Source organism: Halichoeres trimaculatus, unplaced genomic scaffold (assembly GCF_033239565.1).
Source record: "Halichoeres trimaculatus isolate MK-OKI-2021-1 unplaced genomic scaffold, fHalTri1.1 fHalTri1_scaffold_2, whole genome shotgun sequence".
Taxonomy (NCBI): Eukaryota; Metazoa; Chordata; class Actinopteri; order Labriformes; family Labridae; genus Halichoeres; species Halichoeres trimaculatus.
Genome location: NW_027437180.1, coordinates 20283032 through 20407500, shown reverse-complemented (window position 1 = coordinate 20407500; position 124469 = coordinate 20283032). Strand labels below are relative to the sequence as shown.

At 40.0% G+C, this 124469-nt stretch overlaps 5 protein-coding genes across 5 annotated transcripts; 4 read left to right on the top strand and 1 right to left on the bottom strand.

The window, feature by feature from the left end:
- The first annotated feature begins 3047 nt into the window (after positions 1-3047).
- Positions 3048-34690, top strand: fam20cl (family with sequence similarity 20 member C, like). The gene is made up of 11 exons (XM_074665453.1): positions 3048-3249; positions 3313-3526; positions 6122-6297; positions 8473-8551; positions 8865-8957; positions 9139-9254; positions 9440-9620; positions 10106-10215; positions 34032-34113; positions 34204-34263; positions 34416-34690. The coding sequence occupies exons 1-11, from the start codon at positions 3048-3050 to the stop codon at positions 34681-34683; spliced, it is 1581 nt and encodes a 526-aa protein (XP_074521554.1). The 3' UTR covers positions 34684-34690.
- On the top strand, positions 11461-33801 carry dnhd1 (dynein heavy chain domain 1). Its single transcript, XM_074690564.1, has 42 exons — positions 11461-11835; positions 12207-12404; positions 12515-12718; positions 12821-12931; positions 13108-13264; positions 13508-13759; positions 13948-14091; positions 14756-14896; positions 15011-15254; positions 15480-15637; positions 16882-17007; positions 17127-17403; positions 17510-17637; positions 18008-18206; positions 18282-18373; positions 18516-18744; positions 18908-19033; positions 19121-19218; positions 19313-22466; positions 22551-22671; positions 22819-22978; positions 23075-23357; positions 23454-24981; positions 25152-25257; positions 25412-25526; positions 25636-25816; positions 25903-26005; positions 26241-26348; positions 26594-26785; positions 26936-27346; positions 27460-27865; positions 28030-28128; positions 28245-28421; positions 28668-28846; positions 29048-30082; positions 30558-30732; positions 30828-30902; positions 31227-31452; positions 31641-31732; positions 31818-31964; positions 32212-32825; positions 32932-33801. The coding sequence occupies exons 1-42, from the start codon at positions 11507-11509 to the stop codon at positions 33328-33330; spliced, it is 13299 nt and encodes a 4432-aa protein (XP_074546665.1). The 5' UTR covers positions 11461-11506; the 3' UTR covers positions 33331-33801.
- A 2166-nt stretch (positions 34691-36856) lies between the features above and the next one.
- baiap2l2b (BAR/IMD domain containing adaptor protein 2 like 2b) lies at positions 36857-44891 on the top strand. The gene is made up of 14 exons (XM_074665454.1): positions 36857-37588; positions 37783-37858; positions 38486-38572; positions 39398-39459; positions 39773-39844; positions 40113-40202; positions 40402-40533; positions 41059-41157; positions 42042-42144; positions 42268-42475; positions 42836-42901; positions 43105-43432; positions 43601-43644; positions 44143-44891. The coding sequence occupies exons 1-14, from the start codon at positions 37535-37537 to the stop codon at positions 44216-44218; spliced, it is 1497 nt and encodes a 498-aa protein (XP_074521555.1). The 5' UTR covers positions 36857-37534; the 3' UTR covers positions 44219-44891.
- A 59-nt stretch (positions 44892-44950) lies between these two features.
- On the bottom strand, positions 44951-85901 carry pvalb7 (parvalbumin 7). Its single transcript, XM_074665456.1, has 5 exons — positions 85711-85901; positions 47111-47179; positions 46192-46321; positions 45948-46057; positions 44951-45583 (listed from the first exon to the last, which is right to left on the bottom strand). The coding sequence occupies exons 1-5, from the start codon at positions 85712-85714 to the stop codon at positions 45558-45560; spliced, it is 339 nt and encodes a 112-aa protein (XP_074521557.1). The 5' UTR covers positions 85715-85901; the 3' UTR covers positions 44951-45557.
- On the top strand, positions 56821-99725 carry ncf4 (neutrophil cytosolic factor 4). Its single transcript, XM_074665457.1, has 10 exons — positions 56821-57040; positions 57546-57630; positions 57733-57892; positions 67976-68046; positions 68782-68909; positions 71961-72009; positions 85889-85987; positions 92637-92788; positions 94945-95010; positions 98834-99725. Exons 1-10 carry the CDS (start codon positions 57009-57011, stop codon positions 99039-99041), a joined length of 1050 nt encoding a protein of 349 aa, XP_074521558.1. The 5' UTR covers positions 56821-57008; the 3' UTR covers positions 99042-99725.
- The last annotated feature ends 24744 nt before the right edge of the window (positions 99726-124469 follow it).

The following is a 124469-nucleotide window of genomic DNA, read 5'->3' as shown; positions in this document are numbered from 1 at the left end:
TCTCATAGCCTCTGGTTAAGAACGGTCTGATTTAGTGGGCGTGGCCTTCATATGTAAATTAGCCACAGCTGATACCGCCCTGCTATTCTGCATCACTGAGAGTGGCCTCACATGACCCGAATTCACAATGTTTTGAAAACAGCAAAGTTCATTTACCGAAACATTACAGGCTAAAACAACAGGCTAACTGCAGCTACAGTTAGCATCCTGAAGCTAACAGAGAGACAGGGGGGGACACTGAGGAAAAGCTCTTACATCTGCTCCACAGCACACAGCATTTAAAATACTCACATTTCCAGGGTCCGAAGTTTGTTGGTGGATGGTTGGTAATGCGCCTGGATTCAGGACCAGTCTATTCGCTAGCCCTCTGTTGTACTGTCCAAAGTTGGAAAAGCAGTCGGCCGTGAAGTGACTAGCACACACATGGCCAGTTTGACTGAGTGTAGCTGGCACATTTCCTTGACAAATGAACTCTAGCCACTTAGACTTGTCTTCTTCCGAGATGAGAAGCTTGCGCATAGAACTATGTGGCTGTTTACAGAAAAATCTTTCCAGCAGCGGGAAGAGGAGTGGGTGTGGAGGGGGTTCAGGGGTATCTGCTCCGGTGGACGAATCAGGTCAGACTTGCTCCTGATTGGTCAAAAAAGGGAATCGCTGACGTCAGTAAATCCCCCAGATCCAAACAGCTCATTTTAGGTTCATTTTAGAATTTTACATTCACAAGCACTGCTAAGTACAGGTTTTGTCATTAAATATCACACTTTGTGGGCTGAGAGGTAAGCCAAAGACCCACAAATGTCACTAAAAGACTCAATGGTATAATTGGTAGTTTGATTTGATACACTTTTTGTTATGCTGGTTAAAATGATCTATATGTACCGATGGCAAGAAATACATGATGTGTTCTTAAAGTAGAGCGGAAAGTATCCGCTTTCTACAGCGGGAGTAAAACAGGGAAGACACCAACCAATCGTCATCCAGGGACACCTTGTTTGTAAACCAATCAAATCCCGTTGCTGTTCTGCCCGCCTCCTGCGCGTACATTTCACTGGCGTGCGTATGATTCAGTGCGCGTGGCCGAGCTGAAAAGGACGGAGCAGCGCTGCTGAATGGCGGAGAAGCTACCTATACCTCAATTGCCCGTTGCCGCTCCTCCAGCTAAACAGAGCAAGAAAAGAAAGACGGAGGCTTTCTTTTCTTGCTCTGTTCCCCTGCCTCTAACTACTGCCCCTCTCGCTTGACCTTGGGCATGTCCCCTCTGACCTGATGGGGTACTTGGCTCTGGGCTGTAGTTTGGATCAGAGTCTAATAAACTCTCACCACAGGAGCTCTGACAAGCAAAAAAAAAACCAAAAACAAACAAACAAAAACTGTGATATTTGGTAAGTCCTAGAGAAAATGTACATGTACTGTTTGTATTATAGCTTTACTTCTGATATCATGTCACAGGTAAAAGTGGACAATTCTAACATGACAGTCGCGAGTACTGACAAAAGCCACGTTTGTTTATTGTTATTTTAGCTTTTCGATTTATCGTTTTGGTGTTTCCTTACCTCTAAATGAGACATGACTCGACGTAGTGCAAAACTTAAAATGATGTGCTGAGTCCGTCTTTCAGTCATTCACAATCATAGTTGCGAATTAGTGAATCACCTGTGCATGTGAGCGGGGGCGTTGCTTTGAAGGAGCTCCAAGGGGAGGGGAAGGAGGGGCTAGGAGGAGTCCTGACGAGATGCTACATTCAAATTCATGCTAGTTTTTCAGGACTGCCAACCCTGCCTTTAATAAAGTGATTTTTGCACAATATGGGACCATTAAAGAAAGATACAAGACTTGATTTCCCCCAGATTAGGAACAGGGGGTAGAATATATTTATCTGCAGTCTCCAAATTGTATACATCCAAGAGATATCACTGTGTTTTACATTTACTGTAAAAGTTATCCTTACAATCATATTCCAAATGCCAAATTCTCCACAGCTTTCCAACTTTAGCGTAAAGCTTGCAATCTGCATCATGTTTTCGTTACATGTAGATGTATTAAAGAGACTGTTTAATGAAAGGTTTTTATGGGAAAGTCAAAGGGGGCATGCATCACTACATATGATTTACCCTGGTAACTTCTGGTTGCTTTTGTTACAATCTTCTTTTATAGTCTATCAGCTTGTACTTTTGTAATGTCAGAACATCCTAACTTGAGTTCTGCACAAATCAAACATCTTCAAACGCTGCATTTACTTTATAGCTCAGACAGTTTTCTGGATCCCCAGAAAACTGTGCTATTAAGAGGATGAGAAAAATATATCTAGAAAAAAAGAAAGTGGTCCCTGGTTTTACTCCCAGCTTCAAACATTTGCTTTGTATCATCCAATTTCTCCATACACCCTACATTACCTGTATGTATTTCACTGTCTTATCCAATACAGTAAAACTGCTCAAAAATAACTAAAAAAAATACAATTAGTGCAAGCATTATCAATCTTTTTTTCTGTCTTTCACATACTTTGGAGGTTAAAGTTTAAGATGAAGACCTTGTTACAATAATTCTAGAGATCCAAATGTAGAATCCCCTCACAGGACAAATAAACAGGCTGCACAGAGTGGCTTTAGAAAGGAGAGTAAACACATTGATCTGTGTCCAGATCACTTTAACCTGGCAGCCCTCCTAACCTGGGCGTTCAGCAGAAGCAGTTAAGGTACGATCAACTGAATAACCCTTGATACTGGATACAGCCAATCCTTCTCTGGAAAGCAACACAAGCAGGGTGGTGGTTGTGTTTTCAAAGGGAGGCTGTGTGTGAGTCGCTTTTTGTTTCTCACTCTTTACATGGAAGCATCATTAGTTCAGCAACAGGAGTATAAGAGTGTAAGTAGATTGACATGAACTTTTTCTTTAAAGTGTAGAAAACTGCTGTCTCAAGGCTATGTTAGTCATTCTGGCATTTTCATAGACTCTCCCAATGTGGTTTTTAAAATCTTATACTCCCAATGTTTCTTTCCTCCATCTTTGTGCTCACTCCTGATCTGTGTTTCCCTCCTCTCAGCAGGATGAAGTGGCGTATATGCTACCGCTCCAGGACAATCTGTCTGCTTTTGGCTTTCCTCACGATTTTCCTCCACCTCCTCCTGGGGTTTGTCTCTCTTCACATGTACTACCAGCCCTGTGACCCCCCACTGCCTCCCAGGACACACATCTTGAGGGACTTGGCACACACCAAGCACACCTCTGCAGGTAGCAGAGATTCTTTCAGTAAAGATGCTACTGAAGATGCTAAAGGTCATAGGCCAACACTTTCCAGCAGAGGATTATCAGGGAAGGAGATAGGGGAGGATTCAAGGAACATGTCAGTCAGCGTGGGCCACCTTGGCGGTGCCAGGGAGGACCCTGAGGAACTTGATCTGTCAAAGCTGCAGGCGCTGTTTGACCATCCGCTTTACAACATGCCCAGCCCTCATATCCCTGAGGAGGACTGGCTGCTCAAAGTGAAGGCAAAGGTCAAGGCCAGTGAGAAGAGCTCCCTGATGTGGTCAGTATCTGACACCGTTCTGGAAATGATGTAAAAAAACATCCACCTTTTCTAGTATATCACAACGCACTGCAGGGGCCCTGACGCAGTTCTCACTTCACATGAAGTATGAAAAAAATTGGTATTAACTTCTTTTGAAATATTTTTCATTATACTGCTGCTGATTACCTTTCCTATCCCTGCAGCATGTGCAGTGTTTTTAATGCCCGCTAAAATGCATGCGAAGATTATTATTATTATTAAGTATGGATAAAATATGTGCAGCCTACCTTTTAAATATTCTCTTCTGTTAAATTTCCTTCTGTTTTATTTTCTTAAGTAACTACAAATTGTGCTAAATTACTTCTTAATTTTACTATGTATATTTACTATGCATACTATGTAGCTGTCTTTGGAGTGAAAACGTGTGAAGTATGCATAAAGTTGGGACACTACACTTGATCTTTTTATGTTACATTGAAAAAAAAAAAATCAAAATTCAAATTCAAGTTCAAATCTGTTATAAAAACTTTGCAGCTGAAGCAGAAGTCCTTGAAACTGCAGATTCCGCCTGAGTGAAGAAAACATTTAAAACTCTACGCATCAAACCAAAAAAGCCCAGTTTTATGATTTAAATACATGTTCTCACCCTGATATAAAAAGGTCTGCTCATTTCTCTATTAGCACACTTTTTTTAAAATATGACCTGTCATGAAAACTCATGAGTTTTGCCTATGTAAGGGCTTGGCTGACTTGACTGACAGGTGCCCATCCTGTAGTTGTCTACACAGAGGATAAAGATCCCCCTCTGTAAGCTCATTCAAACTCAGACAAAGCTAGGTTGAGTTCAGCATTTTCACTTTAGTGTCAGTCGGCGATAGGCCTCAGAGCTCTGAATCAGAAACATATGGATAGCGTCACAGAAGCAATATTCATATATTATACAGTCTAAGATTCCAACTTGATGTGCAACAGTTATCCTCACAAAATTCAAACTAGGTGTAGTGTGCACTATATTGGTTCATGCTGTCTTTTATGCAAATCCTAATATTCTGTCTCAAATTGAAGACTGTTAGTTTCCTCACGTGTTCGTTATTTTGTTATTGTGAAAACTTCAGCAATCCCCATTGTAAATACTCCCAGCATGACTCATGATTCCTTCACACATCCTTCACTAACATGTATCTATCATTGTGCAGGGTTAAGGGTAGGTTAGGGTTAGGGTTTTGGGTTGGGATTAGGTTAGGGTTAGGGTTACAGAAATAAAATTTTTGGAAGCTTAAACACTGCTCAAAGGTGACCAGATAGAGAGAGGCTTACTGCATCTTTTTTTGATATTATAAAAAAAGAGTGAGAGTGTAGGAGTCTGTGTGTAAGTGTTTTCCTTTGAGATCATAACTCATCCTTTTTGCACTTTAAAAAGAAACCTTTCCCTGAACAAACATGATTTTATACTACAGTATCTTTCACTTCCCAAAAACGAATGGACAGAACTTCATCCCCACAGCAGCTATAATACAACACGAAACCTCTTTCCCAAGGACAGTTTGGAAACAAACTTTTACACAGTATTCATCATTTAAAAAAAGGTTTAAGTTAAACACTATAGATGCTGTAAGTCATATTTAGGTAACATTAGACTTGGTTCATTTTTCATTTTCCTCTGAGAAAACGGCACAAGCAGAAAATGAAAGATGGGCAGCAGATGGTTCAGACTGCGGGGTCGTGATGTCCTGTTGTCGAATATAGTCCATCTGCTGTCACTCTGTTTCTGTTATGATGCTAAATGGTAAATGGACTTTACTTGTATAGTGCTATCCATTGTTCTCTTAGAACCAGAAACACTTTCACACTGCATGCCAAATCCACCTTTCCATGATACGTTGATTCACTTTTGGCAGAGGCCTTTTTGACTAGTTCAGGCCCTCAACACATCACATCGAGGAACAATTTAGGGTTCGGTGTCATGACACTTTGACACAAGGACCATGGGAGAATCAAGCTGCCAATCTTAAAACTGTGTCACTTAGCACAATTTCTGTAGTGTCTCTGTTTGCTGACGTGATAAATGGATGTCTGCAAGTGAGTTGATTTCTCCTTTGTGTCAGTAACATGATTAACAGTCTCAAAAACCATTCACAGTTTGTATTACAGATACAAACTTCTACTTTCAACATTTATAAATTTACCATTAACTTATTGTTTATCTTTAAATAAAAAAAAGTAATTGTACTAACAAAACTTTTAATATATAGCAGTAGAAAATACAAAGAGATTCTATACTTCACCAACAGCTGAATCCTAATGTTCAAATCTCTGAATGCCATCAGTAAGACATACTCAATCAAGTATTGGCAAATGTGTCACCTAACTCAGTTATGTGACACAAAACTGTTTTGTGAAACAGAAACTAATAGCTATGGAAAATTCAAGGTAAACATTTTCCCATTTTCTCTACAAGCCATCACATTGCCGTCGTATCCAGCTACTTTCTGTGGCAGTCTTTGTATTACTGATTGAATCTGACAGAATTATACTGTGTCTAAACACTCCAGCTTTTCTCTATTCCTCTTTTATCTCCTACTTCATCTCACTTTCACCTTCTCCCCCCTTCAGGATGAGTGCCAGTAAGGAAGCCTACGAGGACGTCCAGTGGGACAGCAACAGTGACAGCCATCCCCCCTGGCTGCGCTTTCACCTGAACATCACCCGATGGCAGCTGTACCCACATGGTGACCCCAACATGGAGCTGCTGACCCAACAGCTCAGCACGCATCGCATCGTCAGTGCAGGTGTGTCGCCAAACCTTTTAAAGCTGTCTTAGCCTTCTCAGCCTTGTTGTTTCTTAGTCTGTGTATTTTTGGAATGGTTTGGTGGTTGGAGTGTAGCACAGAGCCTGGTTCTGTTGCACCAAAGCAAGCTCATGAGACATGACAGAAGAGGTGTCAGACAAGCAAAGTGAGATGTTTTTCTAAGTAGAGGAGAGGAGGATCTGAGTCAGAGGTGACTCAGTCATTATTAGTAAGTGCTCTATGTGAAAGACAAGAAAAAGGAGTGTACCTTTCAAGAACAAAAGTGAGTTCTTTTTGCCCAGGGATGTGAACCTGTCATGGTCAAGGTGAGTGTGTTTTCATGGATGGAGAGGGCAGATGAAGGGGAGGAGTGACGTGATGGTGACAACTAAGGTTTAGAATTTTAAATGTCAACTCTTTCTGAAGTTCCCCTGAAATGAGAGGCTTTGAAGAGCCACGGAGACCCAGCAGAGGATGGGAGAGAATACATGAGCTGCTGAAGGGCTACAGGCTACTTTTCCAATGGGAGCACCAGTGCTTTTAACGCAGAGGAGGGAAAGATCAACTATTATTCATGCTTTCTGTCTCATGTTGTCTTTACAAAAGTTGGTTTCTGGTAAACAGATGAGATGTGACTCTTTTATTAAACTTTAATATATAGCACAACAGACTGAGAAAAATAAACCTTTTGGACAGCAATCTTTTGGGGCTCAAAAAGGAGAATTCTTCTTTCTTTCTTTCTTTCTTTCTTTCTTTCTTTCTTTCTTTCTTTCTTTCTTTCTTTCTTTCTTTCTTTCTTTCTGTGCAAAGTAAAAATCTCAAGTAAAAACACTTAAAGAAAGTGTGCTGCATGGATGCAAAATGCAAAGACAGCTACAGGCAGGGTGTTCCTTGCATAAGCACTGATGGTTACCACCTCTGGAAATGCAAATAACTAGTCATGATTTAAGATCCCTAACCTTGTTATTCCCTTGCATAAGCACATGAGTTTTTCCTGAGGACTTTATATTTTGGAGCACAGCATTGAAGTGTGAAATTCAAATACCTTAATCTGCAGTAAAACTTTTTTCCATAAGATTTTCACCATCACACCTAAGATCTGTATATTATATGATATACAATTTGTGAGAGGGCCTTTTTTTGCCGTAATATTAGCACTGTTTGACGTGATGACAATTCCCAGCTACTCTCAGCAACTACTAGTTCAAATCATGTCCATATGTTGCATTTGCTTGTATTCCATGCAGTCGCTTTTTGAAGGAGGAAGACCAACAGAACGTTTAACGCAATTGTATCTTTGTATAGTCCTACTGATTTATTTTCATCACTGAGATTTTTGTCCTTTAGCCTTATATGAAAATATAACAGCTACAATGACATGATTGATTCATCCACATCACTACTGTAGATTTTATTAATGGGAAAACAAATACAATGATGTTGACTACATTTGTTGATTAATATCACCACTCTGTTTTCATTACTGTTGTGTTCTTGGCAATATTGTGCTTATATTTGGCATTGAAACCATGCATCTTTATCAGCTGTTGTTGCTGCTGTTTGTTTTTCTCTTCCCATCTCGCTCTGTCCCTGTCCTGCTTTTCCAGCCCATTTAATCACAGCAGAAAGAAGTCTGTTTTTTTATTTTTATTTTTTTCAAGATAAGTTTTGGGGTCTTTTTGCCTTTATTTCAAAAGAGCAGTTAGAGGAAGACAGTATACTTTCTTAGTCTAACCCTTCACACCAGGTCTGGTTCACTTGAGGTTTTTGCCTGTTGAAGTCAGATAAAATATTGATGTCATGTATGCATGAATTTGAAGCCTGCTAATGATTGCAATAGAGATGAAAATCAAAAAGAAAGTTAATGATGGTATTCAGAAAGATAAAATACAAATAGTGTTAAACGTGCTCCAAATGAAACAACAGTTAGCAGGTAAATGAAGTGTATGATCCCTTATCCGTTCATACAAAAACCCATCATTTAAAGCAGGAACTGAGTGTGCAGCTGTCTGGATCTGTAAGTGATGAAGCACATACTTTTCTCACATTTTACTTTGTGTTAACATGTATGAGAGTTGCTGCCCCATTAATGGCCTGTGTTTTCTGCCACAGCACTGTGAGTGCTTGCACTTTGTGTGTTGTTGCCATGGAAACATTCTCAGTACTGTTTTTTAGTACAGAAGTCTGGAGGGACGCAACTGAAGCTGGTGATCTCATTTCCCAACTACGGACAAGCCATGTTCAAACCCATGAAGTGAGTCTGAGAGCTGTTATTTACTTGTCATTCTTATAACTCAAAGAATTAAAAAAAGGAAATTCAAAAGGAGTTTCAGTAAAACTTAAAAAAAAATGTAAATAAAATAAGTCATCAGGGAAAACAGTAGATGGGGAAACGAGAGGGGGTTTTAAGCATTCAGACAACCGGGAGATACTGTAAGAGTAAATATTAGCAGAGCTAATATTCCATAATCTCCAGTGTTTGTTAATGTAGAAGGAATTGTAAAAGAGGCTTTGCTTGATGTGAATTATAAATACCATGTCCTGTTTGACTTATCTCTAAATGGCAGGCAGGAAAGAGATGAAGAAACCAACTACAACCTGTATTATTTCTCTGACTTTGAGAGACACAATGCAGAAATTGCAGCTTTTCACCTGGACAGGTATCATTTTTAATTGGATTACTGCTTGAAATGTCAGCAGGCAATTATCTGAAATTAAATAAAATATCCTTTAAGTTTAGCTTAGTTTTAATGCCCCAACCCTTTCCTCTCATGTTCTCTCCCTTTCTTTCTCTGTCCCACCACTTGTCTTTGTCCTGTCATTGCTCTTCCTTCCCTGCAGGATTTTGGGTTACAGGAGAATCCCTCCAGTGGTAGGAAGGCTGGTTGATGTGGTCAAGGAAATCAAAGATGTCACCACTGACCGCAAGCTGGCCCGAACCTTCTTCAAATCCCCTGGTATCAGCTCACATAGTCCTCCATTATTTATCCACTCTGCTTAAAATGCTGAAAACTGATGATGGATCTCTTTGAATTTTGTTCCTTTTTTCTCATTCTCTTTGTTCACAAAAATTCAAACCTCTTTCATCCCAAGTGTTCCTATTCTTCTTCTCTCCTCTTTGTGCTCCTCTGGCTCCCCTTAGTGGGTAGTGTGTGTTTCTACGGTCAGTGCTCCTACTACTGTTCTACAGAGCATGCAGTGTGCGGACGCCCCCGAGACCTGGAGGCCTCGATGGCTGTTATGCTGCCAGATCTTTCCCTGGCGGCCCGCAGGACCTGGAGATCCCCCTGGAGGCGCTCATACAGTCGGAGCAAGCTGGCAAAGTTAGTGGGTATATGATTTTCAAGATGCAAAAGAACTCAAGAGCTAGGTGGTGCAAAGTGGTTATTGACATCACCCATCATGACCCTAAAGAAGTCCCCATCTTTTCCTCCTTTCTTCTTCTCCTTTCCTTTTTAAATCAGTGTACCCTATGCATGTTTTATTTTTAGTCAAAGCTGACAACCACATAGGCTACATTTCAATATATGCTGAGCAGAGTTGGTCAGTAATGACAAACAAAAACTGGAAAGAAAAAGAAATCAATATGTATTTGTAAATCATCTGAATGTGTTGTTGCACTTAACAAGAAGACAACCATTTTTTGTATTGAAAAACAAAGAGCTGCTTGTTAGAGTGAATGAAAATGCTGTCTATTTTCACATTAATGTGATGACAATCTTAGAAATGTTCTCATTATTAGGAGTTACATGTTCCAAATGTGTTTCCTTTTGACCATTAGGCCACTGAAATGCATTTGTCTTTTCAGATGGGAGACAGAAGCAGACTACTGTTCAACAGTCAAAAAGACTCCACCATATGATAAAGGAACAAGACTGGTGGACTTCATGGACATGGTCATACTGGACTTCCTGATGAGTAGGTTAAAGTGTTTGCTTTGTATTTTTGCATCAGGCGAAAGTCTCTTAATTCTGACATTAATATCAATCAACAATAAGAAACAATTACCAGTTTAACAACATCCCAGACATACACAGAATTCAGTTTTATAGCACAGTGGCATGGTACAGAGGTTGAACCATTTAAATGAATACTTCTCATTGGCTTTTCAACAATGTCATGCTCAAAACTATGTTTGAATATTTGAATTTTGCATATTACATTAGACACAAAAGTAGACTTGCTAAGTCCACTGCTGCTGAGACAATTTTTTATTTCTGGATCAGCCAACACAGGGAATATTTTGAGAAGTATCAGGATCTACTCTGATACGCTTATATTTCCTATTGCCGGGTGTATCCTATTGTCCACTGTGGCCGATTCCTTACAAGTTTTATCGGTAAAAGTGCGGGTTAAGAGATACAAACATTGTTTGACTATGTTGACCTTCACCAGCTCTATTAGCTCAACACATACCAAAGTTACTGTGCGTTACCGTGGCAACAAGCCGTCGCTGTGGTTGCACTGCTGACAACTTTTCTGCACAGCCAGGTAAGAAAGTCATACAGTTACTCTCTTTCATTAAGTATTGCTGGAAAGTTGATTTAAAGATTTTAATTACTCATTGTGCTTACATCTTTCATTTTTCTAAGGGTACTTTAACCGTGGCAGTTCAAACTGGCTCGCTAAGTCGTTGTAAACGAAATCAATGTATTAGACGTCAAAAACGTTAGCATAAATCACGCAGTGCTAGCAGACGTTAGCAAGCAGAGCCCACTGGCTAGGAAGAAAACTTTATGTGTATTTGTAATTTAGCACAATAAGTTATCTATCACAAAAAGTTATCAGGTTTAACATGAACATTAATGTGATGTAGCACTTTATTAACTCATAGAAATTGTCCCCTGGTCAAAACGCTAAAAAGATGTGTAGATATATATATTTTTATATTGCTTAGGTTTCATAACAGACTAAAAGAAAGGCATATGATGCTTCTTTGTTGTTGTGATACCACCTGAGCAAAAAGTGGCATTTGTCACTTCTGACAAACCCAATGTATGATACTGTTTGATGTTTAAAGTAAAGAAAATTATATAATATGTGACTTTGCTTTCCTTTAATTTACGTCTTGATCTCTATCTGAAAACTGAATCTGTGAACATATATGGTGTTCATTTATCTTTTCATTACTTGTCTTTTTTTGTCCTCAAGCCCCTGAGAACACCTGTCTCCTAAGCCTGCTAATGGTATTCAAGGACCTATCAGCAGCATGTCTGCTGAGGGGAATATATCCCATGACAGAGCTTCTCAGAGCTGTGGTAAAGATATCACAAGGCTTGGATCCAACATTACAAAAAAAGCACACTTACCACCTTTATCCCCCAAGAAACCTTTTGTCTCAGCAGCCTCTTCTGCCAGGCCTCTGTTCTTTCCCTCTCACAGATCTTTATCTGTGGTGAGGCTCCCTAGTCTTACAGCTAAAGAAGGATGTGGGAGAACTAAAGATGACACAAAATTGACAGAAGTGCCTCAACTATCAGCCGCAGCATTCGGGACCAACATTCCTGTCGGAGCTGCTCATGAGTCCACAGCACACAGGTATCAAGAATAACTGATGTGAATATCTGATTTCATTTTAAATACACACAAAGTGACCACATACACTCAGACCTTTTGGTACACCTAAAAGAAGTCTGATTGTCATTTGAAATTTTATCATGGGATTTTTTCTGCACACTGTGGTATGAGTAAAGTAGTGTTTTCAAACTTCAGGTAAAATCTGATGACACAAAGATGATGATGGCAGGTTATAGAACTAGCTATGACTTTGGTACAATAATGAATATTTTCAAATAGTAGTTTAGGAAGCTGCAAAAAGGTGACAAAATTAGCTGCCAGCATTGCCGCCTTAAGTGTTTGATACCTGATGTAATTGCTCCTTTGTTTACACTTGTTTTTTATTGTTGCAGTCTTACAGGAAAAGATGAATCCATAAAAGTCACAACCTCCAACAATAAAAAGATAAATACAATGAAAAATGAGGAAACAACTAAATGTAATAAAGTTCCTCTCACTGCCACAGAGGTACTTCGTATCCTTGCCAAGAAAAGAGACGTTGGAGAATTGGAGTTTTATTACCTGAAAGGAGTGGATGGGGGCTCTTACAGGTGCACTGAAACAAGGCAGTGTACCACATTTTAATTTTACACTTAGTAGATGTTTGCAAACTAAATGTGTCTTAATGCCCACAATTAAACTGACTCCCTCTTGTTTTTAGACCTTATGACCTACAAGTGGTTCATTCCAACGAGGCTGGCTCCAAGCACTATATCTTCTCCCCTGATTTAGTTCTGCATGTGACAGAAAGTGGTTGTGATGAGGCTGTCAGCCTGGCAGAGTGGCACAGAGAGTCAGTGCTGTGGAAAGCATTGAGAAAAATCCCATTTTTTAGGGACTTCAGACTGAAGAAAGCATTCACAAGGTTACTAAAAAAAACTGCACATTTTGTATCCTCATTTTTTTTTCATTTCTTTGGTATTTTTCAGTTTTCTTTCTTTGTTTTTTTTTTTTTTTCTTTTAACAGGTGGCATAGAAATGTGCGCAAGATAATTTTTCAGCGCAAGTGCAACAATCTGCTAGATAGGCTGGTTCTAGCTGTGCCTCCTTTTAGAAACGCTCTGCTTCTGTTCACCAGGTAAGTTATGCTGGCATCCCTGCTTCATAGTGTCAGTAAAAAAGTATATTATGTTAACATTCTTCATGGAAAGATTTGAAGGTTGAGGCCATTTCAGTATCTGACCATTAGCCTTTAAAAATGCTGGATGTAAAGTTTGGACAGTATCTGATGGGCAATGATACTGAATCTTTCAGAGTAATTGAAGAACTGAAGAAGACACATCTGCTTCCCCAGACGGAGTCTGAAACCTACACATTGCTGGAATTCAAATATGTGCTCAAAACCAAGAATCAAGAACGTTTGGAGTTATTGAAGAAGCTTTCACAGTATCGATCATTTATTCTAAATAAGGTATTCAGTTTTTATTTGGTTAAAAAGTCACAAGCTTAGACCTGTGCTACTTTTTGTTTAGAGGTAACATAATATAGACCAGGAAAGACGTTTTTACAGACTTGATACAATTTTGGTGCAGGGACAAGACTGACATTTCATTCAAGATTTGAAAAACATTCAAAGAAGCATTCATTTTTTGTGCATTTCATGTGACCAGGACCCTACTGTAGAGCTTTAAACCTGACGTTATTTTGTGCTCAGGTGAAGGAGGACTGCTACAAAGCTCACCAGGAGCTACAGCTGCACATGGAATATGCTAAAAAACCAAACAGATGCAGTGAACCCATCCACCTCCACCTGGCTCACCTGCAGGCTCTGAAGGAAGAGTTGGCCCGGTCAGAAAGTGTCTTGAAGAAATTAGGCAACTTCGCTGCTCTCGTCAATCACATGACTGTGCAGAGTCTTGTCACAGTGTACCAACAAGATTTGATTCCTTTCCTCGATCTTTTAAAGGTGACAAGAGAGCAATTGTGTTACAAAAACTGTTACAGCCGTGACATATCTCAAAGCACTGTTAAACCTTCTCTTGAGCTACTGAAAGAGGAAATGAGGATGACCTTAACAGAAAATAGAAAGAAACATTTCATGTAGCAAATTCACAAATAACGTCATACAATTTTAAGCTTTTTTTCTTTTTGTAGGGGCAGAAATCTGAGCAGGGCTGCCTCTTCAGCACTGAACTATGCTTCCATGCCAGCCGTCAGCTGACTGTTGACCCACCAATACATCTGTACCGAGAAGCAGTTAGTGAAGCTCTCCTGACCGCTGGAGAGTCTATAATTCAGGTAAAATGTACTCAGTTGTGAATACAGCTGTAGTTACACGGCACAATGTTAATTTATAGTAATTTGTGTTTGAAATAAATTTAAATATTGAATTTCATATTCTTAGTTAAAACCTTATCACCACATGAAAGGGTTTGCACTAGCAGGGGGACTGGATTACCAAAACACATCTGTCATCTAGACAAATATTTATGTAGGAACAATCTTTTATTTAAACGGAACATATTTTCTCATAAATCTTTATTCAAGCAGTTTTTATATCAATTTTTAATGACCCTTTAAATCTTGAATGATCAGTAGTTGTAATACATGTCTTCTGTGGCAGATGTGTGACACTTGTGGATTCTTCCTTGAGAGCAATAACAGTGTTACTGGCTGTAACTTTGCTCAGGATTTAACCTATGACAGCTGCTATGTTGAGTATGTTTCTGCTACAGGTATGGCCATCATTGTTGATGCTTTTGAGCTTCACACTTCACTGTTCAACTTGATCTGAGCTTCAGCAATTTTTCTAACATGCCTGAAGAGAACAGGCATATTCAGACTTCGTTGTTGGTGTCTGTTTGAATTCTTAGAGAGTAAGAAAAGTAGTGGAATGAGGAATCACAACAAGTTTTGCTGCCAGCAATATCTGCGTGATGTCTTACCTCGCTGGCTGGTGCAGCATAATGAGACCTCACCAGTGACAAAGGGCAGCAGGGTGCATGGTTGCTTCTATCCCCTCATCAGGGGGCAGCTCGAGTGGCAGATCAGAATCAGTGATGTGTCAAAACAAGCTGAGGAAGAGCAGGCAAAGCTCATGCAGGTATGGCTTCTGCCTTTATATCTAATGCAAGTAAATTATGTATAATCTGTGCCATTGTTGAAAAGCTGATATGTCTAATCATAAGTTCAAGTAATCCTCACTATGTCTGCACAGGAAGCCGAGTTAGAAATCCTTCAGCTGTGTGAGAGCTTCTCGTGGTTGCTGGACATCCATTTGTTCTCAGCTCAGTGGAGTCCAGCCTCTTTAGAATCCTTGAAGGGTCAGTCGTCTGTGCTTTATGAGGAGCTCATAAAGAGGCTACACTTCTGGGCAGAACAAATTTGCACATTTCCCTCTTCAGTCTCAACCACCAAGGACTTATTCATCATTAAGTGCACCAGCATAAAGGAAAACATTGGTCTGTCTGCCTCTTATTCAACTGATATTATCTCTTGAGTGTAGTTAAATTAATACTCCTGTCCTAGAACTTTTGAAAAGCAAGAATCCAGAAAATTTCAATTGAGCACTGTTCCTCACAGATGATATAAGTCCCTTTCTATGCACAGTATTGTTTAGTAAACTGAATGGCTGAGTGATCAAATTATGCTTTATGCTCTTATACCCATTGCCTTTGCTTTTGAAGGTCAGCAGCTGAGGTTGATTGAGGAGGAGGTGCTGAATCATCTGGTCGAACAGATAAATCTGCTCTCGAAGAGCCTCAGCTCTGACCTGAAGGAGGCTGTTGCCAAACTCAAGGCAGAACCCAGAGACATACATAACCTCTCAAACTATGCTCTTCAGGTAAACATGTATGAATAATAAAACAACAGCATATTGCTGTCTTAAATGGATAGTTGTTGAGTAAATGAAATATTTAAACTTTCTCAGACTTCTTTTTTGGATACACATTTACCTCAAGTTAAATATTTATCCCAAAACCTCTGTCTTGTCTGAGCAGTCAGGTTTCAGATTTAGATTGTGTTATAAAATAATAATTAGGTAATGCATTGTGCATTAAGGGCTTATTTACTGCTTTTTAAAAGGAGTACCAGTGGAAAAAAATGTTTTAAAGGTGTAATTTGCATCTGACTTTGGGGGAAATTTTCTAAGATAAGTAAAGAACACTTATCTTGGCATCTTGTGGTCTTCTAAGAATATCAAAATAGGACAAAGAAATGTCGTAGCGTGTTACATTTTTGCCCATACGATGATTTGTACGCATACTGTTTTGGATTCAAGAACCACAATGCCACTAGTGTCTAACAGACAAAATCCTTTCCAGAGGAAAGGAAAGCAAAATTGTTTACAATTATTAAAGTTCTGCATTAGCTGCACAACATTTTCACCTTCAATCCACGGTAAATAGTTTGATATCAAGTACAACTAGAAAAGCACTCAGACAGAGCAGACCTCCACCAAGCATATTGTGAATATGACGCAACACTTTAATGTTATACTCCCTTTCAGCAGACTTTCTTCTACAATTTGATGTTAGTTGCAGCTTTGTATGATAATTTGTTACCTGACAGTGTTGAAAACTATAATGACCCAGTACACATTTCATATCCCGGATCCTGGTATCCAGAATACTGCCAGGATCTGGATTGTACTTTTACATCTGTCTGAAATTATCGTGACCTTGTGTTGTATTGTTTTGCCAAGCAATCCAACCATTTATTGTGGAGTTATATGCACATATGGTGAAAACGGCCCTATCTCACAATGATAAAGAATCCTTAAAAAAGATCCTGTATCCAGGCGGTGATCCAGATCACCTCCAAAATGTAATCACTTCTTCCCTATCCCATTTTGAATATTTCCTGAAAATGTCATCAAGATCTGTTGGTTACTTTTTGAGTTATTTTGTTCATAGATAAACAGACAAACAAACTCTCCCAAAAACATAACCTCCTTGGCAGAGGTAATGACACATTTTCAGCTGTATTATAACCTCAGGGTCTAATACACTTGTTAGATAATTCGCCAAACAGAAATAGTTGGCCATACTTCATTCTTAAAATACCAAATCTGTGCTTTCCTTTCAGGTGAGGGAGTTTGTTAGAATGTTGCCAGACAGACAGAAATGTTTGGAGTCTATTCATTCTCTCCAGAATGTTGTCTGCATGAACTATAGGGAGCTGACTGAACAGGAGGTGGCTTTGGAGAAAAAGGTCTGCAAGCATGAAGTAAAAGTGGTGCCATTAATCCAAAATTGTTTGTGTCACATCACATCTTTTTGATCCCATCTCATCCGTGCTTTGAAACCATTTTGGTATTTTTTTCTAATCAGGTGCTGGCCATGTGGGATAACTTCCTCTCAGCCTTGAAGCAAGCACATAGCATTGTGTGCAGCCAGCATCCTTCAGCGTCCCATTCACCAGACATAACGTTTTCATTCTTGGTCTGTTATCTGAAAAACACTGTCTCCGAGGCTACATCAGGACCTTTCCTTGACCCAACCCAGGATGAAAAAGAGATTGTTCCCAAGCTTAACCACTTATGTTCACACGTGAACAATCTCAGTGCAAAGCTCGAAGAAATTGGTCAGACCAGTCAAGGCCTGCAAGGTAAGTTTGAACACTTATCGAATGCAAATGATTTCCAGTCTTATGTTTATATTTCCACTGAAACTATCACTTTTTCATACTCTTGCTTTTGCTGGCATTTCATCAGAACATCCAGTGGATATGACTGGTTTGACAGAGGAAATCGTGATGGTCAACGCCCGTAAAGACTTGTGGGAGCTAAAAGCTGTGTGCAAAACATGGCTAGAGGACTGGAAACGGATGCCTTTTAATGAGGTATGATTACAAATCAAGCTACTAAAGCTTTGCTCATTCACTAAGATGATGAAATATTAGCTTGGCTGTCCCTTTGCTGTAAATAATGTTGATATCAAATCATTTTGTTAAAGGTCATATGCTGCAATGATAGCCACATCATTTATTTTGATTAATTTTTTTGAATTGCTGCAGTATCTGTCTGCCTGTATGACCCCCCCAAACCCCCATCCCCATGACTTCTTATTTTTTGGAAGGAACATTTGTTTACCGTCTAGCTTCAGACTTAAGCTAACAATAAATAAAAGCATAGCTGCAGCACTTACAAACATTTCAGTGATGTAGAACAGTTTTTTATGACAAAAATAATTTTTGATATATTTTTCTGTAGGTTGTGGTGTCGCAAGCTCAGGAAAAGATTGCAAGGTGGAGGGAGCAGGCTCTGTCTCTTTCAGGTGTCATACCTACCCATGATGCTGTGCTTCAGGAGATAGTAGGACTCTTGGAAAGCCTTAGTCCTGCGCTTTCAGCCATGGCCCAGATGCAAAGCACCACGCTCACACAGAAACACTGGAAAGCCATCTTTGAAGGTCAGACTCTGTGTCCATATTGTAACACAGGCATAGTAGCATACTATGTTAATAAGAAGGATTTCCATCTGACAGGTATGGGCCTAATGTTTGACCCTGAGAGGAAGGTGATGGTCGCTGAACTGATGACTGAACATCATGAAGTTGACCAGAAATTAATAACCAAGGTAAGCTGGGGAGATGTTGCATTTGAGGAAGGCCTCAAAAATCAGATCATGACATGGTTGTCAAAAGGCTAAAAGAATGCAACCTAGGCTTTATAATTTTATAACATTTTTATGGTTCGTTTGGTACTTTTTGCTCTTTTAGATATGCAGGGCTGCACAAGCAGAGTCGAACCTGGAACAGACCTTCCTAAAACTTCAGCAGGGATGGGAAGAAAGGGTCTTCCAGCTTGATCAATTGAGACTTCCTGTTTGGCAGCAATGTGATCCACATAATGGATTGAAAGGAACAGAGCAGCCTAAAGAAGGCAAAAATGTGGATATTGAAAGTGCCGGTCAGCTCTCCTGTGATGATGCCAGAATTATCATTATGGGTGAGACTGAGTTACAGGAGAATATTACATATATATATATGTTTTTTGTAAATTGTTATTGGCACACTTTTGGGTTACTTAAGCTCGAAACAGAGGTAAAATATATGAAATCAATGTAGATGTAGTGCTTGCCGGTTTCAAGATTTTGTTTTTTCACGTCCAGGTCTAGAATTCCTTCCCCCTGAGGTAGACAATGATTTGATGACTTTGTCCACTATGTTAAAGTCCCCTTACGTTTTCAAGTTCAAGAGGCAGGTAGAAGAAATGATGCAATCACTTCAAGATCTTGGTGAGTTGGACATGTTTGAAAAAATGATCCTAAAGATGTACCATTAAGTAAAGAATATGCATAACACTGTGATGCCTTTTGTTTTAGGAAGGCTGCTTGATTTATTGAAAAGGTACCAGCAAATATGGACCTTCCTGACCAAGCTGTTCCATAACACATGTGTTTGTGTTCAAGGAGTTGATTTGGTAAGTGCCTATGTCACCACAGTCTAACATTTTGATGAATTGGAAAGTTTACAAATGTGGTAACCGTTAATTTTCTTTTCTTTTTTTCCTGTAGATAGAGCTATTTAGTCAAGTTGATGACACCTTTAAGGAAATAGTGCAGTCTTTATCAAGTGACCCACACATGCTAAACTTGGTTCATCCAAAAAAGGAAAATGACAGAATTCATGGTGATAGCTTTCAGCAGATTCTCATTGATGGTCTGTCGATTATGGGGGAAATCTCAAACAAGTTGACAGATCAACTGGACGCCCACCGTGACCGGTTTCCAAGACTGTGGTTCTTGAGTGACAGAGAAGTGATAGAACTACTTTCCATCCACCCAACACCTGTCACAATGCAATCCTGTGTGCGCAGATGCTTCAGGGGGGTGCATGAACTTGAAGTGGATTGTGATTCGCACTCTGACAATAAAGATGTGAAGAGCTGTGGGGCTTCATGTCATAGCCATGGACATGGGAAGGTTGTAGGTTTCTTTGGCAGCCTCCAGGAACATGTTACCTTTCTGTCTCCTTTGGAACCAGATCTCAATGCCACGTCTTGGCTGTGTGTCTTTGAGAACAAACTGAAGTTATGCATGAAACAGCTCATGAAACAATGCGCAGTTGCCCAAAATCAGCTCGAGCCATCCAGTCAAGATTTGGCATGTGATGAGAATGTTGGAAACACGCTGGCTCATTTTGCTGTGAGGAGCAAAATCAGGGTGTCTTTGGTGAAACTGCTGTCCGACTTTCCTCTTCAGTGTCTGCTGGTTGTCGAAGAGGCAGTTTGGCACAAAGCTGTTTCAGAACTTTCTCAAGAACTGTCCCCTGTAAAGTTAAGGAACATGAAGGCGAACAACTCTGCAAAAGTGGAAGCTCTTGGCAGTTTCATCAGGGATGGCATTACAGGGACTAAAAGTTTACATCTGACTTCCAGATATGTGATGATGTGCCTGCATGCAATGGTGCAACTTACAATGAAACATGCACAGCAGCTATCTAAACTGATGGAGGTACAACAGTTACCTTTGGAGTCATCTTTTGAGTGGCTGAGTTTGATGAAATATCAAATTATCACAGAAGACTTGAGTTTCAAAAGCAGTGAGGCTCCAACATGTTTCGTTGATGTTTTGGGCCATCGGCTCCAATATGATCATGAATATTTTGGTCCTGATGATTTGGAGATGGCGTATACTCCATCCACAGATCGGGCGATACTTGGGATTCTGCTTGCTCTAACAAGCTACAGATGTGGATTTGTGAGTGGACCTTGTATGTCTGGAAAGACAAAGACTGTGGTCCATTTAGGGAGAGCACTGGGGCGACAGGTTGTAAATGTTCGGTGTAGTCCCAACTTGATGGCTGATGTTGTTCAGCGGATGCTTTTGGGTGCCCTCCAGACTGGAGCATGGCTTCTGCTTGACTCTGTGGACTTACTTAAACAAGGGGTCCTGTCGTTGCTGGGACAGCATCTAGAAGACATTCACCAATACTTTTCAAAGTTAACTAGAAACAGGAATGGAAAAGTAAATGAGGAAACAAAGGAGAAGACTTCAGATTGCCAAAACTCATTTGATTCAGAATGCCGTATGGTCCTTGCTGGAAAAAACATTTCTGCCAGATTAAACTATGGATGTGTTTTCAACTCTTCAAAGAGGTATCAGTGCGAGGTTCCTGACAGTCTGCGATATGCAACCAGACCCATTGCATTAACCCCTCCAGATTACAGGATCTTTGCAGAAGTAATGCTGACTTCAATTGGCTTCTCAGAGGCTGTGTCTTTAAGTGGACATCTGGTGTCCCTCATCACCCTGGCTAAGGATTCTAATTGTCTGCCTGATTTCATCAGTAAAGACCAGAGCTGCTATCTTGTTATCTTGCAAAGGATCATCTCTGCATCTGAAATTCATTTACAACAAAGTGTAAGGCAACGTGAAATTTCAAATGAGGCCGAAGGATTGGCTACAGAAAAATCTGATCTAACATCATCAGCAAGTGGGATTGAAAATGATGTTGAGAAGAAAGAAAAGAAGAACAGAAAGAAAATGAAAAACCATGTGAGGTGGTACAACTCTCGTTTGTCAGTTGTACGGGGGTTGATGGAGGAAACAGCCATTGTCAAAGCAGTTCAGTCTGTCTTTTTACCCTTTTTCTACGAAGAGAAGAAAGCCTCACAGTTCTACATTATTTTCAAGGAAACATTCCCTATTCTCACCCAGCTCCCTTTTTTTCAACAACACATTGATGAAGAAGAAAAGGACCAGCTTGAAGAAGCAGTCATAGAGGAATTAGAAAGACTGGGGTTTCAATCTGACACTGAAATTCTGTCCAGTGCTCTCACACTCTACGGCACTATGAAACTTTCTAAGGCAATTGTGCTTGTAGGCCCACCAGGAAGTGGAAAAACATCATGTTGGCGTGCTTTGGCAGGAGCACTCAATAGTCTGGCTTCCAGTTCAAGGTTTCAAACTGACAGAAAAACTGCAGGAGATAAACCACAGGAGGAGCCAAAGAGCCATGCTGTTTCCTGGGACTCTGTTAAAACTGTGGTGTTGTTCCCTAATGCGATGTCTCATGAGGAGGTGTTTGGCTCTGTCTGCGAAAAAAGAGGGTGGCATGATGGAGCTGTTACACAGGTGCTCAGAGACCTGGGACAATGTGAACAGACATGCACAATCTGCAACGATAGAAAAACAGATCACAGACCAACAATGACATGGCTGGTTATGGATGGGGAACCTGTGGGACATCCTGGCTGGTTCGATAACCTAACCACACTTTGCAGTGTTGATGACTCTTCCCTGTTCCTACCTTCATGCGAAACACTGCGCTCCCAATCATCCCTGAAACTGTTTATGGAGACCACAGACCTCCATGATGCAAGTCCATCAGCAGTGACTCAATGTGCTCTGGTGTATTTCACAGGGTCTGATTTGTGGAAAGCTGTGCTTAAAAGAGAAATGGATGATCTCTCTCATGAAAACACATTTGATCAAGAAACTCTGAAAATGTGGAATCGTCTGGCTGAAGATTTGTTCCCCAGCACACTTGGATTCATCAGGGAAAATGCTTTAACCTCTGCAGTCCATAACAAAGAAGAATCTGTTAAAAGCCAAACATATGGATTGCAAGAAATCACTTCATTTCTCCGTATCCTACGTGCTCTCCTGCATCATTATGGAAATGAAGTGGGAAAAAATGAGGCAACACAACAAATAAACAAAGCAGGTATCATTATTTTAACCACTGCAGACATACAGGTATTTTAGACTGGAGATTTGTTGTTAATTTATATCCCTTCACTCCCACCAGATAAAGTGTTACACAGAAGCAGCATTGAAGGCAAAGTTTCTGACACAAAAAAATCCTTGCTTGGCAGAAATCTTTTCCTCTTAGCTTATATTTGGGGATTTGGTGGACATCTGCACTCTTGGTGAGTTTTGCCCCCATTCATTTGGAGAGAATAACCATATCTGCATGGTGTGTTTAGTGTAACCATTGTTTTTTTTTTTTGGCAAAAACACTCCTCATGTCATTTCGTACGTAATTCACCTTCTTGTTTTTTATACGTGTACTTCAGCAACTGGCCACAGTTTGACTCACTATCCCGTCAAGTGCTGTTTGCTAGTCGGTACAAAATTGTGATTCCTGAGGAAGAGAGTGTGTATGAACACTTCTTTGATACCAACAGCAGGATCGACCTCAGAAATACTCCACTGACTAATCCTATCACCCCAAAGGTTTGTCCTGATTAGCCTTTTTCATGGAGTAAATGTATGTAACCATAAAGATAAATGCTTTTAAATGTTTTAACTAACACACATTTATTTACACAGTATGGGAACTACGCATTCCTTCTGAACCTCATGTCGGAGGCAAAGCAACCAGTGTTGCTGGCAGGAGAGCCTGGCTCTGGAAAAACTACACTGTGTAAAAGATTATTGAGTTTTGACAAGCCACATGTTAGTTTTCCAAGCAGTCCTCTCTTGAGCTCCAGAGACCTTCGCACTGTATTAGAAAACCTCAGCTATCAGAAGGACTCTGAAGATCCCAATGGTTTGATGGGAAGACAGCACAGACTGCTCCTTTTTGTGGATGATTTACATGAAGCTCCTTGTGGTGAGAGCGGAAATATAACGTATGAGAAACAAATATAGACGTTTCATTTCATGAATGTTAACAGTTGGTTAAAGCTGCTGTTATTTTTGTTGATAGATGTCTTTGAGAAGACCTCAACAGCTCATGAGACTCTACGCCAGTGTATGTCAACTGGAGAGATTCTCCTTTATGATACCTACCAGTTCAAGACATTGAGTTCCAGATGCATGAGCTACATGGCTACCTGCCGTGTACTTGGGCCAGGCAGATACAACAGTCAAGCAATATCCTCCAGACTTTTACGCATGTTCTCTGTCTTTGTGCTGCCCAGCCTTTGTTTGGATACTATAGTCTCCCTCCATTCACCTCGGCTAAAGTTCTGGCTGAAAGGAGTCACACTGAACCAGAGTTGTGAAAATGTGGCCCACTGTCTCATCACTGCGACAAAAAATCTGTATGATGCTGTGTGTGACCAGTTGCAGCATACTGCGCACTGGCCCCGTTTCATATTTTCCCATCATGACCTGGAGAAAGTGTTCTTGGGAATGTGCTTGTGGCAGCCAAACACTCCAAACACAATGCAGCAAGAGGGGAACCCAGCATCAGGCTTTGCTCCCACCCTGCAAGGACCTGCAGTGTCCTTTCTTGACATAACGCATCTGTGGATGCATGAGTGCATGCGTACATTCGGTGACAGGTTGTGTTCTGAGAATGAGCGCAACACTCTTGTTTCACTCATATGTAAAACAGCAACGACACAGTATGGGACAAGTTTGACTGATATAGCCCAGAATGACGGTTTCAATAACACCACTACCAAAAGCCCTGATATTCACACTCTTTGTGCAGACACAACAGGCACATGTCAGCCACGGAGTCAGAGTCGAGATTCACTAATACTGCCCCAAGATCCAAAACCAGCTGGCCATTCAGACTTGGATAAATGCCTGACATTAACTGAGCCCTCTACTCTGTGTAAGGACGATCACTTTGAACTGCAGAGTCCTAAATCTACACCTCTGCAACCTCGGTTTACAAAGGACACAATCACCGAGGTTGTATATGGTCCTGAGCTCTCTGAGCCCCTAAATTCATTGAACCAGAACTACAGTTTCAGCTGTTTTTATGGGCACCAAAACCTTGACATGCTACAGCAGAAGCTGTGTGCTCTCATTGAAAGAAAAGAGGAAGAAAATGAGCAAAGAGATGTAAATGACACTACAACCAGATTTATTGTGCACAGACAGAGGGTGAATCAGCTTTTGCATATCCTCAGGGCTCTGCTCATACCTGGCGGTCATGGATTGCTGATTGGCTCTGAGAGAGGCACAGGCCGTAAAACCACTGTTCGCTTAGCTGCCTGTCTTATGGGCTACCAGTTGATGGAGGTGCATCCTGGTAATGAGGACAAGTTGCATGAAATCCTAAAAGAAGCTGGGAATCAGACTAGAGAAGAAGGAGTTAATGTCATCATTCTGGTGCATGAAGGAATTCAGCAGTCTATTAGAGACGAACTCCTGGTGGCGATGGCCAATAGAACATACCCAGGACTCTACACTGATGAGGAGCTGAGAAGGCTGGTCTCCAGAGTGACAATGACGAAGAACTCAAAGAGATATCTCATGGACAGTTGGACTTTTGAGAAGTAAGAGGAAAAAAATGAACTCATGCATCAATCCTCACTGTTTTATGACTCATTAGTTGAGTCAGACTCAAAGTGTAAAACTTAATGTAATATTAAATTACCCAAGTACATTTTTAAAAAGAGTGTGTGATTATGTATTAACTATAATGTGTGGTTTTTTTTTGACAAAGGTACTTGAGCCAAGTCCACAAAAATGTTCATGTGTTCCTGTTGCTCCCCAACATCACTCCAGACAGCAGTGAGACACCTGCAAACAAAGTAGCCCAGAGATGGGAGGTAACTGGGTCATTTTTTCTTCATATCAATTTTCAGTAACCTTCTTTGGAAATGATTAAATGCAGAAAAAGTGTGTTAAAGGCACCTTCTTTGTATGAAACCTGCTTGATAAGTGCACTGGTTTAATGGATGAATTTATTCCTCTGTGGTTTAGGCCCAACTGACGAAGGCCCTGAGTTACAGTTGTTGTGTGGAGGTGTACCAGCCTTGGTCCCATCAGTCTTTAGTGGAGGTTGCTGCTCAGAGCCTCAAAGCACATCTTCACCAAAGTGAGTAACACAACCAGAGTTAATTTTGCATACTGTAGTTTTTACCCTGATTCACTGACAGTGATATTCAAGACTCTGACTATACTTTTCTTTATTTTTTTTTATTAAGTGAATACAGAAGAGTCAGAGGTCAGCCTGTCAGTGGCTATGGCAGGTATCCACCAATCTGCGTGTCAGTATGCCTCTGTCCTTCTGGAAGCTCAGCCTTTCAGCCCTCAGACTTTTATGGAGTTTATCGCCCATTTTGTTCACCTCTCCGAACGCCTGCACAAACAGAGCCAAGCCAACAAGTATGCCATCATCTGGTAGTGGAGCAGTAGTTCTCAGATATACAAAATTACATGTCGATTTGTTAAAGTTCTTTCCTTTTTTATAGAGTAACCGCTGCTCTGTCTCATTTGGAAGTTATAAACAACACAGCTGTGAGGTGTAAACAGGAGTTAATGAGACTGCAAGAAAAGGTTGCTGAGACACAGCAGGTAATGTAGAGAAAATCAGCACACAGTTAAGTCTGATCAATACTTTGTAATACCTTGTTTTAGACAGCATCTGCTTTGGCTGCCATGATTGACATGCCACAAGATGTCATTTCTCAGCACAAATGAAAAATGATCTAATATGCCTCTCAACACATGAATCTGGTGCACTCCAGAAGCTCTGCCATGTATTCACAAATGACCTATTTAGTTATCCGCATAAATCTCTTCCCTGCAGCGTGAAAAAGATCTTCTCAGAGCTATGGATTACCAGATGAGTCGACTTGAAGAAGCAGAAAAGGCATGCGTTGGAGAGGGGGACAGGCTACAGCGTATAGAAGAGGAGGTAAATACTGCTTTAAAGCACTTAAGCAGTGTTTCTTTTTTTATTTAAGCCTGCATCAAGCTGTCTGGGCGAGACATTATCAGAAATTATACAAAGTCCCTCACCTCTCACTTATTTTACAACATACTGTAAAGTCTCAGTTGTTTAGATAATTTACACCCAGACCCCCCAAATCATTTATCATCACACATGTAACAGGAGGGTCACAGAAAATGAGCTTATCATTTTACACACTGTTGTCTCAGGTGATGCCTGTTTTCATGTCCGGCCTCAAAGTTCTGAATTTTCTGAACCCATCTGACCTGGAGGAGGTGCGCCACTACAGAGACCCACCTAATGGGGTTGTAGAAGTAATGGATGCCATTTGTTTGCTTTTTGATCGTCCACCAGGCTGGGAGACGGCTAAACAGCTAATTGGACAACCCAACTTTTTCCAGGTGTGTGGAGAAATATTTATATTTGGAATATATTACTTCATCAAGCTGTACCATGCCAAAAATGTTTAACCATCAGCAATGGTTTAGCTGTTCCTTAAACAGCAACATAGGAGACCATTATGTGACTGCTTTTCTGCTTGTATCTCCCAGGAATTAGAATTTTTTGACCGCAACAGTTTGACAAATGAGCAGCTGCTGCAGCTCGGCCACATTGTTCACAGTCCCCAGTTTGTGCCAGAGTCTGTAAGAGAGGTCAGCAAGGCCTGTGAGTCCTTGTGTCGATGGGTCCAGGCTGTGTATGAGTGCTGCTGTATGCAGCGGGGTCTGCTGGTCAAGGAACAAGCGGAAAGAGAGGCACGCCGACAGCTGTACCTGGCCATACAGCAAAAGGTAGATGCAGCTCAGTGTCTTGAGGATATCGAGCTTCAGCTGCCGCTGGTTCATAAAGAACTGGAGGAGCAAATGTCAGAGCTGCACACTGCTGAAAAATTAGAAAGAGAAGCCACCAAAGCAGCAGAGCTGTTGGACACACATGCAAAATACTGGAAGGCTGCTGCTCAGGTAACAGAAATGAATACTGTATATGTGACTTAGTTATTTTGCTTAAGTCATACAATTTGTATAGTTTTAAAATAATAATCTTATTGTGTGGCTTTCTCTTAATTTCCCTGCAGGAAGCACAGTTAAATAACCAAACGTTGCCTGGAGATGCCCTTACCTTGGCTGCAGTCATTTCTTATTTGGGCCCTTTTGCACCTGATACACGCAAAGAATTGCTGAGCAAGTGGAGGGAGCTTTGTCAGACTGGATGCATCAAAATGAATCCCAAGGATCCCAGAGCTTCTTTGTTTACATACCCTGACTCCGAACCTTTTCACTCCCCTCCTGGTTTCCACATCCCTTTGTCTCAGAGGCTGCCAGTAAGTCAGGCACTTGGGATCTGTCCGGATGTTCCCTCTGTCCGGATGATTGTGGAGCTACTGCTGTGGGGTTGCAGGAGGGCCTGGGTTCAGCGCTGGCCTTTACTGACAGACACCCAGCAACATGTAGACATAAGCTCTCGAAGATGGCTCAACTCAGGTAGGTCCCCAGTAAGCAGGTCCTATCAGACGTTCTGGAAAGCTTTTTTTTTTTTTTTAACAGATTTTGTACCCTTTGATTTGTATACGTGTATCGATAAAACGCCTATTTGTATCTCAACGAAAACCTTGGAACAAGTAAAATAAGTAGTTTCTGCTTTACAGGTGTCAACACCAAGCTCAGGAGGGAGACAGAGTGTGAGATGGTGGTTTGTGCTGATGATCCAGAGTTGCCTAACAAGCTCGACCAGGCTGCAATGAAAGGTAACTACAGCTATAACTTTGAGCCTTACATTAGAGCACAGTTGACTTGATATACAAATTTGTTCAAATTCTGGGTTATTTTTTGACCTTCCCCACTTTACCTTTTGTGTTTGCAGGTTTAAGAGTCATGATAACTGATGTAGAACGTGCTGTCCCCAGTCCATCATTTCTGGCCAGGTTGGCTCGTTCTGCTGTATGTGGCTCAACAGGGTTTAAAAAGAATATCCAACCAGCCCACCCTGAATTCAGCCTCCTCCTCAGCACAAATCTGCCCGCCAAAATGCTGAGTAATGGTAAGAAACATTGTACCTATCGAGAGTCGGACTTTCTGAAGTCTTGTTGGTTTGCAGAGGTTGCTACATACTAATAACTGTTAACAGATTGTATGACAGACTTTGAAGGCAAAATATTTATCTGTTACTCTGAGTGGTGTCTTTTGATTCTTTTATGGGGGCTATCAATAAAATAGAAAGTATTGAAATAAACTCTTCTGACTCAGTAAGCAGTGGCTTACTTTGTGTTCCTGCTTTTTCCTGCAGAGATTCATCTGTCCATCCTTGCTCAGGTAGGCGTGGTTGACCTCTCTCTAAGCTCAGAAGAGATCCAGGAGCTGATGCTGACACAGCTGCTGCACTCTGAATGTAAAGAGCTGCTGAGTCAGCACTTGCGGTTCCAGAATGACAAACAGTTGCTGCACGAGAAACTGGTGTCAGACGAGGTGACAAGATGTCTGTTTCTAATCATATAAAGCATACACTGTTGGGTTATGTGTTGTCATCTAACTGTGCACTTGTTAACCATGCACCAAAATCATTTATGGACTTAAAATATCTCACACACCCTGTTAAATGAAAAAAAAATACTAACTTGGCTGTTAGCTGCTGTAAATCTGTTGCTTACACTCCTTTTTTTTCCATAGGATTCTCTGTTAGACCACATCCTGCAGTTTAACACCCAGCTTCTGGAGGACTCAGATTCTCTGTCCCGTGTGGCTGCTTATCAAGAAGAGATGAAAAAAGTGCAGGCTGACATCCAGCAGCTGAGTGATGTGCTGGAGTACCATGAGTCTCTGCTGGCTGTGCCCCGACAGTTAATGAGGCTGGCTGCTGACCTCTATCAGGCTCTGCAGGGGGTGTCCCGTCTCTCGCCCACCTACCACTTTACCCTATATAACTTCTTCACAGTTATGCAAGAGGCCTTCATGGTAAAGGGCAGGCCACTAGTGCCATATAACATTGGGAAAGTGCCAAGGGAAGTAATAACAGAAGTCACAAACAGGATGGTAACCCAGCTGCTACTGCAATACCGGCCTCTAGTGTTTAAGAGTCATTTTGCTGTTTTGAAACTGCTGGTGTCTGTGACTCTGCTTCAGCACAACCATCTGTGCTCTGAGGCTGAGGGGGCGGCTTTCATAAGGGGCCTTGAGGATGTGGGACACACTTTAACAGATATAACAGCCTGTCTCTCTCCTCCTCCTGCATCACCATCCACTGGTGATCTGCCATCCTGGATTCCTCCTCGTACCTACCCAGAGCTCCTCTGCTTAGAAAAGATGCCAGGTTTTGGAGGGTTGGTTGCCTCACTTTCCAATTACCCCACACAATGGCAGGAGTACCTCCGTTTCCCATCTTCTACTGTAGCAGGACCTGTTCCATGTCGCTCTCACACCCATCTATCTGTGCTTCAGCGGGCTCTCCTGTGGAAGGCTATGGTCCCAGACAGTCTGGAGGGACTCTCTGAGGCCATGGCTGCCTACCATCTGTTCCTTCCTGGACAGAAACTAAGGACTGATGCCCCTCACACTGGGAATCTCAAAGCACTCCTACAGTTTCTTCTTAAACACAAGCGACCCATCATTCTGACATTACCCAGACAGAGTGGAGATGAGTGGACAAGCATTCAGCCTCTTGCTTTAATCAGCAAACTGGCTCGCTGTGCTGCGGGTACAAACGAGGTATCACATACTGTACATTTTTATTTCAGTGAAGGTCTTGAACTGATCAAAACTTGGTCAGATTTACACTTGAGCATATATTTTTAAAACGTTGCAGCAGGCAAAGGAGGAGTAGAATGGATTTATGTTTTTGGAAGAGACACATTTTTGTGGAAAAAATAATGAAAGACTGTATCTTCCATTTTACATAACCTTAAACAAAAGCAAGTATCTGATACCAACATAAGTTTTTAACCCTAGCCAATTGTATCCTCCAAAAACTCAAAACAGTCAACATTTTTACATTTTAAAAATAAGGCTAATTTCCCAGAGCTTGATGTATTCTTGTCTTATCAGCAGAAATCAAAAGAGAACAATATTAGTCAGTTGCCCTACATTTTAATGACATAACTTTTTGAAAATGTTTTCTTGGAATATGCGAAAGTTTTTTTTGTATTTTTCATGTATTAAGTCTTGTTTTTTTATATTGTTTCAGATTCAGCTCAAAATAATATCTCTTGGGGCTCTCTGCAACAAAGACATGATTCTTTCAATGCTGCAACAAGCTTTTGCTGAAGGCCACTGGTTGGTTTTTAATAACTGTCACCTGTCGGAACAATGGGATGAGGAAGTCGTGACCTGCCTCAGTCGGTTGGTCTCATCTGTAAGGAGTAGGTGGTCCATCAAGAATCCGTTTTTTGACGTTATTACTCAAGCTTCCACCAAGCCTCATATCTGTGTATCTTTCTGACATTTTGCTTTGCAGAGGAGCAAAGCCTGAGTCACCCGGACTTTCGTTTATGGTTTATAACTCAAGAATATGCATCACGCTCAATACCAAGTAGGTGTTTTTTATGGTAATGCTGTTACTTAAAGTTTCTTTTTCAGGTCAGTCACCACAGCTTCAGTCTGTGGGATGAACTAGTCTTTACCACCAACATCACCAAGTTTTTCCTTCCTCTCAGTGCAGGAGCTTATTAGTCTGATCATGACTTTTAAACATCTTATTCACTACTTATTTGCTCTTAACACTTGAGATACCACTTAACTTTGAAATGCATAACTTACCATTCTGTATCTATGAAAACTCTGCTTCCCCTTTGCATGATCAGGTTTTGATAATAAGTCTAGGTATAATATTTACCCTAATTTTTCTCTTAAACAGCTGCTGTGCGAATCTGCGCCTTGCCTCTGGTTTGTGACCCCCCCTGGGATCTGGAGGAGGAGCTGAGCTACTCATTTCATGAAGTGGCATCCATCATACAGAGTAAATTACTGTCTGGAGTCACGGCAGATGACAAGGAGTTGCTCCTCCGCTGTGCCATCTTCCACTCAGTATTACTGCAGAGACAGAGCTATAAATACTCAGGTCAAGGGAGAATCTACTGCTGGTGAGGCAATGGGACATCTTGCTGCATTTTGAGTTGATTTATGGTAGAGGCATCATCTCATCCTAAAATATTTCTATAGTTGGGTTTAAAACACAGGTTGAAACTATAAAGTAGGCCTGACCTAAATGATTGGGTTCATAATTTATATAATTTACAAAATAATGTTTTCTTTGTGTTTTTGTTTGAAGGAGTCAGAATGACTTACTAGCTTTGATGGATGCATACTTATGTATTTCCAGTCTCTGCCATAACAAGCCTCAAGCTTTGCTCTATATTGCAGGTGATGTAGCTCTAACATGCATTACTTTCACTCTACGTCATTTACTTCATCCTCTGACCTGCTTGTACTACCACTTTATTCACAGTCAGTCTTGTGCATGGGGGCCATGTACTGGACTCTGCAGATCTGAAGGTGCTGGAGAGCGTAGCAGAGATCTGCTTCATCAAAGATGCTTCACTCCAAGGCAGTGGGCCACACACCCTCTTTGATGTCCTTAACCCTGGAAACTTTGGTAACTCAAACAGACATAATACACACAAAATAGTCCAAAGGATTACACAGTGAAGTGGAGGAAAGTAACATTTTCCATCTTACATTTCAGAAATTTAGCTGAAGGTCCTTTTTAAACAGAGAGAGCATCAATATTGAAAGACTAAAACACAAATGCTCTCAAAAAGACTACAAAATTTTTTGATTCTGTTTGTTAATTGCTCTGTGTAAGTATAATTTACTGATGGTGACTATGTGGCTCTCCACAGATTTGTCTGTTTCACTGCAGATACTTGAGAAGAATTCAGCAAACATAAATGACCCCCTCATGCTCGGCTTCAGTGGGGAAGATGCAGCTGAGATAAAAAAGGTCAATAGCCATAGTTTGAATATTTTACTTCGAGGCTCCCAGAGTCCTGTGAGAACACTAAGCAGTTTGTGCCTCCAGCAAAAGTCTGCCTCACTGCCAAGCTACAGCCAGGCCAGAGACCACCTGCAAGCTCTGAAAAGTTATCTTGCTCTCAAGAACAGCCGCACAGATTCAAATTCAGAAGCTGTTTCTACCAGTCCCCTCCGTGACTTCCTCCAGGCTGAGTGGGATGAACTGATCGATCGAGTGTCCTTGCTCCTCTCACAGCTCCAACAGCCCGTTCAATACAGAACGCCAACCTTCGCTTTCCTTCTCGAGTTCACTGACTTGTCGCGCCTGGAGAGGAGGGCAGAGTTACTCAGCTCTTACCTCTTGCACCTCGACACTTCAGATCCTCCCCGTGCCTATCGGCTATCTGCTTTCAAAAATGCCAGAGGCTTCCTGGTGGCATTCACAAGAGAGGCTTCTCAAGTAAAACACAAAAATCTCAACGACATAGTCCTTCATTTTCAGGTAAAACATACAAATAAACTATAAAAATGACTTTTCAAGTTTGTAAACCAGATGAAAAAAATCTATTACTATTTTCACTTGCTGCAGATTTCTGTGTCTCCTCCAGGTTCTGAGTGACAGTGAGTACTCAGTCACAGTTCCCTCGGATATTGTGTACTTGTGTGGCCTCGAGCTAAGAGGTGCATTATGGGATGGAGCCATACAGGACAGAATCTCTACCCAGCCATGCCCGCTCCCTGTTGTTTGTGTAAAGGCTGAAGTCAGAAGCACAAATACCTTCTCTTGTCAAAGTTTGCCTGCAAGGGGTGCTCAGGTTCCCCAGACTCCTACATCAAATACCCCACAGCTACCTGTCTATCACTGCCCACTATATCTGGACAGAGACCTGGAGAATGGAAACCTGGGGCTTTCAGATGTAAACCTTATCACTACAGTTCCTCTTCATGTCAAGCTAAATCCAGCGTTGTGTAGTTTGAGGAGGGTGAGACTTGTGAGCATGCTCTGACTCTGAGTGGATTAAAGCTGCTCTGATGGAACAGGCTGAAACTTAAACTGGAGAAACAACTTTGAATTGATCAGAAATATTAAGAGTAATACCTAAAAAGATAGACTACATGCACCTTTCACAAAGAGCCCTGCCCACATGAGTTTGTGTACCCTTTTGTAATTGTTTCCTCATGGCTTTTTGTATTTCATATTTTGTAATGTTTCATTAAAATGTGCACAAACAGTCATAATGTACATTTGTAGTATTTTTCTTTCTGACTCATCTTATCCCCAAGGCATCAGCTGCAATGTGAGACCCTTCAGCTTGAGCTGTTTTAAAAAAAGTGGAATTATTATGCTGTGCCATTGTGCCATTTTGGTAGAAGGTATTGCCATTTAAAGAGCTTGTTCAAAAATCAGTTTGTCTGAATGTTAATGCAGTGACTGCCAACACATTTCTTTTTAAAGGAGATTCAACCATGGATTGACAATGAAAAATTTGTTCATTGGAGATTGTTTTATATTTCCTTTAAATTAATTTAAAAATTGCAGGTCTATACGGAAAACAAGAAACGTTATCTGATTCAATATGTTGAACAAAAAAATGTAACTGGAAGCATTCTACTTTAACACACGTTTCCAGCAGTTCTTCATTTTAAGAAGGTTTAAAATTTGATTTTGTTTTTGGTAAACCTGTTATTTGTTTTTCCATTCCTGAAGGTAACATGGACAGGCACCATTATGAAACGTTTGAGAAGTTTGGCAATGATACCTTTCTCATACACCTCGATAATGGTCGAGCGTGAGTATGTTTTGTATGGCCTGTTTGTGTTTCCATTGCTGATTCTCTGAGTTGTAGTTGTGATGTAACTTGTAACGGTTTTCATTGCAGATTTGGGCGTCACTCTAAAGATGAGCCATCTATCCTGACTCCCCTGGAACAGTGTTGCAGGTACATGCAGATTGATTGACTTGAAATACTCTGGGGTTTTCATCTTCTTGCTTTGTAATTCAGTTAAAGTTATCCAGTTCATTTAAAATCATATTCAGTTACTGCAGTAAAGAAAAGTCCCCATTCTTTCTTTACCATTGTTATTTCTCCAGAATCCGTCACTCTACCTGGCAACGCCTGCGTTTGTTGTCTCAACCACAGTATCGTCTCAGTGACGTCATGAGGGCCTCTCTGTCCCATGACCCCCTTCACAAAGTGGCTCCTCTGCTGTCAGAGCCCCACCTTGCTGCATTGGATCGACGTTTGAAAACTGTGTTGGAGACTGTAAATAAGTGCCTTAAAACAGCTGCTGAGGATGGTGGTGGTGATGATCAAGTTTTCTTTGAGGACTTGAAAGACACAGTCAAGCCTGCTGGGTAAGATAGACGGGACTTCTTTCATGTTTTATTTACAAATACAAGCACACGTCACATCTGGAAACCTAATCCCTTGTCAGCATTTTTGGCTACAGAAAACAAAACTTGTCTTTTGAAAAAAAAGAAAAGAAACAAGCATTATTTACAGCTCATTGATGTACAAGCCTAAAGCTAATTAAACTTCAATACAATGGGAAAATGTTTTTTATAAGGTGAGAATCCAAAAAGAACTTTTTACTCTATTAAGTGTTGTTATATGGCAGGTTTAAGGAGAAGGGACCACACCTTAGCTGCCCTTCTTCCTGCTATCTCATAATTTAATTGCCCCCTCTCCTCCCCTTTTGTTATCACTTTCTGCTCCCCTCCTTCCCTTTTTTCCTATATCTGTATTTCTTTTTTTCCCTTCTATAACGCCAGATCTCTGAAGCTTCCCTAAACCAGTAACATTGAGGAGTTCAAAATCATGCACAAAATCTTTTTTATTTTATTTTAAAGATGCTGTGAGGAGTTTCTAAGTGATCTTGCAAAAGTCTCTCTTCTAGTAACATGCCTGATCACAATCCACTCTTAGTGCTACTTCTTAACTTTCTGGATCAGGTCCAACAGGACTGGATTGATTTACAGTAAGTCTAAGTCTCTACAACACCACACTGGCTGACAAAGATTAGAAGTGAGAAGAGAGGTCTGTGTCAGACAGAAAAAGGACAGAAGAGCAGAAAAAAGCTGAACAGGAGAGTGATGGAGCACAGGTCGAAGGCTAGAAGGGCTAAACTGTTTGTGATAATGTCCATTCCGACCCACATGCGGCAATTGTTCTGAAGTAGTCTGTTCAAACTTGAGAGTCTATCAATAAAATGAGCTCTGCCTGGTAGATGACTGGCAGGACATAACCAGGGTTTATTAACATTGCACATTACTGACATGTCTTGAAGTATCGAGCTGCCAGCAGTGCTACATAAAGCCAGCTATTTAACTACAGTACAAACTTATATTGTTTGCTTGTTGTCAGTATTAAACTGTAGCGCTATATAACTATTGATAAGTACTTTACCTCAGTGCATCATAACCATAGACTGTATAAAGAGTGGACAGGGTGGCTCCGTCATTTACCAATGTATGGTTTTGAGGCCAAAATACCCCCGTCACAGACGCAGCCATTGTGGCAGTTGTGCAGCCAGAGTCTGCGCAGTAGAGACGATGAGGGATTTTGGGAGAATTTGAGTGGAGCTGGGTGACAAAAATAATATCTGTCAATTATCGAGAAACGTTAAGTAAAGCCTCGTTTTTAACTTCGTTTCACTAATGAAAACGAAACTTTTCAGAAAAAAGAGGACTTAAATACAAGACAGCCAAATGATATCTACAAATCACCACAACAATCAGACGTGAGAAACATTTCTACGAGGAGTATTAGTTTTTTTAAGTTTGACCACAGCCCGTCCGGAATGGCTGGAAAGCTGGATTTTTTAACCAATACTGCAGCCAGCCACCAGGGGGAGCAGTTTTTGTGGAGACCTTACTTTGAGCCATTTTTTTACAGTCTATGATTGTAACTGGTAAAAAGAACAAAGAAAATTAATTTCAATTCAATCTTCATTTGACTCCAAAACAAACACACGTTAAAAGTGACGTCTTCACAACAGTGTGTGTGAGACTGGGCCAGAAGGTAGCATGGCAGTCCAATTAAAACAGATCCTCCTCACAGCATCTTCAATCAATAAATCTACTGAATGATGGTTTGCAACAATAGAGGACACTGGAGGTTTCAAATTATAAGCAACATTTACATGGCACAGCAGAAAATTCTGAAATGCAGTAAAGAGTAATGATGTAAGATGGTCAGCTTTGATGTTAGTAATTTTTCTCAGATAAAAATAAAACTTTAATTTTCTTGCACACAGCTGATTTGTGACTAACATATCTCATCATTACCAAATGGACCTTTGAAACAAAGAGAAATATGAGGGAGACTTTTTTTCAGTTATACTCAATGAGTCAGAGTGGTTTTCCTGTTTAGTTTATGTCCCTGCATGTATCAAGAAGAATTTATAACGTGGTTGAATTACACTTTAGTTACTGCAGTGGAAATTTGAAAAAATCAGAAAAACACTCTAAATGTGAAATTGCGTCATTGTGCTAGCACCTGTTTTCTAAAGTCTTCACCTTCTCAGGACTGCAAGCTAGAATAATATAAAGCAGCTTTAAATCATCACTCTGGTAATACATGGAAGAGTTGTCTCATATATTTTTCATGTGCTCTGTATGTATACTGTATACTACAGCTCATACATATTTGATAAGAAAGCAAACCTGCATGTATGATGTCATCACAGCCCCAAAGAGTTAAAAACCAGGTATTTCCAATGGTGTGTGGGGATCGCTCTTTCACCACAGTGGAAGTACCTCAGGTGTGAGTCCACATCACAGCTAGTTGGGCAGCTGGCTGTTCCTCTTCTGCTTTCCTTTCAGGGCTCCAATCAATAATTCACCTGGCCTGGCTGTATCGATGGCACCTGCTCCCTTTTCCCTTCCCACTTGTTCTTTCCACAAAAACTCCTGATGACAAGTAGGGTAAAAGAGCTTGTTAACAAGTGACACAGGAAAAGAGTAGAGGGAAGAAAGCACCATCTTTCTATCAGACAGGTGTCACCAGTTTTGAACAACCACAGGGACGGAGGGACTACGGTGAAGGTGACTTTCCCTGCTTTAACACATCTTATAAAGAGGACAAGAAACGCCCAGGGAGCCTCTTCAGAAGTTTGAATGGGAATACAGAGTTCTCGCAGAAGTTCTCTCCATCTCTTTTGAGGCCTTTTTTTTGTTTGAAGTGAATATTATCTTATAAATTGGTTACCATGTCTGGAGCTACCAGTGACCAACTGCACAGGTCAACTTTAACAGTTTATGCGGTGAGTTTAAACCGTCTTTTTTCTTTCTGCTTTTGGTGTCGGTTCATGAAGTGTATACAATGTATGAAATGTAAGTATATGATAAAAAAAATACCTTTCAGAAGTCTACATGGACAGACGTGACTGGGTATCTATATTAGATTAGAAATTTCAGAGTGAGGTTTGTATTCATGGCTGTGTTTGTGTTACTGTAGAATCTAATGGAGCAATTCAATCCTGGCCTCCAGAAGCTCGTTGCTTTAGGAAACAGCTATGTCAAAGCTTTCCAAGGTCAGTGAATTTGAGAGGGAGGGTGTGGGTGTGTAGATACCAATATTTTCTTTTTTCATTTTCATATTTATTTACACTAGTAGATGTGATTTTTTTTGAAGAACATCAAATGCATAGAACATTTTAACAGTTTCACTTTGGCTTGCACTTTATAACTCTATAAATACTATTAATCTAATTAAAAAGGGGGACAAAGGGTCCTTTGTTCAGCAGGACTGGAACCTTTTTTGCAGCAGACAGAAGCCCAGAACCCTTTATCTCTTCTCAGTAATCCTTCCCGTCTACTTTCCTTCTGTCTTTGTTTTTTTTTTATACAGGTAATTGGCTGATTAGTTGTATCATTGCATCTGTCTGCCTAATAAAACAGGTAAAAGATACCAGTCACAGGCCATCAAGGTAGAACGGTAAAACTATACCTACTGGCATGGGGCTTTTCCTATAGCAAATAACATATCAAATGTCAGCTCTGAAAGCTGAGGTTAATGATGTCTAAATGCAGGATCGATTGACTTGATCAGGTGTTGATAACTGGCTGTGGTGTATTTTGAGCTTCATATCTTTTAACCTCAACCATTTGGAACAAAAGCTTTTAGTTTCTTTGCATTTTTGTGCTTGTGCCTGTTTTAGCCTTAGCTGTTTGCAGTGAGGCCTACTTCAGCGCAGTGGCTAAGATGGGTGACCAGGCCCTCCACACACTTTCATCTCGCTCTCTTGGTGAGTGTGTGTGCATGTGCATATGTAAGTGCGTGTTTTATGTGTGATTGATTATTCAGCCTCTCCATTACAGGCTTTGCCCTTAATTTGTGTTCACCCTGACACATAATGTCCTTTAGAGACAGCAAAGTGCTCTATTAAGTTAATGTCAAGCCTAACCATTGTAAAATACCAAACTCTCTCAACACTAAAATTACTTCCTGCACCAACACTCCATCGCTGCCCATTATGTGTGTGATTATGCCTCATTCTGAGAGCATGCATGAGCACAGTTTCCACTAGCTTCACTTTCACTCTAACACAGAGGATGTGTGATAGCATTGTTATGCTAGCACTTTCCCACTCAGAGTGTGTGGGCTCCTAACACCAGTGCTAGCCCATCGGCACACACGTGGATGGCTAACTGAGAAGGTCAGAGAGCCACAGCGTGACCAGGAGGCTGTATTAAATGACAGCTTTTGAATTATAAATGTGGACAGTCTTTCAGCTGCACTCAATTCATTAGCTCGACTGCAGTCCTAGGCCATACACAGGATCAGAGATACCAATTATGCCAAGAACCACCTAACTTTCCACTATCTTTATAGCTCAGCTGGTTTGATTAAGCTCTAGATGACTTGAGCAGTGTTGTATTAAATTAAAGTGATGCATCAAATTTTAAACGGTATTGGTTAGATATTTTGGATATTTTGTCAAAATCTGTGATATTATCATTGTGTTCTTGATGTTTGAAACCATGACAGCTGAGCTAGATTTTGCCATGTGTGAAGAAATAAAAAAATGAAATTCAGATCTGATTCACCCGGGACATTTTGTTTAAAACAGGGGATGTTCTGATCCAGATTTCAGAAACCCAGCGGAGACTCACTGCAGAAATGGAGGGAGTGGTCAGTACATGTTTATTCGATACACACTGTAGAACAGGCCGCAGCTCAGTCTTACACAAAGATTTTGGGACCCAAGTTCCTGTCATCACTTTTTTCAAAATTGATTTGTACTCATTGTGTTACTGGAGCCCTTTTCTGCAGTGATTTTAAATAATGTGAAAAAAAACTTTGGCTTCTGAATAAAACATTGGCCTGAGGTTAGAGTGCATTTACATCTGTATTTAGTAACACAGCACAATCTGATAAGGATAGAAACTGTTTCAACAATAAGACAATTTCAGTGATGTTCTTTTTGTTCTTCCTTCTGCTGCAGTTTCGATGGTTCCAGGTTGAAGTGTTACAGTCCATGGACAAAAATGTCAAGTTAGATGAGGAGTACATCGAGGTGAGTTAACAAGAGGGAGGGGGAGTAATGTATGTCTAAATAGCTATTCTTCTGGTCTGAGGTTAAAAGATATTTGAACAATATCAACATACTAAGCAGAACATATGAAATATTATATATTAATATTGAACCAAAAATGTCCATTCAATCTTGTTGGCCAATTCCTGACAATCTGTTATCTTTTGATATGGACAGGTTTACAGGAATGTCTCTATATATCAATGACAATAGGGTTTGTTGTAGATTAAACTTGCTTCCTGTGCTGCAGGGCAGCCGCAGAGTGTATGAGCTGGAGGTGAGGAACCAAGCAGAGAATCTGGAGAAACAGCTTAGACGAGGAGCTTACAGGGATTCTCTGGTAGTTATGTCAACATACACGCAAACAAAACCTCTGAGCACAGTCACACACTTACTAAGATATACTTAACTTTATCAAATGTTCTTGCAAACACACAGCCTCAGAGTATGTAGTCTCTAACGATGTGCTTTCTCTCTCCCTGTCTCTCTTTGTGCTTGTGTGTGTGTGTGTGTGTGTGTGTGTGTGTTTGTGTCTTTAGGAGAACAGTGACTACATGTTGTATCTGAGACAGAGCCAGCAGGAGATCCTAAAAGAAGAGGAAAGAAGGTATCGCTTCCTTGCAGAGAAACATTGTGGTCTTACTCAGTCACTACTCTTCCTTATAAACAAGGTACAGCACCACACACACACAAACAAACACACACACTCTCACACACACACACACACACACACACACACACACACACACACACACACACACACACACACACACACACACACACACACACACACACACACACATCATTATCATCATCATCATCATCATCAACATCATCATCATAATTATCAGTATTAACATCAATGATCATTTTGATTGCTGCTGTGACCCCTGAATTTCCCCTTGAAGATAAATATTGTATTTTCCATTCTATTCTATTCTATTCTATTCTATTCTATTCTATTCTATTCTATTCTATTCTATTCTATCGCCACACATCAAATGAGCAGGCCAGAACAGCCCTCTTTCTACCTAGTCAAGTCTTAACAGTAACACAGTCACGCCCTTTTAGTCCTCCCATGTTAACTGTTAGTGTATAAAATAAAATCTGCATCTCACTGTTTGAGGCTTCATGAACTACCAGTGTCCGTTCATCCTGTTGCTGCCGGATCAGTCTCACCTTTCGTTTGTTTTCAGACTGGTGCGTCTCTCCAGCAAAAGGCAGATGGATGGAAGGAAAAAGTGAACGATACCAAAGGGTCTAGCCCTCGAACTCCCACCCACTTGGACCAAGAGGTACATATTGGTTGTGATGTATTTGCACTTATTTTGATTAAGTGTTATTATTAGACCCTGACATTTCTTCCTAAATGCACCAGGAGGAAACTATATTGAACAAGGATTAAAATGCTGCACTAATTTTTTAGCTGCAGTGACATGATTTGTGAAAACTGTTCACTCTGTGCCGTGCTGATAATACCATAAACGGATATATAGTTTCCCTTTTTTATTTTCTAAAGGAAAAAGATTCTACCTTTGGACATGGATAGCAGAGACACGGTCCTTGATGCATAATTTTCTTGTTTTATAGCTACACCATCCTATTAAACATAAGAAAGAAGCACCCCCTGATTTTCCCTCTCTGCTCTGGATCTCAGGTCCAGGAACTCAATGCTCTTATCTTTTTCAGTACATTGTAAGGATTTTATTGTATACTCAGGGGCCACTTTACTGGACTGCATTAAAGTGAAAGATGCTTGTAATATCGTCTTCCCTTTGCATCTGCACACATTGGAAATATCTCTCAATATAAGACAGTCCAGAAACATAAAATAATCCTCTACCAGAGAGAGTACCTCCCTGACAGTCTGAAAACTAACAGTTTTATCTTTGTGAAAGTAAAAGTTTTGATCTAGTGGTTGTATAAGATTATGTTTGATTTTATTAGTCTGCACACTTTATCATTAACCTGAAACTTCTTTGACATAGTATTGATAGTTTTACTTATTGTCAGACAGTTGTTTTTGGTCAGTTGATGTCTGCAAACTAATGCAAACACAAACCCAACTCTTTTGTTTTCTGTCAGACAGTAAATAACTTCACATGGCTAGTTTCCTCACCAATTTTCAAATCCAGTTGGCACAGTAATTAATCTACCTGTGTCTGTGACCTCTCACCAGCTGCGTGGTTCAGTGAGCTCACTGCTACAAACAGTAGCCAGAGATGAAGATATGTCCTGGGCCAGGAGGGAACAGCAGGCGCTGGGCAGAGTGCCCTCTAGAGGTAATAACAATAAATACATTATTAAGAGAAACTGTGAGCAATTATTTGCATCTGCAGCTCTAGAATAAGTACCATTTTGGACATTAGAGATGATTTTCATTATCCCCCCCTCTCCTCCTTCAGCACCATCACCCATCCCAAGTCGCTCTCGCTCCAGCTCAGTTGGAGAATCTTTGGGTTTGGGCGGCGGGAGAGCTATGAGGGCCCTGGTGTCTCACCCCTCCTCATCCAACCCAAAGCTTCTACCCTTTAACAGAGGAGAGAACATCACTGTCCTGGTCCAGGAGCCACGAAATGGCTGGTTGTACGGACGCACAGATAGCAGCCTGCGGTGGGTGGCTGAAGTAGAACATTATGTGTTCGTAGACTCCGAAATTTTCTCTGTTTGTACCTGTCTGTACACCTTGTAAAGAGGAGCAATTGCTACTGTCTGCCCTTAATCCTTTCATGATAACAGGGACATTTTGTTATTGCAACACAAATGAGAAATCTATTCACTTGTCAGCAAGAGCACATTATTTTTTTAAAGTAACTCAAATTTTGATCATGTATACAAGTAGTCCAGGGATTTTCTTTGACACTGTGCACTTGCACTTAGTTTTAAGTATGGAACTGCTGGCTGTTGTGTCTGAATGAATGTCTGAGTTGTTTGTTTGATGTTTGCTCATCTTTATCTTTCTTGTCTTTTTAGCCAGGGCTGGTTCCCTGCTGCTTATGTGACCCCTATTGAGGACTTCTCTAGCAATTTATTGACTGGGTAAGAGTTTAGTGGCTTTGCTCTGCAGATATCATCAGAAAGCCACTGTTATGACAAAAAAAGATGAAATAGAAGATTAAAAAAAAATCAGCTCCAGAATGTTGGAGAAACTCCAGAAGTAGACTTTATATCTTCATTTTTTAAGACTACTGTCTTGTTTTCAGTCATTAAAAGACCATGTTTGCTCATTTATGACACCTCAGTGGCGGATCTGTAAGAAGCCACAGCATGAACAACCTTGTGGACCCCGACCAATCAGAGAGTAAGAGCTATGGAGATATTCCACCTCCAGCCACACCCAACCGCAGGGCCTCTGTAGACGTACGGTCGATCTCGCCTCTCCCTGAGAAGAAGCTGGAGCTCGCTGTGGAGGCAAAGCCAGGTCAGACAAAAACCTACAATGAGCACCCACATCCACCCCCTCCTCCACCGCCTCCTCCACCTCCAAGCCAGAGTACAAGAAGGAGCTCAGTGGATTTTCGACCAATTTCTCCCCTTCCTGAAAGGAAGGGTGAGTCATCTGATGTCCAGGTACTACAGGTGTTGTTATGACCAGAGCTAATCTCACAGGATGGTTCAAGGTTTTTCGCTTCTTTGATTAATTCATAGTAACCATACTGTGCAAAAACCATAACAACAACAACTACAACAAAGTCTTAACTTAAACTGATCCAACATTTGTTTCTTGTCTTTTCCAAGACTCTTTCACCGCGTGGGCAACCTGACAACCCGCTCTTTCCCAGGTAATCTCAAAGGTTTTAACTTTTCACATTCAAAGTATTCTTGAAATCTTTTCACTTTCTGATCACAAAATCTTATTTTGTCCAGTCATGAATGTACTGGATACATCAGCGGACTGAACCTGTCTTAATTTAAGTGGAGGGACTATTACAGATTCAAGTAATTGAGATGAAAAGTATGGTGGTAGATTTATTGAATTTTCTAGCCTGGTTAAAATAAAACATTTCTGTATAATGAAAAATTTCTTACTGACCAGCCTTACAGTATTTAACACTGCTACTTGATTTCATGTGAGCATATATGATCATGTTTTAGGACTATAAGCACGTTCATTTGAAAGGCACCTCTGGTTGGGTTAGGTGTTAGTTTTCCCTTCTACTGGCTGATATACGTGCGTGTGTGTGCGTGTGTGTGTGTGTGTGTGTGTGTATCTGTGTTGGCAAAAAGCAGTCAAGCTTGTGTGGTATTGTGTTTCATTTTCCATGCTGCTCCTGTTTCAGAGGCACAAACCCTTTTGCCACTGTCAAGCTGCGTCCCACGACGACCAATGACAGATCTGCCCCTCGGATCCTCTGATCCACCAACGCTTGTCCAGGCATGGTTACCGAGTGAGGCAGCCAGATCGGGGTGTGGAGTTTTCTTCTGAGTGTCAGAAGAAGACAATGACATCTTGAATGTGATGGCTTGTGTTGAGCCTGAGGGTTAGCTTAAATTTTGTACGGCTCTAGTTAAAATGTTATTTCTTTTACACAGAAGTGATACTGTAGTTCATTATTTAGTATCCACATCTTAAACTTGTAAAGCAGTCATTTAGTAGTCCTTTGTACAGTATTTCAGGTTTTATATGGATATTTCTATTAAAGGAAGTTTGGGATTTTGAAAATGGTCACCTATGTAGTACCTAAGATTCCAGGTATATGTCAACTACATAATATATTGTATTGATCGTGAAGTAAACTCAGCAAGAAAAACCGATTCCTTTAAGATATGACAGCCATCTTCTTCTGGAGTTGTCATGTGCCTTCCTCTCCACAATAATGTGTCATAACTCAACAACCGTTGTGAAAGTTATCTGATTTAAAACACAACAGAGGAAAACTTTAATTTACATGAAGGCCACTTTTATATTTGGCTGGGATTACAATGAAATGCTTTCTAAATCCGTCATATGACCCTAGATAGGACCTTACTTGTAACTGTAAATATTTACTTATCTTCATTGCCCAGTAAACAACACTTTTTGGGATGTTCAGATCTTGTACTGTATGTGAGTTTAGTTTTTGTGTTCACAAAAATTAAAGAGACAGATATTATTCAAGGTTTCTTTAATTATCATTTCTTACTCTCTTCACAGCTCTCTTTATATATATCTTTTTATTTACTCCGTCATCTGATCGGGGGCAGGGAATGAGGAGGAGGAGGAGAAGATAGAGGGAAGGAGAGGCGGTGAGGTGAGGAGAGGTGAGGAAAGGTGGATGAGGAAAGGGAGTGGGAGGAAAGTGCACTGATATGTGAACATCTAGAAGTAAAACCAATCAGACAAAATAGCACAACCTGAAATACACAGAGGAAGAAAATTAAGAATAAAGAAGTCTTTGTAACATCTACACCTACAGCACTAGCACCACCTGTTTTGAGACCACAGACTATCTTCATGAAATCATTCAAATGATTCTGAAACCCATACAGCATGTGTGATTAAATATATATAAAAAATGAAACTGGTGCCTGTTTACGCCTCCTCATGGAAACTCCCTGTTGCTCTGCTTCTGTAGTGTTTCGTAGAGAGCAGGCCTGGTCTGACTCCATGCTCAGGGTCCCGAGGAAGGTGAGAGGAGTTTGAAAGTGGCAGTTACAAAATATGAATGCAGGGACGAAGAGGAGGAGAAAGTAATATGGGGTGTCCATCCGTCCTCTACTCATGCACCAAAGTCTCAAACTCTGAAAAAGAAAAATGAAAACATTTGCAGTCGTAAGAAAATCTCTACCCTCATGCTGGGATGAACTTATAGTTTCCCTTTTCAACAAATCGTATGACGAACATCAATGACTGGATGCTTAGACATGACTGGCCTTATGTATCTCATGCCTCTGTCTGACAAACCCTCATTATTGCCCAAATATTACTTCACTTCATCCCCATGTGACATTCTTCTTGAGATGTAGGGATTTTGTGACACACTAGACACATCCTCATCTTTTGAAATCCAGGTTTTCAATCTGCGTCTCTACATTTTGCTCTCATTCAAAATAATGATAAAAAAGAATCACCGTACTTTGCATATTTCTGCTCTTGTTCTCTCACCATCAATGCCGATCTTGCCGTCTCCATCTTTGTCTGCAGCTATGAGGAATGCTTTTGTCTCGGCGTCAGTCAGTTCTCTGCCCTCCTTTGAAAAGCCCTGCAGTACATACCTGAGCAAAGTACATGAAATAGTCACTGAGGCACAATGATAACTGACACGGGCCTTGACAGTTCATGCTATGTACGGTATGTGTTGTATGAAGTATCCTCTTATTTATTTCCTTGTGTGTGTTTTTGTACTCACTTGAGCTCCTCCTCCTCTATGAAGCCGCTGCCATCCACATCCAGAACCATGAAGACCTGCTTGACGCTTTCAGCTGACATTGCCGTCATTCCCACCAGATCAAAAAACTTTTTAGGGTCAAATGTCTCTCCTACAAAATGTAAGACAGAAGGTACTTAGACATCAAACAGTCACATACATCCTTAAGTTAGCCTGTGTAAAATGTTATAGATAACAAATTAGAACAAAGACAGGGTGTTGAATTATATTGGACACAGTTTCCTAGATCTGTAAATTTCATACATAACTAGAAAAGCACTTAGAGAGTACAGACCTCTACCAAGCATATTGTGATTGTCATGCAACACTTTAGTCCTACTTTAATGTTATACTCCCTTTCAGCAGACTCTCTGCTACAATTTGGTGTTAGTTGCAGGTTTGTACAATAATTTGTTACCTGACAGTGATGAAAATTATGATGGCCCAGTACATATTTCATATTCCAGATCTTAGTGTCAAGAATATTGCCAGGATCTGGATCTGTACTTTTACATCTGTCAGAAATTATGGTGACCTTGTCTTGTATTGTTTTGCAAAGCAATCCGACCATTTATCATATAGGCATATACACATATGGCAAAAACGGCCCTATCTGATAAAGAATCCTTAAAAAAAAATCCAGGACATTTTGAACATTTTCTAAAAAATTTCATCAAGATCTGTTCGTTGCTTTTTGAGTTATGATGTTCACAGACAAACAAACAGACAAACTCTCCCAAAAACATAACCTCCTTGGCGAAGGTAATGATAGTTGATGTAGATAATGTGGACTATTTGACTGCTCATTGGTTTTACAGAGATAAGTAATGTTGGTGCAAATATTTTTTTACGGCTACCTCTTTCAATTTCTTGGCCTACTTCTGCTGTGAATAAAACAAACCTGCAAAGAATTCAAGAGACTTCTTGATGTCCTCTGGCTTCAACAGATCCGTCATCGTCAGTTTGCCAGCTGAAGAGAGAGGACACAAAGGGCACAAAGAGACAAGACGTGTGAGTGCAGACCAAGGCCAGGATGGGTGCGCAAGAATGATCAGTAATAAATAAAAGCTGAAAGCCAAGTTCAAACCCTAAACATTTGGCTCCTGAAACTGTTTTCAGTGTTAGAAAAGAAACAAAAGGTCTAACCTTGAGATACACAAAGACTGATATTGTAGCTCATAGGTTGGAGATGACACATTCATGCAGATACAAAGAAAGTTTTGACTCTGGTTGACCCGTTGGAATAACACTCAGTCATAGACAGGCTCCAAAGAGAGTCAGCACAACAGGAGAGACAATCCAAGGCTGTAGCTCAGAATTTTAATCACAGTAATGGTTAGAGTCTAGTATACACTGAGAGCACACATACACACACACATCAACTAAACATCCATTCACTTTCATGCAAACACAGTCTATGGACTAACATCCTTTTACAGGGACAAGGACGCATAACTTTCTCTTTCCTGTACTTAAAATTTTCATACTGTTGCTCTTTCTGTCTGGTTTCCACCATGGATGCTTATATTTTCCCACAAGTAATTTTTTGTTATAATTGGTTATTTCAAAATCATTAAGCTTAGGATATCTTAGTGTATTTCTGATTTGACTGACCTGCTGGTAACCTGCACCCTGTAGCTGTCTGCAGAGTCTATAGACCCTTCTCTGTGCCTCATCCAAACAAGCACAAAGCCAGGTTGAGTTCAGAAGTATACATCAGAAACAAGAGACGTCACAAAGTCTGTCAATCCATCACAGTCTATGGTTAGGTCATGTGGTGGATATGTGCCTCAGTTGTGCCAGATAAACACCAGTAGTTGTCACATCTGAGCCAATCTGACTCAGGATCCTTGTTGATGTATTTGCAGCACTATATATGAATGTCGAACTTGTGAAAATTATGTCGGATAAATTTTTCTTTTACCTTTTAAATAACCTGGCTCCATTGTTTCTTACACTGCACAGTCCCATCAGAGACAAAGGAAGCCCAAGAAGGTGGACTAAAAGCCAGAGTAAGAACACTTAACACAGAATCATCATCTACATTTTCATTACTTTTATTTTAATCTGGCATGTGTCTGTGCTAAGTTTGTAGGACTTAAATATGAAGCTTTGTTTGTGTAAGATTGTACAATTTGAGAGACAAATACCAGCAGCGAAGTTGCATTACAGAATACCTGCTTTCACAGGTAACCTTTGCTGTCATCACTTCTGTTTTCTGTTTACAACTGCTGAAAACTGAAAGCCCTGCCTTTTTATTATGTGATTCTCAAACCTCTGTTTTCTTCTCTTACATTAAACATTAATTTTCTGTCTGACTTGAATGATGGGTGGTTGAGTGCAGAGTGCAGGAGGAGAGAAGATGGAGAGAGAACAGAGTTTTAAAAAGAGAGGTTTGAAGATGAAGTTTGAGAGCACAGTAAGACTTTTATGGTGGACTCCTAACACATAAACACTTACCCCATTTATCCACACTGCCCCATCACATCCTCACCTTTCAGTATTTTCTTTGATTTGAGAAATGTAGGGAGATGTATGTTGTGATGCCAGATTGCATTTTGTACAGCACAAATGAATCACACACAAGCCTGTTAATGGTAACCCTTTGTCTGCTAAACTTTTATCTGTTTGCTTGTTCTCTTTTACTTATTTGAAATAAAAAAAAAATCAATCAGTAGATTAGTTGTTAATATTCACAAGACATTTACTGTTTATCCTCAATGAGAGACCAAAAAGCTCTTGGAATCTTTGTGCAATTCTGTCCCCATGTGGTCATACAAAGCATTACATCATGGAGTATCTTTTAAAAACCTAACAGCATTGTATTACCTGGGACTGTGCTTTCAGGACATGCTATTTGAGGTCATCTCCCAAACACCGTGCATGTCACTCCTTTGCTTTATTCACAGTAACTTTAGGGCAGTCATTTCTGTTTGAGCCCAATTGACTTAATCTAATCCACTGTTCACATCTCCTCCTCTGATTTCTCTTTATAGTATCAAAACACAGATGTGCCTCCCTTTCTCTGCATCCGTATCTCTGTACGCCTAGTCTTTTGTTCGCTCCTCAAACTCTATCCTGTCAGGACACTGACAGCTTGTGTAGCTCTCTCTTTTTTCTTTATTCATTCTTTTTACTCACTTAGACTATCTTTCCTTCAGCTCAAGCTGTTACTTCTGATTTTTAACACCTTATGAGGATTAATTTATGGTATCTACATGTATTAGAGTCAAAAGACAGTATGAGCAAGCAGAGCCTTGGTCTTGGGTTGCTCCATGTCCTGTACTGACCCTGTGCCTGGCAGTGTTCTGCCCTCAAACGGTCTCCTTTACTATTGAGTCACACCTCATCAGCAGTGTGCAGCTTTAAAGGACAAGTTAGGTTTGGGTGAGGGGAGAGAAGACATGATCAGGAGACAAGGACAGAGGTACAGATATACATATGGATGAGTTCATGTGAGTCAAATTATGCAAAGAAAAGAGGTCAAAGGGCATGACCAGAGACAGATGCATGATGGGTATGATAAAAGAGTAACCATGTCATCAATGTAAACACCGGAATCAGAAAGCGCTTTGTCGTGTGCTAATGGTTCAAGGTAGCCAAAATTCAACTGTGAAAAACAAACTCTTAAACAGGAGACAATGGAAATATGTAAATGTAATGTAAATAATAATGTAAATTTCCTGGTTTTGGTGTGACATCCAACTTACCAACCTCCTAATGTGGAATGGCAACCACAGAGTGGACAGCGTGGCTCAGCCTTTTACCATTGTATAGTTTTGAAGCCAAAACACTCAGTCTGAGGTGCCACCAGCTTACAGTAAGAGTCTGCGGGGGAGAGAATCTGAGCGGAGTCAGGTGACACCCTGTCTTTACTCTCCTTCCCAACTCATCTTACTTTTCCTGAAAGAACTATGCAAGAAATTTGTCTCTCAGTCATCGTGAAACGTGACATATAAGCAGAATCTAACGACTAATCAAAAATAAACTTTTCAGAAAAGAGATGACTTGAAATCAAAGCAGCCCAATAATAAATTCATATCACCACAGCATCTGTGTATGATATGTGTTAAACTAGATGTCAACATTTTCTTCTACATTCAGCAGAAACTTATTATATTGCCATTTTTGTTTAATTCATCTATTCAACACAACCTCTCCAGGTCAAGGACTGTTTCTCCCCTTTTGTAGGTTCTGAAGCCTCAATCATCAGAAACACTTATGATACCTCTTGTTCACACACAGTGATAGTTACACAAGTGTGTCTCTATGCATCACTAAAAGTTGTGTTGCATTTCTGTTTGAGTTACTCCATTGAGATTTTTATTAGTTTGATACAGAAACTATTAAAATCTTCTTTTTTTTAATGAGCAACTTGCTGTTGAACAGCAAAGACATGGCAGAGGTTGCGACCATCCACAGCTGTAAAAATGAATGTGTGCACTTATACATCACAGGTCTCCCATGGATGAGCAGATATTGACCCTAAAGATGTAAAAGAATTAACCCAGTGACCTTGTACTGATTGGAGATTCTGAGGGCTGATTGAATATGATCATGTTGATGAGCCAGAAAGACAACCGATATCCATGCAGAATAGCCCTTTATTTGTTCTGTACCATGACATATCTTATATTCTGCATTGACCACAAAAATCCTAAAACTAGATTGGTAAGGCATTATAACTACTCTTTTCACTGTGTATAAAAAAATAGCAATAAAAATGCTTCTGTAACACAGCAGAGTGAAGAAACAGTTTCAGATATGGACTTCATGAAGTTTCAGTTGAGTGCTGGTGACTTAAACACCCTGTGCAACCTTCTGAGCTCAGCCCATGCTAACATGTACAGCGGGGTGGGAGAAGGAAGCCCCGCTCTTTGCCAAATGTGCATGACTGCACTGCAGGCTCTGGTTATTGTGGTATATTTAGTGAGAGTGTTGCGGCTGGTGTGTGTGGGCGTGTGTGGGAGATGGTGAGTTTTAAAAGGAATGCACCAAGTTGCTGGCAGTTTGGCTTGTTACATAGTCAACCTGTTAAGTAATGAGGAAAATAACAATCCACATTTCCCTGGCAGGTTCCAGTTAGTCATCCTGATTGTTTAGTGCTTTCTTTTCAGTCAGTTAGACAACTAAAATGACTGTATCAGATTTAACCCTGATCCTTAGCTGTGACAGCTTAAGCTCATCTAGAGCTACATATTTATTCTACATTATCTATGCAATCATACGCATGGAACTTTTTTAAAGCACACACTGTTTAGTAGACAATAACCATTTGTCCGCTTTGCAAACCACAGACATTAGAGGCTCCACAAACCCCCCAAAAGTGCTTTGAGTTATTCTTAAAGAAGGACTTCAGCTCAGGTCAGCGTCGAGCAGAGCGATGCAGAGTGTTATGTAAGGTCAGCAGACTCACTGCAGATATTTCATAAGAAAAACAGAGATGCAGGTGCACATTGAGCATGTGGAGGCTGGTCATAAACACCTCCAACTGGGAGGAAAAAACACTTCTACTGTAGGTTATTATTTCTATTTTTCAGCACTTGGCCTTGTTCACTGTAGGTGATGTTTCTGCCCTGTAAATTTACCTATATCAGAATGAGAGATCAACAAGTCAGCATTGATATCTCATTTCCATGCTCCAGTTGTTGATGTGCAATCCAGGAGGTGATCAGTTATAAATATTGAAAGCAGGATTGATTTGTTGATGTTACAAACTCTGCGTCAACAGCAGAACAATTAATGCATTTCAGTTTGTTGTATAGGCCTGATTCACACTGGATCTCAGCCTTCATTTTATCTATGCAACAGTTGCACGTCTACCCTACCCTTTCAATTATAGATTGTATAATGTATGAACTAGCAGTGGATGTCAGAGACTTGAAGGCTGGCACTTTACTCATTCTCACTTCAACACTTTGTGTCAGTCTTTCTTCTTCTGTTGCTCTGTACATGCATACACAATATTTGTGTGCATGTTTTTGGTACGTATGATTAGAATCAATCATCAGGATTTTCATTTTGTACTTGTGTTTCAAAGTCATAGTCCAATGCAGGCATGCCATGAACCCTATACAAACAGTGTACCATCACACTCAATAACAGATGCATAAACTTTCCCTCAAGCTGTCACAGACAGGTGAACACTCAGACAGCTACCCTTGAAGACAACCGAACAAAGTTTCTGCAACTAAAGACAAGGGATGATCTGTGTGCATAGAAATAGATTTGGGGTCAGTATTCACCACACACACCGCTGCACACACATTCACACAGACTCCATGCAACACCACACCACACTCTGTTGCACTCTTTTCTTTTGTCTTTTTTGCACACAGAGAATCACTTACACTGTGTCTGACTTTGTGTTACAAACACATGCAAAGTTTCACACTGTTTTTTTTTTTAATCTCACACAGTAACACATTTAGTCCCTCCACGTTTCTTGTAGTCGACTTTGTTTTTATTGTTTCCCCCAAAATATGTTGAGCATACTCTAAATTTTTTGCACATTTTGTTTTCTTAATGCAAACAATAAGTAGAACAGGTAGGACCACTGTGAATATTTGTCAGGTTTAAACATGCCATGTCTGATTAACTGAAGCTTGCAGCTATTCCCTGCTTTCCTTTGATGTTTGTCAGTCTGTGTATGTAGTTACTGATGCAGTGATTTGGGTGGAGTGACATTGCAAGCTGCAGGCCATAGTGCTGCACAGAAGCTGAAAGCAGCTGTTGATTTTCTGCTACTGATTTTCTGCTACTGAAGGAAGGTGGATTGCTGAGTAGAGATGTGTGACAATTTGTCAAATTGGAGGACCATTCTATGTGAACCAATGTCCCCAGAAGTCATCAGATGGATTAGAACTAATTAGAACCACTTTCAATAACCCAGATGTTATCTGGAACACTTCAAACACCAGCACAGCAAAGACTTTGCTGACATCTAGTGTTTAATCCTTTAATCGCCTCTTGAACTTTTTCTTTCCAGGTATTTAGATTTCAACAATCAACAGCTCTTGTCTGCATTAACTCAAAACCTAAGAAGATGAGGTCAAAAGGTCCCTGTCCTGGCATATTTGTGCAAAGGGGTGCGTGTAACTTGAGGAATGTGTACTTACAGCTTCAGGTGAGATAAGAAATGAAAGAACAAAGAAAGAATGTCAGAGTATGCTCCAAGAGAGAAGAGTTCACGTTGACCTAACAGGTGGAGGAGACAGGTTATCTCCTGAACACAGCATCAAAGATTAAGCACACAAATGTTTGGATCTGACTGATATATTTCAAGTGTAACAACCAAGCCTGCAGTGTCAGCATAGTTCACAATACATCTTTGCCATATATAGCTTCTCTGAACAGTCAATGTGCTCCTGGTATAAACTTTCAGAACAGCTTTCCTCCCTAAAGCAGATCTGAGAAATGGTTCCAATATTTCTACAACTAGCTTGCATGATGCAGTCTGTTTTCAAAAGAGGTACATTATCCCCTTTACTTTAAGGGTATGTATGCACTAAACTCAAAGCTATGTTTGAACTCAAACACAACTAATGCAGCAGACTGCTGGTGAACATCATGAAATGTGGACAAACTTGTCTGTTGGAGCAGCAGGTACACTTTGAAAATGGGTCCAAGTGAGAGTAAATTCTCTCTGTTTAGATATCATAGTGTCCTTTGAAGTTTTTGGATAATTTCCTTTTGAATTATGGGGCATGTAACTGAAATTAAATGTATCTGTAATTCCCTTGAAAGTTATGGAGATGTATCGACATATGGTCAGCACATGTTGCTATTTAGCCATAAAGTTGGAACTCTGAGAGCGTTGGTGGTCACTGACTGTCATATGGTGAGAGAGATGTGCAGGTGATGTTAAACCTTGCTGTTTATAGCAATAACATCAAAGCGCTACTGCAAAATTTATCTTCTGCAGTTGATTACAGAGCATCAAGATTTTAGTATATATCTGTATTCACACCTTTATTCCTAAGTGTATGTTGTAAAAAAAAAAAAAAAAAAAAAAAGATTACCCTGATGGACTTTTCAATCTGCATTTTTTGTTTCAGCTTTTCACTCTTTACAGATCTGTTGTACAAAAAATATCCAAAAAAGAGAAAATGTATTATAAACCATCCAAATGTTGATTTGTTTGTTAGAATCACCTAAAAAACTTACTGTAATAATCGAGAAATATCACACTCATGGGGCAAAAACATTTGGGCCACAAGTCTGTGAATTTAACACAAGAATCCTCCCCAAAGGGTTAACAGACAAAAAAAAATGCCTCAGCTTTTAATAATCCTGATCACCAGAAAGTTAAAAGCTATTTCAATATTTAAAAAAGGCTTTTTAAAATAGAATTTTTACTCTAGAGTAGGACTGTGATTGTTAGTGTGACATAAATGAATCCTTCATTGTGTGAAGCTGTGTGGGAGTCTGGAAGGTGCTTACAATAGACAACAACCAACTTGCTTGTTTATAGTATTAAGCCGATCAGTCAAACTGGATGTGGGAGTGATTTGTAGATGATGGAGCTTCTGACATCGCTGGTGTGCACAGACTGCTTTACATGTGTGTCAGTTAAAGTGTGAACTTTTGAATGGAAGGAAAGACTTAAAAACACAACCACAAGCCACTTTCTGTGAACTGTTTTTGGAATATCATGACCAAATTTAACCCAGAAGGTTTCTATTTTTATACCTGACCTCAAAAGTCATTTACAGTTGATGCTCTTGGTACAATTAACCTCGGGCATTAAGTGGGCTCCTGCAAACAATGCGTGCACCAAACTTTTTAAGCTGGGTGCATGATCGTGGTGATGTAGGGGAGTGTGGGCTTTCTCTTCTTGATTGGTGACTGTGTACTCTATTTGGCAGACAACATTGCACATGTTTCCGCTGCCAAATCAAAGCCTATGTGAGGAGTAAACGCAAAGCCATCCAGAATGGACAAATAGAGACCTGTAAACACATCTCGAACAAGCTGTCCAAACATGATGCTGGCCTGAGTCATTGTTGATTATGTAGTTTGCTACAGTTGATTTTGATAATAATTGACATAAACTTGTTTAACTCCAAGCCCATAATTGTATGCTTTAAGTTCCAATAAAGATCTTTTAGCAGTTTGAAAAAAAAAATGATGTTAGAATTTAAACCTCTGTCTGGCCTTTAAAAGCAGACCTTGGCCCATATACACATCTGGTCACTAGCAAATTTAAAAAAACAAAACAAAACAAAAGAACATTACACTGTGTTCAATTGTGAAAAAAGAATTAGCGGCATTCACGAGCCAGGTTAATGCTCCAACAGAGTATTAGATTGAACTGAAGTGGACCCCACCATTACGGATACTAACAGCAGGATTACCGCACCTGTTAGACTGTTTTAAAGATGGCGGACATCCTGCTCATGCATTACTGTTGAAGACAAAATAAGCGAAGAAAACAAATTTTTAGAGATTGTATGAATCCTATGGAAAAGTATAACAATGGCATGATATACAGCAAAACTTGAATTTGTTGGATAGTGGTTTTACAAGAAGTTCCCCCGAACTTCCTGTAAACTTCCATGGTGCAATTAGTAAATTGGCCAGTTTTTCAAGAGCACCCATCTGCAGGGACTGAGCGTCGCCATATCGTCAACACATAGCGGAAAAGGCGCTTTACCCCTGGTTGTGTTTCTTAACCACTTTTTGTTGTATTTCTGGTTTAAATTTTTGTTTTCTGTTTTGTTTCTTACATGAATTACCGTTTCATTTGAAACGTGCATAATACATGTCAAAAAGCATAACATCTACAAAATCTGGTTACGTCGAAATTTAATTTGTGTTTCATTTAGATCTGGTATTATTGGCTCTAAGGGGCGCCCGAGTTCCTGCATGGTGTTGTACAGCTGAAAAAGTGAAAAAATAGACGAAGAAGACCAACTTCCGGTTTGCCTTTTCCGCTATGTGTTGACGATATGGCGACGCTCAGTCCCTACAGATGGGTGCCTCTCCAATTTTTGTAATTCAACCCAAACTCCCGCTTTAGGGTTAAGATTCTTCCACAAATATTTTCTTTTTTTTAAATTAAAAAAAATTCCCCCCTCCTTTTTGTTTAAAATCCCCCATGAGAAAAGTTTCATTTTTAATTTTGATTTGTAAAAGACAGCTGCTGTATTTCTACAATACGACCACAGGGGTTGTGGCTATTCACAGTTCACTAAGAATGACATTTCTGTTTCTATATGTTCAGTCCAATAAAAATGTGTGTACATTCAGTCTACACCCTTTGCGATCAAGAGGTTTACACTTGAATTAACCGTCCTTCCTTTTAACTTATACATACATAAATCAAAAATTAAATGAATAAAACTGGAATGTTGGTATAGGTTGGAATAAAATGTTTAAGAAATATAGTATAAAATCAAAGCCCATTAATGTGTTTCTGTAAAATGTTTAATAACTTGCATTAACTAACATTAGCGTGATAAATTAAAAGTGTATATTCCCCTAATTTGAGTTCATATTCTTCCAGGCTGAATGTTGAAGACATGTCACAGTTCCTGCTGTAGTTTCTGATCTTCCTGTGGTCTCGTGCCTCCAGCACCCCCTCTTTCCCCGCCCTTGTTGTAACTTCTCTGTTTCAGCCAAATGAAAGCACCATCCCTTGGACCTTTTTGGGGAACTCTGGCTTCCTGTTTCACGCATGAACTCAGTCGCAGACACAGCTGTCTGTGGTGTTAACGCGTGAGTGCAGCTTAAAAGTCCGCACCCCAGGTACTTTTTAAAGTTAGCCGTTGGTTTTCCATCCACCTGTAAACGTCATCATGTCGCTGCTGCAGCAGTTACGAGACGAGAGGTGAGTTTGTTTGATCAGTGCAGGGTCAATAACCACTGTCGGACTGATGACTTTTTCCTCGGTTGGCTTAATGGCGCCCATGACTGTCAACGCAGTGTAATTGTTAGCAGGCTCAACCTTATCAAGCTAAACTTTATCGTCAACTTCTTCTGTGATTCATGCTTCTACCATAAATGAAACTCATGCATTGTCCTGTACAATACAAAGAGAGCTGACTCCAAAAGGAGGTCAAAATTTGCATAAAAGCTCAGATGAACTGAGAGGTAGATCTACTCAGCTACTTTGCTTTACTTGCAATATATAAATGTTTAACTGGTTAATTTTTTTATTTGATATAGGCTGTGCTATGTAAAAGCTGATAAACTTGAAATTAATAAATAAGATATGATTTGTTGGCACCAGTAAAGCCTTTAAGAGATCAAAAGTCTTATCTCTAAAGTCAGGATTCAAATGAAGTTTAAGTTGCATTAATATTTTAACCAGATTCTTTCTTTCTCTTCTCAAGTGACTTTGATCAGCTGCCTCATAACATCCCTATCTCTGCCACCATCGCTGATATTGAAGAGAAGAAAGGCTTCATTGATTACTTTGTAAGTAAAAAACAAAAACAAAAAAAAACCATCCAAACTTTCAGTTGAGCCTAAATGTCAAACTTCTTTGTACGACTTCCCAGTTTTGTTTTTCTCTCCCAGAGGTTTGTGATTGAGGTCAAGACTAAAGGAGGGAGTAAATATCTCATCTACAGGAGGTACAGGGAGTTTTTCAACCTCCACCAGGTCCTTGAATCCAAATACTCGCCAGAAAACCCTGAAAAACCTGGTCCCAACACCTGTGTCCTGCCCTCTCTTCCAGGTGAGTTTTCAGCACACTGACACCTCATGTCAGCACATTCAGTGTCTGATTACACATAGTTCAAATGCGTGTCTGTTAGGGGCTTGTCGCTCAACAAAGTTAGCCCTGATTTTATGTCTAAGCTCTCTAAAGCATGTTGGAAAGTCCAGTCACAACAGTTTGAAAACTGCAGGTCGCCGATTTCCTTCTTTGTATAGCCTATGTTCCTCCTTGGGATTTTAATATTAGGCTTCAGACGGTGCTCTAAAAACTAGCTTTTACACATTTGAACAGTATTGTAAGAAAACTGGACAACGGGAGTAAGGATCCAAAATACATAAGCTGGCTAACTAGAACTTTAAAAAATGAGCTCTTATTCATTTCAAAGAAGCGGTTGGAGCCTCAGAGGAAAAAGTGCGGTGTCATCTGGAGTGAACCAAGCTAAAGTTGTGCTTCAACACAATGAAGTGTTACCCTAAGTCGTATTCTGCTGGCTAATCAATTACATGCAAGGGCACCTTAGTGCAGCATTACTTGGTGCTGTGCATCAAGTTAGTTCAAACCATTGTGCAGTGTTCTGGTGTTGAATGGGATGTTAACCTCTTAAATGTAGAATCCAACCTTCTTGTTCCTTTTTCCCCACCACATCCCTTAACAAATGTGTGCATGTTATTATAGTTTTGCTTTCTCCCTGAATTCCTGTAATTTAGAAGTTTATCTGTACAAAAAGTGATGTGGTTAGTTCATAATGTCGCAAGTTTGTGTTATTGCTCAAAGTTAGAGTCTGAAGGATTTAAAAAAATAGAATTTCAACTCTTACAGGAATAGTCCTGCTCAATCATCTCCTGTGGGCCTCTGTGCATGTGTCAGTGTCTGTGTCAGCCTTGACCCCCTCCTCTGCCTTTATGTAGATGTTTTGGTTGGGTTGGTACACTTCAAGGCAGAGAGTAGATTTGATTACAAAAGCCAATCACAGCACACCTAGTGCGCAAGTGACTTTGTGTGTTGATGATCAGAAATGCAGCAGCAAGAAGGAGACAGGAAAAGCTTGTCACGGGGCTTGACGTGTGAGGTCCTAAAAATAAAGTAGTGAAATATTTTACTGTAAGGGTTAAGTTATGCTGTTATGCTCTTAAACATCTACAAATCAGTCGTTAATCGTCTTCATTCTGTATGACAAAAACCCAACAGATACTTTTTTAGCTTTTGTAAGTCAAATGCTGATACTGTACATTACTGTATGTTATGTTGTATGTTGTAAATACATTAATGACATGCAGGGACATCAAGGGCTTGAGGCAGGGAGTCAGATTGAGGGAGAGACAGGAACAGACCAATAGGTGAGGAGGAGTAACTTATAACTGTAGATATTTTAGAGGAGTTAACAAAAAAGTGGAATTGCTTGTATGTATCATCTTGCATTACATTGCATTTTGTGAATGTTTTGCAGTGAAGTTAATTAATGACATATTTCTACTCAAACTATCTATGAATCTGTCAGGCTTTTAATATGTGTCCTCCCCAATGTACATTCCCAAGCCCTTGAAGAGGGCGTAGGATTGGGATAGGAATGCTTTCCCACATTAAAAAATATAAATATAAAACAACATTGTTAGATGTCCATTAGATGCGTGAAGAAAAATTGATACAGCAATATATCGCAATACTTTGACCTGTAATCAGATATTGATATTTCAACTCTTAATATTGATATTGTTGTTAAAATAACAATTCATATTTTAGGTGAGTTTGAAGTACAACAAGTCTGTAAACTAAACTTTATTTTACATTTAATCTCTAAGTACATTGAAAATATTATATTCTTAAACTTGGTGATGTGGGTTTTGATTACATGAAATATAAATGTTTTCTCTCTATTTTTGGGTCAATTAGCTTAAAATTGTTTTAAGTTTAATTTTTACAGTGTAGTTGACAAATAAAATAGTATATAATAAATCATTGAGACCCAAGTATAGTTATAGGTATCGTATCATGAGGTTCTTGCCAATAATCAACCCTTATGTCCATACTAAATGTGCAATTTATGTGTAATGTGCAAATTTGTCCAAACTGCTACATTTTAATATATTGTGGAAACCTCCATTTTAGTCTGTCTGTAAATGGCTCATAATGGTCTCATAATGGTCTGTTTTACAAATGACACGAAACTTGCTGAAATGAAGATGTCATATCATAAGAACATCCTAACTGCTTTTTTAAGCATTGGTAGGGCAGGCCTCGAACACTGAGGCTCTCCTTCTGACAGGCCTCCAGAAGTCTGGCCAATCAGATGGAAAAGGGTTTGTGAAGCGGTGAGCCCTAAAGAAACAGCTACTAAAATGAAGCATTTCAAACAGAGGCTGAAATCAAGATTTCCAAAACCCCAGTGTGAGAAAAACAGGAAATTGTTTGAGCTGTGTGTCACATGAAGCTATTACTAGGGTAGTAGAGAAAAAGAAAAGAGCTGGCAGAAAAGCACAGTAACCCCTCTTTAATGGTGATTTGAAGCTGAAAAAAACTCCAAAATGTACTGTTTTTATGACCATCAAGGTGAGGTATTTGCAAAAACTTTTTTTACGTGGCTGTAGACCTGTTGAATTATGCCGTATAATATATGGTCATTTTAAAATTAGCTCTTTTGATGCTTATGGAGCCAGACCTCGATTCAACACCTGAAGGAAACTGCTATTTTCTGTACTTCTGAACTGGCTTCTGTTTTCAATAATAGATTTTGCTGTTAGTTTGACACCAGAAACTGTCGAAAAACAAGTTCCAGTGTAGCCCCTGAGAGGGTCAAAAATCAAAGTAATGAGACACTGGAACAGCGCAGGGAATGCATCCTTCTATCCAGAATTAGCACAGAAATGAAAAACTGAATTGAAGTGAGATCAATTAAGTAACGTAACCATATATTATATCACTCCATAGTCATACATCATGGTCAGGCTGCTTATCTAAAGTGAAACTGTAGTTCTAAAAATAGGTGTTGTGTTACTCTCTCGTTGAGGGAGGATGGAGAGCAGTTGCCAGGGTTACTGTTGTTTCTACACTTACAATGATTTTGCTGTGTCAGGGCTTTGCTGCTGCTTGAATACACAGGAAACATGCTTCTGTACTGCACCATCTCTGCTGTCACTCTGAAACTGTCGCCCTAAAGGTTGCACTCTTATTTCACTCCTCTTCATGCTGATGGACAGAAACAAACTTAGATTGTGATGACAGCTATCTTTATTGTCTTGTGTCTGGAGGAACTTTAACCCAATTGGTGAGGTTTGGTTCTTTTTAAGAGACAGGATGTAAAATTGGGGATATTTTGTTAAAATTTGATTTTTAGTGGTTAGATTCTGGATTTAAATGCTTCCTTTTTTATCCTTCTAAATAATCAATAACATTTGTCAGTACAAATTCCTCTTAGGGTGACAATATCTCTTCTGTTCTGAATCTTCCAGTGCATTTCACATGGCCACTCACTAGATACATTTACATGCGTGTCTACACTGTGCCACAGCCAAAACATGTCGTTGCAAGATGGCAGCCTGCTACTATCAGGATGTAAATGGCTCATTTTAAGTAAATAAAGAGGAAAATTTATTATATCCTGGTGATTTAATGCTAATTTAAACATCCTTATACATATTGTATATAATTTCTACCTTGCCCTGCTGAATATCGCAATCTACTTTCTATTTTGTCTATTATGAGTGGATTTATGCAGGATTGATTTTGCAAGATGTATTTGAAAAACATATGAACAAAGACTAAGTACTGTTGTGGGTGGCACAGATTTGATTATTATTCAGCTACAGTTCCATACAAACTTATGTCTGGTACCACTGAAGCTGCAAGAGTATAAAAACAGCATATTTAGGAAACATGAACCTGTAAAATAATATGTGGTTGAGCACAGAAGAAACTACAGATCAAGCTTTTATTCTATAACACAACACATACTCTCCAAGTATTACTAAAGAGAGCTTGTGAAGAGTTCTTTGCAAAGTAAAATGGAGAATATTGTCAGGATAAGGCACTTGTGGTCAAAACTATGATGTATTGAAATTGCAGTTTCCACCAAATTTGTTCACTTTTCAGATTTTGTGGAACTTATGTATTAAAATTTAGTACAAAATAAGGACAGCTGAAATGATAGTCTTAAGTTACGCATAAGTCATTTGAATGATCAAAACTTAAAACCTGAACCATCCATCTAATCTTTAATGTAAAACTCTGCACATAGGATCCCTTTAAATATGACCTCATCAGCTCAAGACATCTCCCCTGTCATGAAACTGCTCCACTGAAGAAATGCCCTATCAAATTTATAAATTTTCTTCTATTGACTAAATGAAGCTGATGCAACTTCCTGAAAATACTTGGAATCATTGCAAAAAAGTCTAACTGTGTTGCTGCCAGTAGCTAAATGACATGTTGCTGCACTAAATGTCAAAATCTCTGTGTGCCATCAGTCTTATGTAACCAGTGAAAAGTATATCCAGTAAGGTCACCAGGGATCCTTCGCCCAGAGTAACTGTGAAGGTATTTAAAATCCAGTGAGACATTCAGAGTTGTCAAAAAAGAGCAGATAGAAGAACAGATGAGAAAATACAGAGACAGATGATAGGTTAATACATCTATCTTTTTAGCTAACAAGTGGCTTCTACCTGTGAGGTCTGTGTGGGTGCAAAACAAATAAGCAGAGTACCCAAACAACTTTTTCTGCTGGAACCATTGTGTCCTCTGCTTTTGCTAAATGTTATTTGCTGAAGAAAGAAGAGAAACTACTAAAACACAAGTCAGGGCATTGGATTTTCTCAGTTAATCTCTCTTTGCTTGCTCATAAGTCTATCTGTCTGGAACCATCAGTGTCTGTGTTGATTATCAGAGGCAGGAAACCAGCTTCTGCACTAATTTAAGCCTTAAATTGATGGCTGGAGGGTTTGACATTGAAAAGAAGTTGGGTGTTTTGGGTGTCATTGCTACCTGGGCTACACAGCTTTGACCGTAAACACACAGATATTGAATGCATTTTATTAAATCAAATTTCAAATCAAATTTCAAATCAAATTTGATTTCAGCTTTTGACTTTGGCCCTGAAAAAAGTACTTCTTTTACAAAATATTTTTCTTTAGGTCTGCCTTATTGAGCTATGATTGGCTCTTAAAACCAGGCTTTAAGATAGAAACATACCAAGGAAACTGCAGTTTGAGTCACATGTTAAGAGAAATGCCCACATTGATTTGATATATGAACAAGTTTGTGGTTGATTTGGTGCCAGCAGCACCAGTTGAGTAGGGTGAAGGCACCAAGACGACTTATTCCAAACAGTGTTATGATGCCCAATGATGAGAATTAGGACTTTATTAGTCTTGTTCACCAAACATGCTCACGCCCAACAAAAGTAATATCCCAATCTCAAGACAGTAAGACCGCAGAAGAGCTGGGAAGATCTCAATAAAAAATGACTGCAGTAGACCCAGTGAAGGTGCTGCAATTATGCTAGTGTCTCTGTCAGGCTTAGCTTATTGTATTCTTAGCTAAAAGCTTGTGCAGTCGGCTAACATATTTACGATGTTACATACATTTAAGCAATTAGCTAAAGAATCAAGCCAATATGGAAGTTCAATAAAAAAGCTGCAGTTCCTTGAGTGTCCACCAGAGACTGGCTACAACAGTTGAGGAATCCCTATTAAAACCAATATTAAAACAAGCATTTGTACAGCAGAATATCACGTTAACAGCCTGGAAAAAGTAATAGTTTTGATCTAAATAATGTTTTTATTGATACACACTGGAAAGGTTCAGGTAAGGTGGGTGGAGTATTAATAACCCATCCATGTTGATTAGGTAGATTATCGGCCGAGCCGATTATCGGGGCCGATATTTGGAATTTTAGGGCATATCGGCATCAGCCTTTTTTTTAATCTGACGGCCAATAAGAAACAAGCAGCCGCTCCGCTGACTGCAGCCACTTCTCAGTTCCCAACACTGTCCCATCCACAGTACCATCTGATTAGTTACAAGCAGAGCCACGGCTTGGGAAACAGCCATTCAGCAGTGCAGTTATTACAGTTATTGCAGTTACACAGAAATTTTGGAAAACTTTATTTACTGTAGAGAACTTTATTTTTTTATTTTATTTTTTTAAGTTTTCATTTAACTTTATAAAACATGCTGCTAAGCCTGCTAAGCGGTTTAATAAACATATGCTTAAAGGTATTTGAATGCAGTTAAGTGTGGAGTTTGTATTGTTCACAATTTTGACACCAATATTTGCACTTTGACTGCAAATTAATATCGGCTTCAAATATCGGTTCTCACCGCCTCCTTGATTACAAATAATTGGTATTGGCCTGGAAAAATCCATATTGGTCTTTCTCTGATGTTGATATTGTCAGGGCTCAGAATTTTGGACAAATTTGTTTTATCAGGGGTTCAGCCAAGTTGACAGATATGATGGTATAATGCAGTTGTTTGTCAGCTGTTTTAAGCCTTTCCTTCACTTCTTTGAGTGAGTCCAGGTCGACCAAATGTGAAGGTGAGTCAGAGATTTCAATTTTGCAAAAGCCATTATTTGGTATTGCTTCCAAACCCTTCCTCAGAAGCTAGTGAGCTGTGCTGTACTTTTTTATTCATGAAAATATATAACAACTTTTACTACGAGCCATCTAATGACAGTTTGAGTCATATAAGATGTCTATGTAAAAATCAATTTGTTCAAAAATGTTTGGTGATAAAGCATTTCCACAAAAAAAAGAATGCCAAAAGACACAAATCTAATCTTTATATGTATCAAACGGATACACTTGTGTAATTGAATCGTATTTTAAGCAGTTTTATTTCTCTCCTCTTCATAGTAAACCCTTGGTGCTGTTTTATGGTTGGACTCCTGCCAAACCAGATTGTTAAAACAGAGCTTCTGCTGTGCTCTGATTTCTTTACTGTTACCTCAGCTCTGCTCTTTTCTCCCCTCAGAGCCTCATCCATCCTTTGAGGTTTATTTGTATGTGTTGTGTGCCAAACGCAGGCTAAAGGTACACATGATTTCCATTCTCGGTATTTGTTACTTGGTGTAGCAGATGCATTTGAACATCGAAGTGAATGCCAGATAATTCAAGCTGCAGCAAAAAGGCATTCTGAAGTCTGGGTAAAATCATGGGGTATAATGAAGCTGTTTGCCCTACTCTTAATTCATTTCAAATGACTGACTGGGCTATCAAGAGTCTGTATTTTGAGTGGTTTAAAGTGATGTTCAAATTGGCTTTAATAATCAATGATAATCAATAACCTTTAATTTGGTGCTGCTTCAGTACTCTAAGGTGTTATTTCAGGCCGATATTTTTTTCCTTCACTGGTTTTATTTTTCAGGAAAAGTTTTGAACAGGTAAAAACAGCCACTTAGCATTTTCTGTGACAGCAAGGATAAGTTGGATGTAAAGAAACACACAAGAGACTTTATTTAGAAGTCTGTGACATTAACTCTTTGCAGACTTTTAAACTGTTTCCCTCATTGTCACTTTCGATTTAGGAAAAGTTCTTTTCCACAAACTGATTTAGCGTCTGCCACTGAGGAGTCTGCTGGATAATATTAGATTAGATGGGTTTAATTGCGATGCCAGATCTCATCAGAATTGGAAGGGAATAAGTAAGACAGGAGAGAGACAGAGGGCAGGATGTGTGATGGGTTAGATCGAAACATAGGACAAAGATCTGTTTGGTCAAATTGAAAAAGTTTTAGATAATGAAATTCATTGATTCAAAAATGTTTCCTACTTCTATCTTTCTCTTTTCCTTTCCATTTATATTTTCCATTTTATTTTGAGTTTAAATGTATGTATATACACTGTACACAGACTTTTCTGCAGTCAATTCAAGGTCAGAAGAGGTTTGTATTCAGTGAGGTCCCAGATGATGGCTGAAGGTGAGCTAGTGAGTGAGTGATTCATCTGAAAGTAAGTGTATGAGTGAATCTGTGCCTGGGAATGATTGAGTGGCTTATCGTGTTTAGGAGTGAATGAGAGGACAGAAATTGAGAGAGGAGAGCAAGGCTGAATATTGTGGCAGAGGGTCATTAGGGCTGTGCTAAATTGGATTTCACAGCAGTGTCAGGAAGCGTTAGATGAATTGTTGAGGGGTCTGAATCTGGGCATTAGGAGACTTTAAACTTCTGGACTGGATTTGTTGTGGTATCAACGGTAAAGGGTAACAACAACAACAAATACAAAAACGATGGCATAATAAAAGTGTTTGGCTCTAAACTCAGTGATTTGTTTTAAGATTATCAATTAATAAAAGCGTCTAATGTGCTTTAGTAAATCTTAAAGCAACTTGACTTCCATAAGAACAGGATACAGTAGACCAGCAATGATACGCAGATTGCACAAATCTACGCAAAGTTCATTTATTCACTCACTCATTTGTTTATTTTCTACTGCTTGACCTGTTCAGAGTTAGGGGTGGCTGGAGCCCATCCCAGCTGTCTTTAGGCCACCCTGAAGCACACCCTGGACTGGTCTCCAGTCAGTCATGGGGCTGACACAAAGAGACAGACAACATTTCATGTACACACACACCTACTGGCAATTTCAAATCACCAGTTAACCTGATGAGCATGAAGCCACGACTGCATGGGGAGAACATGCAAACTCCACATGTAAAGGCCCAATGACCTTTCTGCTGTGAGGCAGCAGTACTAACAATTGCACAACCCTCGATACAAAGTCACTCCTGATACACTTTCACCATGTTAGTGTTAGGTTGGTGTTCGTTGAAATGGCTTAAAGTTAACTGAAATACTTGCTGAGGTCAACCCTAAGCAGCAACCTCCGGTCTAAGAATATGAGACAATGCGGACGTGCTAAAATCTGCTGTTTCTTGAGAATCCGCTTGAGGCTGGCTCCAGGAGTAGCGGAAGTCACATACACACCAAGCCAAAAAAAGGCATTTTCAAAGCAGAAATAAACCTATTTGCAGCCTGGTTCAAAAAACATCTCCTGTCTGAATCGCTGGTTTTACAACCGGCACCCACTGTACGGGGGATGAATTTTTTTCTAACTCGGCCGTTCAGAGGATGTTGAGATCGCAAGCTCCCCCAATAAGAGGCACAGCTGAGGGTCACGTGACCGACAGGCGCCCTATGGCTGTAGGCGAAGCCCTTGCCACTACCAATATGGCCACTATAGCCGATGTGCTTCATTTTCCATTTCAGAAACAGTCGGCAAGACTACGTCCATATTTTATACAGTCTATGGTCAGGCCCTGTTGGTTGTGATTGATCGTTTAGCTTCTGCTTTGGCTGTCCAGATGCTTTCGCAACAAAGGGCTCAAACTGACTGGCATCCCCTGTGGCAAACACGCTTGCTATCGACAAGTACCTCATACAACCTCGCTTTAAAAGTGAAACAGCCCTTAAAGCACGTCTCCATGAGTTTGCAGTATGTCAAAAATACCTGGACGCCTTATTCTCCTCAGCCTGTATTTAGCTTCCAGCAAATCAGAGTACTGTTATGACTATTCTACTCCAACATCTCATCCCAGTAACTCACATCTACTCAGCAGATGAGACAGCAGACAAATTCACAACTGGCTGTGGGACATTTAAGAGTAGCAGGGTCAAGGCTCAAGGTGCAGTGTTATCATAAAGGAGTGTGCAGACTTTATGTTCCTTGTATTGGTAGCAGACAGAAGTGATTCAGAGGGTGAGTATTTTTTACCTGCAAGCAGATTTCTTCCTCACTGGCTTTTTGCTGTGTTTCCAAGTATCTTTGCAAATTACTGCCAACAACTGTCAATCAGCAGGATAGTGGAAGAATGTTTTTTTTATTATTATTGCTTCTGAACATGTGCATCTATTTCTACTCATGGAGATGTGCTTTAGGGCTGTTTTAGGGTACATCTTGAATTACTTGATGTGCAAACATTAAGAGGCAAGAAGGCAGAGAAAATGACTAATTAAATTGAAATAACACTGTTTCATATTCGATTTAGTTAACCACTTAATTTTTTCATCAACACTTCGCACTTTAAGAAAGCTGGAGAAAGTATCTGACCACATCTGATCTTCTGGTGTAATTCCTGGACCTTTGTCTTTATGCTCATGTCTCTCCATAGGGAAGGTCTTCATTGGCAACAAGAAGGAGATTGCAGAGAGCAGGATCCCCGAACTGAACATGTACATGAAGGTAATTATATTTAATGTCATGCATGGTGCCGTCTTTTCATTTTGAGCACAGGGTTTTGAGTTGTTGGCATGCTTGGTATCTTTTGTAGCTGCACTGCAGAAGCCTACAAACTTAGTGGGCTGAACGATGCAGTAGGTGGATAAGCACTGACTCGGATATTTCAGCAGTAGTTTGCAGATGGAGCTCAATATGTAGGCGTTGCTGCTCTCTTCTCTTTGCTCTGCCCTGTGCCCACATCACGTCTGACTGACTAGTTGTGGGACTTTTGACATGTTTCGCTGTTGCTCCATCGCTAAAAACACGATCAGGTTCTCTTTCTCCCACTCACTCACTTCTCTTTTCTGCTTTGCTCTTTTTTTCCCCGCAACCTACATGCTTCTCATTTTGCCACGCTCTATTGCCTTTTCTCGCCTTGCACTCGTTATCTTATTCGCTTCATCTTCTTTCCCTCATCTCACCATTCCTTCCATCTCTGCTGTTACAATCCCCCACCGCTCTACTCTACCTTCTCCTCCATCAGTCTCTCACTCGCTGTGCACCCCTATTGCCTCCCTGGACTTCATTCACCATTCACTGTGGCTGTCTTCTTTTTTGATTCCTCTTCCATTTCCACCTATTGTCCACCTGTCTTCAACCTTTCACATTCCTTGTTACATTTCTTTCGATCCATCCACTCTGATTTTCCAACTCCTTCTGATCTTTTTTGCCTCACCCTCTTTCTCTTCTCTCTCCCAGGGGCTGCTGGGTAAGCCAATATGGTTTTTGCTCGATGAGGCTCTCAGGATGTTTTTCTACCAGACAGACCAGGACAGCGAGCAACAGCCAAGAGCCCTGAGGCGTCTCCGCCCACCTACCCGAAAAGTGTAAGCCCCCTTGCACACAAAGCCAACAATCACTAAAAAAGTGATTGGGACAAACACTCATCATTCAGTTAGACCATTTTTGCACCACAGAAGCTGTACCGAAACATGAAGAAGTAATCTTCATGACAGGAAGGTTGTTTTCAATGAGAATGTTGGAGAAGGGGAGACCTAGAATCAAGATTGTGAAGTGTGAAAGGGTGTAAAAGTTTTTGATTGGAAATCAGGGTTCAAGCTGTGAGCACTCTTTCCCAAACGCTTGTATGTACTACATTTCAAAAAGGAATCAGTAAACAGAGACTATTCGGCTCTAATAGTAATTTAAGTTTTTATGTGCAAAGACAAACCAACTGTAGGATCTTTTGTCTGAGAGAGGAGACTGTTTTGTTTCTATGGATAATTAAACATAGAACAAAAAATTCTCGAACTTTCATCTCCCCAGTGTTAGAAAGTTTTCCCAAATATTCATACAAACAAAAAGATCTTGATGATAAATTAGAAAAAAAAACCAGCTTACCTGGCATCACCAAACCAAGAAACCACCATAACCTGTTGAACTTTCTTGTGTTTGTAATGATGGTATGATTATCTGACACAACAAAGGCAACCTACAGGTATCTGAATTCCATCTGAATACAAAACCAACTAAATCTAAAATTGATGCTCATTTATGACCCTTTAAATCAAAGTAGACCCTGAAGAAAAGGATTGATTATCTCTATATCTTTATTTTTAAGTCTGAAACTGCTGGTGGGGGATAGATAGATAGATAGATAGATAGATAGATAGATAGATAGATAGATAGATAGATAGATAGATAGATAGATAGATAGATAGATAAAGACAAGATAAGATAAGATGCCACTTAAACAGTCCATTTTTACATTTTCCTAGCAAGGATTTTTTCATATTTATAAAATAACACCAGTTATGTCAGAAAACACCTCTTAATCATAGAATAAAATCAGAAAATAGGTAAAAGGCCCTGTTTTTGGCCACAATAGGGAAGAATCAGTAAAAGCTGAATGTTCCCCACAGGAGCTTTAAGGTTATTTAAAAACAAAATATTTGCCTGGACATACAGTATGGTAGAAGAGAACTTCATTGTATCCGTGACTTAACCATGCATGACTGCCATTGACTGGGTCAGTTCTAATCTATTACTGAATGGGTTGTCTACTAGAATGTTTAAAAAGAAATGTCCAGCTGAACTTATGGTAGCTTTTCTGACATAACTTGGTCACTGTTTTTTTGAAAACAAGTTACTCGAGTTCAGTTTTAAAGGTTGGATCAGTGGTCTAAACCTTTGCAGGTAATACAAGTCCTTTTGTCTTTACTGATTTGGATTTAATGTTGATTGCCTATCTGGATGTCAGTGCATTTGTTTTTCCTGAACAAACAAAGACTTGATAGAAGCAATGAGTGATGTGATGTGTGAAACTACACAGACACAAGTTGAAAAAACAAAGAAGAATGATTTCATCTCAAAGTGAGGCTCTTTCTGCGATATTTTCATTTGACAAATAAGTGCAACGGTGCATCCTTCTACTTTACGCCTGCATCTCATCTTCACATCCTGAATTGATGCACTGAAGTAATGAGGGGGAAAAGGCAGAAAATATTCTTGAACTTTGCACAAAAAAAAACCTCCATGGAGACTTTTCCAGCTGTTCACAGTCCACTTCCTCATTGGTAACGGCTTTCAGGCTTCTGATTGGCTCATTTCCTCGTGGGCAGGTTACAGGTTAGCAGGTATGTGGTAAAGTAGGATTTTCTCAACAGGAAGTTGTGCAAAGTTAGGCTTTCAGTACTTCCTCTGTTTTTGCATCAGGCCTGCTTTTTTAGAAGTGGAGATAAATTTGATTGTGTGATTGAACATTGTTTTTTCACAACATTCACTTCAGGTTTATTAATGTTTTTATTATGCCATATAAATTAAACAACAGTCTGGTCCATTCAGACACTGTGGATAGATGCAATGTTGCGGTAAAGTTTGGCATTTTTAAACTGTGATATATTTCATACACAGCTTTGTGTGGTTAATGTTATCACCACTGCCAGTCTTCAGCCTCCCTTTGCGTCCATGAACCTGTGCTGGTCAAGTGATTGTGGCAGATAAAGCCTCCGTACAACTTTATCTCTTATTTCTAGATGGAAATACTGCAGAATCATGTTTTGCTAAAAGATGCCATCGCCCACCTGTGCCTGTGTACATTCAGCAGAAGCTATCAGGCCTACGGTAATAGACATTTTAACAGTTACTTCACCTGACTGTTATCATGGTGCAGACTAGCAAGAGTAAAGACGTTAAGTCATTAAGTTAAACCAATGCATATATGTATTCTAACCAAGGATTTTATGCAGACCATGAAGGGTCACTTCAGATAGGCCATGGAGTTAAACTTAACCCACAGTAAATAAGCTACTCTTAATGCTATTCCCCCATCAGCTGATGGTTCAGCTATGCATCCAATTGACAGTAAGCAGAGACTACTTTAGCCTGTTTGCTCTTCCTGCTTGCCCTTTAAATGGCTTTACAACCCATTTCCACCTGTTTCTGCTGTTATGCTGTCTGATTTTACCATTGTCATGTGTAATGTCACTGACATCTGCTCTGTTCCATGCCCAAAGGGGTCTTTGCCGCTCCTCTCCATGTCTTGGCTTTTAATGTATTAACTTGCAAGAGTTTGGAGGTGTGCTCTTCCCACTGCTTGCCTGGCATTACATAGTCCCATTGAAAAGCAGGGAGATCCCAACAAAGAGCCTTACTCTTTGACAAGAGTGGTGCTGACTGAAATAGTTTTACAAATCAGCCTGAAGGGGAACCAAAACGTAGGTTGATCCACTCAAGAGCTGTTCATGTGTTTCTTTTAAGTACATTTTTCAACAAGTTGTGGTACAAGAGGGCCACCACTGTCACAAAGCCTTATGTTCATCTTAAATGCTCATAAAAAAACAGAGATAGTCCTAAAATGTTTAGCATTAGAGCTATCATCAAGCGATAATGATGTTCACCAACATCTGCTGTCTCTTTCTGTCTCTCTTTGTCTTTAGGAAGACAGTCAAACCAAAGATGGACCTTTTTTCCTCCCCCAGGGCTGAGGTATGTGTGCACTTACAGCCTTTTGGTTGTTGTTGCTTTGGTTACAATCTCCATGGCCACCCACAGATTAACAACTTTCTAAAGTCAAACAACCACGCACAATGCACTCCATCACCTCCAGAAATACCATATGATCCTGCCAGCACCCTTGGCATGACTCCATCACCTCATGACATGCACACACGCACACACACACACACACACACACACACACACACACACACACAAATCCTGCCTACTGCTTTGCAACACTTTGTTGAACTCACAAACAAAGCTGATAAAAACACAGGGAAAAAAAAAACAACATGTACCAACATATTGATTTCTGAAGAGCCTGGTTTGTTAAATGTTGTACCACACTTTCTCTCCTCCCTCTTCCTTATGACACCGTTGACCTCATCAATAGTTCCTTCCTTGCTTCACTTTAGCTTTTGGTTCCTTATGTCCATCTGACTTTATTTTAGCCTCCCCATGTCTTTCCCCCTTCTATTCTATATCCCGAAGTTTATCCTTGCCCCCCCTCAAGCTTTCATCCATCCTCGTTCCTTTTCTCTCCTCTGAAACATCCTCTCATTTTTACTCAATTCACACCAGCTCCTCTGACAGTGTAACGCAGGGATGGGAACCTGAGGTTGTGCACCTGCTGTGGTTCTGTTGCAGGTGTACAAGAGGGAAATACAGTCAGGTCACGGATTACGATGGTAATGCTCTGTTTAATCATCCGAGGAGGCATAAATTGCTTTTCTTCTTTGTCCAATAAGGACTCCACCTGACAGCCTTTGAACACACACACACACACACACACACACACACACACACACACACACACACACACACACACACACACACACACACACACACACACACACACACACACACACACACATATGCAGAGGTGGGCATGTTTGATTCAAAATGTAACTTTTTTTTTAACCTGTCAAAAAAACGCTGATTTTGATAACTGTTAATAAGCAATTCTGTTCAAAATGACAAAACGTGGTGTGGTGTGTGCGCCAAGAATGATTTAAGTGTTATTCAACACAACTGATCACCTGTCAGCGAGACCTGCTGCAATAAGGTTACAACTAAAGGGTGAAATGCATCAAACCTAACTCAGAATCTGGGGATCACCACCCAGCTCTAGACCCTAAAGTAAACATAATTAATGACAACTGAGAGACCTTACACAAGTGGAACGTTTCTTAATAGAGTACCGGGGAAAGCTGAGCTGAGCTAAAAAATGCAACACAGCAGCAAAGCAGCATGCCATCTCTCGAGAGCTTTGGACAGTGACCTTTTAATGTTGCTTCTTCCTTATTGTGTAGAATACTTGTAAGGGTGCTAAAAAAGATGTTATTCATTTATACTATGACATATTACGACTGCGGGAGTTAGTTAAGCTTTAAATGTTGGAAACAGTTCAGGTCAAGAAGCCAACTAAATTTTTTCAACCATGGTTGAAGATCAGAAAGGAAAGATGGAATTTGTTCATCTCTTTTTTTGTTGTGTTTTATGTTGTTCTGTCTTATTAACAGGGCTGGGACAATATCCTATTCTCGTGGTTTGATGCTATTGGGATTTTTGGGGTGCCAATTCGATTCAAACTGCAATTCTTTGGTATTTACGATTTTTACTTTGCTTTTTTAACATCAGATCATAGGAAAAAGTTAAATGATGATGATGTCTACAGACTATATCAGGAGCCATATTTCCCGTGAGTCAGAGAGAAACATTTCACCCTCTGCTGGAGAAAAGTGGTAACTTTTTCCCAATCCACTTTATAAACAAAGACTGAAATAAACAATTTGAATCTGAAGAAAAAAAAAACAATTCTTTGACAAAGAACCCCAATTTTGATATTGTCAAACAAAAAATTCCCTGTGTATTGATTTTCAATTTTTTCTCCCACCCTTAATTATCAACATGTTGTTTTGTTGCGAAAGGTCAATAACACCAGTATTTCCATAGCATTTCCATGTGTTTTCCTACATTAGTTATGTTTTTATAACAATAAATGAGTGCATAATAATCCGGATAATTGGGGAGTGGTGTTCATCACCCAGACTATAACTGGACCATCAAAATCTGTTATAGACTGTGTGTCATTTCATTTCACTCTTCATCTGAGGCACTTTTTCAACTCCAGCAACACTTTTGTCACTGTATTAATTCTGTGACTTGAAATAGACATGCAGATATTATTTTAACCAACTGTTTGTATCGTTTTTTTTGGTTAACTAAGCTTTAACTCCTTAAGTTACCAAATAAGGTCTTTGACAGTCCACATCAACATCATGCTTTTCCTTGCAGAAGGCATTTTAGCATGTAAGGACAATTCAGGACAGAAATACTTCAGTAACTGTTGAGGCAGTGTTTGCACGTTTGTTGCCTTTGCTCTGCTGTGTCAGTGGTTATGTCTGCACTTCATAAAGCATGTGTCAGAGTATGTCTGCAGGTGAAGTGTGTGCAGTTTTCTGCAGCTCTTGACTCCGTATGCTTTATCTTTTGCAAAATCGTTTAACTTCTTCTAACCTTGCGCTACACATAAAAAAGGCGCAGCTATTGCTCACACAGAAAACACACTCTCTGTGTCTTTCTGCGCACCCCAGCGGTTTTATTGTAAGACTAAGAGCAACAGCTACATTTCAGTCCCCTACTCTCTTTCTCTCTCTTTCTGCCTCCCCTCTCTCCCACACAAAAGTAAAACAGTGGTGTGCACTACTCACGAAGCAGTCAGCCTACTCAACATTTATTTTAGCCCTCTCTCTTTCTCTCAGAGAAAAAAGAGACAGTGCCTCTATGTGTGGTTGTGTTTGTCCTGCCTTGTGTCTTTTCAGCGCAGGGAAGTGGCTCTTAAACTCCGTCCAAACTGTGATCATTGGCTCGTCTGTGCCTGATGGATAAGGGAAGAACTCAGTCATTTGTCACAGTAGAGCTGGTGCAAGCATTTGCGTTTACGCTACAACACTTCATTCCACTCCACTTAGTATTAGCTCAGGCTTGGCCCCAAACACCGTGATGAGTAATTGTTGTTGGCTGTGACACTGTGAGCATCCAGCAAGGTCAATGGGACACACTACACTCTGTTAGTGTAACTTTATCTATGCAGAAGCTTGAGGGCTGGTTTTGTCTGATGTGACAAAATTAAGGAGGGACTGACAGAGCAGCAGAGGTGGATTAAAGGGGGGTGTGCAAAATTGGATTAAAAAAAAACCCCTCAGAAATAGAAATTGAAAATCAAGCAGGTCCCTAATCAACTAAAGCTCAGCCTTTTTCTGTGGTGAAAGCCACGGGCAGAAATTAGATCCTATTTTAGATAAAGACCTGCCAGATACACAGGAACACAAAGTGCTTATCCTCAACAGGAGAAGTATAACCACACAGCTAAATGTTCACTTCTACCTGTAATATGAGCTGAAATTGAGAAGTTAAAGTTTAGGTGATGCATTTGGATATTAAATTAAGCTGTGAAGTAACATAAATGCTATTTTAAGGCATCAGAGGATTTTTTCAGAGAGGAAAACTTCTATGTAGTTTTAATGAACATAGATTAGATGTGAGGGTTGTTATCGATGCAGGGAAGGAACTAAAACTCTTTGGCTGCACCTTCAAGTCTGTTGTTGTTCACTGCTTTGGAGTCGAACGTGCGGTTAACTCTAATTAACCGCACTTTAATTAGAGTTAACTCCAATTAGCTCTAATTAGCTTTTCAACCAGCAGCAAGTGGCTTTCTTCAAATTACTTTGACAAACTCATTGCAACTTAACTAGACGCTACAGAGCACATAGACAAAAGTAGAGACTAGCAGAGTATCATGGGGGACCATTCAGCAACTAAAGGCACGGATATTTAATTTTACAGATTGATGGTGACAAAAAGCAGAGTCCAAAAAACAGGAAGAGTATCCAACTCTAACTGATTCTGAGACTGAGCACACCAAGCTGGGTGTTAGCTGTCAGATATGTCTCTTGAGACAAACTCTTTGACTCTTTAAGACCAACTTACACCAAGTGCACTATGCAAGGTCATGGCTGAATATTGACAGTGCTTATTTCCTAATATCAAAAGTTATTGATGACACAACTTGGATAATGTGCTAACCACAGTTTTTTTTTTTTTTTTTTTTTTTTTTAAACGGTGAATCTTGTTTGAGTTCATTGAAGAGCCTTTCCCCTCATTTATGACATGTGTTGGGTTGTAACAAGGGGCTCTTCCCACCACGCAGGTGCTGATTGTTCTCAGTCTAAGTAAGGCTGTCAGCTCTAAGCTGTCAGTGCCATTCAGTCCTATATGAGTTTGGAAATTCTCTCCAAGTCAATAAATATGCTGCTTTATAATTATGGCTTTGGTTCCAGATATGTCAAAAGCCCCGTTTCCACCAAGCAGTCTGGTTCAGATCAGTACGGTTTGGTACACGTTGGCTCGGTCTTGTTTGTGTTTCCACAGCCAACCGTGTCCTCTTGTGGTAGGCGGTAAATGCCCGCTCTACCAAGACGAACCGAACCGGACCAGACTGCTTGGTGGAAAGGCAGCTGAAGACCTCTCTTGAAAGCATCTATTTGATTTGGAGATTAGCTTCATTGTGACTTTGCATACAACTCTATGAGTTTACATATTTAGCTATCAGTTCTTAGTTTTCTTTGTGTTTATATTGTTTATAAATACTAAATATACTTCAGTTGTACAGGAGAGTGCATAAGAGAAACAGTCTTCTCAGTTCTTGCTCATTTTTGAGATATGACTCTGTATTGTTGGATAAAATTATCATAAACGATTCTTTAAGTGACTGAAAGCAGTAGAGATGATTAAGTTTCAGACTTGTCATTATGTTGGTCAAAAAACAGTAATTGAAACTAAATGTTGCCAAAAGCTTAGAAATAAGGTGCTAACCACGTGAACAGTGGAACGTGTGATCATTTTTTTCTGTGATGTGTGGACATGTAGTCCTGTGAATCTTCTGTCCAGGAAGTGGGCCATCCACTTGGAAAATCACTCTTTCATTTCATGTCAAGGAGAGGGAAGAAACTGAATCCTAATCTTCACCTCCTTATTGCCAAACTAACGAGCAGAGGGTTTAGAAAGCTCATTAAGGTGGAGTCATCTCCAGTCTAATTGTATCAGAAGATTGCTCCCAGGCCTGGCTGAACCCAAGGGTTGTGCGGCTCCATTTAGAGGGCAGCTTTTCACTGGGCACAGGAGATACAGCAACACTCGATACCTTCTCTGGAATAGACTCGTGTGTATCTTAAGTGAGAGGGAACAGAAGAATCCAATAGTAAGCTCTGCATGGCCAATCAGTTTTTTTTAAAAAGTGGGAATGTTTTTTCACACTTGGTTGTTGACAACTGTTGGAAGCTTTAGTCTCTGCTGTTCCTATGATAGATTTCATTCTGATTGTAACATAATTGAGCCATATCTTCAAATTTCTTGTTGTACAGTCACAGTTATTACAATCACTTAAACTCTAGTCAACATGATCAAACAGACATGTAATTATTCCCCAACAACTTTGCCTTCATATGCTTTACTGTTACCATCAAAGTTGAATTCTGTGAAGATTAAGTCAGTGTGGTCAAAAAGTTACATTTTGGACATGATGGGGCACCAACAAAACCTGGTTTTGGTTCTTTCCGGTAATGATAATGCTAACACCGGATAGCTAGCCAATCACAGCCCATTACTACTTGATTGGATGGGACTCAGGGAATATTATGACAACTCCATTACTCTAATTTTAACTTTGTTGTGTCTATTGGGAAAGGTTTAATTACAATTCACAAGTAATCAGTGAACACCATGTAGCACAACACATAACTTCTTAATAACAGAGAAAAACACCTTTGGGGATTTGTGGAGCTGTTAATTAAATCAGGTTTTGTCAGTGATGTGATCATTACAGTCAGAGCTTTGGCCGAGTCAGCCGAGCAGAATTTTAGCCAGTTTCCAAAAACTAAAAGGAAAATAGGAAGCAAATACAGCTGAGGAGTTTTTAAGTCAGCTACCATGTCTCAGATCTATGTTTCTGTGAAACTTGCAAAGTCAACTTAATGCCTTCATGTGAAACAATTTTGCATATACCAATAAACGCCTCAATAAAGTTTTCAGACCAGTTTAAAAAATTGCAAGAATTTACATTTTGCACTGCTGGATTTCAAAAAGGTTCCAAGTAGAGTTTCAAAATGCAAAACAAAGAAAAGGGAGTGAGACAGTAAATCAGTACGCAGTTTGTTGCAAACAATTAAAATGAAATAGGCTGTTCATCAGCTGATCCTAAGTTTAAGACCGTAGCTCAAAAAACCCTGATACCCCCTAAAACAGAAATTCAAGTTATAACAAAGGACTCCATAAAGAGGAGCTCCACTGTGCTTATTGATCACTACAAAAATTCATTAGCGCATACTTGATAAGAGTGATTCCAGGAGGCTAGTGAGAATCTTGCTCCAAGTGAAGATAACCTAACAGAAGGCATCTACTGTTTGGAACTGACATCTTTTTCTGCAAACTTCCCTCTCCATCCATCCCCGAGTGTTCTCAGTTGGATTTAGATCAGGGGAATTTGAAGGATGGTCCAAAAGAGTGAGGTTATTCTTCACAAAAAAGTCCTTTGTCAGGCGGGTACCTCAGTCACGAGGGAGGCCCCCTGCAACATCTCCATAGAGCCAGCCTCTGTTTGATGCCCATGCACAACCTGAAGCTCCATTAGTCCATTAAAGGACACAGTACCCCACATCATGATGGCCTCCACTGTTCGTCATAGAAAACATCTGAAGTAACATTTCCTCATCATGCTAGTAATGTTTGAAGCCATCTGGGCTGCCAAGGTTAAATTTTCAGACACTGTAGAGTGGATATTGGGCTACAGTTGGCACCAGTGACGGCCTTAATTTGGGTTGAGGATGGTCTTGTGTCTTGATGACAGTCAACCAATCCTCCGGCTCAGCGCTGGTGAACTCTTTTTGGGGTCTTCCACTTGACTTTTTGCTCTGCAACTCTCAGGGTCGTGGAAGAAAAAATTACAAAAGACTGTCTAGTGTGTCCCTTACCATTATATAGGGGGAGCGGCTCACCCCCACCAATGGTGGCACCTGCCCCTCCTGGAAAGTACTGGGTACCGATTCACGTAAAATCGAAAGGTACCATGTTTAGGTACCTTAATGCACCCTTGTCACTGTGAGGGAGAGGAAGACTGGACATAACCATGGCATTGCAATGTTATATATTATAGAATGAATACACTAAATTGAAAAAAAAAAGAGATTTTATTATGAAAAAAAAAAAAAAATTACCACGCAAACACAAAAAAGTACTGTAAAGTGGTACAGATGAGTACCGGTTTCGCGCACTGGTACTGTATCATTTAACATGTGAAAGGTACCTATCCTTAAAAGCACCACAAAAAAGCATCTCCCAGAGCCTTCTCTGTGAAAATGCAAAACTTGCTCTTTTTGCATTCTGAAACAACATAGAACTTTCTTGAGATACAACAACTTGAAATGTAAATTACAGTTCAATTGGTCTAAGAATTTGATAAGGTGTGAACAGGGTGGGACAGAAAGATTTACTCATCGTATATCTCTATTTTGTTTGCATAGCTTTTGTCCTAGAAACTAAAACATTTTGGACAGTCTCTCTTAAAAGGCATAGCTTTTGATGTACCTGAATTCATTTGTTTACTCTAGGGCTGCACGATTATCGCAATCGCAATCGCAATGTCAGCACATGCAATTATGTAATCGCAAAAGAGGTTATCGCAATCGCAATCGCAATGTCAGCAATGTAATTCAGATTTTTCTCCATGATAACCAAGCAAGTCTGTAGACTCATCATGACACAACTTATTTCAGTAAATCGCAAGCACAATCGCAATCGCAATATTGTCCACCTAATCGCAAATCGCACCTTTTCCCCAAATCGTGCAGCACTAGTTTACTCCTAATGATTGTCGAGTATGGCATCAAAGGGTAAGCGCGACCAGATTGTGGCCTTCAAGGAGGCTGGACTGACAATACAAATCATGAGAAAGGTGAATGTTTGTCATAAGACTGTCTACAATATCATGAAATGATACAAGGAGACTGGCAATACCACCAGCAAGCCAACCCCTGGAAGAAAACGTTCCGTCCAGACCTAAAGGGTTGTTGAGATGGTGAGGAAGAGAATCCAAAGGAATCCTCGCAGGAGCATGAGTGCAACAGCAAAGGAAGTGAACATCTCAAGAACTTCACTGAGAAGAATCATCAAACAGGATCTCAGACTGAAAGCACTAAAAATGCAACACAGACAACTGATTTCAGACGCTTCTCAGAAAAAACATCTTGACAGGGGGAAAATGATGCTGCAGGAGATCCAGAGTGCCGCAGTCAAAGTCCTGGTTAGGTCTGATGAGAAGATCTTCACCGTTCAGGCAGTGATCACTTCCCAGAAGTGGTTTATGCACATAGTGCACAGCACCTATCCAAAGGCTGCAGAACTCACTTTGGTTGTCAGAAGCCAGCTAGAGTCATGGTGTGGGCTGCTGTTGCATCTGATGCTCAAAGTCTCTTTTGGTCTTCATTCAGGAGGGTGTTAAAGTGAACAGCCAGGTGTACCTTCAAATGCTTGAAGAAAAAGTGTTGCCTTGGTGTACTAATGTGTTTGGAGACCAGTTTGTCTTCAAGCAAAATGGAGCACCAGCTCACACATCCACTGTCACACAGGCCCGGTGCAAGCAGCACTTTCCTGGCTTCTGGGACAAGAACATGTGGCCTCCGTCAAGCTCAGACATCAATCCAATGGACTTTGCGATCTGGTCTATCCTGGAGAGGGAGGTCTCAAGAGTATCCCACAGCAGTGTCACCGCTTTGAAGACAGCTCTGATGAAGTCATGGTCAAAACTTGATGCAGAGACAGCACGGAGCTCATGCCAGGCAGTGCCTCATCTCATCTCCAGGCTATGATAAAGGCAAAGGGTGGCCATACTGAGAGGTAAATCTTTTTGGTGACAGAGAATGAAGTACAGAAACTGTGTTCAATGTTTGTTATGTTTGTCTGCAAGCATTTTTGGATAGCGCGGAAAAAACGATGGGTACATCTTTCTGGCCCACCCTGTAAGTATTTTTATCTGTAGTGATAATTGCACAACAACTTTTACAGTTCTTTACAGTCATGGCAAATTCTTAAATGCCTTTGTTATTAACTCATAATCCAGTTTTGATCTTTTTCACCCTTCTCGACATCTAATTAGATGAAATGAAAATAAACACACACAGAGAACTATATTTGACTCAAAAATGACACTTATTTTTTTTTAGCTGCTTTACCCTTCAGCCCGCAGTGGTTTACGTCTCACACCTGTTTGATCAGAGGCTTAAGATAAAAAACCAAGGGTTTCAGAGATGACAGAAGAGCAGATGACTAAATGACTGAAAAAAAATAAAACAGACCAAAAATAAGGCGAGTTAAATTAAAGAAAAAAAGATGTTGATCAATTTAGTTAAGAGGATGGAGGGAGGGTTAAAGGAGATAAACCGCAAGGGAATTTCTTTGTCACGTTATGGTTGGTGTTAGTGTCGTAGATAGTATCTTATCGCCTCCAACACATTTTCTCATCATCTGTGAGTTACAGCCAACAGAGGGTCAACACTATAAAACAGCTTTGTCTGAATAATGTCTTAAAAATAGCAAAACTGATTTAAAGTGTGTGCATGCACGTGTGTGCATGCACGTGTGTGCGTGTGTATGTGTGTGTGTGTGTGTGTGTGTGTGTGTGTGTGTGCGTGTGTGTGTATGAGAGAGTACTTAGGATCAAAGTAATCTCAGTAGATTTCTAATCTAACAGTCTCTCTCTCTCCAGTCAATAATCTGCCTGTTTGAAACACATAAACAGCATATGCACTCATCCCACCCACACACACACACACACACACACACACACACACACACACACACACACACACACACACACACACACACACACACACACACAAAAAAATGTACTTGCACATTTTGTTGCACATGTAGTCTTTCATCTGCACATAAACATACATAAAAAGTATAATCACAAAGATAAAAGATTTGAAACCATCTCTGAGACTTTTTTTCCTTGGTGTCTCTGAGGTAAAACAGTAAAATTTGGTTTCGACACATCAAGAAAAAGAAGCTGGTAGAGCCTCAAAATGGGAGACCTGAAGAAGAAGAGAACTGTTGCTGTGTCAAGGACCAAAATAGCATCATTTCTAGTTGCTCTCCTAGCCAACATTTCTGATGTGCCATGAAAATCAGGTGACAGAGCCTAACAAGCAGAGAGGGTCTGATTAGAGAATAGGTCAGCGTGGTCAAAATGGATCAAATGTGGGACTTTGACTCAGGAGCTAATTTTCTGAGAAAGTTTTTGTCAGTGTTGACCTTTTGAGTTTTGCATTTTACATAACATACATTGCATAATAAAAACACTATTTTTGAGTCCTGTTTTGAGCTCTCCCTGGACTTAAATGTCTGATTCTGGTTCCTGGACCAAAATAGAAACAAGAACTGGTACTGCATCACTCCTAACAGCAGGTTGGATATTGCCCCCATGATGTGATGTGTCACCTGATTGAACTACAAAGGACACCTGACTTCATCCTTTCCTGTAAGAGATAGATAGATAGATAGATAGATAGATAGATAGATAGATAGATAGATAGATAGATAGATAGATAGATAGATAGATTAAAATTTGGGGTAACGCAACTCAACCTTTACACAGTACTTATATAAGCTAGCCTGCAAGCAGTCAGTTAGTATGTGGAGTTTTTTTCTGTTACTGGTTATGTAAGCACACCTGGCTCTATGTGCAGTCATTACAGGGTTAGGCCTGCCCTTGACCTGGTTTTCTTTGTGCAGTGTTTTTTTTCAGTGTTTAACATGCAGCATACAACTCTTCATGTTTTCATCATCTGAAGAAGACGTGTACAGCTTGCCAGGACGCATCCTAGCCATCATATGTTCGTATTTTCATAGTCAACGGCATGTTTGTCTCTGGTTGGCTGACAGCTACAACACACACACTAACCATTCAGATCACATGAAGGGTGGCCATAGTCTTTGTTGCATCACTCATCTGTTTTTGAAGCTAAGTTTTGAAGCCTATCATTGCTGGATGCCATAGTCGAAGAGCTAACCTCAACCTAAATTTGAAGTTAGTGTGAGGCAAAGAGGCAGAGTTAAGTCAGGCTTTGAGGCTTTTCGCTGAAAGCTATGGAGTGCCTGCCTCTAACTCAGGTCAGCTCCCCACTCATTTTATCTCTGATGGGAGGGATTAAGACTCAAGTGAACAACACAAATAGGGGATGCAAGGGTCAAATTTAAGGGTTTTGGATCCACTCCCAGTACCCCTAACTGTGCACAAGTCCTATCCATCATAAATCAAAACAGATAAGTTGTTGATACAATGAATTAAGTAGTTCTTTGTGGAAACATTAGTCTTTAACCCCAGAAGGGTCCCCAGAGGTTTCTGCTTCATACAGTTTTTTCCTGATTACTAAACCTTAAAAAAGCGAAGGGTCTATCATTTGTGAACTTACTCTCCTTTGAACAATATTAGAAGTTATTTCTTCCGCTTTTCTTTCACACATTTTATTTAGTTGTTAATTTACCGTTGACCGTTATCACTCACATTAGTTTGCTCTGAAACCACGTGGAAAACAGCGGCGATCTACCCGCCCTCTGAAGCCCTGCACCTCTGTTTGACTTGCACTTTTCTTATTCCTCCTCCTCCTCTTCCTCCCCCTCTTCACCTCCCTCCCACAGCTTCCACCGCTCTTCGTTCTTTTTTTGGTCTAATTGTGCCTCTCCAGATACTCCAACTCTCCTTTAGTTTTACCATCTCTGGTGATCACTCTTCTTAAGTTCCTGTAGAGCACCCTCCATTTCTACATTCTTGTAATGACCAATCTTTTTTTTTTAATTCATTCTTTTTTGTTGTCATTCTTTCATTTTCTTTCTAAAAGTCTTGGTATTTCTTTATTTTCAAATTGTACTCTGTACTCATACCTTTTCCTTTTTTCTTGCTTAGTTTCTTATTTCCCCCCTTCTTTTATTTAGTCTTCCTCCTGCACTTCCTTGGTTCTTCCTTCCTGACCCTTTTCCCTCCTTCCTTTGTCTCCTTCATTCTAATTTTTATTCTTCCTTCTCTTCCTTACTGTCTTCTTATTTATCCTTTACGTTCTCCTTATTCATCCTGACCTCTCCTCTTTTCATTGCCCTCCACCTTTTATTCTTCGCTCTTCTCCTTCTTGCTACACTTATATTCCCTGCCCTCGTTTCTTCCCTCTTTCGGTCCTTCCCTTTATTTCTCCTCCTTCTTTCTATCCTTCCCTTTGTTTCTTCTCCTGGCTTTCTCTTTCCTGCACACCTCTTCCTTCCATTCGCCCCTTCTCCATCCTTCCCTTCCTTATTTTCCTTTGTTCCTTTGTTCCTTCCTTTCTTTTTTCCTTCCTTCCTTCCTTCCTTCCTTGCCGTCTTCCTTCCTCACTCTGTTCTTTTCCTGTTTCCTCCAGTTTCATTATCTTACTTTTTGGTTTACTCTCATTCCCTTTCTGATTCTTTAATTGTATTCTTGCCTCTTTTCTTTCTTTTACTGATTCATTCGTCCTCTCTGTGTCACAGTTGATATAGATAACTTGGTCACTAAAAGAGCCAAGTGTATTAGTTGTGTTTTAATCTATTTAAAATTAAAGTCATTGCACAGCAAAAGTCTAAAGTTAGATTACCGTGGCTCTGTGTCGTCATTTCACCCCCCCACCTTTTTTTTGGTGTGTGTGTGGGGGGGCTGGAGGTGGGGTATTACGTTCTGTATCTTATCTTTGTGTCATAAGTGTCTCCATTGATTTTGGAGAAGTCTCTTTTCAAAGGGACAGGGGTCTGTTAAACATCAGTAATGACTCTTCTGAGTTCTACTTTAAATGCAAATTCAGCCCTGGCAGGCTTTTATTCTCCTCAGGCTGTACCACTTTGCAAAGTCCTCAAACATGCTTTCACTTTATCTCTTACACACTCTCACACACACTTAAACAGTGTATTAAACGTAGCCCTTCTGAAGGCAGCACAGTACATAGTATTACACAGAAGTTTTGCAAACTTTTGTCAAAACTGCCAGTCAGGTACACAGCAAGTCAAGCGAAAACTGATCATTTGAGTCACTGAAGTCTTTTTTCAAGTAAAATTCTGACAATGTCCTGTGCACATTTCTACAGTGAATGTCAAACTTTTTCAACACGTCTCAAAATCCAAACAGAACAAATTGGTTGACGATTAAGACAAACGTTGATTTCAGCAAGTACATGGTCCACATGATCTTGAAAGTGCTTTTACTCAACTATCATTGCAAATACATCGTCTGCCAAAGAGAGAAGCTCCATGAGTGAATGCAATGCCTCTACAGCATCTCTTTTTATTCAGTCTCTCACTTTTTTACATACACACATTTTGCAGGCTCACTTCTTATCGCATCAGTCATCTCTCATTCTCAGGAGGCTTTACTTCTTCAAGTTGATAAATTTGTGCTTTCCTTTTCTCACATCTGCCACTCCTCTCACATGCCCACACATGGATTTTCTCACACTCCACACTTCACAGCATTTCGTGAATCGATTTATCCACAATTCTTAACTTTTCCAAACTTAAAAAACTATCTTCCCTCTCTTACTCACTCACTTGTTGAAAAATTGCAATTATTCTTACCCATCCTCTCTCTCCGTCTCTTCTCTCTTTGTGTTGAATGTCTCCGTCTCTGGTTCCCTTGTTCCTCTCTCCTCTCACTGACTTGGATGTGTGCTTTCCTCCCTGTTTGTGTGTGTGTGTGTATGTGTGTGTGTGTGTGTGTGTGTGTGAATGCGTGTGTTTGCGTGGTGTGTCCCAGGTGATGTTTGACTTTCGCGGCAACGGCAAGGCGGAGTTGAACCTGAAGAGGGGAGAGGTGATCTTCCTGCTGCAACGAGTCAATGCCGACTGGCTGGAGGTAAGAACAGAGAGACCGAGAGCGAGAGCGCGAGAGAGAAAGAGGGAGGGAGGGAGGGAGGGAAAGAGTAGGAGAGTGGAAGGCACTGAAAGATAGAAGAGAGTGAGAGGAGGAACGGGAAAGATAAAGAAGAGGTGGAGGGGGAGAGGAAACGTGAGCCAAGAAGAAAGAAAAAATGGAAACTGAGAAGGAGGCATCTTGATTGGGATGACGGAGGCGAAGAAGAACAGGAGAGAAGGAGAGAGTGATGGAAAGTGGAAATTGAGGGATGACAAAATATAGACAAAAGCAAAACGCAAGCTAAGGAAAGCTATGGTGAAAAACCAAAAAGGGGGTGAGGCATGAGCTGCTATCCCCTCTCTGTCAGGAGTCTGTCTATATGAACTTAGACATTTTGAGCCCAGATGTCTTCACCACATCCAAACTGTTGTTGACACATGTTGGCGGTGGTTTGTACAAAAGTGAAGCTGATTGGACATCTCAAACCTACACTCTTTCTGACACGCGGGGGGAGATGGCACTTGTTGCACAAAAATCTAGTTGGAGACAAAGACTCTCTGTCTCACTTGATTTAAAATTCAGTTATCACTTTCCTTATAATCTTATTCGGTTTTTTTCTCCTTGCTGTAAAAAAAAGATCCTTTCTGTGTCCACACAACAACCCAGGAACAGTTGGTAACATCTGTCTAAGCATGCCAAGTCTGTAAGTGTATTTAGTCCATCACATTGAGCTCCATAGATGTACATTGTTGCGTGATGATCGTCTTCTTGAGTGGGAAGTAACTGTAAACAGTGCTAACAGTGCTCTTTAAAGAGTGGGCATCAAACATCCCCATACTTAAAACATGATGTAAAGAAACAAAGCTTGATGTCCATACTAAACGTGCAGATTTTTACATGGCTACATATTCATAGAAATCCCTGTATCTAACTGTCAATTGCTGAAAATGGTCTGTCAAAAATAGTACCATTTCTTCACAAGACTTGCTGAAATCATGATGTCACCACATGAGCATCGCCTCGCTGGTTTGTGAACCTCAAACACCAAGGTTCAGCCCCATGCAGTTCCTCCAGAGGGCTGGCCAATCACAGGAAAAAGAGCTCATGGAGCAGCTTTAAAGAGACAACAGCTAAAGAAGCGCCATACACAAACACACAAAAAGGCTTTTCTGAAACACCAGTGTGAAAAAGAGATAGTGATTTTTTTTTAGCTGTAAATCGTGTAAAGCTATGGTGTTACCAGAGGGACAGTGTTAAGTCTAAAAAAGGCACAATTTTCCCTCATTAAACTGTTTACTGACTGATGAATTAAAAACTATGTAATTATTTGCTCTTACATTGTGGTTTGACGGTGGAGAACAGCCCGTTTTCCTTCCAAACATGCAATTCATTTTGACAAATCTGGGCAGATGTGAACAAACTGGGGAGCCTCTGATCTCGGTGCAATCCTCGAAACTTTTGTTTTTTTCCTATGTCCCCACAAAAATGACAAAGTACGTTTTTCAGATACATCTTAACACTCAATGTATGTTTTGAGGCCAAAACAGAGACTTATTAAAAAAGAGAAAACAACTAAACTGGAACTTTGGAAAATATGCTAACACTGTCAAGTTAACCAGGGATCACTGGATGTCACTGATATACTGAAATAATCTTGGATTTACTGCACAGTATACTGACACTGAAAAGTCATTTTGTCATGACGCATATTCCCTCTGTTGCTGGGTTAGCACAGCTAGCTCGTCCATCTTATTAGAGATCGTTCTTACCACTAACAATGAATGGAAGGACAGGTCGATGTCGTCACTTCTTAGCTTATACCTGAGAACCAGCACGTCGTCCTCAGCTCCTTCTCCTCACCTTGTGGGAAGACATCAGGCCTTACACCAGTTAGCATTGACATGCTACAGGCTGCCAACAGCTGAGTTCACATGTAAACAATGCAGCCATGGTTACATGTAGGATCTCCAGACAAACACAGGAGAAAAAGTAGTAAAAATATCGCTGAAGACACAATAAGTTTGGTGTCCATTACCAACAAATGAGCCATACAAAGTAATGATCCGCAACAACATCAGCAACTACAACAGTGGCAGCGCAGAGTTTTTTTGTACTCAAAAGACCAAGATTCCTTGCGAACAGAACATGCACAGAACACAAATTGATATTCCTTTAGAAGGGGATACCCCGATAGTCGTTTACATGACCAAATATTTGGGTTAGCAAAGGAGTAACCCAGGGGTGATTTTGGGATTTTTAAGAACCGAAATATGAGCACATTCCATTTTTTAAAAATAAAAGGGCTATTGGTGTTTACATGGCTCTGCACAACCGTGTTATGGCTAATATTCTGAATATGAAGAGGTATTGACTGCATGTAAATGTATCCACTGTTATGTTATAACAGTGGATACAAAAACAAACAAAAAACACTGGATTTTGCCAAATAAGCACTCTGAATCTGTCTCTTGCTTCACAGTCATGGCTTAAGACCACACTGGTGTAGCAGTGAGAACTCAACAACAATCAGTACTGAACACCTCAAATGCTCTTGTGGCTTGATGGGACTTTGTCTCTGCAGCCGGGTCCAACATCTTGTAGAATGATTTACAGAAGGGAGAAGTTTTGTGACGATGCTTTGTAACTTTGAAAGGCGTATAACACAAAAATATTTAAATACCAATTTTTTGTGTCGATGTGTTAATGCAAAAGGGAGCCAATTCTATTTTGTTCTGTTCTGAGAAATCAGTGCACAAAATTGTTCCTCTAAAAGCTGCAACAGTCAAAAAGTTAATTACATAACACCAACAGTTAAAAAAAGATTTGGACTCTTGTCATCCCTGCGTGGCTGCAGCTGAGCGTTGTGAACAAAGAGTATCTCGAGTTATGTTATTGGAGGTGCCCTGCTCTGGTTTCCCCTCAGAGGAAAAATCACCTAATGAACAAGATGTCCTGGTTACCCACTGCAAAAAGCTGGATGTAGGACATTTTAATTAGCTGCTCAACATAAAAAGGCTACACTGGAACATTGCTGCCAAATAGTTGTCATAGAAATTCTGCTTTGTCACAGAGTACTTAGAGAAAGGTCAGGAAACGTGTTGTATAAAAATGTGTAAGGTGTTGAGATGGAGTATGAGAGAGAAGCTGGGAGTGGGTGAGTGGGAGAGAGGGAGAGAGAAAGGGAGGAGGTGGAAGCTGATGTGGTGGGAGAGAGAGAGAGAGGGTGAGAATCAACAATGAGGAGGAGGACGATACGCTTATTCTGCCGCTGGCTTTCTAGAGGGATCTAAAAATCGTAGCAAAAAATGCTGGTAATCTGCTCATCTAATAGAACACAGCACAACACCTTCTTATTAATCTGTTCTGGCAGCTCTGCTCGCATGCTCATCCAAAGTGTTTTGTTTTCTGGGGAGGGTGAGGTTAATGCAACACTTACAACTTGTGAAAAGTTGACTGAGTGCCTTTCATTTAGTCAGTGGACAGAGCAGCTGTGGGTGGAAAAAAGTGGCAAAACTAGCTGACAGACTGGTGCATCAAGGTGAATGCTTTAAACACACCTTTCTCAGAGTAAGGGCAAATAATTATCATGCTTTTGTTACCTTGTAGGTTAGATTACTGTTAATCTCTTTCATCAGGCTGTCTTGATAAGTCCTTCCAGACTAATCAGCTGGTCTGGTTGGTGTAGCTCTGAAATGATAGTTTGTGAGTAGAAAAAAACCTTACTGTTAGCTCTATAAATTGAAAGTAAACCTTTTTGCTGCAGCTTCACACAGAATACATTCACACTGTAGACTCGATCTGTTTTCATGACAGTTTAAACAGAGCGAGTCACATTGCATCTGATCCTTTCAATTCAGATTTGGTTCACCTCCATCCATGGTGCTGTATCATACAAAAGTCTGACCTTTTGCTAACGAATAACCTTAGAGACTCGCATCCCTGATCTGTACTGATGTAGTAGAGGAGTCACTTGCATTTTAAAAGCCATCATGAAAATGCTGAGTCCCTTTCTTTTCTTCTTCCTCCTCCGCCTCCTCCTCACTGTCACCTGCTCATGGGTTTGCTGGGTCTCTCTGCACATCAGCTCTAACATGAAACTGTTCATCGCACTTTTACACACTTTATTGATGTTTCGTTCAGCATAGTTTGTTTCTGGAAACACCAAGTTGTTTTGCATGTGACGTTTTTGTTGCTCAGGTACAGGTTGGCCAAGGAGAGTGACCAGTTCACAGGTGGATCTATTAAAAGCCGTATGAAGAAATTAATGAGAACAGCCAAACAAAAAGACGAGATCCAAGCTGTAAATCCAACTTTATCCCAAATGCTGAATGTAAAAGTAGCAATAGATGCTAATTTGAAGCCTTTCTCCAAAGGTTGTGGATTGCCCTACCTTAGATCAAAAGAAGATAAAGCAAACTTGTGCTTTATAACACAAGTAATGCATGATTTTGGCAGTTTAAAACCCATAATGAGTGATTACTGTTGTACATAACTCAACTGAACCCTTGTTATTTGTCTATAGTCTACAACAGGGATGTCAAACTCGTGCCATGGAGGGCCAAGAGGCTGCAGGTTTTCCTTCCAACCAAGAACTCCACCAGCTGTTTTCACTGATTAGTCCCTGCTCTCTGCTTGAAGGTGAGGTAATCAGTGAAATCAGCTGGTGGAGTTCTTGGTTGGAACGAAAACCTGCAGCCTCTTGGCCCTCCATGGCACGAGTTTGACATCCCTGGTCTACAACCTTTACACAGCAGACAGACTGTTTAAGGGACTCAGCCTGGCACAGAAAAACAACACATGAGGTGAAATTGAAGGGGGAAACAGTCTTAGCTTGATTGTAAAGTCACAGGGAGGGGTCCAGTCTTGTCTGTGTGTACATACAGAAAAGAGAATTGAACTATTGGCCGAAAACAAACTCTTACCCTTCCACGATAGGTGATGATGTGCCCTTTTTAGATAAGCCAAGTTGCATATTGAACTAATTAAAACAGATCACTGTTTCAGTTTTTTTTTTTTCCCCATCCATGAATTTGAGAATGTATAATTCTTTGAGCTGTGTTATAAGCAAGGTTGTTTTGTCTGAGAGCAGGTTTGTAACATAAAATTGAATAAAGTACCTGAAATGGTCTACTCCTGTGGTCCACCAACCAACAACAAAACTAATCTTGCGATTTTAAACAATGATTTTTCACACCAAATGCAAACCCAACAAACAAAAGACAAACTCTGAACCTAACTTAAAACAAAACAAAACTGAAGAAAGTGCAGCCCAGACAAAGACCAATGATGGGAGTGTCCGGATCCCATTTGAGCCAGTCAGCTCCTCCAGGCAATCCCGATCTCCACTGCAGCAGCATCAGTGACCCTCACAAACACACACAGAAGCAAAAGTATTGAGAGTTGGACTAGACAGTAAAAGAGTGACAAGAACACAAAATGACAGGCGATCTGTGTAGATATGGGAATGTTTAGTGGTGGAGCTCTAGATTAAAATGCTCCTTATTCATCCCCCCAGTTAGGAAGAGATGGTGGCCTTTGAGGAGAAGAAGCTTTGACACATGATAAATATGATCCTTTATTTGTCAAGTTACAACATCATAAACATCAGTCAACACAAAGTCTTTTGCACACAACAACCACTCGCCTCACCTTATCTGCTTTATTGGATGCAGCAGCTAACTAACTACAAAAAAATGTGTGTTGGTCTGAAATATGCAATGCAAAATGGCAGCTTCCATGAAAGGATATCCATTTATATGAAGATATAAAAGACTGACTTGAAGCTTACAAAAATATCTACCACCCATTTCAATGAGCGGTCCTTCAAACCAATGAAGGATCCTCCTGAAGCCTGGTGAAAACAAACGTCACAAAACCAAAGGCAAGAAATCCTAAGCCATTCCTTGTCCTTGGCTTGACCTCAACCATTCAAGCCCATAAAAAAATTAAGGTTGCATTTTGCAGTGTTGCTTTCATTGTACTAAATATGACTTGTTGAGTTACAGTACAGAGTCACTCACTTGTTTTGCAGTTCAGTGTTCCTGTTTGTTTTGTAAAGGACATGTCTAAGAATCACTGACGTAATGCTTGTATTGTTTTTCAATTCAAAAACAGAATCAGATATATATTTTAGTAAATATTTAGCAGTGATTACACTTTTATAAAATCTTTGAATGTGGTTTCTGAGAGTTGCATCATGATGCTCTGTAAATTTTTTAAATTATGAATAATAGATTCAAGCAAACAGGCTAAATGTGCACATCCCAGTGCAGATCAGAAAGTCTTCTTATTTAAGCCCCAGATGATCATTGATTTTACTGTTGCCTGATCACATGGACAGTGTTATATAAAACTGCTGCCTCGTGCTGCACACACACACACTCACACACACAGACACCAGGGGTGTCGTAAGAAGGCCTGTAACATCAGCAAGATATTATGAACAGGCTAATTAGGCAAGAAAACTTCCCTCTAGATGCACGTCCATGCTGCTTTCATGTGTTTCTTTTCCTGAAATCATTAACTGCCTCATCATCTCATCAGCCCCAAATCACACTATCATCTGGGAATTTACACACTTTTTTCTTACGGTCACTTCATTTATGTTTTCTCTCCTTTTCTGTCTTTTGTCCCTGTTTATTCTTCTCAGGGTACAGTGAACAACCAGACAGGCATTTTCCCACAATCCTTTGTGAAAATCATTAAACCCCTCCCAGACAGTGACTCAGAAGGGGAGGGAGGAGGCCACACCTACAGCTGCCTGCGCTGCTTCCTGTGGACCCCCTCTGGAGTTCAAACCAGGTTGGTTAAATGAGGGTTTGGGAAGTTACGTGTTTGTGACAAGATGCATCTTTAGTGTTCAAAATATGAAAGATATGTGGCTGTGCAGAAAATGTAGTTCCATGAGTGTCCACTTGAGGTTATTTTAACAAAAAAAAAAAGGCTTCGGTCACTCAATCACATTTATTCATTTATGACCACTGTATAGGCCCATCGACCTCCATCTCTAGATTTTGTAACACCCGTTAGAACGTAGTGGGTGATCTCACTGAAAGGACGTCCATGTGTTTATAGTTTGAGTGTTATTTTGTGCATAACTTGGGGTTTCTTCAGTCCAAATTTAACAGCTGGTCCTCCTAATGCTACCAAAGGAAAGAATACTTAATGTGTTGTAGTGAGTCTGTAAATCCCATGTCTTTGGAAACTTGTGCAAAATATTTACTGCACATTACAACCATTCTTTTGAATCAACACCTGTAAAAAGGTGTCACATTCAAGAAATAACCTTCAGTCTGAAAACACGATTTGGTACAAGTGGAAAAAATTGCACTTGTTGAACATTACTCTTGAGCCTGGCTGCAGAAACACAGCAAACCATTTTCATACCAAAAATAAACATGGTTATAGCCTGGTTCAACAAGCAGCCTGAGGCTGAATAGCTTGTGTCCCTTTTGGCACACAGTACAGGCATACTTCCCAACACTCCTGGGAGTCTCACGCTTATTAGCCTGTTCTTTCATTAACTTCTGATTTGTAATTTCTCACAATTTTCTCTCAATTTTTCTCATTGATACCAATTAGTCTTGTTCATAAGTAAGTACTGTTTAGGATACATATCCTTTAACCTGGCAACACAACCTGGCACTGAGGTAAAAAAAAAAAAAAAGCACAGTCAAAATTTTGAGGCAGGTGAGGTACAAGGGTGATTTTTTTATGACTTTGTTTTCAAATTTATTTAACTTATGAGCCCTGTCCATAAAAGGTCATGGCTGACCTGACTGGTGTGTTGGCACCCTGTAGCTCTCTGCAAAGAGGTTAAAGGCAGCCTCTTCACCTCAACCAAAGCTAGGTTGACTTCAGCATTTCCAATATGGCACCCATCAACAATGACTTTCAAAAGTCTGTGTGGGCAACAAATGGATTATTTGACAGAAAGTATGTTCAAATATTACCATTTTTTAGGTTACATTACTGTAAATCTTTAGGGCTTATTTTGTTTGAAGCCATCATGCTCGGTATTTTCATTTGTTTCATGTCTCAAAAAGTTTGTGCAGATCTTGTGGACTATGGGTGATGTGCAATACACTTATGTTGTGAATGTGTTTACCTGCATAATTGTGATGATTCATTGGTTCTTTTATTCACCTGTTTTACTGTGGGGTCAGCTGAGCATGTGAAACATTTAAGTTAAAGGCTTAAGTCTCCAAAGGTGGACTATAAAGTGTATAGTTTCCCACCTCTATCGTATCATACAACTAGTTTCTATACAAACAGTAATTACTCATTTAAGCATTAATATTGTGTCAAATGGAAAGAAAATCCTATTGGATGTGTAAATCCTCACATTTTAGAGTACTACACACTGGTCAAAAACATTTTACAGTGAAGAAATGTAAGCTAAACATTTTTTTTATATAACAAAAGTTATTTGAACCCTGTACACCATTAAAATTTTGACTTTGGTCATTCCTGTGAGCTGATTGTGAAGGCGTTTAGATGAATTAATCTGCAAAAGAAATACACTTCCCACATTGATATTTTTGTTTATTGTTATGTAATTACTTGGAGCATCCTCAAATTATTCATACCCCTAAAAACAGTCTAAAGTAAAGGTTATGTAAGTTATGTTTTAGTCTATATGTTGCAAGTTTAGGATCAATATAAACAGAATCATGGAAAAAAAACGCCTCCATTAAATGGTTTGCAACAAAATAACTGCTTCACAGGAGCATTTTTGTCCTGCTTTATAGTGTATGAAATTAAAGGTGATCAAAAAGAAGCTGATTGGACAAAAGTTACACAGAGGCACATACCTCTTTAATGTGATATAACTTTAACATGCTGCTATGAGAAAACAGTTTATGAGCCAAATACATGTTTGTCAAGCAACAACTGTAAATGCTGGTTAGTTTTTTGCAAGTATGTCTTAATAGATAATCACATTTTCCCTCTCACAGAGATGTATGCGTACAAGAAGACCTCACCATCCAGCCAACGTACAAGGACCTCCTGTCTCGTATGAGGTATGTCTGCACCAAATGTTCAGACCTTTTTAGCACTTCATGTCCTTTTCTCTTCATTTTGAAGTGCTGGAGCCAATTTTAGGGAGACACAAAAGTTTTGATGGAAATTCAAAAGTGTGTTTCCTGTCATGCTTTGACTTCATTTACACTTATGTGGGAAATTTTTGTGGGTGTTGAGAGCTGACTGTTGTTTAGCGGCAGAGGGGAAATGAGTGTACACATCCTCACACCTGTGGGTGAATGACAAACACCCTCAAACAGATGTGTTAATGGAACGGATATATTTAACAGAGGCTGAAAGTGAAGCATGGTTTCTACATGAAAAGCTTCACCATCGTAGTCACTTACAAACCTCATGTTAGCTCCCCTCTTCCTGTTCTTTGTGTTACAGAACTACATTGGAAAAAGAAACTTTTAACATTTGACTGTTAACCTTTGACCCTGGCATCTGTGATGTGTTCAGTGTGTTTTACCGAAACCATTTGAATAAATACGACCTAAAGCAGGTGATTTAAATCACAAATTAAAGTGGTTTGTTAAACAGTTTTCCATATTCAGTGTTTTTCAAATGCACTGATGAACTGAGGTGGTGTGTAACCTTTTAACTTTACACTCAGGATTTGGCTGCCTAACCAAGCCAGCATCTGTAAAGGGTCGCTAATTCACCAGGCCATCTGGAGGGGCAGCATGTTGAGCCGCAGGGCACCATAAAACCTGCAAACATGCGAGTTGCCAATCATTGCTTCTTATGACATTAGTTCCTCCTGGCCTCTGACTCCCTGCACACCACCTCTCCCCTCCCCTCCCACATCACAGGATGCACATGCTCATTACAAAATCATATCTGCTCTCCTCTGTCTCCTCACACTTTCACACTCCCTCTCCCTCCATCTCTCATTATCTGGTAATTTAGAAAGGTGAGAACCATGATGATTAGCCCTCCCCATTCATAATCAGTTCATTTCTTCCTCTTATCTGCTCATTATTGTTTTCCTGTGTTCAGGCTATTGTGCCCTGGAGTAGGATGGATGAGGCCCTGGTTTGGAGTTTAATATGGCCTAGCACTGATAAAGGGAGGTAGGGAGGTGAAGAATGGAGGAGGAGTGGTGGAGGTGTGGAGATGAGAGAGGACGAAAGACAGGTAAAAGAATTACACCTGGTGAAACTGACAAGAGTAAGAGTCAAATTTTTTTTTAAAAAAAAGCTTCTTTAACTATTAGACGGTCAAATAATTAAAAATTCAATGTGTTTCTTCAAGCTTTGATGAGTTTTAATTTGGACTAATACAACACCTCTCTTTGTATTTGTTTTGGCAGTGGCTAAAATTTAGGTGCAATTTCGTTTTACTTCTCTTTTTTAATTTTAAATGCAAAAATGTTTGCTGGGTGTATGGCAACAAGGTAACGTAAAATAAATGTAAGAGTGATTTTGATTTGTAAGCTCTGTGAATTATGTTCTATGTAGAATTTAAAGTAAGGATTTCATATTGGAGCATTAGGAAACATATACACCAATGCAGATATATACTTTACAGTGTACACCAGGGATGTGTGCATTTAGTTGACAGTGATTAAATGTCTTCACCCTCAGTTGACACCAAGATTACTATTCAGTTAAACACGGTATTTATATTAATGTTGTGTCTATGCAACTTAACCATCAACTAATACCTGGAGGTATGCTGTAATGCTGTATTACCTGGATGTATATAGGCACAGATGACAGATGGCACCTTGAAGCTTTGTGCAGTTTCATCTTGAAAATGCAGATATAGTCGTACGTAGGTTAACTTAACACACATTATGTAACCACAACAGGAGTATGAACATTAACTAGCAGGTGATTGTGCTAGCTCTGCCAACTCTAGCCACTCTTGGCCTATCAAATTGTCGCTGTTAACCTGCAGACCCTGACCCACTTTTTCACGGTTTCCTCATCTTTCCTAACCTTAAGACCAGTTGATTAGTTGACAGGTAACTAGTAGGAAATTAGCCACGTCTGAACATCTCTACTGGTCACAGCTCTATCAACCAATAGATATTTCAGCAAGGCTTTACGCTACATTGAGATTTTGAAATCTCTAATTCACTCAGATAAAGAATATAAGAGCCTTCACAAAATAATTTTACTGCTGTTGGCAGGAAGTGACTCTGATCGTTTTATTTGCATATCCTTTATCTATTATTTAAAGTTAATCATAGTGCGCCTGCAGGAATCGTATAGAAAAACCTGCTGTGTCTTTGTCTCTGAACTCTGTTTTTCTTTTTACGTCCTTCACTACATGTTCATTGCCAAGAATGCAAATATGGAGAAGGTGCAGCAGTTGTCAAACTTCATATCTTCTCTTATTAACCATTACCTTTGGTCCAACACATGTTTTCTTGGTGATAACTCTCATAGCCAAAATTTTAATTAAACCCTAATTTATCGACAAAGGCCTTATGAGGGCAGTCATTTCTTTGACTGGAAGCTTGGTGCAAGGCTTTATTTTTAATAATGTTACGATTTAATTACTTTTTATTGCTTTTAACATTAAAGTACACAGCTACTAAAAGTGAAAGACATGCAAATTTGCCTGTCTCATATAAAACTCATAAAAAGCAAGCACACAAAAATAGGTAGGCACCCAAACTTAACAATACAAAATGACATCGGATGTTAAACAAAGAAGTATGTGAAAATGAGGACGGGCTTTTAACTTTTATCAACCTTAGAGGACAAAACCAGCCCCTGCATTAAAGATAAAGAGCACAATGTTAGGTCAGACTGGCCACAAATTCATGTTTGCCCTACAGTACGTCAGCCGCACTTACTACCAGCTCCTAACAGCTGGCAGTAAGAGCAGCTGATTCCAACTATACTTCCTATAGGCATATCAAATGGTTGACATTAAACTGTTTAACCTGCCCTCTTGCTGTTTCCCTGAACAACCGCTTTGAAGCCTACTTTCATCTCCTCCTTTAAATCTGTCTGACTGTGTCTGATTTTACCAGTGTCAGATGTATAGTTATTGATTTATTGATACCTGCTCTGTTCTATACCTCTGGGGTCTTTGCTGCTGCTTTACCTGCCTTGCCTTTCATGTATGCACATAAAAGAGAGGGCAGGTACAAACCTTTGTCTCATACACTCAGGATTATTAGTGCAGTAGTAGGTGATGGTTGCAGCAGTGTTGACTCATAGTAAGATGGTTCCTGCTTAGATTCCCTGGATGGACAGGTGCCTTATGTGTGGAGTTTGCATGTTCCCTTGGTTCTGTCTGGGTACTCCAGCTTCCTCCCACAGTCCAAAAATATGCCTGTCAGGTGAACTGGTCACTCTAAATTGCCTGTAGGTGTGAGTGTTTTTAGCATGCCTTGTGCCCAGTGACAGCTGGGATGCGCTCCCAGTTTTCTGTCTAATGAGCCGTGACTACAATGTGGGACTATGTGGCATGTGAAGTCTCCCATCGCAGATGAATTTAACTCTCTGAGCAGTTTTAAGTATCTGCTGCATCTTTCCTTATGGCTCAGCATTGAGAGCTGTATCAGCTTTTTACCTCTTGTACTATGAAGAGCATCTGGTGCATCTCTTAGATTTCTTTGTGACACTGTCTAACATCTCGCAGCCCTCCTCTAAGTCTCTGTGAAAGGGAAGAGCACCTGATTATTTAATTTAAATATGAATATCTAGCCTCAGCATATTGATAATTGTTTCACACAAGTAAGGACAAAGATTTATTGTCATGTTTTGCATCACCACGTATGAAGTTAGTACTGACACAAAATAAAACTTGTGATATTTTTTAGTTTACCTGTTGTTTTTTATTCTTATCTCTCGGCAGGAACGTCTTCAAGGAGGATGACATTGCCCTGAACTACCGCGACCCTGAAGGCGACCTCATCCGTATCCTGGACGACGAGGACGTTCAGCTGATGATCAAGGAGAGCAGAGGTCAGCAGGGCAATGTCAAGAGACCTGTTAATCAGTTTCCATGGGAACTGCATGTGACCCTGGCCTCTGACCTCTCTGTTTACAACAGCGAGGGTTAAAGTATGGCTAGTTTATGGAAGGACAGAATATGTTAAGTATTCATTAATAACTTATCAGTTCATGGCTTTCACATTTCACTTAATAATAAAGCAATTCGATAGCCCAATTCATTTTTGAGTGCTTTGGTTAGTTGTTTTTTTTTTATTTATTTATTTTTGATTGAAGCTTTTGTTCAAAGGAGAAGCAGAGCTGCAGACAGATGACTCATGAGAAGTGACTTGATTTTCATTGATAAACTCTTTTAAACTCCTCATTTTACATTTTATTTAGCCACTAGAGAGACATTCAAATGAAAAATTAAACAACAATCGCTTGATATTTAGACTATTTTATTGCTTCAAACACATGACAAAATAAACTACATCGTTTTCCCCCTAAAAATACTGCTAAGTGCATAAGTAGTGCTTGTAATTTCATTCAAATTGCAAGTAAAAACAAAGAATAAATTAATTTCATGTTCTTCTCTTTGATGAACTTTGGTTAACAAAAGCATCAGCTGCAGCAGGTGAATTTTTAATCACAGGATCACTTTATATTCACAACATTCAGCAGCAAGAAAGTGTCCACAACAAAAGTCTTTCCTCGCAGATTAATAAAAGCTGTTGATTGTTTTAACTTTATCTGAAACTGCACTGACCTTTTATTCTGTTATGTGAAGGATTCTTAAGCTTTTCTCCACCTTACATGGAAAAAAAAACAAATAAACAAAGAAAACAAAACGTTTCTGTTTTGTGATGAAATTTAACTGACGTGATTTGCATAATCTGTTGAACTTGTCTGTTCAAACCTGGTCATTCTCTTCAGCTCTGGAGAAATGAACAAAGAACAAATTTTCAATCCTACAAAACAAACTAATCATCAGGTACTGATAAACACTGCCAACCAACTACAGACATAAAGTGCTAATGGGAAAAGTCTTTACTTTAAATTGGACTCCTCTAGTTATCGCTTCCGGCTCTGTCTGGTTCACTCACACTCACATTTTCTATGTGTCTGCGTTTCATTCGCACTCGCCTCAGGAAATTCACATTGCCTTTGCTGGGACGACAGTTTTAACTCGTCTGTAATGCAAAGTTGTTCTCTTCATATTCCTTTTTAACAGTCTCTTCCAGGCACTGTGGAAGTTATGCATCTTTTAAAAGTTGCTTATCCCACAAGAAGAGACCGATAGTTGCACTTCTTCAGAGCAAACACTGAATTTCTGTTGATTTTTCAGGTGTTTGTTCAGGTGTTTGTTCAGTTGTCATACGCTTGCTGAATCTGTGATGGATTGGCTCTGACAGGAAATACTCTACTTTAATACTCACATTTTGCAGAAATGCAGCTTATACCTTGTTCTGAAAAGGTGTCGTGTGGAAAAGCTAACATCATTTTAGTTGTCTTTTCTAGTGTTTAACTGGAATACTTGGACACTAAGGTGCTAATGGTGGATTTGAGGTTTAAATGACACTTTAAGTGGTGATTGGATCCTGTGAGGTGCAGCATATCACCCTGATTGGCTCTGCCATTAATTCATATTACTGTCATTATTTTTTTAGCCAGTCTTCTGCTTGTGCAACATTTGGATATACACAAGCTGTGTATGATCGAAAAGCATCTGAAAACGAGAAAGCCAACTTTGAATTAATAATTCACAAATTTGAAAATATAATGAAGAAGAGGAAGGGAGTGTGTCCCTAACAGATCAGTTTTGTACTGTGTGATGTATTTTTAGTTGCATTATTGTTCATCTAGTGTGTTTTTCTTTCCTAAAGAGCAGGTATGACTTTCCTTTCTTCAGGGTGACATTGGTGTGACTTTGGCAGAGCCAAAAAGCTAGTGGTTTGTTTTCGTGCCACATGAAAGGCAGCCATGGCTCGTGACCAAGATAACTTTCTGTTGCTGTTGATGCCTTCACTGCTCCAGGCTTTGTGACTGCTTTGTTGTTGTTGATGTGAAAAAAGAAAGAGCCATCACAGCCACCGTGAAGTTCACCTGCCGTCACATTTTCTACTTACATTCAGCTGATGATGCTTTCATCCAGGGAAACTAAACGCTGAGTGAGCATATGTGGCTTCAGGGTCCTTTTCAAGGACGCTGTTTACTGTGTGGCTAAGAACAGCTGATTAACCTACATGTTCAGGTTAAGCTTTGAAAACAGGATTTCCTAAAATGTGTCTAAACTTTTGAGTCACAGCAGAAAAAATTTTGAAATGTGATTGAGCAGGTAGACAAGTTACATAGCTGTTGTTTTGTCTTTGTGAATGTTTTTCCCCTTTTTCTTGAAGTGAAGTGAACCAGCTGCTAGTGTTGGGACACACTGGATCCTGTTTTTTAAATTAACTGATTTCAGCATTATAGAGGCCACCCAATCAGCGCCATTTGTGTACCCAGGTAGTGAAAACGATAAAATTAACTATAAGATATTTTTTGTATCAAGGCAAGCATTCTGCACATTGATTTGATTGCATATTATTACAAATTTAAAAGATTAATTTACATTACCTTAGGTTTAAGTATAACATTTTTTTATAGAGAGTAGCAAATGGCACTAATTCAGTGGAATGGACTGTAGGTTGAAAAGAAAAACAATCAAACGTGAATCATTTATTTGTTTCCTAGCAGTTTGCATAAAAAGATAAGGACAGATGCTACCTTTTAATTGATTTTTCAGGCTAGGATGCTAGCTAGCTGTTTTTTTTCTTCTGAATTACAAACATATGTGGCTTTCCTTATAATTTTCATTTAAAGCCATGGTCTGAAACCCAGTTTGGCTGATGGGACACATTTGAAAAACGCAGCCTCACTCACCCCTCCCCTCCGTGTTCCAAGATCCCGCCCCCCAGCTTGTATCGCCCTTCTTCGCCTCCTGACAACACGCCCCCTCTGACAGAACAAGAAGTGGCCGGCAGAAAATGTAACAAACAAGACAGTCATCCTCCTTGTAACACACAGTGGTAGCTTTTTCAATTGGACCAGAGCGATCAAAACCATGAATTAGCCGGTGAAGCAGGTCTGGCGTTGCCACTGCCAGCTGATTAGAGCAGAGCCGACTGTGGGCGAGGCTTTACCTTTCACTGCGTGTCTTCACCAGCTCAGTATACAATGCTAAAGATGTGTGGCTAACTTATGCTAAAATCTATTGACAGAGCTGACCCGTTCCGACCAGCAGCGTTCAGTCATTAGCCAGTACAGGCACAGTCTTCTGTCCTAAATCCCTCTGCAGCTTTTTCCACCGGTCGTACATTTCTCCAATATTCAGTCTCTGTTGGCACCTGTATCGCTCATAATTCTTCCTTGCTTCAGCCTTTTCCTTGAAACGTTTTCGTTTTCTTCCCTTCCCTGTGGAGGGTAACAGTAACAGCTTCCTGGTTTCGGTCTTCACTGGCTCCATGATGCTTCAGTAGCTGAGCAGCTAGCTGACATGAGAGGGGTAGTGGGGAACGAGGGCGGGACCATGGGCATGACAGTGCAAAGCGAGGGAGACAGGGGATTGGATGGACTCCCAGACCAATCCAAACCCCGCATGCCATGCGTGATTTGGATTGGTCAACTAGTATTCAGCTTTGCAGCGGATATACTGAATGGATTTTTTTAGTTCTTTTTGGTCTTTATATTGTGTAGATTGGACCATAGGACCATAACAGCTCTATAAACGGTGTTATTAAGATGTACAAAGCTTCCAAATCGTAGACCATAGCTTTAAGGTTAAATTACATAAATGTGTGTTGCTAGTTTTGTTTATGGAAGGCACTATCTCTACAGGTGTGGAGCGTTATCTGGCTTTTGAATGCTTTAAATCTGTTTTCTGGATCTGAAGTGCCCTCATGAAAATAAAATGTTCAGATTTCAAACTTTGGCTAAACACAATTGCAGGAAGCCAAGCTTGAGAAATGATTAGTCTCGTAACAGAGGATAGCTGCATCCTGTCTGTTCATAAAGTTTTCTCTGTCAATCTGACCCAAACTGCCTGTTTGGCATCCTGACATCCTCTGTCTGTACCTCTCTGTCTGTCATGCTCAGTCTCCGTGCCTGATAACCTGCTTAGAGAAAGGCAGACACTTGTTCTTAACTTGACTACACACAAAGTTTAATTGATAATATTAATCTTAGGTTACCTTAATGACCTGTTGTACATTAAGCTTAGTGTGAATGTCATAAGAGCTGCAGCCATGTCAGTCCGTGAATTGCAAATATACCATGAACTTTCACTGAAACCTTAGACACACAGCTTAATTTATTTAACATGATTAAATATACAGAAGCTCTGAGGTATGATCTTTTATAAACACAAGAGGGAAAGAAAAAAGGACACACTAAATTACCAACAAGCAGTGTCTTGTGTCCTGTGCCTCTTTACATGAAGTTTCTCTACCCCTCTAACTTTCCTCTAACCTCCCCTTTTTCTCTCTCTTCTGCCTCTTTTCACTGTTTTACCCACAAGCAGTTCAAGTTATGTAAATCTTCCTTTTCTGAAAGAGCAGTTTTACACTTAACTGTACCTGTACCCACTCAGCACAGTATGAGAGGAAGCACCGGTAATATCACTTCACGATAACTTGCTGCTCCTGCTCTTTGTCTTTTTTTCTCACCAGTTTCAGGAGATTGACTTCTTCTAAATAACACCACTCTTACACACTCTACATCCAAATTGCTTTTTGGAAAAGCTTTAGAGAGAGAAGGTCCATTAAAAGTTTTCTGATAAAGTGAATCCTGCCATTAGTGTGAGGCACTTTGCGTTAAAGCTGCATGGTTTTCTGTTTTTCAGACCTGATTTTATTATTATTTTTTAAACATGCCACAGCATTCTATGAAAATTGTACATCTTTGCCTCACATGAATTACTTTGAAGAGAGACCATCAGAATTCTCACGTCTATCCTTATTTCACTATAAAGGTGCTGGGAGGAATATCCTGGAACAGCTAGTCTTTTTCAATGAGCACTATCATCCACTTTCATAAGGATGTGCGGTTGTTTTGGATTCGTGGAGAGCAGATCTTCCTTTGATCTGGATTGTACATCTGTCAGAAATTATGGTGACCTTGTCTTGTATTGTTTTGCAAAGCAATCCAACCATTTATCGTGGAGTTATATACACATGTGGTGAAAACGGCCCTATCTTACAATGATTAAGAATCCTTGAGTTAGTTGTTCACAGACAGACAGACAAACTCCAAAAACCATAACCCCCTTGGGGGAAGTAAATATAAATGTGTTTTCAGACGTGTTGACAATATTTGAGCAGGCTGAGAACTGGTTTAAGATAGGTCTTGGACATTCAGACCTGATTTCTTGAAAATTGTCAAACAGCCCCAAAGTACTCAGTTTTTCAATCATAAGATTAGCTCACTGCTGTGAGTGACAATATTTCACACTGATGTGAAAACCATATAAATCATGGTATTCAAGTCGAGACTAGGAGTTAGGAAATCACAAAATAACCTCTGTTTCACTGGTTATAAATAAACAGTGTGGCTCAAATCTGATGAACGCAAGTTTGTGTTCATCATGTCTAAACCCTCTGTAGCGCCAGTTGCCTGGGTACATTTCTAAAGGTCCAAATAGTGCAGTATTCTGTTCACACATTTCTACACTGAAGCCTTCAAACATCACCTCAGTGTTCACACTTAAGTTGAAATTTCAGCCTTCATAGAGAGAAGTGCAGATGACTTTTGGAGGGCCTTGCCTTTAAGAGTCCTTGTGCTGCAGGGAGACATATTCAGTTTATAACACCAGTTTTTACTGTTTCGGTCTCTCCTTACTTTGTTCCTGCACCCTTAATTCTATTCTTGTCTTTTAATGTAATTAAGAGACCTGCTGATACACAGCATCCCTCATTGCTGTGTTACATAAAAGACCAACTCCTGACTCTGAGAGCTCTGCTTGTGTTAGATATAAAATTTCATCTTTGTCTTTGATCTGATCTGTAGGAGTCTCAGTTATTTAACATAAAACCCCCGCTCTCCTCTGTACTGATCCTCGCAGAGTTCAGCTGAGTGCTGTGAAGTGCTGCCACTCATAGGACACTCTGAAGTACTGCAGGCTCAGTTAACAGCACAGAGAATAATTATTGTTCTGATAATTGTTGCAGTAACACTTAATGTTTTTTTATGCATGTGAGATTTCACAGTTTACAGGAGAGCAGCTCAACGTTGTACTCCCATTCATCGTGGCACACAGAATAACAGAGATGTAGAAGTAGGCGTGTTAATGCATTTTTAAGCATCTTTTTTTCCTGTTCAGTGCATTTAAAGATGCAGAGAATAAGCACACAGACACTCAACCACACAAACTCAAGCTGGTGAGAAATAGATCTCTGCATCTGCTGCTGTTTTTTTTACATTGATGAGTTCAATCCATCTTCATCATTTTATTCCAGGCATTCACCCTCCTTGTCTGCATTTATGACGATGTAAAGTCTTACATATCACTCACACACAATAGCACAGATCTGTAAATGTTGGATAAAAAATAAGCCTGTGTAAATGTGCAGCGAGGGATGTCAGAAAGCTGAAGCAGTGATGAGATAAGAATAATACAGTGTGAGAACTCAGTCAAAAAAAAAAAAACGGTACAGAACCCCATCCCATCCCAGGCCAACCAAGATTTGTCATCTCCTGTAATAAAACTGACTTCAAATGACAATGCAGCTCTGTCAGCTTGACCTGGTGTTTTCCTCTTCTGACACAGGGAGGCGCTGTTTTACTGTTTGGGAGGCATATCTACATGAGTGTCTAAGTGTAACAAAGAAAGCAGTTACCTCTACTGTAGTTCTTCCAGTGATGGGTGTTATTATCAGTAATAAATTATTATTTCAATACACTCCTGCAACCTCAGATACCTCGCCCAAAAAGTAATATGAAAAGGTGAAAAAAAAATGATTGGGCATTTTGTTTAGAAATCTCTGCATGTTTTTGTCCACCAGAAGTGTTTAACCCGGACATCACATCAGAAAAGAAAGAAAGCTGACCTTGAAACAGACACCAAAAGTGCAGGTTTTAGCAGTTCAAACTGTGCCACATGTCATCCATACTCTCTTCTCTCATCACCACATTTTTTGGAGGTGTTAAAGTGAAAAGTGTGCCCTGAAACTGGCACTGAAGAGTGACATCTTGCATCTTTTTCAGAAAATGTCTGATTGACTGGATAGCGTCTTTCACAGTGAAATCCTCAGGAGCTCTGCGCCTGACACTTTCCAAAGTTTTATGTTCTTTCATGTCCCACAAACCATGATGTTTTCTTTGTCAGTTTAGGGAGAGGGAGATGAGTCTTGAGTGGAAACACAGTCTTTACATCTATGTCAGTGCTACTTCCAAACCAACAGACCTGCCGACGCGTTTTGCAGTTCTCATGTTCACAATCATTTCCCTTTGCAGCTTTTGATTATTTATAATATCTGCTTAGTAATATACAAATGCTATCACCCTGTCTATTGCTTATGGTGAATATTCCTGGCTCCATCTCACATCATCTCATCCCGACATAATGCAGAAATTTCACTCAGGGTCTTACAAGAAATATTCTGGATAAAGTTGGGGTGAGCATTTTTACTCATTTGCCTTCATTCATGCTGCTCATCCTGTAAATTCTAGAGGAACTTCAGGGGGTTGTGTATATGTGAATATGGCTTATTAGACATCTGTTGTGAGAATATGATAGTAACTGTGCGTTCACACCAAAAGAGGCAAAAGCAAAATATTTTAGCCACTTTTGCCGCTCCTCACGTGACTGACATCAAAGTAAACTCGCGCTTGTCATTTAAAGGAGCCGTGCAGTGGACTTTTTTACAGCTGCAGCTGCTTGCTGTTGTTCAACTTCAGTTTAAAGCATGAACATAATGTAAAATCACCATCTAATCAGTCATGAGCGGAGCAAGTGAAAACCAGGTCACCAGCGTATGTTCAGATCCTGGCGCACAGTCCGGTACGAAGCCATCCACAGAAGGATTCAGTGGGACACTGTTTGATAATAAAAGCAACCCCGGAGTAAACCTCAGATCGTTGCTGAAAAAAGTTAGTCTGGAGCCCTGGTGTCATCTCATTCAGATGAAGCAAGAAACGCTTGCATGCTAGGCTAGGCTACATCTTTGCCACAGACTTCACATCACTTGGCTATTTTCTGCTATTACCGCACATTTTTTTTAACTCACCAGAACAACCTTTGTACTTCTGCAACACGATCCCAGGAAACATTTTTCTCACTCTCAAAGGCAGACATTAAAACGAATAGGATGAGCCCAAACACAATTTATGAGCTTTTCAGTATCCATGACGGTACTAGGAACCAAAGTTACAAGCGTTGTTCTTTAGAGCCCGCTAAGCCTGAAGGACATTTCTCCTATGATTGGTTGCCACCGTTGGCCGCTGACCGAGGCTCAACTTCTAATCTGGTGACGCTTTTGACGCTTTAGCCGCTCAGGACACCTGACTCTCATTGAAAATGGATTCACTTCCGGCGTGCTTGTCGCTTTTGCCTCTTTTGATGTGAACGCACAGTAATTCATCAGATGATAAATCAGAAAAGCTTCCAACATGGTGTTATATCCATAGCTACCCATCTCTGTTGTGTCGTTCATAGCCGTCGTTCCAATTTCCTCAGTAGAAATGAACTTTAAAGACACCCAAACTGTTGACTTATGCGAACCTAACCCTGCAGACCTGAACCTAAAAGAAAGACAATCATTTAGGACAAATAATTTTTTAAGTTATTAAAAAGGAAAAAAAAGTTATATCGCCAGCTTTACTGTGCAACTCTTATCACATGCTCTGGTATTTTTTAGAAATGATGCACTGAAAAGAGCAAGGTGTAGATAAGCCTCAATGAAACAGAAGCTGACCTTAACTGTGGATTATGTGGCATCTACCTATGACAACACTATCATCTCCAGGCTGAACTTCTCTAACCTCACCACAGAGGGGCACTGTTGATCTTCTCTGTTCAACTGCTGACCATGGCCTGCAGAGGCACAGTTCATCTTCATGGACATAACCATCGTCACCATTGGAGCTGTCAGCATCAGGACCATAATTATCATCAACATTGGAAGCTTCCTGCACAGATTAGATTCTTTGAAAAGGAAACCAAATTACCTCTCACTGCCCTCCACTTGGCTTTATTTGGGTTTCCTGGGGTTCTGTTGCAGAAATAAAAAAGAACCACAGCACATGACACTGACTTCTCTGTACTTAATGAATGTTTGTCATAAGATAAAATAAGCCCTCTCATCTAAAACCTTTTAATATTCTTTCAGTTTTTGCCCTTCTAAATCCTGAAATGGAAATATAAGACGCCGTACAGGAACCAGAGCAGAGGCATGACTGGATAAAACTGCACAACACTGCAGTAAATTTTCCATCAACAGGGAGAGGAGAGAGGTGGAGTTGTTACGGGGGGATTGTTCGATACTGTCATCTCCACTTAGGACTGCAGGGTTTGAAGGGATAGGCAGACAGAAAAGGAGAAAGAGAGGGCAGATAAAACGGGTGGAGACAGACCAGTGAGCAGCACTCACACTGAAAATGTTCAAACAGGGCGACTGGAGGCCCACAGATGGCCAGACACACACAGAAGGTCAATTATGAAGCTGTGGAGGAGGCAGAGACTGCTGGGAGTCTGTTGTCAAGAACTTGGCCTGAGATGTTGGTCAGGGGAGCGCGTGTGTGTTTGTGTGTGTGTGTGCAGGGGGTATGTTTCCATCTCTGCATGCATTTTAAATCTGCTTCTCTCAGATATAAAGGACAGGAAGATGTGTTATTATAGAGCTGAGACCGGTGGGTGGGGGGAGAAACATGAAAAAGACAGAAAAACAGGATGGGGATTGCAAAAAGAAGCAGGATGAAGACAGCGACAGAGATTTTTGGATGTACCCCACAAAAGTAAAAAAAAGAGCCAACACCAGGAGATTTATAGTAACAAATCTGTTTTTCTGGATTATAGTAAGCCAGGATGATTGTTTATTTTGTGTGTGTGTGAGTTTTATTTTATTTTTATTCGTGTGACTGTGACGTGAGGAAAAAAGAAAAAAAGTAAGGATATGAACTGTAGGAGAAGATGAAAAAATAATCTCTGCCTGTTTCTCAGCTCCCCAATCTTACGGATGAAAGATAAACGTTTCGGAAATTGCTGCTAAGAGCATTGAGTTGTTTCCCACTTGTTAGTCTACAGGCTCGTCTCAAGGCAACATTTTTAAAGTCTCTGTCACAGTATTGTCCTTTTTCTCTGGGCTGTTTGGCTCACTGAATTCAATTGGACTTAAATGTCGAGGCTGGCTTAGACAAGTTGCAGGGTATCACCAAATTGCCCCAGTGTTATCTGTTTTACTGAACATCTTACTTTTATTCACACTTAAACCTGTCTGCATCAGCTTTATCCTAACACTGCATGTCTCGTCACTATAGCTGTTTTTGCCCATCCTGGCCCTCTTTCACTTCCACCACGAGTAACGAATGCTGTCAGAAGAAGAAGAAGAAGTTAGGGCTGTTTGGCTACACACACGACAACAAGTTTATCTGCAAGATAAACAAGAACGACTACACAGGTTTATTCTCTCAACAAGTAATGAAACTGTAGGGGACCAGATCAAACTCTATCTACACGTTGTCAATTACAACACAGGTCAGTCAAATGATACCAACAAAATCTGGCCATGTGACATTTTTAAACACTGTATGTGTCCAAACCTCTTTAGAAATCTCTTCAATTCTCACACAGAGGAATTCAAGGTAAAATATTTGTGTTAAAGAGATCCTAACAGCACTGGCCTTGTCATGACTCAGTCTTGCCCTGCATTGATTCTGGCTTTGTCTGAACCACCTGAACCCCATACATTATGTTTTCAATAAGTTATTGTTCATGGAGATCAAGGCAGAGTTGCAGTTTACACAAAAGTAGAAAATGGCTTCCTTAACACTGATTGGTTAAATCACTTAATGGTGGCAAAACATTTTAAAAGACAGGGGCCAAAGACGAAAGACAACCATACCTCAGTTATCACGGCAAATCGATCATCAGAGAGGAGCATAGCACACTTCACATTTCGTTTTTTAAATTAGACTGCCTCGCCACTTTCTGGCCTGGAGTTTCATGCACACTGTTGTGTTTTTGTTTTTGATTTAAATGGAGATCAGATCAAAACAAATTTTCTCTGTTCAAGCCAACTTTTTACTGGATACAACTCGCCGAGGTTAAGTATTTATCAAGACAGTTGAGTAGCATGGTTTTGAATCGTGACATTAAGCAAACATGTACTCACCAGCTATATGTAGCGCTACTGGCAGCTCGATCTCTGATGCATCTGCAGGCTGACGTGACAACAAGTGAACACTGTCTGTTCGTGGGTAGTTTAGTAGCCATCCTTATGTAGCGCAGCTAACAGCCTGTTACGCTGAGACATGTATGTAATGTGCAACATTAGTGAATCCAGGTCATGCCCTGCCAGTCATCTACCAAGCAGAGCTAACGTAACCTAACTCTTCATTTTATTGATAGACTCTCAAGTTTGAACAGACCACTGCAGAATAACTGCTGACTGTGGGTTGGAATGAACACTATCACTAACAGTTTGGCCCCTGTGTTAGCCTTTAGCTCGGACTGTATCACTCTCCTGTTTAGCTTTCTTCTGGATTCCTGTCCTTTTTCTGTCTGACAGTTAGGCTCCTGTGTCCACTATCAATATAAAATTAATCCAAGAAATCTTTTACAGCAGAGAAAAACACTGATCTATCTTCTCACTTCTAAACTTGGTCAGCTGGCGTGGTGTTCTCATAGAGACCTAGATGTGCCGTAAATCAATCCAGTCCTGCTCGACTCGATTGGGAAGCTAAGAAGTAGCAATCCACAATAACCTGTAATCTGTAATAATGGTGCTGACAATCTAATTTTAAAGTGTGGATTACGATCAGGCATATATCTAGTTTACTTTATAAATTAATTGTATTTAAATCAATAATATTGTTATAGGGCAATTCTTGGTGCCATCTTGTTTATTTAGTAAGTTACTTTTTGTTAGTAGCCTGGTAATTAGCTCCTCAAATCAGGGTTCAGCTCACCCTGTCAGAATTCCATTACGCATGATCACCTAATCTCCAAACAGGATCCACTTCTTATCCATACTGAATCATATGCAGAAAGTTTGGATGATGATTACTTGGTTTAAGATTAAAGAAAAAAAACATCAGCCAATGACTGCAAAGTCTTATGGCAGATGGCAGAGTGTCTGTTATACCTATGAACCACATTGATAATCTGCTTGGACACGTGCTTCAATCATCTCTGCCATCTCTGTCATCTCGATTTTAACACTTAGCTTTTGGACATCACATTCTCATAAGGTGGGAGTCTTGTTTTTGGAGTGTATGACAAATCAGAAACAGAAAAATCAAGACTTTTATTGGATTTTTTCTTTAACAAACACATTTGGATAAAATTAACTCGAAGTTGGCTGGGCCTCTATGTCTGCCTCAGTAAGATGAGATAAGATGGGAAGTGCCTATCTAAACACAACGGCGACAAAGACAATTGTTGTCCTTTCACTTGTTACAAAATTTCCTCTTTGAAGACAAAACAGAGAGAAATCTGGAGCAGGGTACAAATGTAGCAGCGGATGTGAGGTGACACATGTACAGAAACTCAGGAAAACCTATTTTCACATCCAGCCACATAGACACATCCTCACCTTTTTGAACATGCTGTATAAACTTTCTAATCCACTAACAGGAGCAAACACACACACACACACACACACACACACACACACACACACACACACACACACACACACACACACACACACACACACACACACACACACACACACACACACACACACACACAAGATGTCTTTGTCACACACACAGCAGGAAACTGTCATCACATAAAAGACTATTGTCAACATTTACTGAAAGAGACAGGAAAATGGTTGTAAGTGTCTCAGAGTTTCTCACACAGCTGGTCGTACAGTCAGAACCGGGAAATTCCTACATTATTCTGATCTGTTTCACCTTTCATTACTTCACACACACACAAACTTAACGGCATTCTCAGCAGTCTGATGTGTGTGTGCATGTGTGAGTGTGTTGGCCATTCTTCTGACATCCATCATTCTTATCATGTTTCCATTTTTTGTTCATTCTTGTCTATTGCCTTGTCTTGCTGTGCCATTTTTGTCTCTGCTATTGTCTATGTCAAATTCGCTCTCCCTGTTGGCTCTTTCCAAATCCCGTTATCTTCCTGCCGTTTCCTCCTCGTTGCTCCGCTCCTTCTGCTGCGCTGGCATCTGAAACAAAGGGAAAAATGAAAGCCTTTGTACTTCAATGACTTTGTATTTGATGTTGGAGCGGAAGCTTTTTCATGGCGGTCCAAACTGTAATTAGGGTTTGCCCATTCAAAGAGCTGCTGCCCTTGATGGGCCTTGTGTGGATAAACTACTGAAGGCCTCACACCTCCACTGCTGTTTTAGGGCGGTTGAGTATCTGCGTACCCTGACCCAAATGTGTTTGAGTTTTCTTTCTGTGGTTCACCTCATAGCCACAGCTGAATCCACAACTTCTTTAATCTGGCTATGATGGAGCTGCTTGGTGGGTAAACTGCTGTGAACTTAAAGTCTATGAGGTAATATTGACAGCCCCCATCCACACACTGTTTTATAACCCAAAGTCAAATATTTAACATCAGAATACCTTTGCATTAGTTAAAAACAAAAAGTAAAGAATAGAAGTTTTATTCAAAATGCTGGAGGGGGTAGTGTGTTCCTTTACTGCTGTCCTTTCCAGCACCTCCCAAATAACAGTCTCCACCCAATTTTTCTCAAAAATCTCCTTTAAGGTTCAGCAGAGGGTTAGAGCAATATTAAGGTAAAATAAAAAGAGATACATTCTTCAAAATAAAGGTACAGCTATGGCTTTTTGCAACATATTTCTGGACACACCCATGACCTACTGAAAAGGACCTGTGACCCACTTCAGAGTGGATCACAGTCCATCAACTAAGAAACAAAAATGTACACCAAGTTGCATGAGACAATGCTGACTACAAAGCTAACACTGCTATTGGATAAGGCGGGGTAGAGCTTTAATCTGACCCTATAACCAATGTGGCAGCAAGGCAAAAAGTTTCCAGGAGAGGCTGCATAGATGCTAGTATCATACTCTAAGTTTATATTCTAACTATCAACTATCTGTGTACTAGCTTCTATTAAGTCTTGCAAGACTAATGGCTGTCAGATGTTTCATACATTTTCACTGAATTATTTATTATAAGATTAAACTGACCCTATGACGAGTTTTATGATGATATTGTTTGGAACAGGTGCTGAAATGAACTTAAATTCAGTCAGTTAGGAGGAACAGCTTTAAGCACAATCCCAACAACATGCTGAAAGAAAGGAAACAAACTGCATTTTTATCATAGAACAAGTTTATAAAAGGGATTTTTGATGCATAAACCACTTCAAGCACTTAATGCCATGTTTACTCTTTCATAACGTCACTCTACTAAAATAATGGCCTCAGTAGTTTTTTATTTTTTATTTTATTATTTTATGTAGAATAATGTAGCCAACTAACCACAATTAATTGCTGCCACATAATACTTTAACCTTTAACAACATTCAATAATTAGTGCTGAAAATTCACAAAGAGCTGAGTCTTAGACCTTCTGATTCATTCTACCCTTGAGGACAAAGAGGAGAAGTGTCAGCTTAAGTGCCAAAGTGTTCCCTGAACAGATGAGTTTTCAGACATCTCTTAAAAGTAGAAAGGGACTCTGCAGATCATATAGAGTTAGGTAGTTCATTTCACCATCTGGGCACAACTGAGAAGAGGAGTCTGGCTAGAGATTCAGTGCCGCACTGGGCTGGGAGCACCAGGCGTCTTACACAAGCAGAGCGTAGTAGGCGAGAAGAAGAGTAGACCTGGATGAAGGACCCCAGATAGGTAGGAGCTATTCTTGTCAATGTTTTGTAAGTCAGAAGAAGAGCTTTGAACTTGATTGGAGCTGCCACTGGAAGCCAGTGAAGAGAGATTGACAGCGGGGGGATGTGCTGTGCAGCTTTATTATTAAATAAATGTTTTTGCTTTTTGGTAGGAGATGCATGAGTATGCCTACTCATGATTGACCTGGCATTTGTTCAATTTAGGTTGGAGTTATTTACATATTTAGTTTGCTTTATGGACTTAAAGGACAGTTAATATTCAGGTTTCAAAAAGTTGCCAAAACTGGATGTTGGAAATGGGTTGAGTTCAATAAAAAACCCAGCAAAGAAGACCTGGAGAAGTGAGGGAATGTACTGCCTCCAGACCAGTTTGCTTTACCTGACAATTGTTTAATTTAACTCAGGGTGATTTCAATTTTGAGTTTTTACTATGGAATGAAAGGGCAGTTTAAGCCATGTATAAAGTTGCCCAAGTCACACCAGAATGTTAGAAAAATTGGCCTAGGTCACTTTATCCTTTAATGTTAGATAATAAACACACACACACACACACACACACACACACACACACACACACACACACACACACACACACACACACACACACACACAACACTTTGTTCTATGTATGCCAAGAGTCATATCCACTATGAAGGCCTTTTTGATTGAAATTATTAATAAATATCATATGCTCTGTATTTGGTAAAGGTTTTTGTGTTTCTCCCAAAAACTTGAAAAAAGACTTAGGCAATTGTGTTAATAGGGTGACCATATGCTAGTGACAGAGGTTGAATTGAAGATGTCCAGTCCAATCACAGGTACACACATACTGATTTTCAGTAAGATGGATTAAGTAAAAGCTCAACATCGACCTTTTACTGTTCTCTCTAGTTGACCTTCACATTGCTCTGGACCATCAGCCAGACTAATTCCTAAGGTCTGCATAAACAGCTTATGTTATGTGATATGACATTTGACCTTGACTCACAATAGCTTTCATTGTTAAATGTACCTTTCCTATACCATGTTTGGCTGTCAAGACTTTGTCTTTTACCATTATAGTGAGGTAAGGATTACCACATTGCACTGTCTAAATGAATAAAAGTACCCATGAAAATTTTCTTATTAGCACCTGTAGTTTGACAAGTGTTACCTCTGAGTGACAACCTTGAAGAGTTAGCTTTTTTTTTACATTTCTAATCAATGTTTGATGCTATTAGGCCAGCACAATTAACAGGCTTGTGGAACTTCAAAAAAGAAAATTTTGGACCTTGCAGTCACAGTTTAATTCTGATTGTTTATTGATGAAGTACAGCTGAATATAATAGAGTATAACCTGCACACATTAGTTAAAAATAAACTACTAGCATGGATAGACAGTGGGGGAAAGTTGGTTTGGATTTATGTAATCTCTTTACTTTTCTTACATGATGGTGAACAGAAACCAAGTGCTGTGTGGAAGACAGTAAACAGGTGTAAAGTCTCAAATTCTGCAATTCAGCAGTCACAGATGTCAGCTCAATACAACATCAAGAGATTTTAGTCTGCCTTGTATCACTAACATACAGAATACTTTAATCTCCTAAAATGTCAGTTATGGTTCAAAGAGGAGATTCCCATCATTTTTTTTTTATGTGTGTTTGTATTGTCTGCTCCTACAACCCTCAACATGCAGCTGCGCCTGCACCATGCCTAACATTTCCACTTACAGTGACAGATGCAGGTTGTCTTTTTGTGTGTCTGTGTGTATGTGCACCCATATAGACACCAGTTTAAAAAAAAAGCCTGAAGAGGCTCCACTTTTACTTTCCAAACATCCTGAAGAGGGAGAGAGATACACTCACACTTCAATGAAGCCCTCAGCGTTTGTGAAGGATAGAAGTTAGCCAAAGTGCATTCATCCCCCATCAACAACCTGACCTGATGGGAAAAAGATCCTCTTTCACTCACAAACCACTTCCACCTCTTCAGCTTTTAACACTTTAAAAATGAGACACTGACATGACCTGTGATAACAACAACACTGGTCTTCTCATTCACCGGAGCATGGTTTCAACAAATCTGCTTTGTTTTGATCTAACGCTGCAGCTTACACCAAAAAGGGTCGTCAAAAACGGTTGTCATAAGTCATTAAAAATTGAACAACATCTATTTACATAAAAATTAAATTATTTCAGTTGTTCTACATCTAGAGGTGTCAAAGATTTGTGGAAGCCAGCTTCTGAATGGGAAGGATTTGCTGATTATTATTATCATTTGTAACAGAAAGGCCACTAACTGCATTTCTTTTAGGAGTAAAACAAAATATAGCTTAGGGTTCAGGACACTGAGTACTGGAAATATCATTGGTTTGCAAAGATAAATTGCGGTTAGATGACACAGGACACAAATAAATATTCTTCTGATTTTGGACAATGTTAAACAAAAGATCAATACATACATACATTTTTGCACAAGATTTCAGAAGATCGTGAAATGGCTGCATCCAGTAGGGGTGGCAGTCACATAATTGTGCTGTATGTGGTATTAGTATATAAAATCTGCAAAACTTTGACCGCTCAAACTTTGTCACTCATAATCCAGTTGGTATTCCTGGAAAGTTGTACTCTGGCTTTCAGAGAAGATGAATGAGATGATGGGGGATCGCAGGTGAGTTGGGAAAACATCAGGTGCTATGGTCGTCAAGTGTTTTCCTCATGGCTCATTCATTGTCTTTGTTTGGCTTTGTGCTCTTTTTAGTCATTGCAGTTTGTTCAGTTTGATGGAAAATGGCAAACTATACATGCAGTGGTGTAACATCATTGTTTTTGTTTTGTTTTGTTTTGTTTTGTTTTGTTTTGTTTTGTTTTGTTTTGTTTTGTTTTGTTTTGTTTTGTTTTGTTTTGTTTTCTAAAAACCTTTTTCTTTCCAAGGCAACATATTATTTATTTTTATGTTTATTTTGGTTAAAGGAGGAAAAGGCCAAAGAGTTAAATGTTCGAAATAAGGACATCAAATAAAATGTTTTTCACTTTATAATGAGTTGCGTTCCTTTCTACTTTTGTAGAATCCTCAACACGCATAAGGGAGGGGTTACTCATGGCATGACTCAAAGGATTGGGAGGTACACAAGACAAAAAAAAAAAAAAGTAGGGAACCACTGGGTGGTAGAATATCAACTTTTTCTTCTTTCATTGCCCACTGATAGCACCTGGGCCTTGAGCTGCCCAGGTTGCACTGAAGATATTTTTGCCTCTGTGTCCATGCATTAGTATTGGTCAGACAGTGTGAGCTTGCCTCAACTTTTGTGTAATAAACAGTTTTTATTTTGCGTTCAGTTACAGTGATTGAACAATCTGTGGTGAGGAATGTACAGGCAGATGATCTTGTTAATACTTGAACACAGGGCACTTTGAAGGCACTTTGTGTGAACACCAATGCCCCTTGTAGACACCGACATTGAATTACAAAAAGAGTCATCTGAGCCTTTGAGGGAACATGGTGGTATAAGTAGCTGGATGTGAATGTTTTGTTCCTTTTTGGTGTCAGGCCCTCTGTGGATACAGAGCTGTTACGCCTTGTTAGAGCTTGAGTGTCTGCTCCAACAGTCACCCTCATAAAATACAACAAAGCTTTGTTTCTTCCTTCTGAACAGCAGATCCACAGTCACATACACCGTACAGTACTGCTTGGCATCAGACACACTTTTCTTTTTTTCTTTTTTCTTTTTTTTTTTTAAACCATTGGTGTCTTTATTACTAGTATGGTGGGCATTAACAAAGTTTCTTAGGGGATTGATCAATGAGATGTGAAAAAAATATTGGGATTGTAGATATTAATATTGTCCGTTTCTTGTATTTTTTCCATCTCTTTTTCGTAATCTTTCTATTTGGAGTGGATCATTACTTGGTATGGTTCATTGTTGGTCATGGACACCAAACTTTTTGTGGCTTCTGTGATATTTTTACTACTTTTTCTCCTGTGTTTGTCTGGAGATCCTACATGTAACCATGGCTGCATTGTTTACATGTGAACTAAGCAGTTTGCAGCCTGTAGCATGACAATGCTAACTGGTGTAAGGCCTGATGTCTTCCCACAAGGTGAGGAGGACGTGCTGGTTCTCAGGTGTGTGCTAAGAAGTGAGGACATGGACCGGTCCTTCCATCCATTGTTATTGGGAACGTAAGATCTATCTCCAATAAGATGGACGAGCTAGCTGTGCTAACCCAGCAACAGAGGGAATACCAGAGGAAAGAGTAGCATCATGCTATTCACAGACATGGTTAATGGAGCTAACATCAGACACCAACGCCATGTTGGAAGAGCTTCACCTGCTGTGAGCAGACAGGATCTAGGAGACAGAGATGGAGTATGACTGAAGAAGCTCAGTCCTGGACCCTGTGGAGGTGGAGGCTGGCTGGACTGGACAATGATGAACAAGCTGTCATCATCTATTTTCTTATGGGCCTTTTTGAACTTTTTATACACTTTCTTACTTTTGTTTTCTTGATTGCTGCTGTGACTTCAATTTCCTTAAACTTGTTACAATGACAATAAAGTTCTATTCTATTCTATTTAGTGTTTGATGAAAATCTTCTTTAACAAGGTTGAACAGGTAAACTGCATAAAAAAAGTCACCCAAGCCCTAATTACTGCATAGTCACAAAAATTCCTCATTAAAATTTCGTGTGCACCTTCTTCTTGGTCAAAATTATTTAATGAAGGGCTATTGTATGCAAAAAAGTCATCTCTATTTTGGGAAAGCCTATTTTTTTTTTTTTTTTTTTTTTTTGGGGGGGGGGGGGGGGGGGGGGGGGTCAAGTGTATACTCACCAATGGGTTATAGCAAAAGGAGTACCAGCACTTACAAGAAAGAAACTTAGCAATGACATTAAAATTAATAACCTGGAATTATAATATAAATATATATATATATATATATATATATATATATATATATATATATATATATATATATATATATATATATATATATATATATAATGATAATGTCAGCTATGTTAACTGGCTACTTGACTTGCACCACTAGGAGAAAGACGCATTAGTATGTAACACAAGTTTCAAGGCAAGAATGGTCCATGATGCAAACAAAGACCAGGGTGCCTCATTTTTATACAGGTTAAGTTGTCTACATAGAAACTGAGGGTTAACATTCAAACTTTTTTACAGATGGATCACATAATTTAGGGGCAGCTGTGGCTCTGCTGAAGAGTTCTTGGTCCTTTGGTCAGAAGGTTAGTCGTTTGAATCAAGTGTCCTTCACATAATCAAAACAAAACAAAACAAAACAAATCACTGCTCCTGGGTGGCTGCATCAGTGTATGTGAATGTTAGATGACTGGGTGAATGTGACATGTTAAAAGTACACCTGCCACATAAGATATCTCCTGCCTGCTTATCAAAATCTGATAATCGCCATAACACCACCAGTCGCTGAACCCCAACCAGACATGCATCAAGTGAATGAACAGATCAGTTCTCCAGTTTTTAATCATTTCTCATATCTTTTATGATATATATTCCTTGTTAGACATGTGTTTGTGTGTTGCAGCTTACATCAGCCAGCCACTCACACTTCTCTGTCGCAGCCTCCATCAGCAGCCTCTACATGCTCCAGCAGTGTTGCTACAGTGAAGCTGAGGAGCTCTTCATTCAGTTCAAAGCTCTTTCTGATGCTCTCAATCAGTCTTAATGTCGCCATCTGCCATGAGGGTGAAGTGTGTGTGTTTATGTGTGTGTATGAGTGCGTGTGTGTGAGTGTGTGTGTGTAACTCCTCTGTCTTTGATGTGTACAGTATAGGTCTGTGCATGTCTCTCTCCCTCTACATGTACCTCTCCTTCTCTCCTTCTCCTCTGACATCTGGACGGGTGTGAACCAGCTGTGTCTGCTGCAGTCCCCCCTGGGATTTATGGCCTATCCACACACACACACACACACACACACACACACACACACACACACACACACACACACACACACACACACACACACACACACACACACAGCTCACACGCACGTTCAAGTACTTCCTCACGTAACCCCTCATCCCTTATCTTTCCACAACATCCTACCTCATGATATACCCCTCCCTAACTTGTCCCCTGCTCCTTAAACTGTTTAAAGGAGAGAATTTAGAGGTTTGTAGAGATGTGTGCTCGAGAGACAGTTTGTATGTGTGTGTGCAATAATCTGTACTGGGCGTTTAATAATGTTTGTATATGTGTGCTATTGCACTACTCATTTTGTGCCTGGTTGTAAGTGTGAGTGTGCAAGCACATGCATGTGGCCATTCATAGTTTTATGTGTGTCTTGTGTGCTGCCATTGCAAACATTCCTCAGCCTCTGATCTCCCTCTTTTCTCCTCCTTCCACCCCTCCTCTCATCCTCCTCCTCTCATCCTCCTTAGGGCAGCTATTCATAATCAGGATCATTCTGGAAGAAAAGAGGTCTGTTGGAGGGGGAAACATCATATTCTTTCATCTTTTGCCCTTTTCTCCTTCTGCCATTTGGATTAAATATCTGCTTCAATAAAAAGCTGCAGTGATTTATAGGGGGGAAACCGGTGTGATGTCTGTGATGGATTCAGTACTAAGAGTGTGTGAACACTTTGATATCCTGTGACTGAAAAATGATGGGAGAAGAGTCGTGATTTTACAAAAGTCAAATAAAGGACATTTCCAATAAAATGTTGGTACAGATAAAAGAAACATTTCTTTAGCTGTGTATCAAAATGCTAACATGCTCTGTTTGACTTCTGACTAGTGTCTACATATCAGGGGCAGTCATCAGGTACATCTTACATCAGCCTTGGCTTTGTCTTTCTACAAAATCTTCATTTTCACAGACTAACTCTCACCACCAAATTTTATGGATGCTCTACAGTGTTGAAAACCTGGCACAAAAAGTTACTGAAATGAAGCCAATAAAACTCCAATAAAACTGACTATAATGAACCTGGAACCATTTGGAGTTGAACATACCTCAACTTGTCTCAGAGGGATTTACTATCTGGTAGTGACACACCCTTTGTTCACATGTAGAATAAAATTTAAAGGCACAGTATGGACATACTGTCTTGATTCTGATGACCCCTTCTAGTAAAATCAGTAATGCTTTATTTTGACTTATTTTATTTCCTGTTTAATAAAACCCCGTTTCCACCAAGCAGTCCGGTTACACATCAGTACGGTTTGGGACGGGTTGGCTTGGTTTTGCTTGGTCTTGTTTGCGTTTCCACAGCCAACCATGCCCCCTCAAGGTAGGTGGCGTGTAAGCTGGATGCAGACAGCTGCATCAGTAACATAATAGTGTGATGCCACAGCAGCGTGACACAGTGCACCCTGTTAATAAATCCAAAAAAGAAGAAAAACGCAACACAGTAAACAAAGAACAATGGTGGAAGACTTCTGTGTGCCACCAGGAGAAATTCAGTTGCTGTCGCATGGTAAATGATGATTCTTCAACCAATCAACAGTCTGCAGTGTTGTAGCTCCACCTTTGGAGATTGGACCAGTTTAGTCTGGCACTCTTATGGAAGGGTGCCAAAAAGTGGAACCTTGTCTCGGTTATTCAGGGGTCTGTCCCAGGACTAGTCAGTGGAAATGCCATAAAATGTGTTCCGTGCCAAGACAAACCAAACTAAACCCCTTGGTGGAAACAAAGCCTTAGGTAAACCCCTAAAACCTTTTAATGACAGAAGTAATAAACTGTCTGCAGTATGAATGTAGTCTCTGTGATGTCATTAAGTTGTTTATGAAGGAGTTTTTAAGCCAAGTGATAGGAGCCTCTTAGCTAACCGCTGAAATGTGACCACCTCTCAGTCAGGTAGGCCGTTTTTTCTTAGTTTACTTATTCATTCATTTATTTTTGTAAACAGGTTTTAAACACATTTAATTTTACCGTAAAGTGAGCTTTCACCCAGGTTTAATGGAGAGTCCTGGGCTTTTGAGGCCAGCCTCAAGTGGACACAAGAGGAACTGCAGTTTTTTACGTACCCCTAATAGATTCATTTTCAGCATCAGTTTTCCCTGTGATGTTTTCTTTTCTCTTTTCAACATTTCTTTATTTATTTTTTGATCTTATATTTAATGTCTTGTATATTTTAATGTCTCAGTTTTGCTTGATGTTGCTTTTTTTCAACAGCTCTAATAATATTGTTTTGTTTAGAACAGTACAGAACTTTAAACTCTTTGTTTTATAAGTGCTGTATAAATCAACAAGCCTTTCCTACTCTGCGATCACCAGTGTCTCCATTACAACCGATGCTTCAAAAGCATGTCTACCTGACTTATCCCACACACAGTGGTGATGTAATAAATAACCTGTTGGAATGCACATTTTGTAAGAAGGTAGGGGTTAACCTGACAAATTGCAAGTGCTTGTCTGTTTTAGTTTTTGTAATAGCCCATCTGTATGAGCTGAACTTTTTATGTTATGATTAATGTGAGCAGAGTGTACCGAGGGAGAGAAAGCAGGACGGAGAGCGTAACGGACTAATTGGAAACTGTCCTGGCCTGTGTGTGTGTGTGTGTGTGTGTGTGTGTGTGTGTGTGTGTGTGTGTGTGTGTGGCTGCTGTGTGATGGACTGCAGCTCCCGTTATAGCCCCAGAACAGTGATTAGAACTTGTCTGTGAGCTGATTAATATTCTCCAGAGACGCTGGGCGAGGTGAGGGAAACGATTATGGGATGGACTGATAATGGAAAGATAATGCCCCCATGGATCACGCTGTCAGAACAGAGAGAGACGAAGAGAGAGGAAGACAGGGGTGGGAGGGATGCAGGTACAGAGTGGGCCAAGTAGAAAAGTTTTTCCAAAGAGTTATAAAGTGCATAATGCAGGGATAAGAGTGCAGGATGGAGACAGAGATGGAAAAGGAGGAGATGGTATCATACCAAATATATGGGCAATGTGAAGGTCACAATTTTCCAACACCTGGTGACCCAAAGAATCACTTCACGATGAGTCTGTTCGGTAAATCTTTTTGCGGGATCTAAAGCAAGAAACTTTTCATTCAGTTTCTTACATTTTGTGTTCTGTTTAAGTCAGTGCTAAGTTATCGTTCTAACATGCACACCCACACAGAGATGTCAAAAGTATTCACATTCATTACTCAAGTAGAATTATAGATAGTAGGGTTTAAAAAGACTTTTGTAGAAGTTGAAGTATTGACATGAGCTTTTTACTTAAATAAAAGTGTAAGAGTGCTGGTTCAAAACTACTTAAAGTATAAGTATAAATAAAAGTAATGTAAAGGGAAATTAAGGGGCCATTAAGGACAGGAAAGTTTTGCTTAATTGTTAATGTTGAAAAATTTGGAGCAGCTGGTGTTGACTTGTGCTCAACATAAAGGCTAGATCACTTCAAACTAATCTAGGCTAGCCAAAATGTTTGATTTCTTTACTTAGATACTACCACAACACCTGCAGGGTTTCCCCTATGATGAGAATAGAAAAGAATAGAATAGAATAGAATAGAATAGAATAGAATAGAACTTTATTGTCATTGTAACAAGTACAAGGAAACTGAAGTCACAGCAGCAATCAAGAAAACAAAAGTAAGAAAGTGTATAGAAAGTGCAAAAAGATCCATAAGAAAATAGATGATGACAGCTTGTCCATCATTGTCCAGTACAGCCAGCCTCCACCTCCACAGGGTCCAGGACTGAGCTTCTTCAGTCATGCTCCATCTCTGTCTCCTAGATCCTGTCTGCTCACAGCAGGTGAAGCTCTTCCAATGTGGCATTGGTGTGTGATGTTAGCTCTGTTTGCCATGTCTGTGAATAGCATGATGCTACTCTTTCCTCTGGTATTCCCTCTGTTGCTGGGTTAGCACAGCTAGCTCGTCCATCTTATTGGAGATAGATCTTACGTTTCCAGTAACGATGGATGGAAGGACAGGTCCATGTCATCACTTCTTAGCTCACACCTGAGAACCAGCATGTTATCCTCACCTCCTTCTCCTCACCTTGTGGGAAGACATCAGGCCTTACACCAGTTAGCATTGACATGCTACAGGCTGCAAACAGCTTAGTTCACACGTAAACAATGCAGCCATGGTTACATGTAGGATCTCCAGACAAACACAGGAGAAAAATAGTAAAAACATCACTGAAGCCACAAAAAGTTTGGTGTCCATGACCAACAAATGAGCCATACAAAGTTATGATCCACTCCAAATACAAAGATTATGAAAAAGAGACGAAAAGAAGAGAGAGCTGCTGCAAAAGGCAGCCATAGCTAACAGGGTGGCACCTAGCTGTTATATTGGGAAACTCACCTCTACCCAATGGCACCACCTGCACCCCCCATTTAAGCCAAATTAATTTTATTTTCCATGCAGTGCCAGAACAATGAGTAATTTGAGGTTACTGTAAATAATTTTCTGGATAATTATAACCTTATTCCCATACAGTAATTAGAAAGTGCTGTTTTCTGTTTTGTGCCAACAGAACTTAGCACTGGGTCTTCTTGATGCAAAGTGTGTTTCCAGGCGATGGTTAAATAAATGTCTGAGTGA

What these genes read in the sequence shown, in the direction of transcription:
- fam20cl (XM_074665453.1), top strand. Translation starts at nt 3,048, where the DNA reads ATGAAGTGGCGTATATGCTACCGCTCCAGGACAATCTGTCTGCTTTTG. An exon ending in AGTCGGAGCAAGCTGGCAAA is followed by an intron (nt 9,621 to 10,105) that starts GTTAGTGGGTAT and finishes TTGTCTTTTCAG; the next exon opens with ATGGGAGACAGAAGCAGACT. An exon ending in CCCCTGGAACAGTGTTGCAG is followed by an intron (nt 34,264 to 34,415) that starts GTACATGCAGAT and finishes TTATTTCTCCAG; the next exon opens with AATCCGTCACTCTACCTGGC.
- dnhd1 (XM_074690564.1), top strand. Translation starts at nt 11,507, where the DNA reads ATGTCTGCTGAGGGGAATATATCCCATGACAGAGCTTCTCAGAGCTGT. An exon ending in CATGAGTCCACAGCACACAG is followed by an intron (nt 11,836 to 12,206) that starts GTATCAAGAATA and finishes TTATTGTTGCAG; the next exon opens with TCTTACAGGAAAAGATGAAT. An exon ending in CTGAAGAAAGCATTCACAAG is followed by an intron (nt 12,719 to 12,820) that starts GTTACTAAAAAA and finishes TTCTTTTAACAG; the next exon opens with GTGGCATAGAAATGTGCGCA.
- baiap2l2b (XM_074665454.1), top strand. Translation starts at nt 37,535, where the DNA reads ATGTCTGGAGCTACCAGTGACCAACTGCACAGGTCAACTTTAACAGTT. An exon ending in CTATGTCAAAGCTTTCCAAG is followed by an intron (nt 37,859 to 38,485) that starts GTCAGTGAATTT and finishes TGCCTGTTTTAG; the next exon opens with CCTTAGCTGTTTGCAGTGAG. An exon ending in TACTCTTCCTTATAAACAAG is followed by an intron (nt 40,534 to 41,058) that starts GTACAGCACCAC and finishes GTTTGTTTTCAG; the next exon opens with ACTGGTGCGTCTCTCCAGCA.
- ncf4 (XM_074665457.1), top strand. Translation starts at nt 57,009, where the DNA reads ATGTCGCTGCTGCAGCAGTTACGAGACGAGAG. An exon ending in CGCCCACCTACCCGAAAAGT is followed by an intron (nt 68,910 to 71,960) that starts GTAAGCCCCCTT and finishes CTTTGTCTTTAG; the next exon opens with GAAGACAGTCAAACCAAAGA. An exon ending in TTTCCTCCCCCAGGGCTGAG is followed by an intron (nt 72,010 to 85,888) that starts GTATGTGTGCAC and finishes GGTGTGTCCCAG; the next exon opens with GTGATGTTTGACTTTCGCGG.
- pvalb7 (XM_074665456.1), bottom strand. An exon ending in GTCTCTTGAATTCTTTGCAG is followed by an intron (nt 46,322 to 47,110) that starts GTTTGTTTTATT and finishes TACATTTTGTAG; the next exon opens with GAGAGACATTTGACCCTAAA. An exon ending in CGGCAAGATCGGCATTGATG is followed by an intron (nt 45,584 to 45,947) that starts GTGAGAGAACAA and finishes TTTCTTTTTCAG; the next exon opens with AGTTTGAGACTTTGGTGCAT.